The sequence below is a fragment of the Sturnira hondurensis genome, unplaced genomic scaffold, assembly GCF_014824575.4.
Source record: "Sturnira hondurensis isolate 20B ecotype Veracruz unplaced genomic scaffold, ASM1482457v3 Scaffold0015596, whole genome shotgun sequence".
Lineage (NCBI taxonomy): Eukaryota > Metazoa > Chordata > Mammalia > Chiroptera > Phyllostomidae > Sturnira > Sturnira hondurensis.
Genome location: NW_028088227.1, coordinates 8,059,665 through 8,178,253, shown reverse-complemented (window position 1 = coordinate 8,178,253; position 118,589 = coordinate 8,059,665). Strand labels below are relative to the sequence as shown.

The following is a 118,589-nucleotide window of genomic DNA, read 5'->3' as shown; positions in this document are numbered from 1 at the left end:
CACTGTGGGTAAACTTACAAATGGGATTTCTTGAATAATATGATCTTGGCTCACAGTTCCTTTTATTACTTGTCTTTTTTGTTGTTGTTTTGGGGTGGCATGGGGGCTTGTACTGGCACATTTAGACCTTGTGATGGGTTCTAACGGAACTTGTCAAATCTTCTCCGGCAGGATTTGGGAATAACTCTCTGGGATGATCTGGTATGATCCTAGATGAAAACAGAATACTGGACCAATGACATTCCAAGGGTCCTTCTAAACACGTCCTGTCAAACTCTCCCTGGCAGTCTGGTCTGTCCCCTCACCAGCGCTGGGCAGGATTAACAACCACAGGGAAACACGAGCCTAAGGCGACCGCGAGCACTGGCACACCTCCCGGATGCTTCTGCCCCTCCTTGGTATTTTCCAATCTTTCTACCATGAGAAAGTTCATTATGGGCATTTTAAATAGATTACTTTGGGTGAGTGGCAGGAGCAAACTTAACACGGAGCTAGCTGAAGTAATATCTGGACTAGTTAATGAAAATATTTGTATGGAATTAATTTTATGAAGCAATAAGAGAATTTGAAGAGCCAATGTGGAAATAAATATAATGGCTTGAATAGGTGATCTGACAATCTAAACAAAAGAAGCGATCAATAGAATTTGAAATATCTAACCTGCTAGTAGTGAAGTCACACTTCTAAAGAGAAATGTGGAAAAGCATTAAGAATGTCCAATGTAAATACGGTTTGATTTCCTTACACTCTGATTTTATGCCATTGTTGCTAGTATAATACACGGGACAAGTCCAGTTTTCTCAATAAAAATGCAGAACAAACCATGTCATCTGGGGTGTCATTACCCCAAGGTTGGAGTTGGTACTTAAAACAATGTTTATGACCTGGAGCAGACAGGTAGCTACAGATGCTGAGCAGCTCAGAAATTAAACAGAAATCGAGGCCCTTGACCTTCAGGAAACAGCTCCCATCTTCAAGGAATCTGATTGATTTTAGAAACAAAGTACATACATAGATCTTAAAGACAAGAAACTTTTTAAAGTGGAGATTGTTTTGAGTAACATGCCTGATCGGCAGCCTCAGAAACATTTACCATTTGCAGAGAAACTAAAGCCACTTCAGAAAAAGTGAGTGTGTGTGTGTGTGTGAGAGAGAGAGAGAGGCAGTGGGCTGTAGGGGGCTGATTTCCAAACTGAGGATGACAAATTATATTTGAGTAACAGTAAAAGTGTCTTTTATCATTTCAAATGTTTCTAGAGAGCAAAGCAGACAAGAGAACCTCAGAAAGTGCTTATGAGAGAAAAAAAACGATCTCATGAAAATAACATGAGAAAACAGGAGCAGGATCTATCACAAAATGACACATTGTCACATAAGCAATGTTTTGATGGAGTAACCTGGCAAGCCCAAGCTTCATCATATAAGGCTCTCACAAATGCTGACACATGAGGCCCAGCAGACTAGTGCAAACCCAGTGCTCTGTGTACGGGAATCCAGGAATCCGGGGCTTCCTATGGTCCTGAATGGGACTTGCATTTGTTCTTTATTGGGAGAAAAAAAAGAAACCTTTATTGTTGCAAAAGCATATTGGACTATGTATATTTTAGGTGTCAAATTCACCTATCATTTAAACATTGTAACTTCTTCCCCCCAGTGTAGCCAGCTAGCTCTTTGGAGAGGACAAATGTGGTGACGTGTCTGTAAATCAGCAAGTGGGTTCGCCAGTAAAACATGCTGTTAGTTCTCAGCATGTCTAAAAAATTTTGATCATCCTATTCAGTGATGGTCTAAAGGGTGCCGTTAAAATACCTAAATTAAGTATCCTTCTTCCCCCATCCCATAAATGCCATTTAGAAAGCAACCCAAAGAAGTGGTGAGAAGTTCTTTCCTCATGTTCTCTCATGAAAGTGAGTCGTTTCAGTCTTAGTCCATCTTCCAGAGCCTTCTGTCTCTCTCTAATGGCTCTATTGTTTTCAAATGCATACTTTGTATCCTTAAAAAGTAAGTGCTAAGGTCATACAAAGTGCTAAGGTCATCTGACTATTTAATGTGCAGACCCGAAGGGCTGCTTTTTCCTGGCATTAGGATCAATCTCTGTTGTCTGATTGCCTGTTTTATTATCAGAGTCACGAGGATTCAAACCCACAGCGAGGTGCTGGAAGAGGCAGCCACCTTCAGGAGGAGGAGAAGCAAAGAGCAGAATCCAGCAGGGCTGCTGTTTTAGCAAACAAGGTGGGAAGCAGGATAATAGAACATCACAATAACTTGGTCGAGGAAGCAACTTTATAATTGTAGTACTTTTGTCAACACCTGTAGCTTTTCCACATTGTAGCACATTATTTTTGTTATTTGATGAAAAGTTCCCCATAATGAAAGAAGACAGTAAACAAAATAGCATTTGGTATTTTCTGTCTTGAAAATTTCTGAACTCTTACTTCTCCTAGTTGCTGCATCGATCGTGTGCAGGCTCCCACTCACTCCCATTCGTCTCTTTGCTGACCGAAGTGTGCATGGCTTATTCTCCACTCTGACCTTCTGCACATGCCGTTTCTTCCGCCTGCGAGGCCCTTCCTTTGACCCATCCAAATCGAGCCCATTTTTCTTGAACCTCACTTTCTCAAACCACTAGTGCATTTATCAGAAATGCTGAACAATTTTTAGTGGCGACAAAACAGTATGAGAGGAAAAGTGTAGTTTCAAAACATATATAACCTAATTTTTAAATTTTGTCTAATTTAGTGAAAAAAAGACCAGAAAAAATTAACAAAAATGTTAATGGTTATTTCTAAGTGATGAGTTTATATGTTTTTAAAAAGTTTTTCCATAATTGAAACTAATAAAAAAGATTATTTCTAGGGGATGAGATTATGCATGAATTTTATTTCTTAAGGTTCTCCCTATCCTATAAAGTACAATGTTACTTTTACAATAGCTACTCTTCTAAATAATAATTATTGAAAAAATAAATGTGGCTCATGAAATGGTGCCCTCATGAGCAGGCATGGTGCAGGCCCTTCACACCCTAAAAGGGGGTCAGTCAATGTTTTACAACGTGAGCATGCAGAACACTATGGAGTGTGATTTTAAATGGTTAAGATGGGAAGATGTATTTTTACCACAATTAACAAAAATGTAGGACTCCTAGCAGACACCCCAAACACCCACACAGTGAATCATCCAGGTACTGAACAGAGCTGACACAAAGTGAGTTTCACGATGGACTGGTCAGTTTACAAAACTCAAGTTTTATGGATCTCTCTGCAGTGTATCGACACCACACATCGCTTGACAAATCCACACCCACGTTTTCGGTACTGGTACTAGTGTAACCTTTGATTGTTCTGTTCAAATACTTTTACATTTATAAGGAAAAATTATAGAAAAATTATAAAATGGTTCCTCCAACAGGTCCTGAACATCCTTGTTTCGGGCGACTTTTCCTGAACACAGAAAGAGCGCATTTTGATTGACGAGCTCCCGCTATCCACACTGGCCAAACCTGGACAAGTCCTGATGATGGCAGAACCTGCCTTCCCTTCGTCGTGCATTCATTCACCACCTCTGCTGTCATAAGGTAGGCCCATATTTATAAGGATGTCTATCTGAAGACGTGTTACAATTAGCTTATGCTTAGATCCATGAATAGTACCTAAATGGCCTTTTACCCATTCGTTCAATTGAGCAATCATACAGATCATGAAAACACTCCAAAACTCATCATAAATGCCAACGTTATATGCTTTATTTTTAATCACGTGATTTTTTTAGACCTCAAAATATCCATAGTTGACAGAGTAAGACACTAGGCATTGATAGAATAAGACATTAGGCATAAAATGAGAATATAAAACCCACGGTCTGCAGAAAGGCCAACAGGACTGAGCCCGTCAGTGATGACACGAGTGAAGCGCCCTTTGCAACATCTTTTTTGTCCTGTAAAAACACACAGTTCAAGTGTTTTGCTTGTTTCCACTTGTAAACAACAGGAGTTACATTGGACAAGGAGGCAATCTAAATACTACACAGGACAATTTAAAAACACTAGATAAAACTGTATTAAAGACATATAGAAATCAGTGTTCACTTTGGTCTCTAGTATGGTTAGGGTTGTGAATACCAAAAAACAAAACAAAACAAAACAAAATAACCCCCCAAAACCACAACACATACTTATTAAAGCCAGCTTGGTGGTTGGTGCCAGTGGTTGACAGATGTAATTCAAGAGGTAGTCAACACCATCATTTCAAGCTGGTAACTCTAGCAAGTGTTAAGCCACAGATGTATTAAATATCGTAATAGTTTCTCACAGTACAGTACTTTGCCATAACTTTGCAGCTTCGTTCCACATATAAAATTTAAGAACAAGTCATAGGTGAACTTCTCACTCTAACTGAACTATGACACAGATCACACAACCACCACATCTTAAAGAGGCTGATGACGGCTATGCAAGACAGACTTTGATGCTTTTAACAAGCTGTTCTTCCCTAAAACAAACAGATCTCATTAAGACATCTAGAAAATTAAAGTCAGTGCAGCTGCACTTGTACATACTTTCCCAAATTTTATAACCAACCAAAAGGGAGATACACAATATATATTTTATGATAAACATTTCTTACAGAAAACAGATAAATTAATTTAAATTAACTTTTAAGACTTAATGAGATTTCCCATGTCCTGTATAAATGTTACAAAGTCTATTAACACTTATGGGCTTCTATTCACAAACTAAATACAACTAGCAGTAACTTGGGGCCACATTGGTGCAAGAGTATTAAAAAAATCGGCAATAAAATCATCCTGTTTTGTAGGTGGATTGATGCTAATAACATGATGTTTCCTGATCTTTTCCCCTACATTGCACGCCAAACTTCCAAGTCATAAGCAGGTAAAAATCTATTTTTCAATTGTAAAAATACACCCAAAGTCTTCTAGTAAAGACTAGAAATGCAAGTATAAAAATGTTTCCACTATAATCTGCCATGTAGCCAATGAATAGCTCACAGGGCTGAGACCGGTAGAGCATCTTTCTTAGGAATTACATTTGTGTTGACTCGGGGGTGAGGTCAAGGGGCAAGTAATTCACAGACCTCCTGCCCAACCCATGAGCAACCCCTGTAAACTGATGCTTCACACAGACCTTTCCCCTCAGTATCTAGAAATGGCATTGCACATCCACTCTCGTCCACTCCTTGGCAAGCCAATGCTAGTAAGTTGTGTGCCTAGGGCAATAATGTTTCAATATGCTTGGATTCAGGGCAGCAGAGAAACACATGAGGGAGACTGGCCTTTTTTATACTGTTTGCCCAGCACGAATAAACTCGCACTCACCTCCCCTCCTGCTACCCCTTCCTGCACTGACCTCTGGGCAAGGCAGCTATTCCCAAGACTGCTTCTGTGTTCTGCTTTGCTTAAGTGTCAGAGTGCCCCTAATTCTTTCAACTAAGTACATGATAGGTTTAAGGAGATGGTTGGAGACTTTGCTAACTAAATGGGATGCTTCATTATTCACGAGTTTTTGTCAAAAACATGCAGCTGTGAATTGCTATCTATCGTATAAAAGGTTCTGTACCAGAGAATTATCAGCCACTGCAAGGCTGGAGCAGCATAAAGGTGTGCTATGCATCAACTACGAGGTAGCCTTTTGTTGTAAACAGAGTTATATTTCACCCATGTAAATGAACACTGTGCTCACATCAGTGATATTCACATATACAAGGAGTTCAGGAATTCTGCCTTAAGAGGACTTTCACATGAAATAAAAAGAGAACTGTTATCTCAAATTCAGAAACTCTGATCTATGTCAAACAGAGGTAGTCTACGAACACCAGCATATAATACTCATATAAAGGCCAGTTATTTGGTTTGTTTTGAGTAAGCAGGACTGTAGACTATTCTGTAAAGAAACAACATCATCATTATATGGTATGTTCCCTGAGCAAAGTTCTTTGTCCTGAGTACGTTATGTAATAGTGATAATATTCTTATATAAAAAATAAACCCTAACTTTTTAATCATAAGATAGGCTCGGCATGTGGTCTTAGTTCAGTCTGGTTAGATGCTTAAAATGATTTTAAATTGCACCCGTAGGTCCACAGTTATAAAATGTCTTTAAAAAAAGGAATGACCTCGGCTCTGAACTTTTAAACATGGAAACAGGGCATGTCCAATCCTCAAGTCCATAACTTATTTCTGTAAGGTCAAGGAACTTTGGTTTGAACTCTCAAAGTGACTTGTTATGTTTTGCATTTTTACTGTTAACCTGCTTATTATACCTGCTAAATTTAAGCAATGCCACTTTGATTTGTCTACATAATTTAAATATGCTTACAATCCTCACATAAGGCGAGGAAGGACTTCTCTACAGCTACATCACATTCAATATCGTCAAAGGTAAGCGTTGCATCACTACACACTGCTCCTTCAGTATGCGTGCCACGGAGATGCTCACAAACTCTGTGTTGGAATTCCAGTTGAGCTGTAAAGGACTGGCGGCCCAGCCCCGCCACGGGTCCCTCTGCCCGGCCTGCCGCTGCCGCTGCAGCAGCTGTACACGTCTCCCACAGCAGCACGCGTCAGGGAGGGGGCTGAGACTGTTCACTAGGATAGGTCTCTGTTTTCTTCTCTTTCTTTCTTTTTTTTTTGATTATCTGAGCTTACACCAAACTGTATTTGTCAATGTTAAGTATTACATGGAATTGGTACCTTCTTGGAGATGTTTCAGAAATACACCCATAACATCTATAACCAGGATGACACCAGAATGAATTTTCATGACTGAAACCTGAAAGGAACCAATACTATGACTGCTCCCTAACCAGTTCACTGACAGAACGGAGGGCCAGCCTGAGAAGCGTCTTTACCCCCATCAATGCATGTCCATCCTGGATCCGCCATGCAGGTTACTTTAGCCCGAGTAGCAAAGGGAACCGATGTGAGATCACTTTTATTGTATAAAATCCTTCTAGTTCTCTGGTAGGAGAGGTCTGGTACCCCTGCCTCAGGCTCATCACTCTATTTGCCTCTCACCGAACACTCACCAATATATTCAAGATCACAGCTATCGGGCAATTCTGAGCACCCACTTAGTTTACCCTTAACCCTGGCATTTTATTTGTATCTCCGATGTTTTGTTTGTTTTGGAAACAAGTCAGATAACTCTCCAGGGGGGGGGATAAAAATAGCCACCAAAATATATACCAAACAACTCGAGTTTTCCTCCAAGGTCTTCAGTAGTAAACAAGGAGAGCCCTTGCTCAAAGCGATGGTTAAAGGGACTGATTTAGCCAAGGGAAGCTGCTGTTGCCACAGTCCCCTAGGAAACCTCACGACATGTAAAAGATAACAAGCCAGTCACAAAATACCACTGGAAACAATCAAGTCACTACATTTTTACATTGCCCTCTCCCCTTCCTTTCTCTTAATAGGCATCTAATTTACAATCAAAATATATGAAATAAAAACATTGAAATATCGGCACAGAAGTTACACATTCACTGTCTTTTCTGGAGTTATGCTTCGTGGATTCAAAAAAGCTCACGGCACTCAGAGGCAGACGGAGTTAAGGTACTGCCTTCAAAGGGGGCAGGGGCACTGGACAGGTAACAAGAAAAAAGGCAACCCCAAACTTGGGGGAACTAATTATGTAAAAACCTTTAGTACCATGTGATTGGCAGCTCTGAGATCTGAAGTGTCCTTTGGTTCACACAAAAGGTAACAGTCATGTTTTTATTTTTTGTGTAACGTAAAGGGAGTGGTATTTCAAGAAAAACTCCAGGGGTTGTTTTTAAAACCATCTAAAATGCTTCACACAAGTGTTTAGTTCTTGGGGATGTCAAATTCTGGGAGGGAGGGGGTGTGTGCTTGTATCTCTATACACACATATGTGAAGACAAACTCTCTTTACACATGTGTGTCTACACCCCTACATAAATCCTTCTACACACACACCGGACTCAGGCTCTCTCCCTCTCACACATGCACATATAGATATACATAGTATCTCATTCTCTGAATTACATAAAACATGACACCCTGCTCAAATGTAATTTGCTTAGAGTGATTTGTCTGTTTAAAAAAAATTCACAGTTCCTCAACAGTAGTTAAAAACCCCAGGTCAGTTGCTGTCTGTGAAACACTGTTCCCCTGTATTGGCATGAGGTAGACTTCCCAACCGGGGAAAGAAAACAATACATTAAGAAGAAGGGTTATGTTTTTTTCCTTTTTTGAACAGAAGGCCCCTTTTTGCTTTGTTCTTCGGGTGCTGCAGACGACTTCACGGAGGAAGCTTCTTGAGGTGACCTGCTGGGCCGTTCCGAGACCTCGGACCTGGCCTCCTGAGGAAATGGGGGTGGTGCACAGCCGTGCCCCCCCAGCACCTCCCGTGGGGGGGCCGCCGTGCACGGCTGCGAATCCGCTTCCTGTCTTCCCTGAGAGCTGACGGGCGGCTGCACAACAGTTCTGTGCGGGCAGTTTGCCACCATGTGCGTGATGCTCTGACAGTAATGGCACTTCTTTGGCTGAGGGGGCAGACTACATTCCTTAGCATGATGATCAAGGCCGCCACAGTTGTAGCATCTGCAACAAGAATAACAAAAACAGCTTAGAAGTAGGGGGTATGTGTCAAACGTTCTTTTGTGTATGTAAAAAGATGCCAGAAGACACACACTGTCAATGAGATCACCTTATTTTAATGTACCTTCTTAATAAGCATGCAATGACATTCACTGTGCCAGCTGCTTCAAAGGCCATCGTCACCAAAGTGCTTTGGCAGAGTTACAAGGCTAGTTGCACTCAACGCCAGTCAGTGTAACACAAGGAAGCTAATGAATCACTTCTATCTAGAAATGACCCCTTTCAAAGACCTGACAGGTTATTGTAACACAACAGTTCAGCCCACTAGAGGGCAGCCAATGCCCAACTACAACCACAACAAAACCCCCGCGAGCTTTTAGAGATAGTTAAAAAATCCAACTGTTGGAAAAGTCACAGAGCACCTTAAATGTTATCGGTTTCACATTTCTTTGGGTATTAATTATACTGACTATGGAAACCAGTTGACTGGGAGAATTTTTTTCCTTTGTACAAATTAAGTAATGCAGTGAAATTTGATATATATGAAAATCAGATGTCTATGGAGAATGGTATCTGGTAAATTACCAAGAATTCTGGAGCAATAGGGTAAGTATCTGAAGCAGAAGAATGCTATAAAAGAAAGCTTCTAGCTAAGGCTGGATTTTTTAAAAGGTTGGGGTAGTTCACTGATGGAAAGAATTTACTTTCTTTACCTTCTCTAAGAAATTGTTTTCTCCTAGGGTAATTATTCTAAATTGAGATAAACACTAAGCCCTTCTCAGTCAGTATTTAATCACACACTGGGTGCATAGCTTTGTATTAGATATTTGAAAATTTGACTTCGCTTCTAAAATCTGAACAAGTTGAATTATTTGGAAGACACATGCTCAATTTCAGTCAGATTTTCTTCCAAAATTTTATACTAAAGACAACAAAACAGCATGAAGTGGAGAAAATCAAATTTTATAAATGTTTTTAATCTATTTTTTGAGTATAGAATTTGCTTATTGGTTTGTATCTAAATGAAATATCTTAAGGACTTTCTATTTTAAATTTATTTTCAAATATATTGATGACATGCCATAATTCTCATGAAACACAAATAATAGGTCACAAAGTTTTTTAAAAAGAACAAAATAAGTGGTAACTGTGAGAGTCAGCTTAAGACTATTATGACAACAAAATAATTATAATTAGATTTGTGTGAGAATAACAAGCTTAATAACTGACATTACCATATATTTCAGAGACAAAGTAGTAAGCTAACAATACTAATCTACTGAGCAGTTTATGTAGGATACTTGGTATCTTATCTTCTGGGATAAGTTATAAAGAGTGAAATTTTTACTTGGCAAAAACTGGGAAAACTATAGCCTGCCTCCCCAGTTATCAGTGGTACCCAATAGCCACTAGAATAATGAATTCACAAGATGGGCTTTTATTCTTTGCAATATTAGCAAATACTTACCTCGGGGAAAAATATACCATATTATTAAAAATTAAAGGGAAAAACCAAAGTAGTACTTTTTCTAGTTAAATTATTTATTGTGTAGTTACATGCCTTAATATAATAAATAAAACTTTGTAATTAAAACTACAGGAAGATTCACTATTGTTTCAGCTATGTGTTTTAAAAGATAATGCAAAATTAAAGAATAAAAATCACTAATGCTGAAAATTCAGGTCTCCAAAATAATACTTAAAAAAGGGCATCTTTCACAAATACCATCTTTCAAAAGTAACCATATTACATATAATAATGTTTTCCCATATAGTTCTCTTCTATAATGGGTAAGTGAATTCTTAAATTAGCCCATCTATACAGTATCTCCTTTGACTTACATTCACTTTCTTGAGGATAACATCCACTTAGGAGCCCATTTTCAAAGAAAGGGAAAATGGGTGAAGGCGGCAGTAATAGAGCACGCTCTCCCGCGGACACACCCATTTCAGCAGCCACCATGGGACACACGCGTTATCCAATTTAGAGAACCATTCTGCCCACTCATTTACCGCGGGCCTGATGTCAGGATTTCACTTTCACAAATGGGGTCTCCCATCATATTCTATATGTGCATTCACCATTACATTTGGGTTTTTAAAGTTATTTTTAAGGATACTATATTATTTTGGTTTCCTTGCATTTTGACTTGGATAGTTAATTCACCCTCACCCCCCATCTCTTCAGATATGTGCTATCATTAGGCCAGATTGCCTTCCACTCTGAAAAGATCTGCATTATGTATATATATATATGCTCAGCCTTTAAAGGGAAAGAGTGGTATTTATTCTCTTTTATTTAATCATTCAGTGTCAATCACTCTTACTAAGAGTGCAGATCACAAACCATTATGAAACCCCATTCCTTCCCAAAGGACTGACACCAAAATGGAAATGTTCGGTTACCTTTCAGCTCACAAAGGCTACCAGACCACATGCTCCACATACGCTGTACATGGCACTGGCCTCCCAGGCTCAGCCTCCACACCTCTCCAAATACGGTTGCTTTTGTTAGTTTGAATGAATGACACTGTGGTGTGAACATAAAAATGACATGTGTGCATGTGTATAGCTGCAAGCTTAAAAATTCAGGGGTGGGTGAAAGTATGTATACATACACGAATATTCATTCTTGTGTTATTATTTATTATACTATTTATTTGTATTACAACTATAAACATACTTTTGCCCATCCTTGCATAAGGGCAGACTGACAAGCAAAAGACCATATACAAATAAACCATACTCTGTATTTTGATAACCCAACTAATGTTAAGTATTTTACAAAATGATGAACCAGTGGCACAGAGGATATTTTCTCATATATTGAATATAAAGATAAAAATAAAATGTTCCAATTATCTTCAAAAGTTATCAAATTCTCCAAGAATTACTTTATACTTTAATTCTAAAGAGAATTATTACTCTTTAATTCTAAAGAGAGTTAAAGAGTTAAATTATTACTCTCTTTAATTCTAAAGAGAGTAATATAGGATTCTAATTCTATATTACTTTTTATAGGATGTTTGAGATGAGAAATAATCACATTGGAGCCAGTTTTTTAAAAGAATATAAAAATTTTTAAATGAAAGAAGCCAACAATTGTTATATTAGCACCTAAAATTGCAAAATAAATAAAAGCAAATCTTTCAGATTTACATCTTTAGAAAGAATTACATTATGAAATAAGTAATTATGAGTTTTATAAACTAAGCCCAAATATGTACATTAATTAATAGGTTAATCAAAATATATCCAAAGTGTTCAGGATTCCATAATAAAAATGGAAACTCTGATTAGGAAATCAGAATTCAGATCTGCTAAAGTCCTTGAAAAACTTATCATTTTGGGAGCCGAGAACACCAGATAAGTAAACTTTATCAGCAATAATAGAACTGAGCTCAATTAAAGACTACTAGATTATATAGACATACAGATACACTGATTTTAAATACGTCAATAGCTTAAATGAAACAATTCACTGACTGTGTATTTCCCCTGGATCCCAAAAGTGATTTTTTGAAAATTGGGCAGAGGGGTAATACCACAGATAGAGAGCCAAATTTGCCTGTCTATAAAAGTAGTGGATAAAAATGTAACTTAGGTGCATCTAAGTATTTGTAAAGTATTAGTTTAATAAGAATTTGGAAACTTAAATTTGTATTTTTGGAGGTTTGGTGGAGCCATTAAGAATACAAATGCAATGATTTGTAAGCTTTTCAAGAGAAAAGATACATTAAAAGAACAGTAAGTAAAGCAGTATCAGGGAGAGAGCATGGAGTGGAGAAAAACTGCAAGATACAGGGTGGGAAGGAGTGAATACTGGAAATGAGCACATAAAAACCTCTGGAGAAGAAAAGTGAGAGGAAAAAATAATCAGTGCAGTTTCCCAATAGGAGGCCAGAGGGGCTAAAGAAAAGCCAGATTGGAAAACATTCCAGAAACTACTATGGGACAAAGATAACTGACTCTGAAGAGATTGTTTATCATTTTAATCTTGATATGGTCCCACTAAAATCCAGAACTAATAATACTAATAACTTTCATCAAGTCTATAGTTTTCAATTTTAAGGTGCCTGAACACTTGTTATCTAATTCGTGTATCAACCAACCAAACATGGAGAGTGTTGGATCCAAGTCTGATGGTGGTGGGAGGTGGATGGGCAGAAATGCCATCAGAGAACCGGAGAAAGATCAGGAAATGGAAACATCCAGAGTTTAGCTTCTTCTATAAGTAACCTGCCCACTCTGTATTTCCTGAGTGTAAGAAACAGCGTTCTAAGACCAGCGTTTCTAAGACCAGCGTTCCAGATGAATGCCCCGTTTTGTTCTGGTATCTCCCAAACAATCTAAATTTATACTTGGGTATAGTTTGCTCACAGTACACAATCTGCTCCAACGTATCAAGCGGAGAGTTAGAAAACTTTGATGAATCACAGAGCTGGAAATGCCTTTCAAGACAGTGCACGTGTTTTCTGACCTCTATCAAAGCAACCTATTCTTTATGTGAATTTATGTTTTTTTTAATTTCCTCCTTCTTACATCCAAACTCCGAAGACCATAAGCCAATTAAATAATAAAACACTTAAGTAAACTGTTACAGATTCTTCCTAATTACAGTGGTAAAAACAGTATTCAGTTTTCAAGAATATTAGTGGTGATTCTATGTTCTTTTAAAAGGTTCTTATGGAACAAATACATACATAACACAAAAATGATTTACTTGTATCTTTTGAAATACAGAAGTCCGTATCCCTCTCAATTACTTTAGAGCTAAAAATAAAATGATCTATACACAACAGGGCTGAACATAATGTTAATGGAATTAAAATGAAAATAGGCTCAATTTATTGAGAGCTTACTATGCTCCAGACACTGTGTAAAAGGTTTTGAATGTGTTATAGAATTAGTCCTCCCCCAAACCCCTGAAGTATTACAATATCTACTTGTACTGATGAAAATATTGAGACTCAGTTTCTATACAAGAAAATTTTAATTGAAAATAATAAATTTTACTTGTATTTTAATTATATAAAAATACCACACTTAACAACATTGATGTAAATTTACTATACGTAAGCCTAAAAATATATAGGGCCCTGAATTTAAAATGCCAACACATACACACAGATGTGAAGTACATCTTTCTTCAGATTTGGGTTTCTTCTCCATTACCATGCTGTGGCGAAGTGAGCTTCTTTCTGTGAGATTAAAGGTTGAATCTAGTATGGTCCAGACTTTTCACTATCACTGCCCAGTTTTATTTCTACCCCTCTTGTACTTTCTATGTCAAAATATTTTGTCTAAAAAATTAGTAAATAACTTTCCATTCCCTTTAGTCATGTTTATGACTGTAAATCAGAATATCAGGTTGTCATCCTATAGTCAGAGCCATCAAACTGACTCAATGAAATCCCAGTCAAAATAAAGCAATTTGACACTTTAGTCAGACCATATAGTCACACTGTGTGCAGATGGTCTTGTTAGGCCTTGAAATAAATATTGCATTTAGATTTTCTATTATTGGATCAAATGCATATTGAGACTACTTCTCTTGGAGGGCAATTTGACATATTTCAAAATACTTACACACATCTGACCTAGCAACTCTGTCTCTAGCAATTGGCCCTACGGGAATATTCACTAGTAAGCACAATGATTTTGGTACTAAGATATTAACTACAGTGTTGTCCATATTGGCAAAAAATAGAAAAATTAAATGATAATATTAACAACAATCATAAATGCTTATAATCAAACACAGTGGTCTCGCTACAGAGTCCATATTCTTTTTTTAAAGATTTTATTTACTTATTTTTAGAGAGAGAGGAATGAAAGGAGGAAGAGTGAGAGAGAAACATCAGTGTGTGGTTGCCTCTCATGCACCCCCGCCCCCCCACCCACTGGGGACCTGGCCTGCAACCCAGGCATGTGCCCTGATTGGGAACCGAACTTGTGACCCTTTGGTTTGCCGGCCTGTGCTTAATTCACTGAGCTACGCCAGCCAGGACCAGAGTTCATATTCCTTACCGTTAAGTTGTAAATATATGGAAACAAAAAAGAAATTAAAGTACATTCATACCAAGAAACACTGCAAGCATTAAAAGGAATGAAGTAAAAGAATATTTTTAAAATGAGGTGGATCTAGTTGTATTAACTTGGAAAGATCTCCTAAAAAAGTGAAAAAAAAATGACAAAACAATACATAGATGTAATATAATCTTATTTGTTGCAGAAACACTATATATAAGTAGTTGTATGCATTTTTAAATGCACAGAAAAACCACTGGAAAGCTAAACCATAAATTAATGGTGGTTACATCTGGTGAAGAGAATAGAGTTAATAATGTAAAGGGAAATTTCATTTTTATTTCATAAATTTTAGTGATTTCTTTTTTAATAAAAAGCTATATATTATTTCTGTAATTAAAAATAAAAAAGCAATTATAAATCTTCACTTCCATTTTTAATTTGACATTCATTATTACTGTTAGTTATCTGACAATGAACCTGTATACCAAATACTTCTAGAATCATCTTAAAACTTTTAAAAAATACTAATCCCTGGGTCTTACTCCAGATCAATTAAATCAGAATCTCCAAGGCAGAGTTCTAGATATCAGTACTTTTAAAAAAATAGTTTATCTTTTACTGTATTTTTTCCATTATCATTTATACCCCTTACGCCCTCTTCTACCCCCCCATGCCTCTCCCCACAATCACCACACTGTTGTCCGTGTCTGTGAGTCCTTTTCCTTTTCTGTAAGTCTTTTTTCTTTTTTGCTTAAACAAAGCTTCCCAAGAGACTAAAGTGTGAAGTGCCTTGAGAACCACAGCTGTGTACAAACCCAGGTTCTGCACCAACAACCGTACCACGGGATTACTGTATAATCTCAGCTATGAAGAATGTGGTTCAAACCAGTAAATACATCTCCCAAAATACTGTTTCAACAGATCAGTGATGCCTCAAAAAGGAAAAAGAAAAGAAATAAAGAAGAGAGGGAGGGAACAAGATAAGGAAGGAAAGGAGAAAATAAGGCAGAAAGAAAGGAAAGAGGGAAGGTATGTACACATGTTTCATTTCCTTACTGGGAACGAAAAATGACTCCCTAAAATTTCTGACTGTGGTGGCACAAAAGCCCACAACCTTTTACCATCACCGATCCTTGCTTATTTGTGGAAGGAAAACACTGCAAATCTACTGAGTTTGACTTCAGAAGTGATTTCTTTTTCTGAGGCCATTATTCACTTCTTAGTTCATCAATCAAAGATGGGTTCAATGTGTAGTCACCCATGTCATCAGAATGGGTGATAATTTATAGCTCTTGAATCTATTGATGCTTTCTCTAAACTTCAACCATCATTACCAATGAACTTTTATTGATTTCCCATAACAACTCTTTTAATTCTCCACCTTCTCTTGCTTCTATCTAAAATAGTTTTCAAAAGCATTTACACTTGTTTAGTATGAATATACTTATTTAAACATTTCTCCTAATAGCCAAATTCTGCTGGCTTTGAAGTAGAAAATTACTTCCTTATGTATGTAGATACAATAATAACATCTCTGCTTTTAACAAAATCTACTAGCCATGGGATTTTTAAAAGCTCTAATACTAAAATCACATATTGCCTAAGAGTGCCACTGATAAAGTAACTACTTCTCACTCTGTCTTCTATACTTGGAGCATAAGCAAGTCCATAACAGGTGGTCTACAACCTGCAGGTAAGTTTGCAATGTTATATTTAAAAAGCAAAATTTAATCACTGTAACTGACATTCTGTTCTTTCTGTTGCATCGTAAATGACAGATGTTTGGATGATTCTGTATCGCCCGGTTCTACTCATAGTAAGCAAGGGCCAGTCTATTCTGGCATGGAACTAATGTGCATTCCAGCTCTAGAACTTCTCGCAGTAGAAATGAATAGTCTGTCTCCTCCAACTTCAGTTTTCAGATCAGTTACTGCAGTTATCAGGGAATCTGTATTCCGTTCAAAGAGTGTGTGTGGTTTTTTTTAACTTACTAACTACTGTTCGAACCTCATTAATTATGTGATTCCACGATGAGAAATCATCTCAGTACCTTATATGTTAGTGGATTCAACTACTTATACTACTGATGTGATAATTTTTATAAATTCAAATGAAAAACAGAAAAACACAGGCACTTAATATCTATTGTACGCACAACTTTGCACTAGATCCTAATGAACTGTATGTGAATCATTAGCTGAATGGTAAGACACACAGTCACACATATTTTACCTTGTCTGACCATGTCTTCTGACTGCTTTTTGGATTGTCTTTTGTTTATTAGTTCTTGGATACTTTCTGGTTAACGCCATCGACTGTCATCTACATTGTAATGCCAGCTAAAAATGCACCGACTATCTTGAAAATCAGCTAAAACACAGTAATAGCCCTATTCACAAACCTGTCATCATGTCATAAAAACAATGTAAGGTGGAAAGTGTGGGGATGGAGATGTGATGAGTGCTACTAAGAGAGTCAGGATGGAACACACAGCAGTTTAAAAAGAGGACATGGAAGGGACCAGAGGTTGTTGGAGACATGGGGGCAAAGGGAGTCTTTTTCATGTAAGGAAACTTCCATCAGATACAGTATAAGTCAGACATTTTTGTACTTCATTCCATCATGTTTAAAAGTAGTTGGTAAGAGTTTGTGGCAATTTTCATGGAACAAAGACCTTTATTGAGACTTTTCCACTTTGTACCATAGTTTATTAATGAATTCTGGGTCAAAAGTTAAATCTGTATTTTAAATAGAAATGTTATCTCACATTTAAGTGACAAAAAACATCCCAGACAGGTAATCTGTTCTGGCTAATGGAAAAATAGAAAAAACAAGAAGAAAAATGTGCTAACATAGATAATGCTTTCCAATTTCTTGGGAGCAAAAAGTGTGTTGGGAAACAGAACCTGTCTCACAGGCAGCAGGCAATGATCTCAACACAACCCGGGAGGAATGTGCAGGTCAGGACAACGTGCACTGAATAAAAGCTCCGTGCATTTTTGAAGTGGCAGTGTTGTAACTATCCAAACTGTGGGTTTCAATTCTTGTTGAAACCTAGGTCAGTTTATCTACCATCTCTGGTCACAATGACCTTCAGGTATAGTGTATTTTTAGAAGATTAATGCTGGTATCAAATATGAAGGAAAGGAAAGGTATTTAGTATTTAATTATCTTGACATGATCAAAATTAGATGTTGCCTTAGATAGAAGAATCAGATCATAACATGCAATCTGAAAATGTTGCTCCAATTGTCTTTGACAGCAGTGATGCTGAAAACATAAAACCTCCAGGCCGCTTGCTGTTCACCAGACCATTTCACATTCGCCAGTGCCAGGGGTGTGACATCCACTGTAAATAAGCACTGGGTCGGCCTGATGAGACACAATTTCACGACTGCTTTGTGTCAGCTTCCATGGGGATTTTTTCTTGTTCATCACATGATTTCTTTTAGGCTGCAGCTCTGTAAAACAGCCTTATTTTTATGGTTGACATGATTTCACAAGTTATTCTAAGGTGGTATCTTTTTCTTGATGCCACATTGAAATTTTTTTTTTTACTACTACTAAACATTTGGCCAAAAGCACAAGACATTTTAAAACAGGGATTTTTGTCATGATTACTTTATATGTGAAGCAATAGTTTGTTATCTGGAGAAGTGAATGTAAATATCTGAACAGTATATGAAAGAATTTAAATACATAATAAATAAAATTACTTAGATATTAAAAAACCTTAGCCTTCCTGGCCATGGTTTTCTTCTCCCTGGAAGAGCATATTCTTGTTTATTGGCAAAGCTGTCAGCATTTAATTGGTATCAGATTCTGACGTGCACAAGTAACATTCTTAAGTAAATAAATAAATAAAAATAAAAAACCCTTAGGTATACAGATAGTAACTGCAAAATAAAGATGTGACCAGTTCCTGTTTTATCACGAACATACTCCTGTGTTGGACATACTCCTCTGTCTAACACACTGCATTAGAATGCAGAAAGAAGAGACAATATGAGAAATCTCGAAGAACTTGTACACAGGTCAAGAATCAACTTCAGTGGCCGGTCGGAGGAACTGTGCAGAAGGTTAGGCAGCAGTTCTAGGTGTGCAACCCGACTGTTTGCCAGCTGGAGGCAAAAAAGGGCAGATTAAAAGATGATAGATGCTACCTTAATTTTACCCAAATGAGTTATTATTATTTAGTCAAATGGGTAATTCAAGCCTTTGAAGGAAGTTACCATGACTGAGTTGTATTTGATGAAAGTAATAATGTTGGTAGTGTGAGTTTCTATGAACACTGAGTGTCAAAAAACCTCCTTATTGTTATACTACTAAATTAATATTACTACCGAATTGTTGCTGTATTACTGAATTAGTAAGAACTATGTGTACACTTTCCATCTAAACAAAGTTTATGTGAATAGCATAAAAACTTTTATAAGGGACCTGTTATCTTAGGGCACACTATTTTGCAGGATCTTTCTAAAATAGACCCTCAGGATCAATTCATGTACAAGAGGCAAAAGGAGATTGTGCCAAACCTCCTCTATACTCACTCAGGAGCCACAAGGAGTTAAAACTGATGTGCTGAAATCACCGAGGAAAGGCTCCAATGATCAATAAATCCGATCTATTCCAGCAGCAGCTGCTGCGGAGGAAAGTGATGAAGTGCAGACGAGAAGTAAATGACCTCTGTCCACTGCCCTCCAGCCCAACTGGTCTTTCTGTGACTCACTTCATGCTGCCCTTTACCAAGAATCAGCAGTTCCTAAACTGTTCGTCCTGTAGGTAGGTAGGTGACAACTGAACAGGAACACTGCTACTATGTTTGAATAACCCCGTAAACTGTGATAGTACCTCCTCTCTGCAGGTCTGGTTTTGAAAATTAAAGCCGAAGGTCAAGTCATGTAAGGTGTTCTTGGCCTTGGGGCTACTTCTCCGCCACTCCTTACTGTCTGCAGTTGTCCTTCACATCATCCAGCCTTTTATATGACTAAAGCTTGATGGTCACGCCGCTAAGGAATCCAGCAGACCTTTTCTCTGATCACCGCTCCCTTAAGGAAGTCTTATTTCCCCATTTGAACACTTTAAGTGTGAACACTCGGCCACTTATATAAAGAGAGACAGCTGTCAACCAAGAATGGAGGTAAAAACTGAAGGTGGAAGTATGAGAAGAGCAGATAAGACTGTTTACAGGCATCCAAATACCCTTCATGTTACCTATTAGGACTGGATTCTACACATCAGCAACTTTATGTGTGCATATTGTACACGCCCATATTGGCTTGTCTTAAAGCCAATTCCTTGAGGATTACAACCATAGAGATTTCATCTCCTTTGGTCACCCTTTGATTTTTGACTAGTAGAAATTTACATGAAGAATTTGGTTTATTCTCCCAGTAAGACAAAAGAAACAGAGTCACTGAATAATTCTTCTATTTTTTTCTAACAAATCTTGAAAAATATCCTGGCAAGTATGGTGAAAAGAGTAAAAGTTATTTGGATAATACTAGTTTGACATCAGTTTCCATACTGCATTGCCCCAGGTATTGTCTGCTTTTCCCAGAAGATACGAAAGACTTCAGGAAACAGCACTTCTTTGTAGTCTTTTTTCTTTTTAATCTTGTATTGAACGCAGTTGAGAATTCAGAATTTTTCATTTTCTGTCCTTAATGGCAAATAGAAGAAAATTGCCAGAAGATGTTTCACAGTTGTTAGAAGAATAAGAATACGAAGACAGACAACAGCACCTCAGACTCTTAACCATGATGTGAACTTAATGGGATAAGCTGTAACTCAGATCATGAATCTTTACATAAGGTAATATCTGAGATACATGCATATTTTTCTCAAACTCAGGAATCAAGGAGTGAACAATATATTTCTAAGACAAGAAGAAAATTTGTTATCCAGTTGGGGTAGATGGCATTACACAATATTTTAAAGAAAATTTTAAAAAATATATTTTATTGATTATGCTATTACAGTTGTCTCATTTCCCCCCTTGTCCCATTTCCCCCCCCGCCCCCGTTTATTCCCCTCCACCCTGCACACTCATTTCCACCCGAATTTTCCCCCTTTAGTTCATGTCCATGGGTCATACATGTAAGTTCTTTGGCTTCTACATTTCCTATACTATTCTTAATGCCCCCCACCCCGGTCTATTTTCTATCTACCATTTATGCTACTTATTCTCTGTTCCTTTTCCCCCCCTCTTCCCTTCCCACTTCCCTGCTGATAACCCTCCATGGGATCTCCATTTCTGTGATTCTGTTCCTGTTCTAGTTGTTTGCTTAGTTTGTTTTGTTTTTGTTTTTAGGTTCAGTTGTTAATAGCTTGTTGTCATTTTACTGTTCATATATTTTTATCTTCTTTTTCTTCAATAAGTCCCTTTAACATTTCATACAATAAGGGCTTGATGATGATGAACTCCTTTAACTTGACTTATCTGGGAAGCACTTTATCTGCCCTTCCATTCTAAATGACAGCTTTGGTGGATAGAGCAATCTTGGATGTAGGTCCTTGCCTTTCATGACTTTGAATACTTCTTTCTAGCCCCTTCTTGTCTGCAAGGTTTCTTTTGAGAAATCAGCTCATAGGATTATGGGAACTCCTTTGTAGGTAACTGTGTCCTTTTCTCTTGCTGTTTTTAAGATTCTCTCTTCATCTTTAATCTTCGGTAATGTAATTATGATATGCCTTGGTGTGTTCGTCCTTGGGTCCAAGTTCTTTGGGACTCTCAGAGCTTCCTGGTCTTCCTGGAAGTCTATTCCTTTGCCAGATTAGGGAAGTTCTCCTTCATTATTTTTTCAAATAAGTTTTCAATTTCTTGCTCTTCCTCTTCTCCTTCTGGCATCCCTACGATTTGGTTGTTGGAACATTTAAAGATGTCCTGTATTTCCTAAGCCTCTTCTCATTTTTTTTTGAATTCTTGTTTCTTCATTCTGTTGTGGCTGAATGCTCCTTTCTTCCTTCTGCTCCAAACCACTGATGTGAGTCCTGGTTTTGTTACTGTCATTGTTGGTTCCCTGTACATTTGCTTTTATTTCACTTCTCACAGCCTTCATTTTTCCTCTAATTTGTGACCATATTCAACCAATTCTGTGAGCATCCTGATTACCAGTATTTTGAACTGTGCATCTGATAAGATGGCTATCTCTTCGTTGCTTAGTTGCATTTTTTTTCTAGAGTTTTTATCTGTTCTTTCATTTGAGCCATTTTTTGTTTTGTCTCAGCATGCCTGTTACGAAGTAAGGTGCAAAACCTTTGGTGTTCACCAGGACGGAGCAACCTATGTCACTGTGTTGTGACCCCTCCCCCCGTATATGTGGGAGAGGGGTCTGAGAGGCAATAGTGCCACCTGCTCTGCTCTCTGCTGGTTTTCAGTCTCTTCCCTTGCTTCTCACAAGCAAATTGGGCCCTTCTGGTGTTGATTCCTGGGTGGGCGGATTTGTATACCTTCTAGGACCCCTGTGGGTCTCTCCAATAAACTCCCCTGTGAGGTTGGGAGTCTCTCCTGCTGTGGCCTCAATCCCCACAGGTGTTTTCGGTCAGAGGTTTGAGGCTTTATTTCCCCGTGCTGGGGTCCTGGGTTGTTTGGTCTGTCTCCTGGTTGTTCTTCCCGGTTTATCTGCACATGAATGTGGGATCACCCAGTCCGCCAGCTGCCTCTTTGCTGTGAGTCCTCTCCTACAGGTCTGGATGAATGTTTCTTCTTTTAACACATTGGTTGTTGGAGTTTACCATACAGTTTGATTTTCTGTCAGTTATGGGGGTTTTTTGTTTGTTTTTAAGTACGTTGTTGTCCTCCTTTTGGTTGTGCAAGGAGGCACAGTGGGTCTACTTATGCTCCCATTTTGGCCGGAAGTCCTGTTTTTTTTTTTTTGAATAAATTTTTGCTAAAAGGATAATGTAACAGTACTTTCACCTGATATAGTTTAATAGGTGGACAAACACTAAAGGCACTGACTGAAAGGAGGTAAGTAGCAGAGAAATGTACAAGCTCATTGAATTGACCATCCTAGTCAATGTCTAGAAATAAAAATACTTCGCTATTATAGGCTGAAGAAAGTGACCAAATACTCTAAATACTCATATTAACAAAAATGAAAAGCTTTAAAAAATTAGTCATACCAAAAAGTGAATGAATTGTATTCTCATGAAAGTAGCATATGAAAATACTCTTATCGTACCACTAAAAAAAACAATGAAAAATCCTGGAGAAAATATTGTGAAAACATCTTCTGAAAATGCACCTTTTCATCAGGCAAGCATGTAAGGAATGCTTAGAAATGAAAAATAAAATGAAAGCCGAAAACTCGAGTGGTGAAAGCAGGGCCCTGAAACAAACTCTTCCCTGGAGGCATCTATAGCTGCCTATAAGATAGTGCCCAATCATGCCTTTATGTTTTGATGTGGTAAAAGGGATGATGGAGGAAACAAAGCCTAGAACCTGTCTGGACGCTGGGAGTCTAATAAGATACCCTGCCTGTAGAGCTAGAAACCCTCCTCGCAAACTGCACTCAAAATGCAAAGATAAATAAGAGAAAAAAAACTTGCCTAAAGAAAGGGATGGCATGAAAGTGTTCTCTGTCCCCGAATGGGAAGAAGAGAAACCTCCCTTGGCACGTGTACCCGCATCCCAGACTGCGCTTGCTGAGGCGATGCAGCTCCAGTGCGGGTGTGGCACGAGCTGAGAGGTTATTATTAGTGTCTCCCACTGGGCACAAGTGCTTCCGGGCACATGACAAAACAAAAACACCCACACACATAAAAGTCCTTGGGGAAAAATGCACTTTTCAAGCAAGCCAGGAGTCAAAGAATCCCAATAGATAAAAATTCAAAAAATACAAGTGGTTAAAAAAATCATGAAAGACATTAAGAAAATAGGGTACCATAAACTATAGCCGGTAGAATCAGACCCAAAGACCTTGGGTATTGGATTGATCAGACATAGACTATAGAAAAAGTAAATGCTGGTATGTTTAAAGTAATGGTTCTTAACATTATCAGGCCAATGCCTAACTTTTTATAATAAATATTTTTATAATGCCCCTATTCCTATCCTGAAAGAAATTTTGAATGTACAGATATGTATACACACATACACACAGCAGTGGGCAAAAACAGGGTTTTTTTGCCTTTGTGACATTCTTTTGAGTTAATAAAATTATTGTAATTTTCATAAACTGCATGCCTTTTTCCATATGAACAGCTATAAAAGTACTTCTGCCCATCTGTGTGCATATATTACACATATACATAATATTAACAATAATATATGGCAGGAGCAGAGGAAATACATATTTCAATAAAAAATGCAGTAACAAAACCACACTAGAAGACATAATGAAATTGTCAGTGTTTGTATTTGTTTATAATAAATACATTTGGATTTCACAGAAGCCATTTTGTAACAAGTAGAAGAAAATAAAAGGGGTACAGGAGACTACAAGGATAATCAGTATGTATGTACCTATATACAACAGTGAAAGGAAAGTCACCTTAATTGAAGGAGCGTAACATGTCAAGACAAATTTAAAAACAATATTAAAAATAAAAATATATAATACTCTTCAAATGAGCTAGACCTATTTCAAAAGTGCAGTATCCAGTGTGGTAGACAATAGTGATGAAGCACAACAGGAAACATACCAGGCGTCTTTTAACTCCACCACACACTGAGACATAAATTCAGTGTGAAGCACACAAAAAAGACCTTGGAAACCACCATCATTTAATAGCTGATGGGGAATATATGATGGATTGAAAAATGAAAAATAAGCCCTGGCTGGTGTAGCTCAGTGGACTGAGCACGGGCCTGTGAACCAAAGGATCGTGGTTCGATTCCCAGTCAGGGCACATGCCTGGGTTGCAGGCCGGTTCCCTGCAGGGGATGCATGAGAGGCAACCATACATTGATATTTCTCTCCCTCTCTCCTTCCCTTCTCCTGTAAAGATAAGTAAATACAATTTTTTAAAAAAGAAGAAAAATGAAAAATAATTATACAAAAAGGTTTAAAAGGAAGCACTTCTGGAAACTACCATAGTAAGGCTGAAAAATACCTTGCAATCCCAAAATAAATGATTTCTTCATGTAAATCTTTACAATATAGATTCTTTATCTCTGTGTTACAAAGAATACATAGGTTCAGTAGACTTCTGACCATGACAGACTTACAGTTATTAGACTTCCTCTTCTTCAGTAAACAACTAAAGAACTGGAAAACATATATGAACTAACTGTTTACAGACACTGAATGGAACAATGGGCAGTAGAAAGCTGTAATAATTTATTGGGGGGGATGTTTAAAGTAAGCATCACGTTTGACCCGACTTTCTGCCTGAGTAGACTTCAGGGACTAAGGAAAGGGCAAGAAGTTGGAAACCAAGCACAGTGCAGTGGGTGTCAGCGAGTTACAGAGGTACAGATTTGAGTTCGGGGTTCATGAGGCAATTTGTGGGACAGACTACTGGAGAGGAGAGATCTGTGCAAAAGAAAACCATCCACACTGATACACAGAGTGAGAGTAGAAAACAGAAAAGAGACTTGTTTGGTGAAGAAGTAAACAAGTAGCCAAGGGCACACTGTGCTGGGAGATACCAGCCAGAGTGGAGAGACCACAATGCATTCCAAATCCAGCACCTTGGCCATTCAGTTGAAATCTTAGTAAACTCATACCTTATGAATAAGGAAGAACCATGCCCTAGAGAAAGGGTCACACTCCAGGACTAAACATAAAACCAAAAGAGAACTACACTAAACTAAAATAAGGCTGACAGAATAAAAATCTCCCAGTTGTTCAACTGCCAGTCAGAACAAGACTCAACATCTCGTAAAGATACAAAGCCAGACTGACTACAGCTTATCAGCCACACATTCTGCATACACTTGAAAATATTAGTAGATATGTAAAAAAGCAGGAAAAACCAACCCATTTTCAAGGGAAAAAAGCAATCAATAGAAAAGACCTTGAAGAGACCCAAAATATCTAAAATAGAAAAAAGGACTCAAGACAGCAATAATAAAAATGTCCAACAACATAAAGAAGAACATAATGAATGAACAGTTGGGAATGTTTGCTGAAAAAATATAAACAACAAAAAACAAATAATCTAAAAATTCTACAACCAAAAAGTTATACTATCTAAAATGAAGAGTTATTGATTGGATAACAGCATATTAGAAACTACAGAGAAAACAGGCAGTGAATTTAAGGACAGATTACAGGAAAATTGGACCTTTAAAAAAAGACTGAAAATTACAAACAGAGCCTCTATGACATGTGGGACAGCACAAAATAGGGTGATGTATATGCAGCTGGAGTGTCAGGAGGAGAGAAAATGGTGCAGAAAAATGCCTGAAAAAAGGCCAAAAATTATCTAAGTTTTATGGGGAAGACTCTGTATCAACAGATAGAAAAAGCTTATAGAACCCAAGCATGATAAAATAAAAGAAAATCATGCTATGACACATTATAAATAAAATACTAAAAGCCCAAATAAATAAGCAAGGGGGGAAAAAAGACATGTTCTACTATGAAACAAAGAAATGAACGACACTTAATGTCTTCTCAGAAATAATGAAGGTCAAGTGAAAACAGAACACCTTCAAAGTACTAAAAACAAACAAAAATCTTGCTGAAAGAATATATGAACAGCACACTTTCACAAAAAGAAATGCTGAAGAAAAAAGGTTCTTTAAGTTGAAGGGAAATGTCACTGCATGGAAATTAGATGTACACAAGGGAATGAAGAGAGTTGGAAATGAGATGTATACATAAACATAAAACACTATTTTGTAGTCTTAGTTCTGAGGTAAATGCTAACTTAGAGCAAAAGTAATAACAATGAACTATGAATATATATATAGTAAATATATATAGTAAATATATATATTACTATATTAAATAATACATTATTTAATATATTACTATATTAAATAATATATATAAGTTAAAATATAGTAAATATATAGTGTAATAGTACAAAGGATAACATTAGGAATGAATGAAATTATATTAATTACACTTTTTAATTAAGATTCTTACATTTTTAGCACATGAAACATTAACCAAAAAGAAATCAGAAAATAAAGAAAAGAGAAACAGACAAAAAGCAAATGAGAAAAACAGAAAACAAAGAGCAAAATGGAAGACTTGTGTCTAACTATATTGATAATGAAATACAAATAGCCTCAATGCTCCAATTAAAGGGAAGGGACTGTCAGATTTCATTTAAAAATGAAAACCTGACTTCCGCCAAGATGGAGGCATAGGTGGAAACACTGTGCCTTCTCCCACAACCAAGTTTGGATACAACAAAAGTTTTGGAGAACTAACACACACCCAGAGGCCAGAAAACCGAATTATATGAAGTCCGACAGCTACGAACCGTTCAACGAGGATGGTAAGAGGTGGAGCCAGCAGCGGAGATGGGTCGGGCAAGACAGACCTAGGAGCGCAGGCAGCCCAGAACTAGTCGGGGTGCGGGGCAGACTGACCAAGGTCGCACATTCTCGCGCAGTGAGACGGACCACACAGGCCCCAGGGGGCAAACCCAGTGGTGGAGGGCTGACAGCGGTGGCACACTTGCGTGCCGTGGAGCGGGGCGCGTGGCCCTGGTGACGGTGGTGGCTGCAGTGCTGGTGGGGGTCGCCGCGGTGGCGGGCGCCGGAGGGAAGCCATTGTCCCTCTTTGACCCCGCCCCCACATACGACGTCACAACCCAGTGACTGAGTTGCCCTGCTCTGGTGAAAACCTAGGACTCCGTTCCTGCTACTTAACAGGCACGAATAGCCCAAAGGATGGCTCAAGAAGAACTCAAAGTCCCAGAGCCAATAACTCTAAGCGACCGAGAAATTGCCAGCCTCTCAGAAGCACAATTCAAGACACTATTTATCAGGATGCTCACAGAACTGGTAGATTACAGTCACAAATTGGAGGAACATATGAAGGCTAAACTAATTGAAATGAAGGGAGATGCACAGGAAACCAATAGCGATGGAAAGGAAACTGGGACTCAAATCAATGGAATGGACCAGAAGGAAGAACAAAACATCTGACCAGAAAGGAATGAAGAAATGAGAATTCAAAAAAATGAGGAGAGGCTTAGGAACCTCCAGGACATCTTTAAACGTTCCAACATCCGGATTATAGGGGTACCAGAAGGGGGAAAGAAACAGCCACGAGTGGAAAACTTATTTGAACAAATAATAAAGGAGAACTTCCCCAGTCTGGCAAAGGAAATAGACTTCCAGGAAATCCAGGAAGCTCAGAGAGTCCCAAAGAAGTTGGACCCAAGAAGGAACACACCAAGGCACATCATAATTACATTAGCCAAGACTAAAATGAAGGAGAGAATCCTAGAAGCAGCAAGGGATAAGGGGACAGTCACCTACAAAGGAGTACCCATCAGACTGTCAGCGGATTTCTCAAAAGAGACCTTACAGGCAAGAAGGGGCTGGAAAGAAGTATTCCAAGTCATGAAATCCAAAGACCTACAGCCAAGATTGCTTTATCCAGCAAAACTTTCATTTAGAATGGAAGGACAGATAAAGTGCTTCTCAGATAAGGTCAAGTTCAAGGAGTTCATCATCACCAAGCCCTTATTATATGAAATGCTAAAGGGACTTATATAAGAAAAAGAAGATGAAAAATATGAACAGTGAAAGGACAGCAAACACACAGTTATTAACAACCACACCTAAAACAAAAGCAAACCAAGAGGACAGCTAGATCAGGAGTGGAACCATAGAAATGAAGAACACATGGAGGGTTAGAAACAGGGGGGTGGGAGGAGGAGAAGGGGGGAGAAGGCACAGAAACTAGCATAGATGGTAGGTAGAAAATAGGGGGGAGGGTGAGAATAGTGGGGGAAATATAGAACCTAAAGAACTTGAGACACGTGGTTATTAACTAAGGGGGGGAGAAGGGAGGGGGAGGGAGTGTGCGGGTGGAGGGGAATGAAGGGGGGGAATAGAACAACTGTAATGGTATAATCAATAAAATATATTAAAAAAATAAAAATAATAAAAAAAATATCTTAAAAAAAAATGAAAACCTAATTATATTTTGACTGCGTGAGACACACTTTAAGTGTAGTCATAGAGATGTTAAAATTAAAAGGAAATAAAAAATAAACCATGGAGACAATAATCACAAAAAACTCGGTGTGGCTATATTAGTATCAGATAAAAGATACTTCAAAATGAAATATATTACAAAAGATGTGGGAAATTTGAGAAACACAGCGGGTTAGTCCATCAGAGAACATAATATTCCCAAATACAAGTATGAATGAAATGAACCTGCTATTAACCGAGTTTCCAAACGCAGGAAAGCAAATACTATCAGAAGTCAAAGAAAAAACAGATCCACAATCATGGTTGGATTTTAACATTCTTTTCTCAGTAATCGATAAAACAGGCATACACACATACTAATATAAAATATGTGAGCTACACTATCAACCACAATTATCTAACAGACATTATATTGGGTTGGCCAAAAAGTTAGTTTTTTTTCCCATTACATCGCCCTAGTAGTGCTTAGTTGTCTAACTTCCTTCAAAACAATTTTGTTAGATTGTATGTGACAGCTGTCACATCAACCTACATTTAAAAAACAAAACTTATCAGCCCTGGCTGGTGTAGCCCTGGACTGAGTGTGGGCCTGTGAACCAAAGGGTTGTGGTTCAATTCTTAGTCAGGGCACATGCCTGGGCTGTGGGCCAGGTCCCTGGTGGGGGAGACAGGCATGTGAGAGGCAACCACACACTGATGTTTCTCTCTTTGTCTTTCTCCTTCCTTTCCCCCTCTCTAAAAATAAATAAATAAAATCTTAAAAATATATATAAATAAAAAATAAACTTATCAAAATTAGTGAACTTTTGTGTAGCTATTTTAATATTGAAGATGGAAGAAAATAAACAACATTTACAGCACATTAAGCTTTATTATTTCAAGAAAGTTAAAAACAACTGAAATGTAAAAAATGATTTATGTAGTGTATGGAGAAGGTGCTATGACTGCTGGAATGTGTCAAAAGTTGTCTGTAAAGTCTTGTGCTGGAGTTTTCTCACTGGACAATGCTCCAAACCTGTTAAAGTTGATAGTGATCAAATAAAGACATTAATTGAAATCAATGGTGTATCACACAGGAGAAAGCTGACATACTCAAAATATACAAACCAATAAGGTTACTGGTGAAAATGAAAAGTGTCTTTTACACAAAAATGTAAGTGTACTTTTTGGCCAACCCAATAGAACAATATACTCAGTATCTGCAAATATGTATCCTCTGAAGTGAACATGGAACATTATTCAGGATAGCACATACCTGGGAACATAAGTCTCAAGAAAGTTCAAAAAGTTGAAATTGTATAGTATATGTTTTCTGATTATAGTGGAATCAAGTTTAGAAATACCTAAGACATACAGAAAATCTAAAATATTTTAGAAATTGCACAATACACTTTAACAGATCAAAGAAATCACAAGAGTAATTAAATGAAAACAAAAAATGTTAAAAATTTGTGGGATGCAGCAAGAGAAATACTCAGGAGAAACTTAAAGCTTTAAATGTTTATATTAGAAACAAAATGTTTAAAAAATCAGTGGTCTAAGTCTTTACCTTAAGAAGCTAGAAAAAGAGCAAAACCAACCCAAAGTAAGTTATCCAAATTAAATAATTAAGAGTAGATATCAAAGAAATAGAAAACAAACAATTGAGAAAGTCAACAAAGCCAAAAACTGGTTTGAAACCATCCTTAAAATTAATAAACTCTCAGTGAGACTGATGAAGAAATGAAGCAGGAGAAAGACCGTGCGTAGGTTCCCTGCGCCGAACGTCACATCCACGTGACTATTCTGTTACTACCAATTTGTACTTCTCAATCTCTTCACTTTATTCACCAGTGCCCCCATACCTCTCCCCTCTGGCTACCAGTCTGTTCTCTGTATCTATGACTCTGTTTCAGTTTTGTGTTTATTTTGTTCCTTAGATTCTCTGTGGAAGATCAAATGGTATTTGTCTTTCTTTGATTTACTTCACTTAGCTTGACCCCCTTCAGGGGTGTCCAACCCACTGCCTGTGGGCTACATGCAGCCCAGGATGGCTATGAATGAGGCCCAGTATAAAATCATACATCTACTTAAAAACTTTTTTTCATTTGTGTTTGTGTATTTAATGTGTAGCTCAAGACAGCTTTTTTTCTTCCAGTGTGGCCCAGAGATGTCAAAAGGTTAGACACCCCTGCTTCTAGGTCCGTCCATACTCTTACAAATAGTAAGATTTCATTCTATTTTATAGCAGAGTAATATCCCACCACTCTTTAATCCACTCTTCTCTTGATGGGCAATGGGTGGCTGCCATAGCTTGCTACTGTAAATAATGCTGCAGTGAGCACAGAGGTGCGCATGTTCTTTGGAATTAGTGCTTTGTGTTTCCTCGAATATATATCCAGAAGTGGAATCACTGGGTCATAAGGGAGTTCCATTTTCAACTTTTTGACAGCATAGGGAGTATAATAACTAATATTATAATAACTAGGTATTAGGCTAGGTGGGCACTGAAAATACCAAGGGGAAAGACTTTGTAAAGTCTGATCATCTAACCACTAAGCTGTACACTTGAAACTAATAAAATATTGAATGTAGAAAGAACCCCAGGAGAAAGAATGACCAATATCAGTAATAAAAGAGGGGATAGTGCTACATATCTTACAGACATTGAAAGAATGTAAGAGTATTGTGAACAAGTTTATGTCAAAAACATTCCACAAATTCCACTTCTTACAATTAGAATGTAAGAAGGACACATTCCTTGAAAAAAATACAACGTAAGAAGAACCTGACAAATACATTTGACGTTTTATGACAGATAATTCTGTGGGGAGCTGTCCCCTGCCTTATAAGACTTTCAACAGTATCCCTAACCTCCGCCCTCTAGATGCCATCCTTTGTGTGGAAAATGAAGGACTAAAATGTCTCCCACAAATTTCCAAACACCTGTGTAATGGTACCACTTTGGTTAAGAACTATTAAGTTAAACAAATAAGAAGAAACTGAAAATATGGCCAGGAGTAAAAGGCTCTAAGATATCACCAAGCAAATTGAAAAAATACATAGAATACCTAGAAACAGAAAAAATAGGTAATTGAAACTAAAAGCTCAACGGATGCCTTAAAAAGCACCAGGATCAGAAACAGATGAAGAGAATGTTAAGAACTTCTGCTTCCAGCAGTATGACAGCTATGTGCCGAACACTTGGGAAAAACTACATTTTTATACACTATCGGGCTTTCAGAAAGTAAGGGAAATGGCACCCCTCAAATAAATCTAGAAGCAGAATTACAGCAGGAGGTAGCGAGCTATAAGCAAATATTAAAGGCATGACTGCCCTGAGGGCAAATGATATCAGTGGTCTAAGAAATGAACAGACTGAGTCATGGGCCAGCAGCACCTGAACTCATGTCCCCACCCAGTTCGTACGCCGAAGGCGTACTCATTCCTGTATTTCAAGATAGTGCCTTTAAAGGACTAAGGTTAAGTGAGTCATAAGGGGGGGATCCCAATTCAGTATGAATTGTATCTACTCTCCCTTCTTGCCATGTGAGGGCAGAACAAGAAGGCACAGTCTGCAAGCCAAGAAGAAAAAGTCCACAGGAGAAATCAAACCTGCTGACCTCTCAATCTTTAGCTTCCACAACTCTGAGAAAATAAGTTGTTTAAGCTACCTGGTCTGTGATATTTGGTTGTGGCAGCCCTAAGACATCAGACAAATAGTAACCAAAAGAAAGCTGCTTTTATTATTAACATAGAGAAAGTACATTTTGAGACAAAAATATATAGGGCAGGGCCAAAGTAGGTTTACAGCTGTGAGTAAGCAAAACAGAGTTTATTCTTGTATTATTATTTATTGTATTATTCCTTTCAAACAACTGTAAACCTACTTTTGCCCCACTCTATTCTTAGGGATAGAGAAAGACGCTGAGTAATGAGAAATAGTTCAATTCATTCATACATATAGACAGAAAAATGGACATATCTGGAGGGAGAAATTGACAAGTCGACCACTTTTGTATACTGAGTTGAGCAAACCAGCTGTGGAGAACATTTTGGATTATTTGGGGGAAATCTGACTATAGTATGGGTTTGAGAGACGATAAAAACATAACAATAGAAAGGAGATTACTGACTAGAAAATTAGCAGGTAACAAAAGCTGTCGGATCACCTGGTGCTCTTGTTGCAGGTTCTGGAGCTGCACCCTAGAGAGTCAGATTCGGTCTGAGGAGTCTGAGAATCTGCGTTTTAAACAAGCACCCTGGCTGATTGTCATGTGGGTGGGCAGTGGGCCATGTGTGGAGAAATACTGACTTGGAGAGTGGATGAGCCAGTAGAGGGAGGTAAATAGTGTTCCTCCGAGAAAGAGGAGTCGGGGGTTATTGTGGAAGAAAATTAATCACGCATCTTCAGTCAACCTAGGGAATGGGGCTCCAGTTTTTTGTTAGGGTAGAACTAACAAAACTGCCTAATACAAAATAGTATTGAATGCAAATTGTACCTGAACAATAAAAATTAAACAAGTAAAGAACAACATTTTTTTAAAAGCTGTATATTTTGGCAAATGCACAGATACGTAAACACACACATTGGGATAGAAAAAAGATGCAGAAAACTATATACTAGCGTTTTCATGCTGGTACTCTGGTAAGTGTACTCCTTTTCCTTTTTTGGCTTGTGTGTATTTTAGAGTTTTATAAAATGGTCATGCGCTGCTTCTCTAAGTAAAGTTTATTTAAAAATAAACAAACAGTATGGGCACAAGCGTATGTTATAGTGTGCTGTCCTTCATGGAAAGAAGAATAAAAACTTACAATTAACTGCATGCACATGTTAAAATCTCTACAACGTAAATAAGAAACTAAGAACAGTGGTCAAATGCTGGAAGGACAAAAACAGACAGAGAAAGGGCTTCTTTCTAAAAACCAGGACTGTGGGCTGTCTGGTTATTGTGATGTGTGAAGCAGAGCTGCTATTTAAAAATGGAATGGTATGTATATTACATATCCGATTTCAGGAACTTTAAATATCAACACGAAACATCTGAAGAATGGAGGATCTGGAAAAATCACCTAACTCAGTAAGTGCCCTTTTAAATGATAATACTTTGCTTTGATTTCAATCTCTCCTTTTTTTCCCCAAATTAAGAACAAAAGACTACCTAGCAGGGATATAAAAATGAATATTAACGTGATTTTCCTGCTGTTGAACTAAGAAAGTAGTTGCTGACTAACTCTCTTACCTGCAAACACAAGATACACCCCTGTGCGACCTCCATCCTGCGAAACTGGATGGCTGCTCTTCATCAGCCTATCAACACGGTTCACCACTCTCTTCATTTCTCTTCTCTGCCCACTCTTTCCTAAGCTGGACCTTGTGATCTCTACCTCTAAATTTTTCTCAGTCCTCAAAGGGCTCTCATCCATCCCCACGGCCTTCAATCCCGTCAGTATGGCCCCCGCCTCTACCTTGAACTATATATCTTCCATCTCTGTTCTACAGGCAACTCGGAATTAATACATCCAACACAGTACTCCTGATTCTCCAACTCTGGCTGCTCTCATCTTACTGAACTGCATCATCACCCTTCACCCAACTAACTGCTCACACCCGAAATCAGTCCTCCCAATTCCTCTTTTCCTCACACTCCATAGCCAGTCTACCAGCAATTCTTGTCATATTCAAATCACATCCAGACTCTGACAACTTCTTTCCTCATCCCCGTCCCTGTCCTGGCCAGCATCACCTTTCATCTACCTGCATTATTGTAACAGCCTCCAAACTGGTCTTCCTGCTTCTATTCTTCCTCACCAAGGTCTATATTCCACACAGCAGCCAGAATGTGGCTTTTGCAAAACAAAAAAATAGCTCATGTCACTCCTTTCCTCAAAACCCTTCATGTGCTTTCCATTTCACTAGGAATGATATCAAACTTCATAAATAATTATCACCTACATGGTGCTCTATAAACAGGGCCCTGCCAATTTCTCGGCCTTCAACTTGCACCTCTCCCCTCAGTCACTCTTGTCATACTGACCAGCCTGGAGCCCCTCAAACAGGCTAAATTCATTACTGCCTCAGAGTCTTTGCAGAGCATTTGCCTTCTGAATATCACTCCCCCAAGAGTTACACAAAGCTTGTTCCATCTCCTCATTCAGGTCTCTGCCCAGATCCCTCAGGTATATCCTGACCATCAGACCTAAAGCCGCCCTACTATTACCCACTGGCTCCTTGCGCTGCTGTATTTTTCTTCACAGCAGTTACCACCACCTGACTTTACATTATGCATTTGTTTGTATTTTTGTTTCTCCTCCTGACATTAAAATGTTTGCTCCAGAATGGCACAACACTTATATATACCATTTTGGCTACATGCTCAGTGTCTGGCACACAGGAAGTAGGTAACAAAAGTTGGTGGGATGAATGATTTTATGCATGAAATAACTGAGGGGCATAGACAGTTAATTGCCCAAGGTCACACCTACTTTATTTCTCAGTAAAGAAATCTTTACTGAGGACTTACTATATACCATACTGGGTGACTGGAGCTAGATATACAATAATGAATGAGGACATCAGACCCTGTCCTCATGGACTGACTATACACATCAAAAGAAGTCAGTAGGTCCTGTAGCCTACTGCTTTATTATACAACCCCCTTCGAAACTTAAAAAAAAAAGTCTTTTAACACGGGAAGAGGACTTCGACAGACTCTTTTCCCAAGAAGCCATACAAACGACCGACAGATACACGAAAGGGTGCTCAACTTCACTATTAGGGAAATGCACATAAACACCACAACAAGATAGCACCTCACACCTGTCAGAATGACTACTGTCAATAAGGAAAAAAAAACAACCCAAAACAAAACAAGTGTTGCGGAGGATACTGAGTAAAAGGAATCCTCATACACTACTGGTGGGAACATAAATTGTTACAGTCACTACAGAAAACAGCGTAACATTTCCTCTAAAAATTAAGGCTGGAGCTACCATGTGACTCAGCAATCCTTCTCCTTGGTATCTACACAAAAATTTGAAAACATTTATTCGTAAAGACAGATATAGCCCAGTATTATAGCCCTACCATTAATTTACGGCGGCCAAGATAGGGAGACAACTTACGTTTATAGCTATGATTAGTCAACTATAAAACTGGAATTCCTGTGACACAGGAATTTCAAAAATAACTTGTATTCTTTTAAAAATACCAGTGGAATTCTCTTGCTAATGACAGGAAGATTTCAAAACACAATTTTAAAGTTCATCCAGAAAAATACACGAAAATAGCTACAAAAGTAATTTACAATAGTAATAAAAAGAGATTTGCTTTGTTGGTACTATATTACAAATATACAGAAATTAAAACTATTGGTAGAAGAAAAGTCAGGGCAAACAATGCAAAATGTGAGAGGCCTGGAACATGAATACTAGAAGCAATTATAGAGAAGAAATCGTTATATAAAAGAGGCTTCACAAGTCAGTCAATGAAAAGCATTCAAACAAGAGATGCTGAGTATGGAGAAATTCAGTATAAAGTTTCATATTATATAAAGTTACAAATTAAATTTTAGATGGACTTCAGAGTTTAAAGAAATGAACCAGAAAAATATAGATCAATATTTATCTGAACATCAGATGGGTAACACAGAAACACAATGAAAGAACTTGCCAAATAAAATGGCAACAAAATTAGGTATGCCAAAAATTACTTTGAATGAGGCAAAATTATTATTTGTAGGTAAAAATATTTTACAACTTAAAAACCATAAATGCACTGAAAATTCATTAAATCAATAGAAGTTAGTAAGGTGATTGGTTATAAATTTATACAAGATCAACCCTATTTAGGAAAAGAAGATTATAAAACTAAAAGAAGAGACACACTACAGCCCAGGACAGACTTTACATGTGTTTATATTTATGAAACTTTTATTTCATGCTAATAATGTATAGTTTTAATTTTCTCTATTTAGGTTCTGCATATTTCTTACAAAGCTTTATTCTCCTAAGTCTTGTGTCTTTCTTTTTCCTCTGGTAAATGCACTGTATTCTTCAGTGAGCAGAGAAAGACACAGAGGTTCCTTCCTCAGCCATGCATCCTTCACTCCTATCTCCCTTAGCAGAAGGGTCATGGTTTGATAGTTTGTTTACCGCCAGATCAGAAGGGCAGAAACTGTAGCTTCCAAAGCTCAGGGATTTGCCTCTGCCCCAGAAATGCTAAAAGGCAGCTCTATACTCTCGTCAAGGGAAGAAAACCCACAAGTGGGAGATATTGAAGAAAGAAAAAAAACCCAGTAACTTAAAGGGATAATGGAAGGAAGGAAGACACACTTAAAAAGCATGGCTCCCACTGAAATTTTCTGAAGAGCATTTTAACAAACTCTTTAGAACAGGAAAAAAGGCTCTCTGGAACCAAAAACATGATTTCAAATTTTAAAACTAAATTGAAAAAAAATAGTAATAACAGAGTCACACTAACTAACTAAATATTCTGTAAGTTCAAGAACAATTTTACAACAAAAAGCAAGACAGAGGATGAAAATGCTGAGATAAAAGGTACAAAACTTTAAAGACCAATTTAGGAGCATTCATAGTTGGCTAACAGGAGTTCCAGGAGGAGAAAAAGAAATTTAAAAACATGTAAACAAATAACAAAAGAAAATGTGTAAATGCATGAAGAAATGAATATTTAGAAGCGGTGACACTGTTTTGTAACAAGACTTTCTAGACAAAGGAAGTATCATGTTGATTTACCTTATCACACAAGCTCCTTGTGTTGTTGGAAAGCGGAAACAGTTTGCAGACTGGCTATTGTGAACAGCACTGTTTTATGAGTATCAGTTATCACTGCCTTACTTCATTCGGTATCTCTTTTCATAACAGCACCTTGATTTGCTTTAGGGAGAGTCCTCCTTCTCCTACTTTTAATCCTTGGGGTTTGAATGGGGCTTACCTCACCTCCTTGGCTCAAGCAGCAGGTGGGCAAATGATTCAGGTCAATGGAATCAGAGTGTCACATTATAGGTTAAATCCGTAAAATCAATTCTAGATTTTTGTTACAACTGCTAGCAATTCTTGCCTTCTTGGCACTTGAATTGAGCACTCAAATCCAGTTGTATCTGAAACTATACTAATTCCTGGAGTTACAAATTATGCGCGTCAATACATTTTCTTTTTTCCCTAAAGCCAGTGGTTCTCAAACGTCAGAGTGCATCAAAAATACCTGTAGACTGTTTAAGAAAGAAAAGAGAGAGAGAGAAAGAACAGACTGCTGGGATCCACACCCTCGGGTAAGTCTGGCTGAAGCCTGAAAATTTTTATTTCTGGAAAGATCCCAGGTGATGCTGATACTGGTCTAGTGACCACACAGCTTTAGGCCACTATGAATTGGTTTATACTACTTACACCTGAAAGATTAGTGACCACTCTATTTCCAATTGGATGACAAACAAATAACCCTTGAGGCAAACTGAAAATTAAAATTTTAAGTTACCTAGGAATAATTAAAATAATTAGCAATTCATACCAAAACCTATTTAATAAGGTTAAGCCTTCCTTAAAGGACTATCTATGATCTGAAATCATTATTTACAAAAATAAAGACTGATAATAAGCTAAGTATTCAATTTTAGAAAACTGAAAAAATGTAACAAAATTAACAAAAATAGAAGACTTTATACAGGTAAGATCTGAAAGTAAAGAAGTAGGAAATCAACAAAAACACCAGAAAATGTAGATAAAAACTAATTATTTGAAAAGATAAATCAATGAGAAGTCTAAATAGAAAGAAAGATAGAAAATAAAAATGTAAAATGCTGGACATTATTAAAACCCAAATAAGGAAATCTTATTGCCACAAATCAGAAAATCTAAAGGAAGTCAATTTCCCAGAAAAACACACCAAATTTGACTGCAAGGGAAGCAAAAAACTAATAGATAAGAGAATGCTCTAGAAATGTAATTTATTTTAAACTACAAAAGACAAAGAAAGGGCTTAGATGTTCTGTAACAGTTCTCTCAACTTTTAAAGCTGTGAGCATATACTGTCATGCACACTTATTAGTAAAATATTTATGAACACCCACCCCAATATGTTTTTGTCTGTATTTATAAATTAGATACATACTATTATACATTATAAAACAAAAAGCATAAAGTATGTAAAATAAAAACACAAATTGTAATTTCCCCCCATGTGTGAGGTAAATGAATATACTACCCATTCCCCGGAAAAAACCTTCCACTTCAGACACCACTACTCTAATTCTCATCTATTTTAAATTACTTTACAACACAGAGACAGAAAACTCCTTAATATATGAAGCTAAAATACCCTTAATAGTAAAACATAAAGAAGTCCAAGTTCATGTGACCAGTAAATATAAACCTGAATACATCACACACATATCATGACTAAGAAGGGTTTTCCCCCCAAAAATGTAAGAGTTCAACCTCAAAAAATCTATAGTTATAATTCATTTTATCAATAAACAAAAGTAGGAAACTACATAATTATTTTAACATTGCTGAAGACTTTTGATAAAATCCAGCAGCCATCCACAATAAAACTGAACAAAAGAGAAAGGAAACAATTAAACATGATTACTATACATTGAGAAAACAATAGCAAATAGATTAAATGTGAAATATTTAGGGTATTTTCATTAAATATGAAGACAAGATGCTTGCTGTCACAAGCATTATTTAACATTGTTTAGAAAATTCAAGCCCACTGCATAAGAAATGAAAATGAAATAATAGGTATTGCTATTGGAGAAGAGACAAAAATTATTGCCCAAGCCCACTGCTTTTCTCTGTGATATCAATAACCAGTTAAAACAAAAGGACAAAAAGTCATTCCCAATAGCATCAAAAGTTGTAATACCTAAGAATAAACATCATAAGAAAGGTATGGAATTTATGTAGATATCTCATTGAAGGACACAAGCTAACTTGAAAAAAAATGGGTCAACATTGTCCATATATTCCTCCAATGTCCTTTTCTGTCTCTCCAGAGTAAACAATATAATAATTTAGTAGTTAATCATGTCTTTTTAATTTTTATTACCATGGAAGTATCCATAGACAATACATAATATTTCTTGATGGTTTTTAAAAATTCATAAAGATGGAATAATATTACATAGATCATTTGCAAATTACTTTATTATTCAATATTACAGAGGGTTTTAAAAATTATCTACATTGGGCTCTGGCTGGTGTGGCTCAGTGGACTGAGCACTGGCCTGCAAACCGAAGGATTGCCAGTTTGATTCCCAGTCAGGGCACATGCCTGGGTTGCAGGCCAGGTCCCTAGTAAGGGGCACACGAGAGGCAACCACACATTGATGTTTCTCTCCCACTCTTTCTCCTTCTCTAAAAATAAATAAATACAATATTTTAAAAAATTATCTAGATTGATAACTATAATAACCTGTTCATTTTCACTCCATGATCATTCTCTTATTAATAGACATTGAGGTTGTTTCCATTTTTTGCTATTACAACAATGCTACAATAACCATTTTTTGCACAATTGTCTTTGTGTACATGTGACTGTGAGCCATGCTGAGAAAACATTTTTATTATGATTTAGCACTCACAGGCACAAACACAGCACAATCCAAAAGTTTATGAAACAATAGTTACTCTTGTTACAGATGAACTGATGCTTTTTATTATATTTTGCTTCTTTAAAAAAACAACAGTAATATTGGTCATAACCCACAAATCAGTATTAAAAGCCGCTAGTGTGTGCCAACCCATAGTTAGAATAACACTGTTCTGGGAAATCCACCAAGAAGTAGAAAATTTGTTCCACATGTTCATATCAAAGGATATGAACATGCTGATTCTATTCACTCAAGTTTTGTGTCAATTAAGAATTCTATCACAATTGTGTGACATTCTTCACAACACTTGGTAATGGTCAGACTTTGAAATGTCTGCTAATTCAATGGGACTGAAATGGTATCTCACCTAAATTAGTAGGTGAGATCTTTTGGTTTATTGAATATTTATTTTTCTTTATAAAGTGTTCCATATTTGTTAGCATTTCTATTGGGTTTTTACTTCTTTTTGATTTGTAGTCCTTTGTATATTTTGGATATTAATTCTTTATCAACTACATGCACTGCAAATATCTTTTCCCACTCTATATCCTATTTTCTTACTCTGTTTATATTGTTAGTGATGTTAGTTTTTTGTTTCTTTGATCATGGCTGGTAACTCTGCTTCTTAGAATCGCTTTCTCTGAATGACTTTGAGTTAGTCAGTCAAAAGACAAACTTGTATATGATTTGGAAGGCAAAAATGAAGCAGAAGCCATTATTCTTGGAGAGTCACTCTGGCCAGACACAGTGGCAGACAAGCACAATTTGCCCAGCAGTCCCAGCTTGTTGTTTCTCTCTGGAGCGCTGCGCCCAGCTGCTGCCCTGCTAACCAGCAGCACTGTGCCACCAGCCCCAGTATGCACACCCATGGAGGCTGTGGCGACAGAGAAGCAGCAGTTTTTATAGATCTCCTCAGGGGCTCCCTCTCCCCAGGTCCCCTGCAATATCCAGATGGGACTGGCTTTTTAGAATTCCCTGTAAGGTCCAGTTTGTAGATCTAGTCCAGAGCTTCTGGAGACTGGTTAGTAACTACTTTCCTTATCCACTGCCTCGTCCCTTCCCCAGCAGTTTCTACATCTGTGTAAGATCTAAATACCCAATACTCATGATACTTAGAGGAGGTCTATTTTCTCGACTGAAGTTTTAAATGCTAGTCAATTTAATCCAATTGGTTGTGCTTTTTGTGTCTTCTTTAAAATAAATCTTTTCCAGACTTAAGGTCACAATGATGTTCTCATAGAGCTGTAAAGTTTTGCTTTATACTTTTAGGTCTTTAAATATGGTATGAGGTAGAGATTCCATTTTTATCTTTTCTCTATGGATAGACATATTTCCAGGATCATTTACAATCTTAATTATACATTTTAGAATCTTTAATTACATAATCTTAATCACCTCACTTAATTACATATACTTACACAGTTATATAATAAATATTGGTATCTGACCTTGAGAGCCCCCACACTTTGGTTTTCATCTACAAAACTGTGTGATTATTGCCCCTATGAACTTCCAAATCAATTTCAGAATTAACTTTATGAGAATTCTGAATAGAATTACACTGAATTTGTAGATTACTATATGGGCAATTACCTTCTTTAAAAGAATGAGTCTTGGCATTCACTGACACAATATCTTTCCCCATTTATTCAGGTCTGCTTGTATATCTATCGACACAAGTACTGGTAGATACACTTATCTATCCATAAAACTCTTTCATAGTTTGTTCGATTTATTCCTAGGTACAATACATTATGATTTATGTTCCAAATGTAAAGTGAACCTTCCTTTGAAGTTACTGTTTCTAATTGTGATCCTGTGGTATATGATTATCCCTACATTCCTGATATTTAGTCGTCCTTAGTTCAATTTCTGTGTGGTAAGCCTATAATCAGCAGTCTTGTTAAATTCTCTTATTCCAAATTCTAATAATTTACCTGTAGATAACAATGATATAAAATCATATTGCTGTGAATAACAAAGCATTTTGTTTCTTTTTTTCCTAATCCTTAGATATTTTCTTCTCTTATTGCATTGGTAGTGCCTCCAGTACTATCAGTAATAAGCCCAAGAGGGAACTCTCTAAATGGACCACTAAAACTGAGGGCACAAAGAGCAAATACTCAAATCAGAAAACAGAGTCTGGAGTGAGCAAGGTAGAAAAAAGCAGGACTGACTTAGCAGTTACACACAGTGAACCTGTTAAAAAAATTGCTAACCTCCCCCTGGCTTTTATTTGTGACAGTGTAGAATGGTTACTAAGGAGGTAGGATTGGTTTTATTTATAGCCATATAGAATGGCCAGGGAAGAGGCAGGCTAAGTATAAAGAGCCCTTGGTCTAAATTTAGCACAAGGCAATTAAGATGTCTAACTATGATCACATCTTGCTTTCCCAATTAATGAGGACAGCTATGAAATCCAGTTGTCCTTAGTATAAGATTCTTGAAAACTGAAAAATTTAAAAATAATTATAAAAGGCACAGCTACTATTTCTAGCCTTCATGGAAGGGCTTAAGTACATTTTAGCATTTCTAGAGATTATGAACATTTTTTATAGCCACTGAACCACATATAATAACTTTTCCTCTCAAAAAGAAGGGAAACATTTGACTTTATTCCTTATAATAATTCCTTATTAATCTCTGTATTAAAAATGATCTGCAATAGATAAGACAAAATTTAAAGCAAACTTTTAGAGACCCAAATTCTTGAATTCTTGCTTGACTTGTTCTAGCTTTTATTTAAAAATGATTACAAGAGTATTTTTCCCTTTAATAAATATTTTCTAATTTAAAATCTGTTCTCTGATTATATCCAAAGGACCCATACTTTAAAAACAGCCCTTCATTATTTGAAAATGTGTATGTTAACAATATTATTTTACAGGGAAACATTGATTATGAATCTGATTATACAAAAATGAAATCTACTTTTAAATTACTACTTCTTACTGGTAAGTGCAAACAGATGGTAATTTATATATAATTATATATATTATAAATTATAAATATGGCAATCCTATTTATACCAAAAAAAGAAAAATCTTTTTATGAGAATAGCTCAAGTTCTAGCTCTTACTCTTTTTATTTTAACCAAATTTCAAAAAATACAATTTCAGTGTAAATTTATAAGATCCTCTACATAGGCTCTTCAGATTCCTCAGGACAAAACTGACTTGTACTTTTTAATTAGTGGAGGATAAAAAAAGACTAGCTGGAAGCTAACAACTTTGTGATTCCCTGGGTTATTAAGTGGGCTTGGGGCATAAGACTCATAATTTAGTGGAGGGACTTAACAGTGTAAATATGGAAATTTTCTGTTGATTTGTCTCATTTTGATCAGTCCTATTCTATTCACATAGGAATAGACTGGATATCACAATGGATATAAAATAAGAATTTATTTTTAGAGCTTAAAAGCGATATGCCAAACAATGTCATATAGTCACATTAAAAATATACATACTTAATATTAAAGGCTAAATTCATTTCCTGTCTTGAAAGCAACTCAAAATTTCTAAATGTTATCCAATTCTCATAATCCCATGCATGAAAACCATCCAATAAATATTTGATCTCATTTTCACCAAGACCAGAGTCTAAAAGAAAGAAAGCTATGGAAAGTTACTTTTAAACATACAATTTCTACCTGAAATATTGTTAGAATTTCTTCTGGAACATATGTATTTTTTTTCCTGCAGGCATTATTTTACTATTTATTATGCTCAGAATAAGATAGCAATCAACCTAAAATTTTGATTATTTGCCCCTCAGCTTCTGACCATTCCCATCAGGCAACTTGGGAGACCTATGCAGCGCTGAATGAAGCTCAGCCCCACACAGTGTCTTGCAGAGGGTGGTGAGAATGGCACATTGTCTGTCGAGTATGAACAGAGGTCACAGCAGGGAGAGCATCTGCTAAGATAATGTGAATGAAGGAAACAACTATAATTGCCTCATTAAGAGGTCTCTGGACAAATAATCACAAGAAGAAAGGACTTAGAAAACCACCCTAAAATTAAATCTATAATAAAGTAAAATTGAAGTAGATTAAAAAATGCAGAAGAATGAATTAAGGAGACTTGTGAATTCTATTGGTTTTACTAATTTCCTTAGTCACTGTATGGATGAATGGAAGCTTGGATGCAACAGTTCAGTCATTCAACTCCAGCCCTTGCCAGTCATTAGTAAGAAGCAGAGGATGCAAATTCACAGCTGTCCAGGATATAGACAAATGCAAAATAAAGGGTGCTAGGGAGGGAATTGCTTAGAAGGGATCAAAAATAGGAACTAAGAAGGGATACCTACTGGTCTATATGGTGAAATTACAATGAAAAGCATATAATTAAAGACATAAGGAACATTTTTAGAGGTAAAGAAGTAAAATTAAAAAGGCAAAGCCTCAGAAAGACAATGTAAAAAAAAAAGAATAAAATGTCCCTGCCTAATCGATTTACTTTCTTCTACTTTCTACCTCTAACTTTTAAAAATAGATTTTTCTTAAAGGTCAACAGCATAGAATTACAACTAAATCCTTAATCACCTGAAATTATCAGCTGATAGAGGTGCATACATTATTATTTAACATTAGTGATAAATTAAAATATTTCATAGTAAAAGCTAAGGTAAATGTTTTCCTAATTTAAATTTAAATTAAGGATACACACAGTATACAATGACATAGTGACAAACTATTTTTGCATTTCCAGATATTTTGAAGTTAAACTTTATGAACTTAATTCATACTATACAGTTAAAATTTGTTATTATATAGGTTCTTGAAGTGAATTATGGTTACTAAATTTTTCTGATTCCAACAAACACAGTAAAATTAGCTTGCTATACCCATAAGCCAGGTTTAAAATAAGCAAACTATTTGATGACTTTGATGTTTTGCACCCAAAATGTGCTGGCTAATTTTTCCGTTCCATTTACCATTCCGGTCTTTAAACTGCCTTAATCTCCTGCCCTCAGATGTTGACCTTGTAAGAATAGGGGTCATAGGTCAGAATAGACAGACCTCAAAGGATCTGGACTATCAATTCATGCCTGAGAGATTTCTCTTCCACAATAGCAACCTACTAAACAGCAAATTCCTAAATCTAATCACACAAGTATCAGGGTGAAACAGTTATTTATTGGAATTTGTTGCTTTACATTTTCAAATATCTCTACCACTTAAGGAGCATTTTTCTTTTTCTTTTGGTAGCAGGTTTTAGCATATAAGAAATATGAAAATAAAACAATTGAAAGGACTTTTAGTGTGAAATAGATACCCTTAATATAATCATATCTTAAACCTAAGTATTGACTTATTATTTTAAGGAACTCTGTGTAGATTTTATACACACATACACATACACATACAAAATAACTAGAATTCCCAACAATAAATAATCTGAAAAACTTCAAATTATACCACAGAGATAATGAGTAGAAAAGGTTATACTGCTATAGAGGAGGGTGGGGAGTGGGTAGGAGGGTAACCACAAGTTTTGAGCTTACTTTAGATAAATGAGGGCACTCAATAAACATTTTAAAATAAATGAATGAAAATATATAGTACTTTAATAAAGAACAATAACTTGTGGCTTCCAAACCGTTTTTCAAATTAAAGAATGTGAAACCACAAATCACTGTCCTGTAAAAATAACTTGACTATCTTTACTTCCATTGTTAAAAAGGGCAAGTTAGCTCTTCTGCACTGCGAATAAATTAGATACACATAATAAGCTTCTGTTCATGTTCACCTTGGTTTTTCTGACCATAAACTGCTAAGTATATCATATTGTATCACTGTCATATTTTAAAATCGGACTAAAAGGAATGTCAAATTTCATAATCAATTTTACATCTAAGCGAAGATCATCTAAAAAATGATAAATGAACAAGACTTTCTAACATGATCAAATGAAAGGAATTTCCTAGACTTCCAAGCCAAAAGCACTAGTACTGAACTATATAACAATTACCTCTTTTTCTAAACAAAACACATTACAACATCAACTCATGTAGAAAACCCAAAAGTTAACTCATGTGCTAATACAGTGATACAAATCAAATACTGACTGAAATGGAATGAAAGCAGGATGACGGTATCATATTCTAAATTATTTTTAAAAAAATCTCAATTCAACACTGCTGAAAGTAAACTTGCATGATTATGACTAGCGCTTGGACTGTGTAGCTGGGTCAAAAAGACGTGGAAGGACAGAGAGAACAAAGAAGATAGTCACTACCCAAGAAAAAATTAGAGTAAAAAAGGAGGTAATGAAAGAAACCATAAACAATTTAAAATATGAAGCTATATGTATATAGCAAATATATACAACTAACATTATTCATGTATGTCAAATGATTTTAAAAATTACATTTTTATTCCTTATTAAGAATTAAAATAATTTAACCTACATAAAGACTGCCAAATGATTTGTTTTAGCACACTGCCTTATTATAAATATACATATTTGTTTATATAAACTAAAATCTCATATAAAATATTTAATGTGTTATATAATTATTTTTATATAAATACTAAAAATTAACAGTGGCAAATCAATAATCATTCTACTATCTTTCTCCACAATTTTCCTCTGTTAAAAAATACTTCCTTTTCCTCATAGTAAATTGTGGTTGATTAAAGAATAAAAATATAAGTGTAGGTCAGTTTTTGAGAAAAAAAAGTTCAGTCTTTTTATTAACATCTTTTACTATAAAGAGAGCTTTATATGTGTCACTCAATCTCATTACTCTTTGATAATGAACATAAGAAAAAAGTAAACAACAAAAATAAATCTAAAATTAGTTCATTTGAAATCTGTTTTAAATTTTTTAAAAAATTGATTCCAGGAAGAGGGGAAGGGAGAGACAGAGAGAGACAGAAACATTTATGTGAGAGAGAAACATCAATCAGTCATCTCCTACATGTGCCCCAATGGGGGACCAAACCCACCAAGAAGGCATGTGCCCTGACCAGGATCGAACCCCAACTTTTCTGTTTGCAGGACGATGACCAATCCACTGAGCCACACAGGCCAGACTCGATTAAACAATTTTTTAAAATATTTTATTTATTTTTACAGAGAGGGGAAGGGAAGGAAAAAGAGAGACATCAATGAGCATTAGAAACATTAATCAGTTGCCTCTTGCTTGCCACCAATCAGACACCTGGCACACAACCCAGGCATGTGCCAGGAATCCAACCAGACCAGGAATCCAACCAGCGACCTTTTTGGTTTGTGGTATGATGCCCACCACTGAGCCGTATCAGTCAGGGCTCCTCTGAAATTTTAAGAAAATATTTTAAATGTGGAGGATTTAATTTTTTTAATACTTGCTTGTTTTGTTGTGTTTTTTAGAGAGAGGGAAGGAGAGGGGGAAAGAAGGGGAGAGAAACATGAATGTGAGAGAGAAACACTGACTGGGTTGCCAATCAGTTGTCTCTCCTGCACAGGCAACCTGGGGGGAACCTGCAACCTAGGCATGTGCTGTAACTAGGAGTCCAACTGGCAACCTTCCACTCTGTGGGACGATGCCCAACCACCTGAACCACACTTGTCAGGACTAAATGCTGAAGATTTAAAATAAAACAAGATGATACTTGCTATTGAGTAACTGGACACTAAATTCAGTACCATTTTGAGACAGAGTTAAAAATAATCCCACTTACTTTCGTAAACAGTTTATGTAAAATTAAGGTAAAGTCTTTAAAATTATTTTATATTTATTGCCACAAAGACATAAATTTTCACAAAATGTGTTCTATTATAAAAGTATTAGAACTGCATGTATAGTAGAAGTTCTTGAGTAACAGAACCAAATTTTGAATTTGTAAAATGTTTTAGTTGCATATAATAAAAACTTAAATATTTAATTTTTGAACTTAAAAATACCAGAAATCAGACTAAACTTTCTCATTTAAAAACACTTCCAGAGAAAAGATACTCTTTTCAACAGAGAGCATTTGAACAATTCACATTATTCACAGGCAAAAGTAAAGTGAACTTCAACCTAAAACTTTACACCTCATATACAAAAGCAAACTCTAACTAGTTTGTAGATGTAAAGGTAAAATGTAAAACTATAAAACTACAAGAAGAAAACATGGGGAGAAAAATCTCAGTGATCTAGGGTTAAGCAAAGATTTCTTAAACAAAGTAACACACATATATAAAATATTTATAAATGTCTTTATCAAAATTTAAAACTTCTCTTTTGTGAGAGAGGCTTGAGAGGTTGCAAAGGCAAGCCACAAGTTTAAAAAAAACCTGCAAATCATATATCTGACAAAGGACTTTTACCAGTAATTATATAGAGAGCTCTCAAGATGCAATAATAAGAAAACAAATAATCCAGTAATGGGCAAAAGGTACAAACAGACATTTCACCAAAGAAAGTAAAAAGATGACACAAAAACATAAAAAGAGGCTCAGGGAAATAAAAATTAAAGCCATGATAAGATATCTACTGCAGGAGACCCTTCTGGGTGGCGTGGGCCCAGCTCCCACTCACAGATGCACAGGACGAACGCCCACAGATAGGTTCTCCCCTGGGGAATCAGGCCTGCAATGTGCCTAAGCCGCTTTGAGTCTTGCTTTTTGCTAAAAATCTCTCTCACCTGGATTTGTGGCAAACATTTACTGCAAAATAACTTCCTAAAATCCATGCTAAACCTTCCAAGGATGAGTTTAACTTTTCAGCCACTTTTGCCTTTTCATTTGTAAATACCCCTCTTCTGTGATGTGATTAGCAGCATTGGCCTCTTTGTTTTCTGTAAAGGTAACCACCTAAAGCAACCTGTGCATAGTGAATGAGGACCATTATGTATCCTGCTGAGAAACCCAATAAAGGCTGGTCAGGGCAAGGGCCAAGGCTTTTGCTCCCCTTGAGAGAAAGGCCATGCTGTCCCTTTCCTCCACCAGACTCCATAGTCCATGTGAATGTCTCATTTCATCCATAATGATGTGGACACTGTGGGCCAGTGTCTGCATCAATCTACCTATTAGAATAGTTAAAATAAAAAGATACCGTCAATACCAAATGCTGTCAATGATGTATAGAAGCTAGAAGTCTCATATGTTGTTGGTGGGACTTTGAAACAATATAATCACTCTGGAAAAAATGCTGGCAGCCTCTCATAAAGTGAAATATATACCCATGACCATATTATGCATCAATCCTACTCTGAGACGAAGACTTATGTTACAAGTAAAGTGGTACCTGCTTGTGGCAGCTCTATTTATAATTGCCAAATTGTAAATGCCCAAATGCATACCCTTCAATAGATAAATGGATAAGCAGTGTTGTATCCAAATAGCAGAATATTACTAAGCAATTAAAAAGGAATTAACTACTAACACACTCAAAAGCTTTGATGAATTTCAAAGCCATTATGCTGAGTGAAGAAAGCCATTTTCAAAAGGTTACATACTATGCCCAAAGTTACTAGAAGGAAGGAAATAACAAAGATCAGAGTGAAAGAAGTGAAATGGACTAAAAAAATAGAAAAAAAAACCCAAAGGAACTAAAAACTAGTAATGTAAAAAGATAAACAAAGTAGATAAACTTTTAACTAGACTTACTAAGAAAAAAAGGACATGAATAAATAAAATTAGAAATAAAGAAAACATTACACAATAAGGAAATTACACAGTAAGGAAACTGACACAACAGAAATAGAGAATTATAATAACCACTATAAAGAATTATATACCAACAAATTGGACAACCTAAAATAAATGGTTAAGTTCCTAAAAACATACACCTTATCAACCTATCATGAATAGAAAATCTGAGTACACCAATTACTAGTGAGATTGAATTGATAAGCAAAAACGCCTCAACAAAGTCCAGCACCACATGGCTTCATTGGCACATTCTACCGAAACTTTGAAGAATTAATACCAATCCTCTCAAAGTCTTCCAAAAAACAGAAGAGGAGGCAACATTTCCAAATCCACTTTACGAGGCCACTATTACCCTGACAGCAAAACCAACAAGGACATAACAAGATAAAATTAAAGGTCAATATCCCTGATGAACTGGAATGCAACATCCTCAGCAAAATACTGGCAAACCAAATTCAACAATACAATAAAAGGATCGTACACTGTAATCAGGTGGGATTTATTCTAGAGATAAAAGGACGGTTCAACATCTGCAAGTCAATTAACATTAACAAAATGAAGGATAAAATCATATAATCACCTCAGATGCAAAAAATACTTCTGACAATTAACATCCATTTGTGATAAGAATTTTTTTTTTAAAATATATTTTATTGATTTTACCATTACAGTTGTTCTATTCCCCCCCTCAATCCCTTCCACCTGCACCCTCCCTCCCCCACCATTCTGCCCCCCTTAGTTTATAACCACGTGTCTCAAGTTCTTTGGATTCTATATTTCCCCCACTATTCTCGCCCTCCCCCCTATCTATTTTCTACCTACCATCTATGCTATTTTCTGTGCCTTCTCCCCGCTTCTCCCCCTCCCACCCCCCTGTTTCTAACCCTCCATGTGCTCTTCATTTCTATGGTTCCACTCCTGATCTAGCTGTCCTCTTGGTTTGCTTTTGTTTTAGGTGTGGTTGTTAATAACTGTGTGTTTGCTGTCCTTTCACTGTTCATATTTTTCATCTTCTTTTTCTTATATAAGTCCCTTTAGCATTTCATATAATAAGGGCTTGGTGATGATGAACTCCTTGAACTTGACCTTATCTGAGAAGCACTTTATCTGTCCTTCCATTCTAAATGAAAGTTTTGCTGGATAAAGCAATCTTGGCTGTAGGTCTTTGGATTTCATGACTTGGTATACTTCTTTCCAGCCCCTTCTTGCCTGTAAGGTCTCTTTTGAGAAATCCGCTGACAGTCTGATGGGTACTCCTTTGTAGGTGACTGTCCCCTTATCCCTTGATGCTTCTAGGATTCTCTCCTTCATTTTGGTCTTGGCTAATGTAATTATGATGTGCCTTGGTGTGTTCCTTCTTGGGTCCAACTTCTTTGGCACTCTCTGAGCTTCCTGGATTTCCTGGAAGTCTATTTCCTTTGCCAGACTGGGGAAGTTCTCCTTTATTATTTGTTCAAATATGTTTTCCACTCGTGGCTGTTTCTTTCCCCCTTCTGGTACCCCTATAATTCGGATGTTGGAACGTTTAAAGATGTCCTGGAGGTTCCTAAGCCTCTCCTCATTTTTTTGAATTCTCATTTCTTCATTCCTTTCTGGTGGGATGTTTTGTTCTTCCTTCTGGTCCATTCCATTGATTTGAGTCCCCGTTTCCTTTCCATCACTATTGGTTTCCTGTGCATCTCCCTTCATTTCAATTAGTTTAGCCTTCATATATTCCTCTAATTTGTGACTTTGTTCCTCTAATTTGTGACTATAATCTACCAGTTCTGTGAGCATCCTGATAAATAGTGTCCTGAATTGTGCTTCTGAGAGGCTGGCAATTTCTTGGTCGCTGAGAGTTATTGGCTCTTGGACTTTGAGTTCTTCTTGTGCCATCTTTCGGGTTGTTCGTGCCTGTTCCATAGCAGGATCAGAGCCCTAAAATGTTCACTAGAACAGGGCAACTAAGTCGCTGGGTTGTGACATTGTATGTGGGGGCGGGGTCAAAGAGGGACTATGGCGTCCTGTCTGTCGCCTGCCGCCATGGCCCTCACCGGTGCCGCAGTTGCTGCCGTCACCTGGCCCACGCTTTCGTCCCACTGCACTCAAGTGTGCCACTGCCGTCAGCCCTAGCCCCCTGGGGCCTGCGTGGTCTGTCTCACTGTGCGTGAATATGCGCCCGCGGTCTGCCCCGCACCCCAACTGGTTCTCCTCTGCCTGCGCGCCTGGGTCGGGGGCCCTGTCCTGCCCGACCCTGCTCGCTGCTGGCTCTGCCCCTCTTAATGTCCCGTTGAACAGTTAGATGTAGTCGGACTTCCGTATAATTCAATTTTCTGTCCTTTGGTTGTGTCTTTGTTTCTCCAAACCTTTGTTTTATTCAAACTTGGTTGTGGGAGAAGGCACAGTGTTTCCACCTATGCCTCCATCTTGGCGGAAGTCCCCCATTTGTGATAAGAACTCTCAATCAAGTGGGTACAGAGGGAACGTGCCTCAACCCAGAAGTCATATATGACAAGCCCACAGCTCACTTCACACAAGAGATTTTAACTTCTCCTCTGAGGTCAGAAACACGACAAAGAGGCCCACTCGCACCACTTTTATTCAGCGTAGTACTAGAAGCCCTAGCTGGGACAGTTATGGAGAAAAAGAAATAAAAGTTATCTAAACTGGAAGGAAGAAGTAAAATTGTCTCTATTTGCAGATGGCATGATATTACATACAGAAGCCCCAAAGACTCAACAAAAACTGTTAGAACTAATAAATGGATTCAGTAAATTTGGAGGATATAAAAATTGATACTCAAAAATCAGTTGGTTTCTATACACAAACAGAAACCAAAAGAAAGAGAAAGTAAGAAAATCCCATTTACAAATGCATTAAAAACAATACAATACCTAGGAATAAACTTAACAAAAAAGGGTGAAAAACTGAGCCCTGGCTGGTATGGCTCAGGGGGACTGAGTGTTCCATTCTCAGTCTAGGGCATATGCCTGGGTTTCGGGCCAGGTTCCCAGTAGGGGGCGCTCAAGAGGCAACCCCACACTGATGTTTCCTTCTCTCCCTCCCTTCCCCACTCTAAAAATAAATAAATAAAATCTCTTTTTAAAAAAGGTATAACTGAAAAAGCAACTGTTTAAAAAAAGGTGAAAAATTGACACACCAAGACAGTGATGAACAAACTTGAAGAAAATAAAAATAAATGGAAAGATATTTCATGCTCATGGATTGGAAGAATTAACGCTGTTAAAATATCCATACCACAAAAGTGATCTACGGATTCAATGCAATTACTATCAAAATTCCAATGGCATTTTTCACAAAAATAGTATCCTAAATTTTTTATGAAACCACAAAAGACTTCAAGTATCGAAAGCAGTTTGATGAAAGCAAAGCTAGAGGCATCATGCTTTCTGATTTCAAATTGTATTACAGAACTATAGTAATTAAAACAGTATGGTACTGGCATAAAAACAGACACACAGATCAGTGGAACAGTACAGAGATCAAAAATAAACCCACACACATATGGTCAACTAACTTATTAAAAAGCATCAAAAAATATACAACAGAGAAAGGCTGGTCTCTTCAATAAATTTGCTGGAAAACTAGACAGCCACAAGCAAAAGAATGAAATCAAACCACTATCTTACACCATACACAAATACCAGCTCAAAATGGATTATAGACTTAAATGTAAGACCCAAAACCATAAAACTCCAAGAAGAAAACATAAGGGATAAACTTCTTGACACAGCTTTGGCATTGATTTTTTTTTATTTGACCACAAAAGCAAACACATCAAAGCAAAAAAACAAACAAACAAAACAAAAAACCCCAAGTGACATATATCAGACGAAAAATCTTCTGGCACAGCAAAGTAAACCACTAACAAATTGATTTGAAATCATGTATCTGATAAGGGGTTAGGACACAATACATACAGGGTCTGGCACAAATAATGCCTCTTTTTTTATTACAAGTTTTTTTATAACAATATTACAAGCATGTAGTTCTGTAACATAACAATATCACATTGTAACATAACAATAGCACACCATATGACATTTTAGGTGAAATGTTCAAATTAAGACAACAAATTGCTATACCCATATCACTACCCTACCAACCACACTCAAGTAGGCATTACTTCTGCCAGATCCTGTATATAAGGAAATCATACAGACCAATAATAAAAAATAAACCACACATAAAATGACCCATTTTCCAAAAATGAACACATAAAGATTCACTGTGGTGTTACGATAAATTCAAAAGACTAGAAATAGCCTAAGTATCCATAAACATAACCATGCTTAAATTAAGATCATTCCCACTATGGGAATCTATGCAGGTGCTAATAATTGACATGAAATGTTCCATAATATATTGTTAAGTAAAAAAGAAATGCAAGTTTCAAAAAATTGCATAAAATTCTTGATACCCACCTCTAGTTAGGATTTCAAGTGGGTTTTTTCCTAACTCCTTTAGTTTGTTTATATTTGTTTAGTTTATTTATATTACTTGAATTTTCTATATGAGTTATCTATTTAAAAGCATGTTTTCATTTGAAAAATCAGGTGAGGTATGTGGATGTACAGAAAGGCACTGCTGTCTGTTGAAAACTCAACCTTATTTGTGATCTCACAACAGTCTAATGAAAATGCTGGTAGGAAATGCCCATTCAGTGCTCAATACTGAGTGCTTAGTTCAGTGTTTCTGCAGATAGTTCAAACTGCCGGATAGCCTATATTGCTGATAAATTCTATTCAGCTACAGAGTGGTGCATTTTAATTTTGCTAGACTATATAAGGTGTGATAACATAATAATATAAATTTTCAAAAGTCTTTCCCAAATGCAATAAACTCACAAACTAAAAACTTAAAATGATTACCTACCTATCTCCCTTTGGTTTTCTTTTCTGTAGTGTCTTCCCTTTGGGTCTTCTTTCACTTCCTAAACAGGGGGTCCCACCAGGTCCTGTTACCCGTATTGATTCAAGGCCTTTGGAAGATTTCTTAAATGTGAATTCCACCGGTTCTCCTTCTTTTAGGCTTCTAAATCCTTCCATGAATAATTTGCTCTGTAAAGAGCAGGGAACAGAGGGGAAGAGAAAGAGAGATCATGATTATCAACGCTTTATAAATTAACTCTATCATTTTATGATTAACATACAACATATTCTTTGTTATCCATTACTAAGTATAAGGTCCTTTTTTGCTTAAGTTCAGTGAAGGTTATGCCACTTTAAAGGTTCCTGTTACAATGCTGCCATTGTAAACTAATACTATTTTTTAAAGACAATTTGGCAATGCTTACAAAAATTTCAATGTTCATATTCTTTGACATAGCAATTCTGCTTCAATGACTCCCTCACAGATATACACAAAGGTTCAAAAAAACCCTATACCAAAATTTATCACAGCACTGTCTTGTAAAAAAAATTATTACTACTCTAATGTCCATTATTGGTAAATGGAATAAATTATGGTAGAGCTATAGAGTGTAACATTATCAAGCTATTAAAAGAAGATCTTCATGTAGATCTGGGAAGATAAACACGTAACATTGTTGATTTTAAAAATTAAGGTTAAAGAAGAGTATATTTACCATAATGTCATTTATGTCAAGAGGTTTTTTAAAGTTACATGTTTGTTTCGTGGAGATGGGGTCTGGAAGAACAGACAACAAATCATAAACAGTCATTTTATGGGAAAGTGGGATCCCACTTTCAATACACATGATTGTACTGTGTGAGTTTTTTACAATATGAAAGGAAACAGATTTTTATAACTTGAAAGATAGTTGATTTTGGGGTAGGCATACATTTTCTTTTTACTTTTTAAATTTAATCTTTATTGTATTTTTCTCCATTACTATTTAGTCCCCTTATACCTTCCTCCCCTCAGCCATCACCACACTGTTGTCCATGTCCATGAGTCCTTTTCCCTTTTTGCTCAATCCCTCCACCCCTTACCACTTCCCCTACTAGCTTTCCTTCTGTTCTCTATGAAAGATGGTTGATTTTTGCAAAAGTTCCCTGATTACCAAAGTGTAACCTTGGTTACAAATATGAGCTGCCTCTTTGGATATTACTCTTGTCAAAGTAAATGTGCCAATTAAAAATATACTAAAAATCATTAAAAATCATTACTTTATTTCCCCAAGCTCCTTGTGTATATTATACAAATTTAATTTGGAATATCATGTAGTATTAAGAGACTTTTTTGAATTCAGGGACAAAGGAAGCAAAATGAAATATGGTAGAAAAACTTGGCTCAAGTCCAGTTCTTTAAGTAAATGGATATGCAGCTTTGAATGAGTCATTTGGCCTCTGTTCTACCTATCTGTCAATTTAAGGGACTTGAATTTCCCCACGTGTGTTCTGAGGAACAGTGATTGCAAAAAAACAGCTCCAAGAAGAAAGCATTTTGTAGTCAAACACAAATGGGCACCAAAGAAACCTGGAATTTATTTACAAGAAATTGTGTATTTATTCTTATGTGTTTAAACTTGTCATCTTCAAAGTACTCTCCATTTGATGCAGTACACCTATTGAGAAATTTTTTCCACCACTCAGAACAGTTTTTGAACTCGCGGATGTTGATGCCTTTCAGTGCTTCTGCATCATTTTCGGTTTCACCTCTTCCACACTGGCAAAAAGTTTCCCTTTGAGGACGTTTTTCATCCGGGGAAACAAACAAAAAGTCACTCAGTGCGAGATCTGGTGTATAGGGAGTGTGGGGCAGGTTTGGTTGTAAATCACCCACCATGAAATGGACAAACACATTGAAAGAGTCTTCAAAAAAAAATTCACTGAAGCTGAACACAACCTCTCACGCCACCACCAGCTGGTACAATGATACAGATGGGTTCCTAGAACACTCACCTAGCAGGGGAAGCCTATATCACAAGGTGCCTGCCCTCCGGAATATAATTCTGTTCTTTTAGGGGAGTCACCCCCTTCTAAGTTCGTGAAATACTCTACAATGCATTGTTTTCTCTTAGTTGTCCTATTAAAGTTTCTGAGATGCCCTACCCTCCCCCACCACCACTGAAATAAAAATCTTATTTAATTGTGTTTAACCTAGCCATTTCCTGATATAACTGATGCCAGAGTCCTTTCTTTATAAGCACAGATGACTGGTCTATTTAAAGAAATACTGAACCAGACAATCTTTACCCCTCTCAAGTCCATTGTTCAAAAGGCAGTTAAATAATTACATATAACCAAATAATTACTTGGAACAAATAAAAACAACACTTCAAAATCTAATGCAAAAGGAGACTATTCATTGTGAAAGTAATATGATACATGAAAACAGGGTTTTTAACCTGTTTAGCGCAGGTCATCTGACACTGCGAAACCTTCATGTGGAAGTCTGCAACTGGCAGTACCATTTCTGCTGTCTGATGCTATGAAGAAATCAGAAGAAAACACAAACCACAACTGCCTGCATGCTTTAAAATAAGAACAACTATTGTTTTAAAGCTTTTTTTTTTAACATTTCCAAATCTCCCATCCCCCCCCCCAAGATTTCTCCTTACTAATTGTAAGGAGTGCCTTTGTTTTGATTCCGCCTCTCACTCCCCACTCAAGAAAGTGCAGACTAGCAAATCAGATGAAGTGGAGCATAGGTCAACCACTGCAATTAAGAGAATGGAACAGGTTTACTTAGAGTTATCATGTGTTCCTATGTTTCATTTCTGCAGTAAAAACTCCACCACTTATTTATTTCCTCCTCATTTCTAGTGTCCAGAGGCATTATCACCAACTTAATTTGATTTCATTTTACATTATTACAATTTTTGATAGGTATCATTTATAAGTAAACTTATAATTGATCATTTAGATAGGATTTTCCAAATCTAAAGCACAGGGCACAGCACAAATAATGCATCTTTCTTATTACAAAATAATAAGCATGTAATCCTATAACATAATAATACCACATTCAAGCATACCATATGACATTTTAAGTGAAATGTTCAAATTAGAACTATAAATTATTACACACATATTATTAACCTACCAACCACACTCAAGCAGGCCTTACTTCTGCCGGACCCTGTACATTTCCACTGCTTATGGACCACTAAATTCTATATATTCTTTGTGATACTCTGAAAGAACACTTTTAAAATTCTATCATACACTTGTCCTTCCCCAAATTACTATATAAGGCAATGTAGATGAATAACACTTCAGACAAAAATAAATAATATTCCTAGCTATTCATTACATTGCATGGTTTGTGAATGAAGATATATAATGGCATTGCAAGAAAAAGATGATTCACTCAGAATATTCTATCATATCAAAAATTGCTGCTACATAGGTGGGAAAGATTTATTGAAAGATGGGGAGGAATGAGCTCATTATAGTTCTTTACATTTTTTTTTTACTGATGGATTTTAGACAGAGAAAGAAAGGGAAAGAGAGAAAAACATCAATTTGTTGTTCCATCTATTTATACATTCATTGGTTGATTCTTGTTTGTGCCCTGACCAGGGATCCAACCTGCAACCTTGTATCAGGACCATGCTCTAACTGAGCTACTTGGCTAGGGCTTATTATATTTCTTCACAAAAATCAACTTCTCTCCTTGACTTGACAATTTTTATTAAAGGCATCTCCATTTTTGGTCACAATGGTTCCAATCCTTAGTTTTATACAAACCACCTACTGAACCTTGTGCATTCTATTATCTTCACGATTTCTTTCATCCACCCCAACTTCAAGGTCTAGCTCTCTCCTACTTGGGTGTGATAGTTTCTTCATTAACATGTTAAGTCTCCTCCCTATTCTAGTGTCTTCCACACCTGCATATTCTGAGTTAATCTCACCCAGTCACTTCCCCGTCTCAAAGATCTACAATACCTTTCTGTAGGTTTTAGGTGAGGCCATTCATAGTCTAAGACAAATAATGTGGAGCCCTTCTGTAGGATACTGAAGGAAATGACTGGGCAACTGGTGAAATATTGGATCTGACACACAAACCCCTATTCATTCTAACAATTAGAATGAGGCTGCTGGACCAAGAGCTGGCTCCCTACCTATTCAATCTTAAATTATTCCTACCCTTCATTCTTACCCCTCATTCATACATCCGAAGGGTCAACTAAGATTCACAAAACTTGCAGCATAATGAAGAAAGGCCAAGATAAATGCAGGAACAAAAGAAATTTTATATACCATCCAATTAGTATCTTCAGAGATGGATGAGACAATATGACATCAACAAAAACAAGAACAAAAACAACCAGAGAATTAAAAAAATACTCTTAGAAAGTTTAAAATGATTGTTAAAATGAAGTGGGTTGGAAGTCAAAGGTTAGAAAATCTCTCAGGACATAGACAAACAGATCCTCCACCCCAACCAGAGTAATATCTGTTACATAAGACAGAGAAGATAAGAAGTAGAGGATGAATACAAAAGAATAAATATCCAACTTTAACTAGCATTCCTGGAAGAGAATACAGAAAAGAACATGAAGAAAAATGATTAAGTGAGTACTGTAAGAAAATTCCCCAGAGCTAAAGGGAATACCAAGGAGAGGCCTAGCCTGGGCAGAAGGCAGTACGAAGGCTTTCACACAGGAGGTGTATTTTTGCGTGCATGAAGGCAGGACAAGGCTTTAATAAAGACTGAAAGTAGTAATACATACTGAGCTAATGGTTTAACCATATGCTTGTGCAGCAGGATGTTTGAGGATAGCAAGTAGTTTAGTTAAGTGTATTACTGTGCAGGGGTAACCAGAAATGAGGCTAGAAAATGTAAGTAAGAGCCAGATGATAGAAACTGTTGACTGGCATCTTAATTTTATTCTGTCTAAAATAAAGTTGACTGACACCATAGTTTTATTCTGTCTACAATGAAGACCTAATGATACATTTTTTGCTGTTGAGGCAGGAGACAGTCACAAGGGAGTAAACTCCAGAGGAGTCCGGGACTAAGACAAAAGACATCAGTACAAAACAGAAACTGTTCTATGACCCCTCCCTCAAGAAGGAAGAAACTCCTGAAGTGCCTCAGGGATAAGACCAAGGACATCCATACAGGACAGAGACCCTGTTCTAAGACTGGTTGTTCAGCTTCTGGAAAAGCACTGAATCACAGTGAATCATGACCATACCTGCGCAGAAGATGCTACATGACCCCTGCTTTGTTATAACAGCATTATAATAAATTAGCATTGTGAGATCCCCCTGCCCTGGTGGCCAATCAAGAAAAATCACGGCAGACCCCATGTGCAGGAGCGTAAAAGTAATACAGCTGCTTGCACAGGCACACAACAAAAGCCCACCAAAACTAGCCAGGACAGCCACCCTATGTGAACAGATTCCCTCCAGCCACTGAGGGTCAATCTCTGCTCAGAACTGGCCCACTCCCATGTTCTGTGGAGTGTACTATTGCTTAATAAATCTGCTCTCTCTTTCTGCTCTAAATTCTGTGTGTTCAGTTCAGTTCTTTCTCTGAGATCACTAAGAACCTGGTTACCTGCGCCCACCTGCGACAGTTTTAGAAGTAGCAAGATCAAATCTGTGTTTTATAAATATAATTTCTTTGGCAATAATGTGTGTCTGTGTGGAAAGGAATGTATGTGGGCATACTTGTTAAAGGTGCTGTCATTGTCTTAGCAAGACTGTTAAAACTACACTAAAAAAACAAAAAGAGGAATTGGTTTTGCAAAACAGTTTAGCAGTCATACATACTACTTGCTGTAACTTATTACTTGCCCCTTAGTAGAACAAAAGTCCTCTTTGGCAGAGGCCCTCCTTGCCAAAGCTAGCCAAACCCCATAAAGCATGACTGACCCTAATTGTTTTATGAGTCTTCATCCTCAGGACTGGAGAATTACTGGAAGCGCCCTGAAGGCTCAGAGGCTCCAGGAGCCTACTTATGAAACAGGACACACCAGACCACAGCGATTCACTAAACAGGACATACCAGAGCACAGTGACTTACGAAAGAGCACAGACCAGACCACAGCAACAGGACCCTGCGCCCAAAGATAACAGGAGACAAGCTGCAGCCTGTACAAGACCTGCTGAAACATCCTGCCCTACAACCACCCCAGTCACCTCATAAAAGCTCAAAGCCCCCCAGGGCTGGTGCATATCTCTGCACCGGGCCCTTTTCCCTCCCTTGGGAAAGTAAAATGAAACTTTGCTGTCTGCATTTTTCCCTCTGTGAATTCTTCCACAGCTTGTGTCATCAATGCCCTAACACCCCATGTAACAATTTATTGTTAAAACGAATAGGTGGGTCAAAGTAACACAAATACCTTTGTAAGACTACTCCAAGAGCTTCAGCACAGAAGGATCACCTAACTCAGTCAGCTGGAAGACAACTCTAAAACTCAAATTTGGCTTTTTTTTTACCACCATTTCTTGAACAAGTTAATTAATATCTTGATAGTTGACTTTCTCTAATTGTAACAACAATAAACTTTAATGTTTCTCTCCATTACTAGAAAGTATACTGAAAATATAATTTAAAAGTAAACTGCATTAGAATTTCAGTCCAAGAAAGCTAGGTGACATGTTAGAAAAAACATATTTCTGGAATAACAGATAATTTTAATAGGCTGAGAAGCTGAAAAAACTTAATGAAAATTCAAATATATTTCATTTCTTTTTAATGCTTTTATGAGGCAAAGACTAATTTTTTCTAAGGTATCAGTGACAAATCTACAATTAATGAAGGGGAGTTAATTATTACACAATATACAGTGGTAGAGATATCACATTATGTGCATGAGTAATGGTTAACACTCTTAAGGAATACATGCTTTTTAAAAGAGATTTTATTTATTTTATTTCAGAGAGAGAGGGGAAGGAAGGGAGAAAGAGAGGGAGAGAAACAAGAATCAGCTGCAACCTGACTGGCCGGGGACCAAACCCACAACCCAGGCACGTGACCTGACCAAGAATCAAACTGGTGACCTTTTGCTTTGTGGGATGGTGCTCAACCAACTGAGTCACACCAGTCAAGATAGGACTATATGCTTCTGACCCACATACCAACCTATTCAAGGAATCATTAAGCCTGAGGCACACACACAGTAGAACTATGACCAGACTCAGGAGATCTGGGACCTGGCCTTGTCTGTAAATTAATGGAAAATTGCTTCCCATTGAGTAAGTCACTGTCTTTTTGTTCAAGAACTCAGAACTTTATCCTTGTTATAATACTTCTAAAAACACTCTGTGACTTCACCCTGTTTATGTGGACCTAGGTGGAAACAAATGAGTAGCACTGTTTTGTTTTTTTTTTTGGTCAATGTTAAAGTGTAAGGGGATTTCCCTTTACACATTTTTAATATTTCCCAATTTACTGAAGAAAAGCAACATTTTAGTTCTTAACTCAAATCCTTTAAGAAAACAGAAGCTAAAAAATGTGCTGGCATTGTAGAAGTCAATGTTTATGAAGTTTTACTTAAATAGCTACAATCCAGTTTAACCCCTGTCAAATCATTAAATTCCATATGAATAGGGTCAAAAACAATGAGAGGTTTTTTTTTTTACCTATCTTGAAATATTTTCCTTGAAATTAAAGAAACTCTTTAAATAAGTCCTTCCATCTGTCCTGTACTTCAAAGTTGGGAAGAACACTTTTCCCCCCAAATGGGCAAAAGTACTAGAATGGCATTTTAAAAAGCATAATGGGAAAGCACAGAAAGTTTAAAGTTGAATTTGAATCCTATGTTTGAATCCTGATCCTACTACTTCAAACCTCAAACTGAATGATGACAAACATGTTAAAAAAACTTGAACTCTTATCTATTAACTGGCAATAATATCTTCTGGGAATTAAACAATATCAAAGTATAGTAACTGTTAGATTCCAAATAATTGATGTAAAATGCCAAGAACAGTGTTGGGCACACTGAATAGCAAGTCAATAAATAGTTAATACTATTTTTATAAGTACCCAGTCTGCTCCTCTCCCTGTTGACGTAAGTGTGGGGCCAGCGGGAGAAAATAAGCAGGTATCAGGAACCTATTCATCAACAGGCACCATGCTGACTGCTTTCCCTACACTTATCTCTACCTCTGTCAGCCATTGCGGAGTTTCAGTTTAAACATTATCTCATTTTCAAAGCCTTTCATGACATTCTAGAGCAAATAAAGGTACTCCTTTTCCAGAGTTCCCAATATACCTGGCAAGCAGGACCATTATAACACTTATCATATTGCATTATAACATGTGTATTTCCTGTAAGGCTACAAACTTCCTGAAAAGAAAATATCTTAATTTNTATCAGGAACCTATTCATCAACAGGCACCATGCTGACTGCTTTCCCTACACTTATCTCTACCTCTGTCGGCCATTGCGGAGTTTCAGTTTAAACATTATCTCATTTTCAAAGCCTTTCATGACATTCTAGAGCAAATAAAGGTTCTCCTTTTCCAGAGTTCCCAATATACCTGGCAAGCAGGACCATTATAACACTTATCATATTGCATTATAACATGTGTATTTCCTGTAAGGCTACAAACTTCCTGAAAAGAAAATATCTTAATTTTATATATATCCCCATGCCTAAATTCATCTTTGAAACATAGCAGGGTGCTCAATATCATTTTGAGGCAGAGGGGGAGAACCAGGGTGGTGGAGATCAAGGAAAACAGTAGTTGTTGCTTTCTGTTAGACAAGAACATGCAGAGACCCAAGGTCATACCTGATGAATAAATAGTACAGCCAGGACTCAAAGCAGATCTTTTTCACCAAAAGTCTTTGTATACCATGGTGCCGAGTGTAATGTTCTCCAGGATATATCAATTGTCCCTCAACACCATAATCACAATATTAAGCTTTACAATTTTAATACTACAGGCCTCCAGTAGACCTTCTGACTCAATTCATGCTCATCTTTTATCCCTTAACTTTTTAAATTTTTTTCTGTAAAAATTTTTAGCCAATACATTGACCTTTAGGAAGTCAATCCTTTTATAGTAGAACATTTTATTCTATTGCCTTTTTATGAAAATAAAAAACATTTAATAGATAATGGCTAAATTTTAAAAAACTAAATCCCTATCAAATCAAAGCTTCTGAGATATTCATGTTTTATGAAACTGCAAGATATTTAATGTATCTCTTACTTATAAAATACACCTCAACATCTCAATGGTGCTGTAGCAACATCTCAATGTGGCCAAATGGCAGCCACAGTCCTTCTACTTTTTACAAATATTAACTCAGAATGAATCTCAGACCTAATTTTACAATGCAAAACTATAAAGCTCCTAGAAGATAACATTTAAAAAAATCTAAATGACCTTCGGTACAGCAAACAAAATTTTTTCTTCAAATTAAAGACCAGTGGATGAATTAAAATGAAATTTCAAAAATATATTAACATGGTAAAAATGGAAGAAAAGAAGAACAACGAAAGAACCCAATGGCACAGACAAAAAATAGCAAAGTGGTAAATCAAACCATATAAACACATTAAATGTAAGCAAATAAACATTACAAATAAAATGCAAGATCAGATCATGTGGAGTTTATAAGAGAGCCCTTTTAACTATAAAGATACGGAGATTAAAAATAAGGTGTTTTACCATTAAAATAAGCAAGAAAAAGACTATAGTTATGTTGACAAGGTTTAGTAAAAGCACACTTAAAAAACAAAGTATTATTAGAAATAAAGAAGGACATTTCATAATAAAATAAAAACCTCATTAAGACACAATATTCATATATGTGTATGTGTCTAGTAACTTAGCTTTGAGATGCCTAAGTCAACAATTGACAGAATAATGTACAAAAAAAAAGTTGATAAATCCTAATCACAGGTGAAATAGTTGGAAAGATTTTTTATGTACCACCTTAGCAGTTGATAACCCTAGAAAAAAATCATATAGGACATAAGATCTTTAAAAATTCTATCAAACACTTTGCTCTAATTTATATACATATTAAATGCCCAACAACTGTAACTCTTTGCAATTCTACATGGTTTATTCACCAAAATAAACTATAAGCTGGGGTATAAAAGAAAGTCTCAATACATTTCAGAAGATTGGACAAAATATGGTCTTTTATCAAAACAGAATTGAAATAGAAACTAATACCAGTAAGATAAATAGGTAAATTATTACAAATATTTATAATTTAAAAATGTACTTTGATTAACCTGATAAAGAAGAAATCATGGGGAATTTTAAAAAATTTTTTGATTGGTGATGAAAACTAGAGCATATCAAAATTTGTTATATGTAGCTAAAACCATCCATAAAGAAAAATTTGCATCTTTAAATAGTTATATTAAAAAAACAGAGAGGTCATATATCAATACCATATGAAGCTAGAGAGAATTCTTGAGAGAATGGGTGAAACAGTGAAAGGTATTAAGTAGTACAAATTGGCAATTTAAAAAAATAATGTACGATGTCAGATGAGGTATTCAGTTTGTAAGGTATATAAACATCTAATCACTATTGTCATACACCTATAACTAAAATATTGTATGTCAACTGTAGCTGAAAAACAGATTTTAAAAAAGAAGTAACGCACAACGACATAAATGAAACTGAGGATAAGTGAACACAAGCACTTTGGAGTGAATTTGTAGAACTGTTTTCAGACTGTCCACTCTCAGCTGCTGGGCTGAGGCCTGAATTTGAATGGCAGCAGGAAGATGACTGAGAGAACACATGGGAGCATAGATCAAGAGAACAGAGATGCAGAGATCCTGTTCTTTACAGCACATTTTCTGAGAGGAGTTACACTTGATCCTTTCCTACAACGCAGTTTCTGCCCTACGTGTGAAGCTGATTGGCTTTGAGAACAGTATGACATTCATCCATGTTGTAATGATCATTGACGGGGATAGGTAATAGGAAAGATGAATCAATGAGAAATGTGTCCACTTTCCCTTTAAAGCTGAGGGGAAAAGGAGGAACTTCTCAAGCTGTACAAGTAATGACAAAAATTCCACACTGATCTTTTTTGGCTGTATACCAACAAACAAACAAAACCTCAGCTTTTCACAGCCTCCCCTCCTCACTCCCATCTGAAGCCCTTTCAAAGAGTGATTTTTAAACTTTGCTATTTTTAAAACTCTGAAGTTCAGAGAAATGCTTCGGTGATCTACAATAATTGATTTGAATTTCTATTTTTAAGTATATTTTTAACACATCTTAAAATCTGTAACACAGAGCAGTTATATTACACTCTAACTTATATCAGTTTATTCCCTAACATATTACTTGGTACCACTAGGGTTGCACATATTTTGTTTGTTTGCAAATCTCACAATAGTTTGCATTAGTATCTTTCAGTGCATGTATTAAAACTTGTGCTTTTGATTTGTAATACTACATATAGCTCTGTATTATTGCTTTCATTAAAATTTCTGGCTTGTTCACGGCCACTCACAAAAAAGTCAAAGGAGTGCAGTTACACCCCGACCAGCATGGCTCAGGTGGTTGGGTGTCATCCTGAAAAATGAAAAGTCACTGGTTCGATTCCTGGGCAGGGCACATGTGTACAAGAGCACAAGTTTTGGGTTCGGTCCCTGGATGGGGTGCATACTAAAGGCAACCAAAGTTTCTCTTTCACATTAATGTTTCTCTCCCTCTCCCTTCCCCTCTCCCTAAAAAATAACAATTTTTAAAAAGAGTGTAATTACTACTAGAGCACATGTGATATGCACAAAAATGGCAAGATTTAGACACATAATGTAATTGTTTATTAACAAGTGAACATATAACATGCTTTGTTATAACTTGAGAGTTCTTCTTACCTGAGTATCAGTGTGTGTGAAATGAAAATAACTACCTTTAAAAACTAGAAAAAGTTTTCTATTTCTTTATTAAAAGCAGAGCATAAAAGAAAGTGAGTCAAGTTGTTAGCCTGAAGACAGAACAAGTTACATTATACTAACAATAACAAATTCTTCCACTGTATCCACTATGCAAACAGTGCCCAAAACTTTCAATGAAATCATTATTCAAAGGCAAGCAAGTATCGTGACATTATTTGATGTTGCGGTATTCCTTGTGGAAAGTAAAAACTGTCCAACATATATGAGCTTCAAATAATGAAATTCAGCAAAATGTTCATATGGTTGTTGTTAAGAGACAGTGTCATCTTCAAATACAGAATGAAAATAAGGCTGTTAATTTATTTTTAGTGTAAAGTAACCAAATTAGTGAATGGCAAAACAAACTGAAAATTGTATCATTAAAAATAACCTACTAGCCCTGGCTGGTGTAGCTCAGTGGATTGAGCACAGGCCTGTAAACCAGAGGATCGCGGTTCGATTCCCAGTCAGGGCACATGCTTGGGTTGCAGACTGGTTCCCTGCAGGTCAACTCCCAGCAGGGGATGCACGAAAAGCAACCATACATTGATGTTTCTCTCCCTCTCCTTCCCCTCTAAAGATAAATAAATAAATAAATAAATAAAATATTTTTTTAAAAAATAACCTACTAAATTGTCCTGGCTGGTGTAGCTCAGTGGATTGAGTGCGGGCCTGCGAACCAGAGGATCGCAGTTCGATTCCCAGTCAGGGCACATGCCTGGGTTGCAGGCCAGTTCCTTGCAGGCTAACTACCAGCAGCGAACGCACAAAAGGCAACCATACACTGATGTTTCTCTCCCTCTCTCCTTCCCCTCTAAAGATAAATAAATAAATAAAATCTTTAAAAAAAATAACCTACTAAATTGAATATGAGGGAGAAACATTGGCAGAGGAAAAGTGTACTAACTTAGCAGTGTAGTGTTACAATGTTACTAAGCTTATGTGATGTCAATGATAAAATTAAAACAAAGTTTGAATATAAAACTCGGAACTAAAATTTTATAACCAGAACTAATATAAAATAGAAATAAAACTTTATGACCGAAAGGTCTTGACATTTTTTCAATGACAGCATAGAATAACATGATTACAAAATATTTTAAAATATACATGTTTATTTTCATCATATGATCTCACCTATAAGTGGAACCTAATCAACAAAACAAACAAGCAAGAAAAATATAACCAGAGACAGTGAAATTAAGAACAAACTGACAGTAACCAGAGGGGAGGTGGGAAGAGATAAAGGGGGAAAGGTTTTCAGGAACAACTATAAAGGACACACAGACAAAACCAAAGGGGGGTAGGATTGAGGGTGGGAGGTGGGGATGGCTGGGGTGGGGGGAGTAGTGGGGGAGAAATGGAGATAACTGTACTTGAACAACAATACAAAATGTAAAAAATAAAATAAAATATACATGTTTATTTTCAACTAAGAAAGAATATTTAAGTCAGCTCAGGAATCTGGTCATTTAAGACCTCAAAATTGGGCATTTATAATTCAAGAGAACAAGCAATTGTTAAATATTGTCAGTTATTCAACACAGAATCAAAAATGTACTATAATTCTTTCAAGCTTCTGAATCTATGTCTTTTCTTTTATAATGAGACTGCTATTGAGATTAATGGCACCTACATTTTATGGAATATTAACGTCTTTATTTTCACTACATTTACTGAACACAGAAACTTTGAACAAGTTGTCAAGGGTGAGTGGCAGTTTTCAAATCATAATCACAGAAGTTGAAGCTTGGAGGGAGCTTAGACATCTCACTCTTAGAAGACACATACGGTGTAAAATCCATTAAGAGAGCAAAAGCATGAAGAAATCACAGAACACGCACAAGTGGAATGCCCTTGTGGCAGCCATTATGACTATTACACATATTCTGGTTACCCTCTTCTTCAGGGCAAACAGCAAGTTGTGCTTCAGTATTGTCTTTCAAATTAGGCATGCCCACATGACTTGCTTTCGACAATGAAATACGAGGGAAAGTGGCTTGGGTATTTGGGAAGAGAAGCTCTCTCAGAGCCACTGCTCAGTCTGCCTTATTCTCCTCTCAACAACCACAAAGAGGGGTGCATGATGGAGCCTCTGTTGGACGGCAGACCACACTGTACATGTGAGAGGGACAGACGGTCGTCGTGTAGCCACCGAAAATGTGAGCTTGGTTGTTAGCAAAACATAACCCGGGCTGCCCTAAGTTGTACCAAAATGGGAATCTAGAAGTGAGTTGTGGCCATAACAAAAACCTAAAGTTTTGGCATTACAGGTTGGCAAGTGGGAGGAAAGAAAATCACACTGGATGGCAATCCATGCCATTGTGGGTTTTTGGTGCAAAGCACATGTAAACCTGTCACAGAACAAAATGTCCACCCTGACCTGTGTGACTCAGTGGATTGAGTGCAGGCCTGCAAACCAAAGGGGTGCCGGTTCGATTCCCAGTCAGGGCACATGCTTGGGTTGCAGGCCAGGTCCCCAGTTAGGGGCACATGAGGGGCAACCACACATTGATGTTTCTCTCCCTTTCTTTCTCCTTCCCTTCTCCTCTCTCTAAAAAATAAGTAAATAAAATCTTAAAAAAACAAACCAAAACAAAATGTCCTTTCACCCTTAAAAATGGACAGCCAAGAATGACCAGACATTCTTGTAAAAGAATGTAAAAGAAAGCAAAACAAATAAACAAACAAATAAAAACCTGGTGGGTACAAAGCAATGTTGGGAAAAGTATCTTAAAAATTCACAATTAACATCCTCAAACAGAGAAGATTACATTGTACTTATAAAACAAATTTGGGACACTCCTGAAAACAGAAAAAGATCTCTTGGACATTGCATACATTATTAAAGAAACTAAAAACTCAACAGAAGCATTGTAAAGCTGACTAGATAGTCCAAAAAGAGCACACACAAAAAAAAACAATAAATGAGAGTGAAAAGCTTAAAATAAAATACACCACCTACCTAAAAAAGTAGCAAAAAGAAGGAACTAAGGAAGGAGGAAAGGACTTTATTGAGGATAGTTTTAAGTACAAAAAAGCATTTCCCCACTAAAAGGATTCAAGTCATTAAAAAAAAAACATAATTAAAAACCCTGCACACATCACAACCCAGGTTGGGCTTGGGGATCAGGGGAAAAATCTAAAAGCTTCTCAGAAGAAAGAAAAACAAAGCTGGGGTCTTATAAAAAGGAGTAAGAAACAAAATGGTACCTGACTTCTCAACAGCAACTATAGACACTAGAAGATAATAAATGTTTTCAAAATTCTGGGAGATAAGTTATTGCTACATGAATTCTATACCCAGCCAAACTACTAGATATATAGCCTTGAAAATTTTACCTCCTTAGTATTCCTTCTCAGAAAGCAATTTAAGAATGTATTCCATCAAAACAGGGGAGGAAAAACCAAGAAAGATGAAGACACGAAATCCAGAAATAGTAAAGAGGTAAAAGAAATTCCCAAGATGAGAGTAAAGGAAAGCACTGGACAATAACTACTCAGCTGGCCCACAGAGAACAGCTTACTTATTTTTTTCTTTTATTGATTCTAGAGAAATGGGAAGGGAGGGAGAAAGAGAGGAGAGAAACATCAGTGCAAAAGAGAAACATCAGTTGGTTGCACTTGCACCAATTAGAAACCAAATCCATACGGGCCTAGAATAAAGTTTAGATTGGAGCAAGAGTCCGAGGGAGAAAATAACTGGCAGATGATGTGAGATGTCTGAAAGGAATGAGTAAGTTTCCAGTTCTGCTGAAGATTTGGAGACATATTAATGATACAAATCTAGGAAATTAAGAAGAAAAAAGCCCTAACTCTAGCCCTGACCAATGTGGCCCAGTTGCTTGGTTGTTGTCCAGGAAAGGTAACTGGCACCAGTTCGATTCCCAGACAGGGCACATACCTAGGTTGAGGGTTTAGTCCCTGGTTGGGGCATGCACTAGAGGCAACCAATCAAAGTTTCTCTCTCATACAGATGTTTCTCTTCCTCTTTTTCTCCTCCCCTCGCCCCACTCCCCTCGCACTAAATATAAATAACATTTTTAAAGGAAAAAGAAGCATTCACACTAGAATATGTCAGATGTCTTTCAAAAAACAATTAACTCTAAAAGCTGTTAAAAAAAAGAAAAGCAATCATTGTCTACTGTGATTTGATTTAGTGAAAATGTGCTAATTTTTTTTTGAATAATGAGTGAAGGGGTAAAGAACTGAGTCTTTATCTTCTGTTGTAGAAAGTCTATAGATAATACCTGGAGAGAAAAAGAAATAGCCATATAAAACACATCAGCAAATAGCAGAAGAAACAGCTAGATAATTTTAATTTGGTTTCCTGCATTAAAAAAAAACATATCATGGGGAGAAAAGGACCATAGGATTAATTTTCCTTTTTTTCTAAGCCTTATAGAACTTATTTGATTTTTTAACTATTACTAGTAATTTGGTAAAATTAAACTTAAAAAACAAAATCAGAGACAGAGATCTAAACTCACCATCTCCACTGCTTCCTCAACCATTTATTCCTCAGTCCTTACTAAAGTGACCTCTGTCTAAACTCAAAGGAAATGTTCTAAGGTCACCCTGTGACCTTTTACGTGCAGACTCAGTGGACTAGTCAGTCTTTATCATATTTGTCAGCCTTACAAATATGTAACCACTCCCTCACTGCCCTTGGTATCTGGAACCCTAGGGCCTACTTTCCTTCCTTTATGCCAGTGGTCACTTCCTTATGCCTCTGCTCACCGGTAAGTTCATCTTCCCTGACTTTTAAACTATCATTCTTGCCTAGCGTTCTGGCTTGGCCTTCTCACTACCGCTGCTTTCCCTGGGTATCTGCTGTATTCCCTTAGTTTCAACAACTACTCGCACAGTAAGTTCCATTATGGTACCTCCAGCGCAGACTTTTCTACATGTATGCTCCAGCCTCACCTAACATGATGCTCCCTCATGACATCTAAACTGTAACTCATATCTATACTAGTAATTAACACATAGAGTACTTACTTGCCAGGAACTATTCTAAGTATTTTATATATATCAACTCATATGTAAATTAAACTAATGAAGGAAATCAAAGCATGAAAAGACTAAGTAACATGTCCAGGGTCACAAAGCTAATAAATGGCAAAGCCAGGGTTTTAAACCAGGCAGTGCAGCCTGGCTTCAAAGTATACCCTCTTACACATCACACTATTAACTCACTAGTCTCTTCTAAATGTGCTCCTTACCCAGTTAAAAGTCACCATCCTGATGTCTGAGACAGAAACCTTCTCCCTCAACCCCAGGTCAACTAGTCACCAAGTTCAATTAACACTGATTTTACTTCCTTAACATGTGTAGAATCTGCTCCCTTTCTTCCATCTTCCTAATACAAATCTTCATCATTTCTCAGTTAAACTGGAACAACAGCTTCCTGTGGATCTCTGCTTTTAATCCATTCTCCACGTTGCTGCTAGAGTGAACGTACTGACGTACAGGTCTGCTCAGTTTTCAATGTGTTCCCACGGCACACTGAAGCGTGAAGTTTAAACTTCGTAGTAGATACTTCCTAGTCGCTGCCAATATTTCTATCCTTAACTCTTCCGCTCCTTCTCTGTGCTCTAGCTACACACCCTGCATGCAGTGTCTGCACACGCTTCTCACCCTGCCCAGAATACCACTGCTCCCTCTCTGCCTTGGCTAGACTCAGTTAAGAAGCCTTCCTTTCTGTTTTTGTAATACCTGATACACCTCTATGACAGTTGGTCCTACCTATTACTATAATAGTGTGTCTTTCTGAAGTGGCTACAAACTCCAGGATATGATATCACTTCACTTCATCCTTTCAACAGGAAACTGCAGCAAGATAGGCCATGTAACTTAATCAAGGTTACACAACTAGTGATCTGAGGAAATGCTATCTACTCCAGATCTTCCTGACTCTCATGCTAATGAAGGTTTTTATGCAGAAGGATTGAACATGATGAAAGCAATATTTATGATAAGCTGCTACAACTTTCAGATGAACAGAGTCCTTCTCATATTCCTGGGCAGTGGGTTAGTGGTTTGTATAGCTAACTGATCTGTCTTAAAATAACTGTGAATAAAGGCAGGGTTCTCTTATCGGCTTCATCAATACCTTCTTTTCTCTTTGGATTACCTCATCCACTCCAAACTACAGCTCTTTTATAAAAATTGCATCTAAAGGAACAAAAGTTCCCCAATTAACTATTATAATAAGAAATGTCTAAAATTTTTTTCATTTTAAACCTACAATTTAGAGATGAAGAAAGTGAATTAATTCCAAATTAACTTTAGGAAAGCAAATGCTCAAAGTCTTATCACTAGTTAATGGCAAAGTTAGGACGAGATCAAGTTTCCTGTCTTCTAAGTTAATGTTCTTTTTGAGTACCTGTTTCCCACAAGCCCAACTTCATAGTATTTTACAGTTTAACACAGTGAATCTCTATTACTGGTGGACTTGAATGCAACTTTCCTCAAAAAGCTAACAGGCAAACCTATCGTTGTAAAATACTGTCAAAGTACAGGAACAATTTGAAAAACATGATGGTTTGAAAAACATCTGCACAATTTGAAAAACACGATGGTTTCTCTTCAATAAACTTATGTTTTGAAAGCCCTAGAGAAGACAGAGTCAATGAGCCCCTCAAAAGATATATCCTCTACATGAGTGTTTACCAAAAGAATGTGATGAATGACAGCAATGTTCTGTATTTGTGCTAACATGGTAGCTGCTAACTGGCCACGTGTGGCTACTGAGCCCTAGAAATATGTTAGTGCAACTGAAGAACCAAATTTTTAATTACTTTAAATTAAAATTACCACACAGGCTAATGAGTACTCTTTTGGACAGTGCAGACTTAGAGTTATGACATAAAGATCTCAGAGGTACTTTGCAAAGGCTTAAAAGCAGATCCTGTTTCTATATGGCTCAGTCCTACTAATGTCAATGAATTAACATAGATAATAACTATGAGATATCATACCATTTGAAATGTTTTTAATATTAACTGCATGACTACCTGGCCATCTTCATCTTCCAATCTATGTACCAGACAACAGGATATTACATGACATGGAAGAAAATCTTTATGGCTGTGCTATGTTGGGCAAAGAAAGGAAAAAAAACACCTTCTAAAAAATCAGAGGGTTTTTTGTAAGTGCCTGGCCTGCTCCAGTGATCACAGAAGGATCACAAAGCCCCAGGGGATCTTTTCAGGCATGAAAAAAAGTTACACAACTCCACTCTAATTCTTTCACTGGACATATGTAAGGCAATGTCCAACTACGCCACACTACAATTTTTACATTATTATAAATTGTTCCAAATAACCAAACATAAAAGAAATAGATGTAATATTAATCAAGATTTGCATTAACTTATGACTGTGTTATATATTTTAACTCTTCTCCCCTTTCTCTAATATTTAAGTACTTGCTAAGGAAAATAACGTTCAGCTGGGGATACAGATTTTTAATATCAAGAAAAAACTTGAAAAGGGCTAATTTTATTCGTAGTGATATTATAATATTTTCTTAATTAGCTCATCTTCTTTCAGTAATGCTGTTTCAATGTCTGTGATATTTTCATTAGCACAGTTTGCAAACACTTATTTCTTCCATCCATTCACTGAGCACACTTCATTACCCTTGTNGCTAACAGGCAAACCTATCGTTGTAAAATACTGTCAAAGTACAGGAACAATTTGAAAAACACGATGGTTTCTCTTCAATAAACTTACGTTTTGAAAGCCCTAGAGAAAACAGAGTCAATGAGCCCCTCAAAAGATATATCCTCTACATGAGTGTTTACCAAAAGAATGTGATGAATGACAGCAATGTTCTGTATTTGTGCTAACATGGTAGCTGCTAACTGGCCACGTGTGGCTACTGAGCCCTAGAAATATGTTAGTGCAACTGAAGAACCAAATTTTTAATTACTTTAAATTAAAATTACCACACAGGCTAATGAGTACTCTTTTGGACAGTGCAGACTTAGAGTTATGACATAAAGATCTCAGAGGTACTTTGCAAAGGCTTAAAAGCAGATCCTGTTTCTATATGGCTCAGTCCTACTAATGTCAATGAATTAACATAGATAATAACTATGAGATATCATACCATTTGAAATGTTTTTAATATTAACTGCATGACTACCTGGCCATCTTCATCTTCCAATCTATGTACCAGACAACAGGATATTACATGACATGGAAGAAAATCTTTATGGCTGGTGCTATGTTGGGCAAAGAAAGGAAAAAAAACACCTTCTAAAAAATCAGAGGGTTTTTTTTAAGTGCCTGGCCTGCTCCAGTGATCACAGAAGGATCACAAAGCCCCAGGGGATCTTTCCAGGCATAAAAAAAGTTACACAACTCCACTCTAATTCTTTCACTGGACATATGTAAGGCAATGTCCAGCTTCGCCACACTACAATTTTTACATTATTATAAATTGTTCCAAATAACCAAACAGAAAAGAAATAGATGTAATATTAATCAAGATCTGCATTAACTTATGACTGTGTTATATATTTTAACTCTTCTCCCCTTTCTCTAATATTTAAGTACTTGCTAAGGAAAATAACGTTCAGCTGGGGATACAGATTTTTAATATCAAGAAAAAACTTGAAAAGGGCTAATTTTATTCGTAGTAATATTATAATATTTTCTTAATTAGCTCATCTTCTTTCAGTAATGCTGTTTCAATGTCTGTGATATTTTCATTAGCACAGTTTGCAAACACTTATTTCTTCCATCCATTCACTGAGCACACTTCATTACCCTTATTAATAATTCTTCCTTTTTCTTACATGTGTACCTTTTTCCATAGAATCCTGACAATTTTTTCTGACACTCATCAACTCTAAACAGTATTTTGGGAATAAATATATTCTGTTGGAAAAACAAACTAAAGAGCAAAATAGAGCCAGAGGCATGGAAACAAGGAACATGACAGTGCCAGAGGCAAGGGGAAGGGAGCAACTGGGGGAAAGAAGAGAAAAGGTCTGGTCAAGGAAAAGGTATAAAGGATGCACGGACATGGACTATGGGGGGATTGACTGTGGGACAGGGTGGGCAGGGCAGGGGAGCGCAATGGGGGGAGAACTGGGGCAACTGTAATTGAAAAACAATGAAAAAAGGCACATCCACGGGGATTGCTGGTTTCTACATGCACTCACACCTCTCCTAGCCTTTTCACCTAGCTCTGAGAAGGCCCCTAGAGCCACAGGTAAGAGAGTAGGGGAGCATCTCAACACAATGGGCTACTGCCATAAGTCAAGCTAAGCCTTCCTGACAATGGGAAGTCTGGATCAGGAAACAGTATCAAAAGAAATGCTATCTTTGAGAATAAAGAAGCCATGATTGCGTATGTTCCCAGGACAAATGGTTTACACATGTTCCAGAGGCATGGCATGTAGACCACCGTGCATATCTAGGTGGTGATCATCCTGCTTAAAAACTAACATGGTAACACAGGGCCAGGGCTACCACATACAGCTTTCTGCAATATTTTAATAAGAATGAGCAAGAAGATGCTTTTCTTTCTTATCTGCATATGACAGTGGCAATGAGTGAAGCAATAGTAGCAGCATGTCCAAAACGTTTACCTAGCAGAATCAAATAAAAACCAAAAATACAAACAAAACATAAAACATATACAAACATGTCAACCACTTGTACGTTTTCACATCTACCATTTTGTAAAGTATTTCTGGTATGTAAGGGAACTAGTAATATGAATTGAAGTTCAAGGAGATAGAATTTTTTGAAAACAAGGCAATGTATCAAGGTAGTTTTAATCAGCCATGTGACCTTGGCCATGTTATTTAAACTCTTTGTATGTAATACAGTTGACCTCTGAAGAAACTGGGAGCTAGGGGGACCAACTCCTTGCAGTCGAAAATCCACATATAATTTTTAACTCTCCAAAATTTAACTGCCTACTATTGACCAGAAGCCTTACCATAAATATTTGATTAACACATATTTTGTATGTTATATGAATTATATACAGCATTCTTACAATAAAGTAAGGTAGGCTAAAGAAAATGTTAAGAAAATCCTAAGAAAAACACATTTCAGTATTTATTGAAAAAAAATGTACCCACATAGTTCAAATTTGTGTTGTTCAAGGGTCCACTGTAACACTATGTAGGGTTGTTATAAGAATTAAGTGAGTGAGTATGTCAACTGGCATAGAGTAAATTCTATACTTAGACCACACCAACATTAAAAGGGCACCATCGCCATCATGTAAACATGATAACCTTTTTAAAGTATCTACAAGTGATTGCTATTGCTTTTTTCCTTATCACAAATAGTACCTGTGTATTTTATTAAACACCTAGCAAAAAAAAAAACAGGGTAAAAATCACGTGAAATTCCATCACACTCCTGTTACTTTTTTTTTTTTACTATTTTTGTTACTACTATCCAAAGCATTCATTTTTTCACATGCATATAGACAGATGTATATAGAACTTTAAAAAATCAATTTAAACATTAAGATCCTACTTTTGAGATCTACCAATGTTTTATACTCCATATTTTTCATTTAGCATAGTAACACAAATATCTTTCCATTGTACTGACCACTCTCTAAGGACATATTTTGAACAGCCATATGTATCTGTCTCCTACCCTTTTTCCAGGCAAACTCTTATCGGAAACTTCTGTAAAAAAGACAAAGACAGCAGATCCTTGAATAAGATCATCCCATTATAACATCAGTTTGAAGAAATAAAAAATTGATTCCTGGCTAGGGCCACTGTCTGTATGGAATGTCTGCACATTTGCCCCACGTCCGTAAGGGTTTTCTCTAGGTACTGTGGTCTCCTTCGACATCCCAAAGATGCTCATATGAGGTGAAGCAGCGTGTATACACCGCCCCAGTCTGAATGTGGATGTGGGTGACTGGCCCTGTAAAGGAAGGGAGTCCTGTCCAGGACTGGGTCCCATCTTGTGCCCCGAGTTGCCAGGACTGGCTCTAGCCACCCATGAGGCTGAACTGGAATAAACGGGTTGGAAAATAATCATTTCACTAGTTTTCATTCGTCTTTTTTAAATGTATGTACGGCTTACATTTATTTCAATGTATTTTTTGAAGTGTTTTGGGCCTTATTTAGAAGTTGGTGATGTTTTCATGATTAGAAATATGCCAGACAAATTTAATTCTTGTTTATATCAGTTAGCCTATAGTAAAATTGGTTTCATTATACATCATTTCACTTTAAGTCACAGTTTCCAAGAAACTACAGACGACATTAAGTGAGGACTTACTACAGAAATAAAGCTGCTCTGGTTGAAGCAGAATGGAGTTTTGCTCAACCACCCCCTCTCCAGTGCTTCTCAAAGTACTTCTAAAGAAATCAAGGTCACTTCGGAATATAGTTTAATAATCTAAGTAAAAAATATCATTAAAAAATGGCTACATGGTATTATATTACATGGATGTCCATAATTCATCTAATAACCTATTGATGACATTTCTTCGTTATTATAAAAATGATGTCACCTATAAGTAGAACCTAATCAACAAAAAAAGCAAGCAAGCAAAATTATAACCAGAGACATTGAAATAAAGAACAAATTGATTTCTGCTTCTGCTGTTTCATTGTTAGTATATAAAAATGCCTTTGACTTCTGGATACTGACTTTGTATCCTGCTGTTTTACCAAATTCATTTACTAGGTCGAGCAGTTTTTGGGTAGAGTCTATAGGATTTTCCATGTACACTATCACGCCATCTGCAAACAATGACAGTTTTGTTTCCTCCTTTCCGATCTGGATGCCTTTTATTTCCTTTTCTTGTCTGATTGCTGTGCCTAAAACTTCCAATACTATATTGAATACAAGTGGTGAAAGTAGACAGCCTTGTCTTGTTCCTGGCAAGGCTGTCTACTTTGTTAGGGGAATCTTTTCTTAGGGGAAAAGATTTTAGTTTTTGCCCATTGAGCATGATGTTGGCTGTAGGTCTCTCATATATGGCCTTTATTATATTGAGGAATGCTCTCTCTATTCCCACCTTGCTGAGTGTTTTTATCATAAATGGGTGTTGTACCTTATCAAAAGCTTTTCCCACATCCATTGATATGATCATGTGATTTCCTCAGAAAAAGGTTTAATCTCCAAAATATACAAAGAACTCACACGACTCCACTCTAAGAAGACAAGCAACCCAATTAAAAAATGGGCAAAGGACTTGAACAGAGGCTTCTCCAAGGAGGACATACAGAGGATGCAGAGATACATGAAAAGATACTCAATATCACTAGCTATCAGAGAGATGCAAATTAAAACCACAATGAGATACCACTTTACATTGGTCAGAATGGCCATAATAAATAAAGCAACGAACAACAAATGTTGGAGAGGTTGTAGGGAAAAGGGGAACCTAGTCCACTGTTGGTAGGATTGCAGACTGGTACAACCATTTTGGAAAACGGTATGGAATTTTCTAAGAAAACTAAAAATGAATATGCCTTTTGACCTAGCAATTCCACTGTTAGGAGTATATCCTAAGAACCCTGAAACACCAATCCAAAAGAACCTATGCACCCCGATGTTCATAGCAGCACAATTCACGATAACCAAGAGTTGGAAGCAACCTAGATGCCCATCGGTAAATGACTGGATCAAAAAGCTATGGTACATTTACACAATGGAATTCTATGCTGCAGAAAGGAAGAAGGAGCTCCTACCCTTTGCAACATCATGGATGGAACTGGAAAGCATTATGCTAAGTGAAATAAGCCAGGCGGTGAAAGACAAATACCATAAGATCTCACCTTTAACAGGAACCTAAACAACAAAACAAACAAGCAAGCAAAATATAACCAAAGACACTGAAATACAGAACAGGCTGACAGGGACTAGAGGGGAGAGAATTTCAGGGGAAAGGGGGAAGGATTCACAGGAACAAGTATAAAGGACACATGGACAAAAACTAAGGGGGGTGGAAATGGGAGGGAGGTGGGGAGCACTGTGGGTGGTGAGCTGGGGTGGGAGTAAAAGACAGAAAACTGTACTTGAACAATAACTAAATTTAAATAAATAAATAAATAACAAATTGACAGTAACCAGAGGGAAGTAGGGAGGGGATAACAAGGTGAGTGAAAGGGGAAGTCTTGTCAAGGAACATGTATAAAGGACACATGGACAAAGCCAAAGGGGGTAGGATCAAGGGTGGGAGGTGGGGATGGGAGGGTGGGGGTGGTGAGGTGGTGGGAAAAGGAAGACAACTGTACTTGAACAACAATAAAAAGATAAAATAAAAAATGCTATGACAAAAATCTTTGTGTACATGTATCTTATTTACAGGCTTTGATACACATTGCCAAATTATACTGTAGAGACCTGTATAAGAATATATCTCTACCAAAGGTACCTATATGAGACTGCCCACTTCTCTGCAACTTCACCAACATTAGGTATCATTAAAATGGTAACGGTAACTCTGACAAACTCTCATCTGTTAAATGATGTTTTAAACTTACATTTTTTTTGCTTCTATATTTACACTTTAGTGAATTTCTATGTGCCTGCCCTTTGCCCATTTTCTACAAGAATGTTTGCGTTTTTTTTTGCTAATTCACAAGACTGCTTTACAATGAAAGGATATTAACCCTTTGTGCATGTGTTATAAATAATTTTCTTTGAATTTTGCCTTTCAAATTCTTACAAAGTTTCTATAAACTATTTATATCGAATTAATAATAAAAATATAGTAAATAGGTAAAAGATCCATGTTCATAAACAATATTAAAAATCCTGGTTTAGTCTTTTGCAGATACATACACATTTATTTTATACATCATTTACTCACTTTGCTTACATGTATAAGACTTCAATGTATAAAGAAAACTGTACTTTATGAAATATTAAGCTATATCTGAAATAAAAAATTTTGGTCATTGAACAGCCAACTTTACTTTTATAAACAATAGGTTATGTAAATATAAAATTGGCTTTAAATGTCAACATTAGTGAATGATTAATGATGTTAAATTCTAAGAGGAAATGTATTAGCAAGAAGAAATTAATTTTTTATATGTGCTGTTGTAACATGACATAGCTGGTATCTGGGGATAAAAACAGCAGTTAGATATAAATGGTGAAGGTAAAAAAATTTAAATCACAAATAATAACTTCATTACTATTGTCTATATTTAACCAATAAATTAAACCACTACACTAAGAGTAAAAAGTTAGATGAAGTAAATCATCTAATCCTGAATTATTTAGGGATATGTTCATTGTTAAATATGCTCCCTGTTTAACAATGAAAAATCTAAATGAAATGATAAAATATTAATAAATTTTACATCTTTCTTTTAGTTGAACTTTATGCTTTATGAATGAAATATAGACTCAGGACTTCAATTATGATAGTTAAATTCTATTGCAATGACTTTGAACCATTTCTAGTTTTTTCCTTATGGAATTTTGTAACATTCAATACTTAAAAATTATGCCAGTAATTAGACATGTTAATTTTAATATTCATTTATACTATGATTTGATTTGCATTGCAAATAATATCTAAAACTATTCTACATATGACTAAAACATTAGGTAGAGAACAAAAGCACTTATACAAAGGTTTAAAACAATCTTTTAACAATCAATCTTTTCTAATAATGGAAGAGTTTTCTCACATTATTACCATGTATAAATAAAACAGAATTTTAAAAAGTCATCTAAGGAAGACAACCTTACCAAAAAGGCACAGGGGAATAAATTAAGGATGAAAGGCTAATGCTTCTTCCAGCGAATAGCACCAACACTAACAGGACAGTAGGCATCGGAAACTGGGAGGCGTGAGCCTTCACTAACGCTCAGAATAGTTTTTGTGAGTTGTGAACTCAGCCAAATGCAGATTATAAATTCTGATTTTAATAGGAGTCTGAGCTTCTTAGCCCTAGTAAATTCTACTCTCATCATTATTTTCTACCATTGTCATTAAATAGCAAAGCTTTCAACCTGCAAACACGTTATCCTTTTATCAGGTGTATATTACAACTTTTAGAATATACTGTAAAAATATTGGTGGTGGGTGTTACATACTTTTGTTAATACTGTATTATAATATTGTCCAACTGCGAAACTATGTAGATAGATATAGTTCAATTTTATTACTGTCAAGGACTTGGATTGTAATTCTTCTCTTCCTTTATGTCACATTTTTAAAATAAATTTTAATGTATTGATTATGAAAGAGAGAAAAACACTGACTTGTTGCTCCACTTATTTATTGGTTAGTTCATTCATTGGTTGGTTCTCGTATAGGCCTGGACCACAGATCAAACCCACAATGTGGTGTGTCAGGACGATGCTTTAACTATCTGAGCTATCCAGTCGTGCCCTTTATACCATCACACAACTAACAGAGACTTATAAATTCTTCCTCCTCCAAATTTCCCATTTCCTTTATATTACTGCCTTTAGTGCTTTTTCCTTTCTGAGAAAATTGATTTTCTCACAGACAACTATCGGAATGATCCTCTTTTTTTAAAATTTTTTTTTTATTTATTTATCTTTAGAGGGGAAGGGGAGAGGGAGAGAAACATCAATGTATGGTTGCCCTTTGTGCGTCCCCTGCTGGGAGTTAGCCTGCAGGGAACTGGACTACAACCCAGGCATGTGCCCTGACTGGGAATCGAACCTCGATCCTCTGGTTCACAGGCCTGCGCTCAATCCACTGAGCTACGCCAGCCAGGGCTCAGAATGATCCTCTTAAAACAAGGTAAGAACATAGAACAAAGTGTATGGTACATATCAAGCAAAATTTTTTGAAGTTCAGAATATAAAATAATAATGTAAAAAAGTATGTGAACAAATACATTAAGAAAAAATAGTTATTTTGAGTTACAGGCAAGGTAATGCTCATTAAAATCAGTTTTATATTTGAATAATTTTGAAAGGTAGTTGTACTGTCCACAAGCACTAATTTTACCATATCATAACCTGGTTCAAGAATCTACCTGAGACCCTGGCTGGGTAGCTCAGTTTGGTCATTCCGATACACCAAGGTTGTGGGTTCAATCTCTGGTCAGGACATACCTAATGAAGAAGCAACCACTTAACACATAAATAAATGGATTAACAAACTGATGTTTCTCTCTCTCTCTCTCAAATCGATTGTAAAAAATAACAAAAAACCCGACTCTACCTGAAGTATATTCAAAGATGATCATTTAAAACCATTCACCATCTGGTCTCTACTTAGCTTTCCACCTCCTTTAAATACTCTTATTACTGTATTCCAACTACAGACATACTAGAGCACTTCCTAAGGACACTCAACACTCGTTTCTGCCATCTTTGCTGAACCTCTTCCCTATCAGTGTTAGAGACAGAGGAAGACCATGGTGGCCATTGCAACCAGGGTCTAGCTTGGCACAATCAATTAGACTTGGCACTCAGAGCTATGTCAGAGTGCTCATAACGTAGCATTTTACTTTGAGTATAAACAATTTTATTTTGAGTATAAACAAGAGAATACCAACATCAGACAAAGGCCCACTGTGTGACTTTATCTTAACAAACAAAATCAAGAACATTGTCCAAACCAAAAAGTGGCCAAACACTCTCCTTTTCTGGCTAGTATGTCTGCTTCCTTACCAATTCCAGTTCAGCACTACTATGTTCTTTCTGCCTTCTAAACAGGAGTTATGAAGACATCCAATCACAGAATTATTCCTGCTTCTTGACAGCATCCAATCCAGGGCAAACCCCTGCTTCTTTGATCTCCCCTACATGTTAGGTTTGTCTAACATAAACCTAAATCCTATAAATCCTTTTTAACACCCTCTCACTGAGACACTGGAAGGTTCCACATGATGTGCCCTGCACCTCATTGTCACACATTAGTAAATCCAATTTTGTTTGATTCAGGTGTGTTCCTGACGGCATTTATTTATTAATACATGTACTATATATACACACAGTATAAACAGTATATACAAGGTCTGTCTGGGAAAAGCCCAGCCGTTGTTAATATAACGAGAACGTTTTGCACACATCTATATAACCTGGCAGCCAAGGAGAGTGGACTGGAATGTGCATGACAGAACAATGACAACTTCACTGTACTCATCAATGGAGGCCGTAGATGCCACTGAGTAACCATATGTGTTTGTACTATATGGCTGACACATTCAAAATTATTAAGCAAGTACAGCAATGAATCTGCATCAAATTTTGTGTTAAGCTTTAACATTCATCCCTGAACATTCAGAAGGCAGCGGCCATGGGCAACTAGTGATTGGCACCTTCATCACAAAACACCTGCTCATGCATCACATCTCCTGCAGAATTTTTTGGCAAAACATCAAATCACCCAGGTGACTCAGTCCCCCTAAAGCCCAGACTTGGCACCCTATGACTTTCAGCTCTGTCCAAAACTCAAATCACCTTTGAAGAGGAAAAGATTTCAGGTGATCGATGATATTCAGGAAAACACAACGGGCAGCTGATGGAGACTGGGAGAACTGTGTAAGGTCCCAAGGTACCTACTTTGAAGGGGATAGAGGTGTCATTGTCCTATGTACAATGTTTCTTGTACCTTATTCAGCAAGTGTTTCTATTTTTCATATTACATGGCTGGATACCTTTTGGACAGACATCATATATTTATATAATATTTTTATTTATTTTAATCTTGTCCAAAACACATCTAAAAAGTCTCTATTATCTAAAACCAAGCTATTTTTAGTTTCAGGGCATATTTTTACTGTTCATATCACATTCATACTTTTGCTTAGATGTTCTTGTTTTTTTCTATTATAAGCACATGTACATTTGCTTCTTAATCCCATTAAAAAGATAAGCTGTTGTGGATCTAAATATTTATATCTTTAAAGAACTACAAGACAGCTGTAGATATATCATGAATCTCTTTTAGTTACGGGTACTTTCTAAAATTTGGTTCCTGGGTCCTTTCCACTGTACATTTTCTTTTTTTATGATGCTCTCTACCTCACTTCTACTAATATCTAAATATGATAACTTCTAAATTTATAATTATAATCCATGAGATAGTTGTTAAACACAGCTATGATTAAAAATTAAATTATAAAATGATGCAAAGAAATAATGAAAAATGGTAAAAAATAAGTCAAGTCATTACTTCTTAATTATTCTACTTCACTTCACTATTACCTATGTTCCTGAGGTTACAGCTGTTGAATCTACACAGTGGAATTACTACATGGTGGCATGTCACAGACTATGTCTCCTGAAACCCACATTCACCTCTATGAGACTGACCACTTGGAACTGGCCCTGGTGCAAGTGCCTACCCCAAGGAAATGGGCAAGTGCTATAAGGCTTTATTTATTCCTTTGTTGAGTGTCTAGACACTGATGGAAGCCATGGTGAAAACGTTAAGAATGTAGATAAATTTAACAGCACATCTCGTCTGTAGCTGTTACATTGTAAATAGCACAAAAAAATTGAGGAACTAGTCTTACAGAATTCAAAATCTATTATCCAATTCAGCATAGAAGTCAAAATAAAGTTCTTACATACAACTTTGCCTTTCTTGTTTTACTTTTATGGTACTCATTAGTATTTAAAGAATCATTTAATATTCATATAAGAACTACACTTGTTCATTAATTACAAGCACAGTTTAGCTACAGATATAAGAATTCAGAAAAAAGTCAACAAATACAATCTGTGGGAATCAATTTGCTATATGGAATTTATAAATAGAGTATTATATATGTATCATTATTTGTAAATTGTGGTCCACACTCTTTACAAAAGTGAAATTTATAACACACTTGCTTTTAGAAAGCCAATTATTAACCATTTACTGAATCATCCCAGTTTTTTTAATGTTTACTGATCTTCAAATTACCAGAATTACAATGTGATACAGATTTTATATCTTCAAATAATTTTCTCTCCTTGTGGAATAAAAGTTTAGCTCTCAGTAAGAAGAACTGGACAGTTGTAAGTGATGAGGCGTTTCCAAGTTTGGAGCAGCAGAGAGGTGGTGACACTTCCTCTAGTAACAACGCTGGCTGGTCCGAGAACCAGTGCTACTCATTACTGGACCACGATGCCTACATAAACTGAGGAGAGTGTTTGTGCAAATGTATTCAGTCTGTGACAAATCAGCGATTTTACAAATTAAAAAAATGCTTGGAATCAATGCTCCAGGACACCATAATTTGCCGGGCTCATATTGTCCTGCTGAGAAGCTGGGGTAGCTGCCTTCAAGCAAATTTCCCTACAGAAAGGGAAGGGGAGAGGAAAGGGGGAAGGGGGAGGGGAGAAAAGAGAAAAGAAAGGAGGGGGAAGGGGACATAGGAGAAGGGGGCAAGGGAGCAGGGGAAAGAGGGCTGGGGGAAGAGGGAAGAGGGATGAGGGGAGGGGGAAGCTGAAAGAGGGAAGGGAAGGGAAAGGGAAAGGGGAAAGGGGAAAGGGGAAGGGAAGGGAAGGGAAAGTGGAAAGGGAAGTAAAGGAAAAAGTCGGCCAGGTTCGACAAGCCATAGGCCATTCCCAGAAGCTGCTAGTGAAGACAAATGTGTATCATTTTACCCTTTTTTAAACCTGACACAGAAACTACCCTGGGCAAATTTCAGCTTCCCTATACTATACCACAACCATCACCAGCACCACCACCATTTACCAATGTTGGGTTGTCTTCACTCTCCTTTTAAGATGCCCATGTGCATGGCTGATATTTTCTGAATACTCACATGATTTTAGTTCTTCTGTTAGAGTATTTTATATGATGAACAACCCTGCTCTCAGCCTTTCTATATGTCTCGAAGATCATTTGTGTCTCTGGCTTTGTAAAATAAAAATATATTACTAAAAATGTGTAGAATATGTTTTGAATTAAAGTTAAAAAAATTAAAGACCTTTAACTTAATGATAAATTATGAGCTAAAGAGTTAAAAAGTTAAAATTGATTAATACACAGATTACTGGCCATCAGCTAAGAACTTCTCAGTGCTTGCTACCACGGAACTATGTCCCATGAGCCAGTACTTTAAGGAAAATACTACATACTATATTCCTGTCATGGAGACTGATAGCATACTACATATGCTAGTATTATATAGTATAATTCAGAAAAAAGTCTGAATTAGTCTTCATATACTAAATGAAGAAACAGACTGAGTTTTGTATAACCACAAATTTCTCTAACTTACTAAAAAAGGAATCTTTTTTCCTCCCAAGGAACACTTACTAATATATCAGGAGTAGCACTTGTTGGCAAAACATGCTTACAAGCATTAGCTATCACTCAATTTCACTAGTGAGCCTAAGGTCGTCAAATTAACTCCTTCCTATGATAATCCTGTCTGTATATAATATCTCCATGTGCAAGCACTTTTATGTAATAATGCCTAAGGGATATTCCAACACATTTTGGCCATTTTCTAAGTTTTCTCATCAGATCTTACACCCTTATTCTGGACTAACTTGACTGATCAAACTTGTCCGTGACCTAAAGACAAATTATTTTAACTTTGTATCTAAGCATAACAGTACATGACATGTTTAAAGATACATCCCTATTAAGAAAAAAAGGCAATATAGTAACTCTCCCTAGTCTTTCTGGATGGATCTCCTTGCATTAGTTTCTATGGCAGCAAAATTTCCTCCTAAGGGCTTTGTAATTGCTTTGCCTTGGTTTTTATAGAAAAGTCAACAAGAATGGGGAAAGAAATGCACTCATTTTGATCTGCAGTCCTTGCCTTCTGAATAGGAAGCAGATTTATAAATTAAATTGCACAAGTGTTAGAATTAACTGGTATCATTGAGAAGATATAAATTCATTAAATTTATATCTTCACTCTTCACTCTCTGGTACAAAATGAGATAAATGAAAAGTGAAGAATTAAAAGTTTGTCATAAAAAGGTGAAGTGATAGCAACTGAAGAACAGATACAAGCTTGACAGCAATGGGTAAATGATTGAAATTTCAAGCTAGTTTTCTTTTGTTAAAAGCAGCTTCTCCAGTAAAGGAAAATTGATTAATCAGAGAAACTGACAAGATCACAGGAACCTGGTCAATTTCTCTTCGCAGCCAGCTCCATGTGTTAAAGACTTTGAAGCAGAAAGACACCCATTATCAATTTCCTACAGAAACTCTTTACACCAGGAAGAGGGAGTGGGGGTGGAAGCTGAGAAAGAGGAGAAAAACATACATAAAGTGGTGAGGGGAGAAAAATGAGTAAAAATTTAAAAGAGCAGTGTTTTAGAAATATGGAAGATAACTGCACAAAGAAAAAAAAGGCTAAGGTGACTTTACAGTGTTGAAGGATATGGCCTGTATCCTTTGTGATGCTATATTTTTGCTAGTTAAATAAGATGTTCCAGAATCTATTGTGGTTTCTAACCTCAGCTCTTGTTAGTATTATATTATGAATTGGGCAATCAGGAGACAATAGAAAACTTATAGCATGAAATACATAGCAGAAAATGATAGCAATAGGCATACTTTTCAATCTATGGTAGGAATAAAATTAGTAGCAGATTAGAGATGAGTTGTCCCTACTCTTTGTGTTGAGGAAATGAGTAGGACAGCCAACAATGTTAAGTGGACATGGTATGAAAAGGTTAATTTGGTTTGAGTGCAGAGAGAATCTTAGTGAATAGAGAAGATACCTGGGTGACAACTAATAAACATTAGGTAAGCAGGTAATGAATCAGTCACTGTTGAGATAGGGGCATTTAAAGAGTTTCTTTTCATATTAAATAAGAGTTGTTCCTTTAATACAGATTTTTAATTGCTATAATGCAAGACAGAACCTGACGTATATATGCCACTTAAATCTAGGTCAGGATAACATCTGGACATAAAAAGGATCATATACATTTGTGCAACTCTGAAAACAATTTGGGAATTTAAAGTTGAAAGGGAGTCCTGGAAACTCCCAATGTCCATGAAATTTTCAAATGCAAAGTATTATTTCTGCCTTTTAATACCTGCATCATTTCCCTGCTCAGAATGCTTTTGCTCTTTGCTCTGTGGCCAAAGATCTTCCTTTCTCAAAGAAATAAAAATTCACCTTCTGTTCATTGTAAATGACACTGACAAGTTACTTAATATGCTTCAGTTATGTATAGAGATTCTTCAAAACTTGTATAAACTCATAAATTTTAATACTCCATGGCATTTGATTTTAAGACAACTGTATTACAGAATTTTAAATAATGTATTTTAGAAGTGAAGGTCACCTCTATATAATTAGAACTGAATTCCATTTCAGCTAAACAAAAAAAATATTAACTTGCCTATAAAACTAAAGAACCAGCTAAAGATTTAATGACCTCCTAAATTTTTATAAAACAAATACATATAGCAATTATTTTATTTGCATGTGAAAATAAAGACATGTATATTTAAGTTTCTTCCAAGTTTCCTAGATGACAAAATTTCCCAAAGGATTTAAATTTTAATAATATGTCACATGTTCACACTTGTAAAATTGAGATTAAAATAAGAAATAATATAGGATGTTAGGTGTATTCTTATTTCAAAAAATGTACACTTTAACAAACATTATGTAAAATCTGTCACCCAAGTGCATAGTATGTATGTACTTTCTTTTCCCAGCTTCAAAATTAACTTATAAAATGCTATTTCTCCTATTATAATTTAATTAATTTAAAACTCCTCTAATTAATGATTGGCAATAATTTGAATTGAAAGTTATTTTCCCCATTTGTGAAAAACGTTTAGGCAAAGAGCATAAAAATTAAATGACTCAAAAACAGCTTTTGTTTTTAAGTTATAAAGAAAAGGAAATATTCTGAAAGGTAAGCAGTGGTTATCTCTGGGAGGAGGGTAATGGGCGACGTTTTACTACTGTCTTCACATTCTTCTTTGTCTACATTTCCTATAAGCAACATGTGTTACACTTATAATCTGAATAACAAAATATATAAGATTCTAAAAATAAAAATGTTAAAATGTTTCACATTTAGCTTTCAGTTCATATTGTTACTTAAAATATGAATTGATAATTTCTTATCCGAAATGATCAGGCCCTCCTAATAATGTTAGACTATACTTCTGTCTAAACAAAGGATTATAAATAATAATCATAAAGCATTACATATTTGGTAGACACTTACCAGAGTCATTAATGGTTCTCAAATGGGGGGCATTTGTCCCTGAAGGGGACATTCAGCACCGTTGGGAGATAGTTCTGGCTGTCACAAATGGGGAGGTGTGCTGCTGGAACACGGTGGACAGAAATGAGGAATACTGCTACACATTCAGTAAAGCAGAGGATAACCCCTCGCAGCAAAGAATTACCTGGCCTAAAAAGTCTAACCTGACCCAAAGTGCTGAGGTTCAGAAATTCTGTGGCTCATTAACAACTTCTTGTCTTTATTCACAATGGTGCTATATGTACCTTAAAGTATAATTTTTAGAATGTTCTAGGATTGAGACATAGAGTCATCATCTCATAAATATTATTTTTGCTTTTTCCCATTCCCCTCAATTAAAGTATCTTCTTTTATGCTTATGTTCAAATTCTTCTAAGATTGATGTTAAGAGTTCCAATATTCCTATGAGATTTAAAAATTACAGATGTTATATTTTACACTCAATATTGTTAATGTGTTCCTATTTTTTTTACAATGGAGACAGAAGATAGACAAAAGAGATGAAGGGGGTGGAAGCTGGTGCATGAGGGCAAGTATTTTCATTCATTTTGTTTTGCCCATTGCTGTATTTCATGTGCTAGGTGTTCAGTAATTATCTGTTGAATAAACTGATGGAGCTAAGTCTCGATGGAGACTGCCTGCCACCAGGTTCCCTTTAAAAGGTGATCTATCTGCAGAGAAGGTCACCCCTTGAAGGCCCTAACATCAATTATTATCATATGCCAGTCTTTAATTACAAAGCTTTTTTTATCTGATTGCCTAAATTTCAGGTCCCAGTTGTCCTAAGTACAGACTCTAGGGGAACCAATCAAGACTTTGTTCTGATCATTAAGATCTCAAACACAGATGATAGGAATGTATGTGGCATTTTGAGATTATATATAAACTTAATTATTGATTGTACATGAAGGATGGAGAAGAGCCATGAGTCAGAAATGACACTAAATGACACCAAATAAGCTAATTTAGTAGAAAAAGCCTGAGATGGGAAGGGTAACAGGCAGGTCTTCCCAACTGGAAATCAGGACATATAAAAAAGGAATGCTTATTTCTGGAAGTCCTACAGAAGGGGGAAAAAACAAAGGCAGAGAGACGATAAGAATCACAGATGTAGAAGCACAGGGAGTCTATTAACAGTAAAATGCAAATAAATGCTCCTTCAAGATTAACTTACAATAGTTGCATGGATAATGCCATGTGCTCAGACCAGCAATTTGCAGCCGCTGTGCCGCAGCAGACACACTGGCTTGCCACAAGGATTTTGAAACCATGCAGTACCTGACTATTCAGTCAGAAGCACTGAGCTCTTTTCCCTTAGATTGTCAGATAAAAAGAAAATGAAAACAGCTAACACAATAGCTGTCCAGTCAGTGTGAGTGAATTAAAATTATACCTATTTTTTGGCAAAAAATATATTTTTGGTGTTTTGAAGAATTTTAGTAATTAGTTTGTGTGCCATGAAATGAAAAAGGCTGGAAATCGCTGCCTTAGACTGATAGGAACTACTGCTTATGTCAGAGACAGAGTCATCTTTCCCAGGGACATAAGGAGACAGCGGTGGACACATGAAGGAAAGATTGGGGTTTTGACAGGAAGGAAGGTAGAAGTGAATGCTAGGTATGCAACCACCAGTATCTACTACAAAAACCTCAGACCTTTTTCACCCAAGCAGATAGCAAGAAAGACCATCTTCATCCTATACTTGTGGAGCTATTACGCTCTTGACTTTTGTTAATTAACTAAGTAAGACACACGAATCTACCTTTTTCCCCATTAAGTTTCATATTGTGTGGTGGGTCCCCTTTATCTGATAAATCTTACCCCGTCACCCTTGTATCAGATGCCCTTCTCTCCATCGTATTAACTGTAGCACATCTACATTTTAAAAAAATTTAAAAAACAGAAAATGACAGTAAGGACACCCTTTATTCCCTTTTCAGGCACTAGGGTAGACACTAAAAATACATTAATTCAAATACAACTTTAGAAAATTGGTATTGTTATCTAAGGTAATGTGACAAAATTCAAACAGTGGAGCTGAAATGCAAACTCAGGTCCATGTCACGCCACGGTCTCCACTATTTACATTTACTGCCATCTCATATCCTTAATGATATTGCCACTTAAAACATTTATTGAACATTCGTGTCAATGTTCTCTGTCCTTAAAAGAGAATTAGAGAGATAAGCCCTTTCCTTCTAATAAACTGCAGTTTACTTTAGACTTAGCAGTAAACTGTGGTAATAAACATAGTATAGAAGCCAACATCTTTTTTTTGCTGTATAAACAAACAACAACCCCACTCCGCCCTGCCAAGCCTAAAAGTGTTCTGGGACCACAGTCTATCGAATAATACTCAATGCATAATGAACACATAATAGTAATATTAAAAAGAAACTAAATATAAGTTGAACACTAGGGTTTTATAAACAAGAACAAGAAGAGTTCACAAATACTCTCAACAATATACATCTGGCTAGTTTCCTATAATCCATATGTTTAACCTAATGGCAGATAGAAAAAAATGTTCTAAATGTGTTATACTTGTATCATTGTTTTAAAAGTGTTTTTGAGTACCAGTTATATGAAAAGCTTGTGCCTATATACTGCAGAGAATATAAAACTCAAGTGATCCATTTATAAATAGTTTGGGAGCTTATAAAAAGGAATTAAGCAATTCTAACTGGAATAATGAGGAAAGGATTTAGGGAATGAAGGACTTGAATTTAGGGCTAGATTCTTGAAAGATGGCAAGGATTTCTGACAGTGAATTTGAGTGCAGAACGGAAGCCTTGGTAGAAAGAGTTTACACGAGAGTCTTGAGACGACTGGGAGCTATGATCAAATGGTTGCAAACTGGGGTCTCTACCCAGGGAATGGTAATAGTGACAACCTAGTATCAGTATGCAGCTAAAGCAAAACAAATATAAATGTTCCTTGATCTGGTAAGGCACCGGACCAATAGAAAGAAACACAGTATATGATTACAATATAACTATTTTTAAAGGTACTCTATCAAAAGATCACTTACACTTACCATTCTTATATTCTCTTAAATATACTTGTTACATTTTTATATTTGCCCTTTCCTTAAGTAACATTAAAAAATTTCAAAATATCTTTGGTTCAATCCATAAAATGTAAGTATGATGTTATACTCAAGTTATTATTTTACAGGTATAAATTATGATTTCTAAAACCCTCTTAAGGCTAATTGTAAGATGCCATGACCATTCTATCCTAGTTTTTCAAATTAGGGTCAACCATATGAGAGACGTGGACAAATGCATGTGGAGCGAAGGGAAGAGACTACCCTTTATGAAGAAGAAATGCTACCAAAAATAGGCAGAGCACAACGGAAGTAACTTGCGCCCTTCAGTTTATAGTGTTTGCCCCATTTCCTTACTCATCCTGACACCAACCAACTGACCAACTAACCAAGAGAAAATGATTTCACGATGACCTCTCTAGGGAATCTGCATTTTCTCACTCACCCGAAAACCAACCAAGTAAACAAATAAAAATGATTGCATGGCGGTCTCTCTAAGGAAGTAAATTATTAAAACACTTTTGGACCCAACAATATCAGCTTATTTTCACTGTTAGCTTATTTTATATGAGTCAGTTTGTAGTTTTAAAAGGCTCTATGCAAAATGTTAGACACAAAAAGATTATCTTTATAAAAATAACAAATGATGTAGAGTAAAATATTTCATATATACTTTCTTTGGAAATTTAGGTAAGTACTACAAATATCAGTCGTTGTTTAGAAATGTTAAAACTGCCTAATTTGTCCCATTACTCTTGTTCAGAACACACTGTTCTTCAGTATTAGAAAAATCACTGACAACAGCCTTTAGAAAAAGTATAAAAGATTTAACCAAAGCTAAGCTAAGAGAGAAAAGTGAAGGACTGGATTTGACTTTGCTAACACCTAAACAAAGTAGACTTCTTTTTTCATAATGACAACAATATCCAGTTTTACAAAAATATTCTAAATTAATTAGGAATAAATTTGGAAAAACTCTGGTATCTTCATATATATTAACCTCTTCTCAACTACATTCTTCTCTAAGGGATGACTCACTTCTGCTGAAGACAGACGCTTTCTGCTGAATGATTGCTTTTTCCCCAGTATCTCTGAAGCTAGGGCCTCAGGCTTCCTTCCGAATGGGGGTGGGGGAGGGGGGAAGAAAGGGAGGAGGAGACTAAACAGAGAGACCTCTTAGGGTTCCTAATGATTCCTGGTGGCAGATCAAACGATAATATTAGGGCAGGGAATAATTTGGGAACAGCTTAATGCTTTAATAACTTGGGTAATTTCTTTTTTCAATTTACAGTTAAAAACTGAAAAAATATAAATTGAAATAATGAACTCCATTCTATTAAGCTCTCACACAGATAACACTATCCCTTGTCTTCTGATATTTTTCCAAAAACTGTTTGAATTCTTAAAATTTGGGTAGTGGAATATATGTTGAACACTCTAACTCATTGGAAATTCTGGCTATCTTCAGAAATATTAATGGTTTAATAGTGAGCACTGTGGTCAGTACCCAATAAGACAATTTCCCAAACATCATTGGTTAAATGTTTTAATATCATGATATCTTAAAAAAAATAAATACCCAACCTGAAACTAAAGAGTATGTACTGAAACAAATATCCACATTTACTTGGCCCTTCCATTATTTCTAAGACTTGAAAATTATCTCCCATTTTTGTGAAGTTTATTTTAGGAGGAAGAAAACCCAGAAAACAAACCATTCATTAACTATATACATACAAATAAATCACATGAAAACAAGTAGCAATATCCCAAATGGTGTTACCCCAACAAATGAGGCTTGTACGTTTGACTAAATGTGAGGATACTTAAAGCCATATAAATTTATTTTAAAAACTACTTTTATGCATGTAAATTAAAGAAATCTTTTGCAGGAAGAGTTATAAAAGAAAAAAATTTCAACTTTTCATTTTTAATATCAAATTTGGTTAGAGGGAAAATGATGTGGTACACAAAAACACCTGGTACCGATTTGTAAAAATTAGGTTTATGTTTCTTAATCTTTTTATTTTAAACTCACAATAACACTAAGGTTCTAAATGGATTATTTCAACAATAATTGTCATTACTAAGTACCTTGCCATCTAAACGGTAAATGGAGTATCACATACGTCAAAGGTTTAGTAACCTAAACCTTTCCCCAGAACAAAATTTTAGTGACAAAAATAAACATTAAATATGTCAATTGAATATTTAAGTTAAATAATTAATTAAACTGAAGGTGATATGTTCAACTGTAAAGCACATGTAAAGTAAATCACTCACTATAAATTGTAATGTCAAGGAAAACATGAACCAGCACATTACAAGTTTCATCACCAGATCCTAGTTTTTGAAAAGTTGATAACCCACTGTTATTAGTAGAAGCTTATGTAGCTCTTCTATATACCTCAACAAATATTTTCATATTTACAAATCAAATTAACCAAGTCATTTTGGATTGATACAAGCAAAATCACGGGATTAATCATTGCCCTTTAAGATCTATAAGACTACGGAAATGTAAGGAACAAAGCTTTTTTATGTTGTCTGGGACATTTTATTGAAACACAGTATTTTAAATAAAAATGCATTACTGCGTTGACACTGTCCCCTAAAAAAATGCATACTAAAGTTAAAAGCAGTATTATTCTTAGAAGTCTTTTAAAAATACTTACTTGCATGAAAATGTGCCTCCAAAAAACAGAAAAATCCCTGAGAAGATACATCTTTTAAAACTATTGTTATTTCAAATATTTTACTTATTATATGGAGATAGCTATACTGTTCATTAAAAGAGAATTCAAATGTTCAGAAAACCAGCCAACAAAAAGTATAGTAAGTTTAAAGATTAAATATGTGATAGTAAATTATATTATGCTTACATCACCAAATTAGGACTAAATATCATTTATCCTCATGGTATCTAATATCATAAACTATTAGTCTGATATAAATATGCTAAGAGTTGGAGAAACTAGCTACACTGCTTATTATAGAGAGGTGACACAAAAGAGCAAAAAATATATATATTCAATTAATTCCTTCCTATATTTGTATGCAGTTTATAAAACATTTTTCTTTTCTCCCTACCAGCAATTTTTCCTTGCTAAAATCATCCCAACCACCACCCCTACTTTCTTTACACTGAGTTCTGAGAAATAAGCTGTGGTTCAGAAATCTCAAATGATGCTAAAAGATAACTGATAGAAAAGTAAGTACACTCAGAAACTCTCGTGATGTAGATAAAAAGATCAGTATTATTTTAAAAACCCTATTTAAGTAAACTTTTGTTGGCTTCCTATAAAAACAACAGTATGGATGTAAAATAAGGTATAGTGGTTCAAAACAAATATTTTAATGCATAAAAAGCATGAATTGAGGCAGATTTCAATAAATATTTCACATAAACATAAAACTTTGATAGCTTATTCATTTTGAGATTTATTTCAGCACTATCTGTAACTAAAAGGGAAGTCACATGACTACACAATGAAAGAGAAAGAACAGTTTTCTTTCCTTTCTACAGGAAGAAACAAAAGCTCCGTGTTAGCTATCCAAGGCCAATGGGTGGGGCCTGCAAGCCAAAAGCTGTAATGGATTGAGGTTAATCTTAATGGGGGCCCACTTCAGTCTTCTGAAAGCTTCAAAAATGTGAAAACTGCAACCAGTGCTTACAAAAAATAACAAGTATTTAATTGAAGTTAGGTTTTAGAACTAGAAAATGCTACCAGGCCATAATTCAGTTGATAAGCAATGTTACTGCTTTTGTTGGGGTAAAATCACCTAACTATGATATCCTACACAGATACACACACCATCCCCCCACTAGCACACAGACACTTCACAAGCTTCTTGAATAAATAGTATCCAATGTCCAGGGTGATGGGTGGTCCTGAGGTCCTGAACCAGAGCTGGAGCTGTATACTTTTAAGGGATGCTGCGATAAGAGCAAAGTGTTTTGTGTTTGTTTAAACCTGGGTTTATATTTAAACTCTTTATACCATTATTGATACAATTCGTAAACTTGTGCTATAATTGATTCAGACAAGTTTTTAGTGTCAGCATAAGTGTTGGAAATTAAGCACATCAAAACAAAATACTTTGTGGTTTTTTTACAGACCTGATTCAAATTAACTAATTCAATTTACTTAAAGTAACCACTACATCTCAAAGATGTAAAATCTCAATCTGAGATATTTTCATTACTAACAGGATTCTTTTACAATATCTAATGAAACAACATATCGAAATAAAATTGTACACATCAAATAAGCTGCAATGCAATGAAAAACTTCTAAAAATAGTGAAATTAACCCATATGAAGTCACAATCAAGTACTAACCATTTTTTAATACTCCAGGCTTTATTATATATAAACCTAATATAAAGAGTTTTGGGTTTGGGTTTTTTTTTTTTTTCAGAGCAGAAAGGCAGGATTTACAAGTGGCCCAAAGGAAAAGATAAGCAGTGAATAGCTCTGACCTCAGCTTCTCTGGCTTGATCAAGTGGGTCTGCAACCTGAGCCAAAGGGCGCAAATTCCTCACCATTCAAATATCCTCAATGGCATGGGGGAAGAAACAGTAAAAGGGGCACACATGCAAATCCAACTGTCCTTAGATTTAGCATTGAACTAAAAATCTGAATTGGGAGAGCTAAAAATAAAATGAAGTCAATACTGTGATTAAATTTCTGGTTCATAGTTTAACCAATCCTAAAAAGGGAAGCTATTTTTTTTTGGTAAAATTTAAGAAAGATTTGTTCATTTATCTTTTTAAATATAACATACTGAATTGTGTTAGGTATGTGTCTCTAATATTATTTAATTTAGAGGAGTTGTTAAAAAGTGGAATTACTTTCCAAGCAGTGTCCCCATACTGTAAGGAAAACGATGTATTATTAAAATCAAACCTTCAGGAAAAAGTAGATAGAATTCATTCCAAGCTTTAAAAGACATCAATAATATATTAAGCATTTAAGGGATACATATTATGAGTTGTTATCAGTGTTCTGTTATAAACTCAACTAAGGATAAAAATAACTCACTTGAATGAAAAACTGTTAAAATAATTTAGGCATTCTAATATCTGAGACCACATCAGTATTGGCCTAGGGAACTGGTTGCAAAGCTTAAGGGAAGAAATAATCATGAACAAACATGGCCAAAATAAACTTAATTTTAAATTTGACACAGTCTTTATAATACAGCACAATAAAACTGAACAAAAATCTTACAGTTATTATCAAATTAAACTTACAAGGTTTCGAAATAGAGGCCAACTTTAAGATTGACAAAAATAATAAATATAACTGGGTTTTGATTTTTTAAAGTGGGCTCATAACAAAAGGTTAAAGCAGCTGGTAAAAATTAAGTATTTTACTAATAACACAATAAAATGATATGATTCTAAGCACTGGCAATGATAGTTTCTACCCACAGAATCTGAAAACTATGTTAAGACTGATGAGAAATCACTATATTTAGCTCCAAATTTAAAAACTAACATTTTAAAAATTCATAGTTGTCCCCCAACTAAATGTGTACAGGTTATATAATTAGACTTTCTCAAAAGAAATTAAGTAGTACATGGGAAAATGTACTTTTATATCCTGTATGAAAAGAATGAGAACTCGAAAATTTTAATTAAAAAGTTTGCTAAAAGGAACAAAAGAGAAACATATAGCAAACTGGAGAACAGAACTCTTAAATCTATCATATAACATTTTACAGCTAGTATGTGATTGATAAAAAGGAGTTGAATAAAAAGGTAATACTTTTATATGACAATAAGCCATCTTGTTGACTTACACCTCTAAGAATGTTTATACAAAAATTCATTTAAAACAGAAAGTCATTATATTTCCCCAAAGAAACATAAATATCAATACAACGAAATCTGCCCTGGCTGGTGTGGCTCAGTTGGTCAGAGTTGTCCTGTTGTAAACTGAAAGGTCTTGGGTTTGATCCCCAGTGAGGGCACACACCTAGATTGCAGGTTCAGTCTCTAACTAGGATGTCTATGGGAGGCAACCGATCAGTGTTTCTCTCTTTCTCTCTCTGTCCCCACCTTCCCCTCTTTCTAAAATCAGTAAGTATAACATCTAGTGATGAAATAAACAAACAAACAAACAAACTGAAATCCTTCCTTTAGGTAAGCAGTGAGTTTATACTCTATGGAAAGCATCATAAGGATAAGTGAAATTAAGACTGAAGATTAGTGAAACCCATACTAATTAATCTCACTTTCACAAACACAGAAGCTACTCATGTAAAGATTATTTCCAAGCAGAAGTAACTAAATAGAAACCAGCAAAACACATGAAAATAAACGTGACTTACATTTGATAAAGGATACCAGATTGTAGCCTATATCTAACAAGACAGAGTTCAAAGGAACCAGGTCAGTTAACCAGTAATAACATACCAATAACCCTATAGAACAACTGAGCCTCTTCTCTTTAAAGGTGACTACAAATGGGCACAAGGGAATTTTCTGGGATGACTTAACGTTCTATATCATGACTATGGTAATAGCTATACAGTATGTCAAACTCACCTAATTGAATACTTAAGTTTTGTGAATTTTATCCTCCTATATCTCAATATTATATCGCGATTATATATTGAAATACATATTGAAATACATCAATATTTCTCAAATAAGTTATATCTCAATAAAGCTAAGGCAAAAAATAAAATAAATGACATGGGCTTATTTACTACCCTCTAAAAATCTAACAATGACTTTTTACATGATAAAAGTATTAATAAAAATATAGTGCCCAAAATAAAACTAAAACCTGGGATTATTATAATTTCAAAGTTATTTTTATGTATATTACATCAAGTGATCCTTACCCTAACCCTTAAAAATAGGGAGGAGAGATATTATTGACAAGATTTTACCCATAAGCACAGTGAAATTCTGAGGAAGTGAACAGCCAATAGTAAGGAACCAAGCAAGCCCCAGAGCCAACCCAAATCTTCATTTTCAATCTTTGTTTTCTTCACTCCACCACACTACTTCTGCTTTGTAACAACTATGTACAACAAACATGAGTGTGCCCTTACTATCTTCCAAGTGCTGTGTTGAAGGCTTTATGTGTGTAGTAACATTTAATCCTCATAATAACCCTCTACAAGATGAAACATTTTTGTCCCTTCATATATAGCATGCTGAGACACCAACAAAGTAACTTATTTCCCCTCCAGACATATAATAAACTAGGATTTGAATATTGATCTATTTGACCAGATCCTATGCCATTATATATTATCTGACTAGGATTAATTAATTATTAATTCAGGAATAGACATTAAATTATCACAGCAGATCTATTTAAAACAATGTTTCCTTAACTTATACAGAAAAATAAACAAACTGGACATGTACACCTGAATACACAGGTAAAATCTTATGGTACGGCAAACTATTAAAAATATCTATGTCACAAAAATATCTCTAAGCCTCATTTTATATTCTGATACACAATATGAAATACTATACAATCATAATAAAGAGTTTTGTAGTTCATCAAAATAGAAATTAAGCTAATAATAGTATATAACATATTTTGCTCATTTCTAAGGAGAACACATAAAAGATACCAATTAATTTTCCATGATGAATATACGCCATTGAAGATAACATGATTTTATTGTGACAAAGGCTAGTTTACATTTTAGTTCATTTACCCTACACATACTTGCTAGGCAGTTTGTGTAACATCTTTACTCTTTACAAAAAACTGAAAAGTGAGGTATGATTCTCCTATTTACAACTGATTATAGAAAGAAATATAAGACTAAATCTATCAGTTATCTATAAATCTTATTTTAGATGGCGTTTCCAAATTACTTAGATATTGAGGGTTGAAGTGGGGGAGCCATCATCAGATTACCTTCCATTTGTTGCTAGATAAAAGATAAGATTAATCATGATGTATTGGTCAACAGCTCACTAAAAAGATCATTCCTAAATGTATCCCACTGTTTTGTAATTTATTTTCTTGAATATGTTATTGTTATTAACTCTTCTGATATTGAAAGATGTTACAATAAAATCAAATTATTTTAGAGAAAAATAAAAATCATTTAAGTTTCTCATTAAACAATGCTATAACCTATAGCAACTATATATTGAACAAGCTGAACTCCTAGTCACTTAAAACTTATTCAGAAATATCTCAAGGTATGAGGAATAAAATAACTTATTTATTTCATATTTAACTACACATATCAAGTCTAAATTTCCAGTATGATTAATTACAAATATGACTTTACTTGTTTAGGTTATACCTTACTTCAGAAATAAAAATACAATACCCCGTATTTTCAACTATTGTGGATTGAATGACTCAGATGTCCAACCAGCAGTCATATCTAGAGTCTTCCTATCCTTGATTTTCTGGGACTCTATTATCTTAACTTTGAGAAAGGTCAAAAGGAAGAGAAATAAGAACTCCAACAAGTAACTTTTATTCTTACTAATCACACTATCCAAAGAACTACTCAGTTAAAATACATAAAACTATCCTCAATTTTACATAATTAATCAACAAGAAGAATCCAACCACATTCATATAATAAGGGTTCCATGCTACCCCAAAGTAACAAAATTGACAATGAAGGACACACTTTTTAGTCTACCATATTGAGTGCAGGTTACAAAGCTTTTAACTCCTTATGAAACACAAGAACTCTGAAATGAGTCAAAGGTACATCTTTAAGCTTAGAGATGTTATGCTGAATTGCCTTTATTTACTGTGAATGATCTCATAAGAATAAAAAACACTGAAAAATAAAAAAGAGGAAAGTATTTAAGAGTTATATCAATAATCTGCAGGAGGAGGAAGGAAGGCTGTCTTAAATACGCACCCAATTCCCATTTCATGTTTAAATTGAGTGAGAATAACAACATCTATTTAGAAGTACACCAAAGGGGTAAATAGACCAGCATTTGAAAATCAGATGGAAGGTATCCAGTATCTTTTATAAAACAAAGTTGTATAAAACTTTTATTTAAATGCCTGTAAGTGTGATGAAATTTAAGGTATTTCATTAGGGATTCTTCCAAATTGGTCAACTGGGTAAATTATGAAAATTTGGTAGGTTTAAGAACTATTTTCAAAATATTAAAATACATAATTTACTAACAAATAAGCTTTAACTATTATATAATTACATTTTAAAATTTCTAAGATTTTTCTTTGTTTAAATAATAATAATCATATGTATTGTACATATGAAAATGTTTTCATGCCTATGACAAAATTAGGTATAGCTAATAAATTAGTGATGAGATACTATGAAAAGTCCTTAAATTTGAATATACTTAAGTAAATCTTTAAATGTCTCCATAAATTGTAATTAATATTAAAACAATGATATGAACTTTATGATATGTCAACTGAAGTATGTATAGTACTTAAAATTTTCATATATATGTCATCCTCAAATATTTTCATATCTTATACTAGCAATAAAATGCTTTAAATGATCTCAGTTACAATAATTATTATCTCTTCTATTTCCATTACTCTTCGAGATGTTTTCTCAGCAAAGTAATGAAAAGGAACATAAAATATATAAAAATTTTCATAATATGGACTTTTGTGGCCTCCATAAAGACCAAACGACAAGTCTGAAATACAGAGCATCAAGAGAAAACATCAGTACTACGAAGATAAATGAAGAATTCAAAACCAAAGTAGTAAAACTACATTTAAGTCTATTGAGTAATGTAGCTAAATTGCAATCATTATGAATTTTTCTGTCTTTGAAATAAATTCTTACATAAATTATGAAAAAGGTACTGTATGTTAAAAATCCAAGAATTACAAATATAAGCCAACAAGTGAAGAAATATTGCTATGCAAATAAACTTAAGAGAAGGCAATAGGAAGAATGGATTCCATTTCTCCCCTAAACAAAATAAATTTCAAATGACCCTTTCATCTTATGAGGTGAGAGGAGGACTGGAAATAAATGTCAAAACACATGTAAGAAAACCTTACAGGATAACAAATATCAACAGGTAGTTATTGAGAAATAATGCCCTTCTCCAGAAAAAAACCTCATATTTAATTACCATGGAATTGATCTAAAATGCCATGAAATATTTAAGTACTATTAAAAGCTTATAATATTTCAGAAAGTTGCCAGAGATCTTTCCAGGTCATTTAAACATGTTAGCCCACAATCTAACTATGAGCGCAATTTAAAAAAATTTATTAGTAACAATAAACTGACAGGAGTACTATTAGCACTTACAAATAATTGTAGTCTAATTGATGAAATTACCTTAGTAGGAACCTAACCTAGACTTACAAATCTGTATTAACCGCGTATACCCGTCCTGCAATTGAAACAAATATGTTTCCCATTGAATTCTTAGGTAAGAAATTCCCACAAATTTATCTTACTGACAAACTTAATCATCAAAATTGTCAAATACTAAATATTTTAAGGATCACCTCAAAGACTGTGCACTATGACAAAATTCACAAATTATATTTCTGTTAAGTTTGCAAAAATAAAATATTCATTATTGAACGCTATCAATGTTTCAGTATTGACATGCTTCAGAACACATATACATATATATTCATTAAGAGTCCATACAAATAAGATCATTTAAGTCACAAGTTAACCACCACTGGTCACATACTATCTTCAAAGAGCAGCATCTCACTGCATTTACCAAACAGCCTAAGGATAGGTAAAGCACAGCACCTAAGTCATGCGTTTCTTTCTGATGAGCCAATGACATTAGAAAAACTAGAAGCTTGATTTTTTTTATTGCCAACGAATTTTAAATAGTTTCATATAACAATACGCAAATCTACTTTAAAAAATACCTATAAATTTCTATCAGCTGAAATGGTTTTGAGATACAATTCTTTGCAGTCAATATTTTCCAAAGAAAAAAATACATTCTGGGTGACTTGGCATAAACTTTTAAATGTTGTTTTTAAGAAACTAAAATAATTTATTTTTATTTCTCAACTATATACTATGAAAAACATGTTTCTGAATACTTAAAAAAACCCAACGACACATATATTTCTGAACACTCAGAAAACACTTATGCCATATATTTAAAATAATGGGTAGACACTGGTCCAGGAGAACATATAAAATTCCTAAATAACCATGCCTATTTTTCATAACCAAAGAGTACAGACATAATGGGGGGGCATCTAATTTATAATTATACACAAAACCTAGCATGCTTTAAAAAGTGCTGAGACAGTAAAAATGGTACCAAAAATAATTAAAAACATTTAAAAGGCATTTATAAAATTGTCCTGAGCTGCAACCCGATTATATAAACAAAAGGGAGGCTCACATGATACCTACACACATTGTTTATGACCATCTGACTGTTACTTGTAGTTGCTTGGCTAAAATCAGTAGGATTCCTGCCTCCTTCCAAACAATCACTCATATAATTTACATGTAATTTATCTTAAGCCCCAACATAACAGAAACTCAGGTATCAAAGTCAAGAAGCAAAAAAAAAAAAATAAAGCGAGTGATAATACCTAAGTGATTTTTCCCTAAAAAAGACAGATATATTGAAAAAAACAAATACTGTAACCATAAAAAATCCCCTAAAATATCACTTTCTAATTTTAAAGTTAAAGATTACCACTGCCTTTATTTACATCACAAAAACACTAATACTTAAGTTTTATTGACTTTTTACATACTTCTTCCTAAGAATGTATCTAGGAAGAATACAAATACACATATTTAAAGAGCACTTTTATCACATATCATTTTAATATTGTTCTTTAGTAAACACATAATGTGTAACAGAAGATTAAAGCAAGTCTTAATCAATTATTGTACACTAGAAACTGCTATCTATAAAACTTTTTCAGCAATATAATTTCTGAATTTAGTAGATATAGGAATGATCATCATATAAGCATTAAACAGCTTAAATTTGGATGTCTTGTGGTTTTAAGCAATGAGTAATAAGATGTCTAAAATTTGAATATATCACGGGTAAAGTAGAAAACAAAATTATAACAAGGTGTGATCAAAGGAGAAAAGAGCTATTTTTTTCATTCATCTATAAAACAAATTTATGAGATCGTAAAGGACAATTTAACAGCCCAAAGAAGGTTCAAAGGGGGGAAAGCCAGAGCCTGACAGAATTGAATCTGTCAATGATTTCAGTCATTCAGTCTAGGGAGAAAAAAAGCAGAAAATGTGGCTTCATTTTGCAATATAAAGTAGGAGGCATAAAATCCAGTAGCCTGTCTGTCGTTGTCTAGTTATATATTTAAACTGTTTCAATTCACAGATTATACTGATCCTTCCACATATAAACAGCCAATAATGATGGCCAGGCCTTTAGGAAAGGAAAACACACACCACACAGCAAGGTCAGGAAGCTACCAAGCACCACAGGACAACAGATCAAAACAGAATGGTTTCATATGTTTCTATTGTTTATATAGTTAATTTGGAGATGATATTCCTTAGGGGAAAAGGAGGCTGTAAATATTACCAGGAACATGCAACACAGTATCAAATATAATACATAATTTTCAAGCAGACTACGTATTTCCTGTATGTATCCATGTCAGTCAACCTGCAGTGTTGATAGCCATTCAATTCTTTTTAACTTAGATGTCCGGACAAAGTAAACCCCTTTACTCTTAAATCCCTTTACTTCTATCTCAGAGTTAATTACAGAGAATTTATAGTTCTTCAGCTTCTTTGATGAAAAGATCAAACTTGCAAACTCTAAATATCTTTTTTTACTATAAAGAGATCAAGCAATAGAGTAGATTGAAAGGGGATGAGGTATTCATTTATTTCTGTGTAAAATTTTAAAAATGAGAACCAATAACATTCTGTTTGGTATTAAGCATCTTAAAAATTACAACACACTATAAGCAATGGTGGAAATTTACCCCCAAGTAGCAGACTAGCACATTTTAAACACACAAACTAGAGCCGCCTCTGGCCACATGTTTTTTTTAGTTCAGTCTCTTAAAGAGACAGTATTCATGGACGTATGCCCTACAGGAGGCACATTTCTAAAACATTTGATTACTAAGCATCCACTCTTGCATTTCTTCAAATCCATACTAGGCCAACAGAGTTCTGCCTTATTTTACTGTAAAATCAAGATATTTTGACTTAAATCTACAAACGACTACCAGGCCGGCAGAGATGAAGTAACAGGGAAAGCTACTGACTGGAGATGTCTAAAACACAGGAACCTATAGATTTAAAGCAAACCGTTGTGTTGAGTTTTTTTTTTAAACTAAACCGATCACCGTTTCATTATTCATTTATCTACTCATTCCCTAGGCGTCAGCCACAGAATACATTGTAACTGATAACACCAGAAGGCATACCACTGCAATTTCGCTGTGGAATGAAAGGAGGGAACTTGCTAATAACGCCAACCAGCTCCAAAGCAGTAAAATTTCAAAGTTTTCATGTTCTATTTAAGAAAAATACCCAGGAAGGGGCCCACCCACATACCCTAAAAACTGTATTAACTCGTGACTATAAGAAAGATTTCTTTCAATATACCTAAGGACACATTATTGTACAGCCATTGACAAAACTACTGATCAACTCCTCCATGTGGAAAAAAGTGAAGAGGGTGGAAAAAGTCTGGCTTACTTGGTGTACGAACACATCGACTGGAAAATCCAAGGGGCTTCCCTCTCGGTTTATCATGGAGATGAATCCAAATCCCATTCGCACATTGAACCACTTACAGTGGCCAGTTCCGTGCAGAACCTGGGATTCCTCCTCTGCCTGTTCCGGCAGCTTCCCGGGCTCTTCTCCACCACCTTTGCTCGCCCCGCCTGAGTAGAACAGGACAAAAAAAAGTCAGTTAGTCTGTACTGCCATACAGTTCATGGGAAGGAAGAGAGGGTAAAAACTGCCTGAGAGCTGAGGGAGTGGGAGTGGGGGGTAGGGGCGTCGGGAAGAGAAGGAAATACTAAAACGCGATTAAATGGTCGAGTCCTTCTTTTCTTCTACAGAAAATACTTAAAATGGAAAGGGTTAAAAGGAAAAAGGGGGAGGGGAGCCACACTGTTCTATCGATCACATCCACTTCCACGGTTCCGTACACACGTGTACTTTTTCATTTAACTCCGTATTTTCACTCGCACATTATAGTACAGCATGAGATACTTTACTTTCATATTGCTGATTTAACACTGATCCCATTTACAAAGAGAATTTTTCCTCAAAACTCTTCTCTCTGGCAGGCACGAGGAGGAAAGAAATCGCGAAGAAGGTTAGCACTACTTTAACGCACATGCCGCAGCGAACCCAGGGTTGTCTGCACTGTGCATTCCCCTCCCCCCCTAACTTTAGATTAAAGTTGGGATGGGGGAGGGGGCAGGTGTATAAAAGTTTTCTTGGGCTCTCTAACTGAAACTGCGCTTAATCACACTCAAACAATTCAAACAATAGCCCGCTGAAAGCTTTTCAAGTTGTGAATCAGTGTGGGCGGTACAAAACATTTTTGGAGATCTGTAACAATAGGTTGCCAAAAGCCCCCTTGTGCGATGGGGGGTGCGGGTAATGCCCAGTATTGGGGTAAAACCGGGAAGGGGGGGACCGGCAAAGAAGGGTGGGAGAGGGGGAGGGGGAAGAGAAAGGAAGAGAGAAAATCACAGTAAAACAATAGAAAAGAAAATTAACCTTCGGCCATGTTGCCCCACGGGCTCTCTGCTCCAAACTCGTGAGATGAAAACTTTCCCTTTGCAACGGAGTGATCTTCTGCATCAATCTAACATCTTGATTTTGTGCGATCACAAATTTAGCTCGCATGGTCTAATGTGCTTTCCCTCTTTTGATTTTTTTCTCTTCTCTCTCCAGTTTCTGGCTCCCTGAGCACACGTGACTTTGTCAATTACATGCTTTCTTGCTACTAATTTCACCTCGGATCCTTAAGGGGCCGGCACGAGGGAGAGATAACCAATCGCCATTTCATCCAGGCTGACATCAAAATAATTTATGAATGAACACGAAAAACTCAAACATGTTACCTTAAAGACAATTTGGGACGCTTCTTTACGATAAATCAGAATGCTGACTTTGTGCTTTTACTTAAACACAATGGAGGTTTCTTGTGAATCGTTTAGAAAAACGGCACAGTCATAAGTGTGCACACGGGTGCCTTACACACAAGCCAGTTCAAATAATCTCATTTAGAGGAAAAAAAGCTATTTATATAAAGCAACTGAGGTTACGGCGTTTTTCCCATAAGAATTCATCTACTCAATAGCAGTAAACCTGCTTTGGGCGCAAATGTCATATTTATTCAGTTTTATGGGGGAAATATATATAATTTACAGAAGATCTAATTAAGCCTAATTAAATATCCATGAAAGTTTAGATAATGATAATGTTATACACCTACAGTAAGACGAAAGCACACAATTACCTGATTCTACCCTAAAAATTTTCAAATTTAAAATAAATCTTCCTGGAAAAAATCTCTATCACCTTCATGTAGTCAAATCGTATTTAGGATTATAATTTCAGAACATTTTGGAAGAGGGTGGTAAGAAACTGTACTTCACAGGTTTCTCCACCACCTCTTTTCCGGGGGAGGAGATGTGATTAATGACTTCCTAAATAACAGCCCAGTTTTTCAGCCTAACATAGAGTGAACCTCAATCAGTGGCAATTGTTCCCCAAGAGCAAGACAACGTAGGGCAGGGAGGGGGAGGGGTACGCCGGGCAGGGGAGGTGAAGAGGAGCCGCCAGCAGAGGCGGCTGCAGAGCCAGAGAAAGAGGGGGGAGAAAAAAGCAGGCGCTGGTGGGGGGAGGGGTGAAGAAAGAGAAGCAAGTGGGAGGAAAAAAGGTAAATGTATATAATGGTGACTGGACCCCTACATTTTAAACGTCAACTACCAGTGGGTAGAAGAGTATAATAAACGAAAGTTTATTAACGGATTAGGCTCCCACCCCCGTCCCTCCCTGACCCACCCTGTTTTAAAAGGCTTTCCCTTTACCTTTCAGATCAGTTCAAATGACTGCAGATAGAGATACCAATATTACCACCCTCATCGAATACTACACTAAATATTATAGATCAACTACAAATGCCTTCGTTCCTTTAAAATACATCACCAGTTTTTGAAACACTTAAATGCACCACCACTCCTTTCCCCACCCCACCCCCATTTTCTTAAACAAGCAGTTTACTGGGAAACTGTACAGATACCACTTCCCTTAGGCACGGCAACCAAGTTGAGTGAACCCTCCCCCGCCAAACCCGCGATCCCCTCCGGTGTCTCCACACAGGTCCACACTAACTCTTAGCAGGCTAACACTAGCACACAAACTAAAATGCAAGGATCCTGAGTGCAAGAGCTTTTGAACATCCACACACAGCACCTATGCATACCTTCTCCCCATACTAAACAACTAAATATAAATGTATACTACTTGGTTCAGATCTGAAATAAATGATGTAGATAAATATGTGCTACCCTCAGCTGCTTGTGGTAAAAGACTTCAAACAAGATCGACGAATTCAGAATTTTTTTTTGTCTTTATTTTGTTGTTTCTCAGGAAAGGGGGCAAAGTTGTCTCACTTAGTTTGAAGGGAGTAAGAATGGTAGAGAGAAAAGAAAAACTGCGAAATTCAAAATCATTTTGAAAAAGTACCCACAAGTTCAAACCTCTCAAAAAAATTACTTGCTAACAAAATATTTACTAGGCATTGTTGTAACAGAAATCAATTCATTACACTGACCTATAATGAAATAACATTAACAATGGCATTCCATGTTAAACTTTTCACAGAATACAAAATGAAAAATACTACAGTTATGTGACTTCTTAAAATATTTTAAGTGGAAGAATTACTTTAAACCTCAACATCTGGTTAACAGAAAAATTTAGGAAAGTATTCATGTAAATTGAAGGAGAAAGCTATTATTTATGTAAAACTGTCATAAAATTCAGACCAGTAGTTTAGTTTTGTCAGTGACACACATTTATAGTGAATGATATTGTCTGTAAGTTGTTTTACTTACAAAAGTTTAATATAATAAAATCAGAAATAATATATAGATGGGTTCTGAATCCTTGTGTATTGTTAGATTTTATGAAATTCAAACCTATAATACAGATTAAAACTGAAATGCCATAACTGAACTGCATAAAATGGTATGGTTATGAGATTCAGTCTTGCCTGATTGGGGCCTCCAGTATTAGTGGAATTAAGGTAAGGTTCACTGGACTGGTCACTGGTGTCAGAGGTTATCGACTCATTCATTTCCTGAGGGGGACATCATCCTTTCAAGTTGTGTAGAGGGCTTTTTCCAACCAGGAACTCTGAGAAATCCTCTAACATTCATTCACAAAGAATTTAAGGCAACTGCATTTACATACCTGGGGGGAGGTAAAAGAACTGGGGAGAAAAGGCAAGAGAGGGAAGAGGAGGGAAGAAAATTGAGGAGAAAAGTGAGGGAAGGAGACATGAGAAACAAAACATCACCGTTTCAGGGATATGGCACTGTCTTTTACACAGATTCATCTTCTCTGTCCTCCAATCCCCACCTTCTGAGTCTTAAACCCTTTAATAAAACTGAACATAATCTCTTTAAGCTCATAGAGTGCTTCTTTCACATAAAATGGCCCTATGAATCTCCTAGAATGCTTTCCAATTTGTCACCTTCCCGAAGTCTCCTGGTTTTAATTTTTTTCTCATTTCCTACTTGTTTTTAGTGCCAGAAAGACCTGTGCTTGACTCAAAATGCATGTTTTATACTTGTGAAAGCCAAATATTTCAGTAGGGTAATTTATCATAGTTCTTTCAAAATATCTATAAAATGAGTTCAAGTAGCTACAAAGATCGTTAACGCACTGGGGGTAAAAATCAAGAAAACAAGCAGTCATATATGCCAACTGGTTATCACAATCTAAGGTTTCTCCATGAAAAAAGCAAAGTGCACGGATGCTCGGCCGATTTTGTTTTTAATTCCAACAGTACAATGCAAGGAGCCAAAAGAGATGCCAGAGCCCACCATCCTTGTTTTTCTAGAAGCAATGAGTGACTTCTATCAAAGCAGAAACAATGCTTTGGTTCTTCTTAAAACTAGGAGGAGGGGCTGAGCCATTGCGGCCAGCGACTCCACCCGGGCTCTCCTCCTGGCAAATACGGCCGGGGTCTGCAGCCCCAGCGCTGCCTTCTCAGCCCCGTAATTTCACGGGCAGTCCGAGCCCCAGGGTCGCGGAGACCCCCAGCCAGCGGATCTCCCCTTTCCCTCCACCTCCGGCGCGGCACTTCCTCTCCCTTCTCCAGTCACCTTTCCCTTATTCAGCACATCACCACCGCCTCTCTAAAAGTGGAGCGGCTAATTCCGAAGGCGGCTAATGATTTCTCACTAATTAATGGATTTTTATGTTTGTCCTCCCTACCGCTCCCACCCCAGAAAACCAAACAAAGGGAAAAAACCTTTCCTTCACCGCTACGGAAGACAACACTTGGCGCGGTCTACTACTTTTGCTGCATCTCCAGACATACCATTTATAATTTGATCTCTTTATCTGTGAGATGTCAGAGTCTCGGAGATCGAAGATAACTGAAGACAAGGGGGAAGGAATTGGGAGAACCTGGAAAAAATGACCACTACCCCCTTCCCCCCACCAGGCCTTGCCTAAAATGGAGAGGTCTTCAGACTGCTGGCGCCGGCACTTTAGGGCAGCCGCAAACACATCGCTGTGCGCCTTCGGAGGGTCAGAAAAAGCACCCCTCAGGGAAGGGAGAGGGATGGGGGGCGGCTGGATTTTAGGGAACCCACTCTGGCCTCCCCGAATGAAGCTTCCAACCCCAAAGCGGCACCTCGGGAAAACTGTTCCCGATCCCTCCCACTGCGGTTTCAGCAAACTACTTGGCAAATAACTTTCTTGAAATTCTTACAATACGGAATCACATGAAAGGAGTGCTCTGCTGGGTGCCTTGGTCTTATAATAAAGGTACTTGAGAATACGGGGGCATTTCGTTTTTGTTTTAAAAAAGCAAAATTCCGTTCTCATTTAATTTCCGTATCCAGAAACAAAATGCTTTGGATTAACACAATTGTTCCAATTGGAGAATCTTTGCACCGTTTGTAAATCACTTTAAATTTTTTCCCTTAAATATCTTCTTAACACATTTCCCCAGGTTTAATTACATTATGAAAATACAGGAACTGATTAGCATCATATATTTTACATTTTCCAAATTGCTTTCATACTTAAAAAAGAACAAAGATTTGCAAACATTTCCTTCTTTTGGATCAGTTGTTTCAGCAAAGTAATTAGAGCAACAAAAATTAAATCAGAAGAGAGACATTATTTTAGGAGCACCATTTTGTAGAAAGTTTCTTTGGAAAACTGAAATAACAAAAAAATCCTGTTTTATTACCATGCTCCCTCAATGAAAAGGAAAAATAAAAATTTTTATTATAATTCCCAACTATCTTCTGAACTGTGTTCAACAAATACTTCCTCAAATGGTTTTAATCAGAACAGAAATGGGTTAGAAAAATCATTTTCTAACAAGCACTACATTATTTTGCCCCAAATTGCACAAAACCTCATTTTATTTGAAAAACGAGTATTTTTCACCTGCATGAATCAAATATGTATGCTTCACAATTTGAAGATATTGTTGTAGTAAATGTTAAATCTATGGAAATGGTACTGTATAGCATAAACATGTAATTCCCCTCCAAAGCAGTGATAGCTGGTTCTTTATAACTTAATCTCATCAAAAGAAATCTTAATAACTTAATCTCATCAAAATGAAATACGAGTGTGGGCTGTTTCCAATGTATTTATTTTAGTATTTTCACTTTAGGTTTATTTGGGAGAAGGGGTCAGGTGGATGGAAAATGGAAAGAAAAAGAACAGTGGGGTAGTAAAAGCTGAGGGAAGTGGAAAGAAACCTTCAGGCTTTAAGGATGCCTGGGTGAGAAGCAAATTTGTGGAGAAAGAGCATCCAGCTAGAAACTGGAAGCCAGAGTTCTAGTCCCACTTGCTGACCTTATTAATCCCCAAGCTTCTCTGGGCCACAGTTAGCTCATCTACAAAGGAGGAGACTGGACCAGTTGAAGTTCAAGTATTTCAGCTTAAATGTAATCCCTGGAAATAACATTTCTTTTTTGGTGAAAGTGGAACCTCTCCCGAACAACCCCTTTTGAATCACAAGGAAACACAGACATGAAACTTTATTGCACTCACTTAACACATTGGTGTTAACATTATTTCCCAACAGAAAAGAAAAAGGTATCTGGACTGTCTCCAGTTTGTCCCCACAAAAAAAAAAACACAATCTAACAGTAATCAGAAACTAGTTAGCAAATTAAAAATTGTAGCATCTTTTCAGTATCTTCTTTTTCATGATACTCATTAGAGAGTCATTTCCATGTGAAAGGATTCACTCTAGAAAAAAGGAAAGCGTTTGTCAAATGGCAATGCCTGTCAACGGTTTCCTCATTCAAGTTTTTGATCCCTATTATTTTCATGTTGCTACCTATGATACTAAATTTGATAAGCTTCATAACAGAATAATATCTTTTACTTGTATTTAATGTTCATAAATCTTGCCGCATCACAGCCTTTAAATGTTTTCATAGTAGTATCAGTTAAGAGTAGAGCCAAAGTATTAAATTCATCAAAGTATAAGCCAAAGTATTACATTATCGAATAAAACTGCTACTGACAATAGTGTTGTAAGTTTTGAGTGAATGTCAGTAACTTAAAAAAATATTTATTAAAAATCGAGGCTTTATAGTACACCTACATAAAGGAAAATACATATATTAGGTTTAAAATGTTAAAAGTTCAAATGAATCATTTTTGCAGTATAATGAACATGATACAACTTCATGAATATCCAAATAAATGGAGCTTCCTTAAATTGGCAAAGTTCTCTAATTCTCTGAAAAAAAAAGTCTAATACATTGTGCTATTCATGTTATGATAAATTGTTTGAAAATAGCACAAAGTCTCTATTTTTAAATTATTCACAAATATTCAACCTGTATTTGTGAGTGCCTATTTTGTTATGAGCATTTCAAAAATGAACAAGCTACAAATACTCTTCATTCAGCTACATAAACATGTAAATATCTACTATCAGTTTTCCCTGAGTTACAGAAAAAAAGAATCATAAAACCCAAAACTACTAAAATCAGGAGGAAAAGGAGTTAATTGGAAGATTTCATCTATGTACTCTGGTGGGAGCAACAGTTTAGAGACAAGAACGATCTGGAATCCAATAGGATATGGTACCCATCTTGCCAAAGTGAATTCCTGAAGGTCACCAAGTTTCCTCAAAGGAAAGATCCACTTTCCTCTGAAAAGCGATCTGTTCCAACGTTCATCAAGTAAAATGTTTAATTCATAAAAAAAGACTAACCTGGGGCCGATGAAACCTGGTTGAATGACCTCATCATCTTCTGAAGAACCTAGAACCAGAAAGTTCAAGTTAGTACTACATTAATAGCCTTTTTAATTACCTCTTCTTCAGCTTAGTGGATCATTAGGAAGCAATAAAATGCCTACCTAGGTTTTGACTCTGTGAAGTCAAATTTAATACTCACCTAGCAAAATTAGATAACCAATTGCCATAAACTTGCCTTTAATTCCTACTAAAGGACACTGATTTAAAAAAGCCTTTTAAACAATATCATTAAGATGTAGTCAGAGATTCTGATTTCATGAGCAATGAAATTAAAAAAAACACTTATTACACTGTAATTCAAGAATTCCATTCTATTTTAAAAACACAGCTAAGAATCAACCTAATCCTCAATATTGTGCTTCTTGATGAACTTACTTGACTATTCTCATTAAATATATTTTAAAAGATAAATCATGAGAATCTAATTGTGGTACTTACATCACTAATATTAGAGCTCTCTGTTACATTCATATACTCTTTGCAAAAAAAATTTAATGGTAATTCATTTAATCATTAAGTATATTTAATTAAAGGTTCTTATTATGCATTAACCCTGATTTTTAAAAGGAAAAACAGTTCTTGTTTACAACACGAGTAAGCACGGACTTTTCCAATAGATCTGCTGGCAGATGTCACAACACAATAAAACTTGTAATGAAGAGGTCACCCAGTAGTGAAGTATAGTAATTGGAAGAGAAACTCCTGATGGCCACTGAATTATCAATTTTATCCTTAGGTAAGAGTTATTAAGGACTGGAAAATAACTTGTTTGAACACACATCCAGTCACCTACTACCACCCAGGGTTACCTTTGTTCCTTAACTAAGTTTTACACGCTGTATCTACTAGATCAACTCACACAAAATAAGCCATTATGTGCAGATTCTTTAGGTTGCAATCTAATTTTCTTCTCAAAACTAAACAGATGGTTTTCCAAGTGCAGAGTTCTAATGAATGTTGACCCAAGATTCTTCTTATAAAGGATGACAGTCCCATTGAGTAACATTTGAAAAGACGAGAGGAAGAATGTGAACAAAGGGTATGTGAAACTCTGTACATTAAATCCTCCAGTTATCCTGTGCTGAGCACCAAAAGACAGAAGATGATGACAGATACTGATGTTACCAAAATTCATTATTCAAACTTATTAAATAGAGCTTTCCTTTACAGTAAGACTACATTGTTTTATTTTGCACATTTGGTTTGTTAGGCTTTATTTAAGTACTACACATAATTTCAGCAAAACCCTAGCTCATTTTACTATTCTAATAGCCGACAGCCCATGCTTAATCTTCTCTGCTTATATTTACAAAAATGTTCAAACCAACATATTCTAAAGATGTGGAAAAAATAGGAATGAAGTAGGTAAATGCTGTATAAAATATTTACAATATTAAATGTTCATATTCTTAATAGAGGTGACTATTTGAAATGAAATAACAATAAGGAATTAAAATTATCCCTTAAATGCATGAATAATCAAAAACAGCTATTTGTAATTTTATACACAGGCATGCTTATTTAAGACTATTCTTTGGGATAAATATTAAAAAATAATTAAAACTACGATATGCTAGAATATACTTCTCTGATCCTTCACTAGAATAACCCGTTCATCATTTAAATCTCCACTTTGATCTTTTTCTTATTTTTGCCCACTGAGTACCAATGCTTCCATCATGTGATACTGGTCCTGTAATTGACTGTCATATCCCAAGATAATGTTCTCTTTCCCAACTTCACTCTATGCTGTATGGTGGCAGGAACTGTATACATTCAGCTCATCATTTTAATCTTGGTATTCGTTAGTGTTTAATACACAGTTTTTAAACAAATCAACGACTTAACGAATTTCTGAACCTAGGTTGACCATCTCTAGAATGCTTTTATGAAATAAATGAATCTGTATACAACATTTCCTTCAAACCCGGCAGAGAAGCTCAGTCAGTCAGAGCATAATCCTGACACATCAGGATGTAGGTTTGATCCCTGGTCAGGGAACACACAAGAATCAATCAATGAATGTGTAAATAAGTGGAACAACATATCAATGTCTCTCCTTTCCTCTCTCTCTAAAGTAAATTTTTTAAAAATTTTCCTTAACAACCATCTTTTCATAAAGAGACTATGATAGAAAATTAGTCCTTTGACTATTGCAAATATAAAATATGTGCATACAAAATGATTTCAAGAATTTTCGCTAAAATACATGTACTTACTACTATAAAATTACCTAGCTTATAAACACTGTTACAAATACTCTTAGACTTCATACTTCTTCCTTGTATGTTGTATGTATTGAAACATACAACAATATTCTTCTCAAGTACTTTACATATTGGTGTTAATCCACTATTGTAACTATGCGATGTAAAGGAAAATTATTATTACTGCACATTATACACTCACTTTTTAAAAATTGCCAATTAAGCTATTAAGCCCAGAAAATTGAGTAGTAACAATACTACCATAACATATTACTCAGAATTTTATTTCAATTCAATTTGCATCATGTTAGTTTTCCCTCCTAAAATTAATAATATGCAAGTCACTTTTTTTAAGCTGTAAGAATTTTATTTGTATTGATTTAATGTTTATTGTGTTTTTCAAGTAACTTTTAGTTCTCAAAAAATGATTTAGCAATCAAGAATATTTGTCAAAATAAAAGGAAAATTATTTCATTATTTATTCTCATCTCTATAATTTCTCGACATTTAAAAATACTTAAGAAAACAATTTTTTGTTTCTTAATACTAGTATTTTCTAAAATAATGTAAGTATGAAACATTATAGTTCACAAAAATATTTACTTTATGCTTTGTAACAAAAATTATAATCTATTTACAATATGACCCAACTATTATTGAAATAAATACATTCTTTCTGAAAGTGAGGTAAACAGCAATGTGACTTTTCTTTACTAAAAAAATAGTTGGGGAGAAGTTTTTAAATGACCACCTAAAATCATATAGCAAACATCCTACACAAACACCGGACTGAAACCTAAACCATAATACTTATTTAGATTTATTATAACAAATATAACATAAACATATATCAAATAAAATATTAGATGAAGTTTTTAATACTGAACGTTTTCTAACAGTGTCCTCTGAAGACATATTTACTATGTATCAGTGGATTGAGTGCTGGTCTGTGAACTAAAGGGTCGCCAGTTCGGTTCCCAGTTAGGGCACATGCCTGGGTTGCGGATCAGGTCCCCAAATGGGGAGTGTGCAAGAGGCAATCACACAGTGATGCTTCTCTCCCTTTTTCCCTCCCCTCCCCCTCTCTAAAAATAAATAAATAAAATCTTTTAAAATAACCCTTCAATGTAATTATTTTTTGCAAATTAGTCAACGGACAAATCAAATGCTACACAGGCAAAACTGGGATGAATTACTTTGTAATTCAACTGAACATTCTCTTGTAATTTTAGATATATGAAGGGGGACCCCAAAAAACCCAGAATTATCTCCTGGAGGGCAGGCCTCTTGTAGTACAGGCTTTCCCTGTTACGTGAGTGTTCTAGGAACCCATCTGTAGCAGTATACCAGCTGGCATTGTTGTGAGAGGCTGCATTTGGCTTTAGTGATTTTTTTTAAGCTTTTTTGGTGCATTTGCCCATTTCATGATAGATGATTTAGAGCACACCAGCCCACCCTGCACTGAGTGTTTAGCAGTTTTTGAACAAAAACAGCATGACCCTTCCATGCCTCACCCTCCCTATTCGACCCAATCCCTCCCCAAGTGACGCCCCTGCAATGAAGAAAACCCTCAAAGGGAAACGTTTTGCCAATGAAAAAGAGGTAAAACGAAAAATGGCAGAAGCACTAAAAGGCATCAAAATCGATGATCTCAGAAACTGTTTTGAGCAGTGGAAAAAATGTCTTGGTAGGCCTATTGCATCAAATGGAGAGTACTTTGAAGGTGACTGAAGTTTAAACATGTAAGAACAAATACACAATTTTTATTAATAAATTCTGGATTTTGGGGGTCTCCCCCTTGTAAGTGGAAATCCTGTACCCTCAAGTTTATACAGATTCAATTTTTAAAAAACTATCTTTAAAGATAAGTATTTATTGTAACTTTATACAGATGAAAAATAATAAGTACTGGAGTGTTAAGACAGGAAACTTTATATTTGGTTAAATATTTTGAACATTTTCTTGAGAAAATAAAGAAATTTATATTATTTACATAAATATTACACTTTTATGCTTATGAATTA

At 35.9% G+C, this 118,589-nt stretch overlaps 1 protein-coding gene and 1 non-coding gene across 2 annotated transcripts; one reads left to right on the top strand and one right to left on the bottom strand.

Annotated features, from left to right (window-relative positions):
* Positions 1-6,943: 6,943 nt before the first annotated feature.
* On the bottom strand, positions 6,944-114,350 carry LIN28B (lin-28 RNA binding posttranscriptional regulator B). The gene is made up of 4 exons (XM_037065290.1): positions 114,314-114,350; positions 106,555-106,742; positions 54,783-54,967; positions 6,944-8,580 (listed from the first exon to the last, which is right to left on the bottom strand). Exons 1-4 carry the CDS (start codon positions 114,348-114,350, stop codon positions 8,211-8,213), a joined length of 780 nt encoding a protein of 259 aa, XP_036921185.1. The 3' UTR covers positions 6,944-8,210.
* On the top strand, positions 18,350-18,454 carry LOC119000378 (small nucleolar RNA SNORA24). Its single transcript, XR_005069309.1, has one exon. It is a non-coding gene; the product is annotated as a small nucleolar RNA SNORA24 (small nucleolar RNA).
* Positions 114,351-118,589: the final 4,239 nt, after the last annotated feature.

Coding starts and splice junctions, on each gene's coding strand:
- LIN28B (XM_037065290.1), bottom strand. CDS start 114,350: ATGATGAGGTCATTCAACCAGGTTTCATCGGCCCCAG. Junction 54,968..106,554: donor TCGATGTGTTCGTACACCAA/GTAAGCCAGACT, acceptor TGCTCTTTACAG/AGCAAATTATTCATGGAAGG. Junction 8,581..54,782: donor AGAAAACCAAAGGGAGATAG/GTAGGTAATCAT, acceptor TTCTTGTTGCAG/ATGCTACAACTGTGGCGGCC.